Genomic DNA, 130,131 nt, shown 5'->3' with positions numbered 1-130,131 from the left:
CGCCAACACACACACACTCCAAGCTCCTTTGCACCTCAGGGCCTTTGCACATGCTGTTTATTCTGCTCCAAACTCTGTCCTCACTAATCTTCACCTATGGCTTCCTCTGTTTATGAGTCCGTTCTTCAGGGAAACATCCTGTGTTATCCGAGGCTGGGCCGGGCCCTACACCCTCTCATTCCACCCTCTTTCCCTATATAGCACCATCTAGCTTTGTAATTGTGTGTGTATGGGTGTGTGTATGCGACTATCTTGTTGATCATTATATCCCTAACACCTAGTACAGCACCTGGGGTTCGATCAATATTAGATGAATGAATATATATGTAAATATATTGATTCAATAGACCTGTGGTTCTCGATCAGTGGTGATTCTGTGCTTCCCCCACCCCTGCCCCACAGAGGATACTTGGCAGTGTCTGGAGAGTTTCGGGTGTCACAAGTTGGGGGTGCTACTGGCATCTATCGGGTAGAGGCTGGGGCTGCTGCTGAACATCCCACAATGTCCAGGATGGCACCCCACAACCAAGAATGATTCGACCCCAAATGTCAAAAGCACCGACACTGAGAAACCCTGGACTAGACAAGGCAGTTATAACGTGAAAATAGCAAGCACAGTCAGCGTCTTTTCTATACACAGAAGTAGTAGAGGGAGCCCTACGAAGAGAGACATTTCCCTGTGTTCTTGGGCTGAGAGGCTCCCTGTAAAACCAGGGACAGTTAAACTCTGGTTAATACAAACCAACAAAAGCAATAAAAACAGGTAACGTGGGTCTTTCTGCAAGCACGATTCTGAGAGTTTTATATGTACTGACTCATTTCATCTTCACAACCCTTCAAGGCAGCTACTGTTATTGTTCCCCGTTTTACAAACGAGGGAACTAGAGCCCGGCAAACTGAGCTTGCCTGTGGTCACAGTGTAATACTTTCTCTTTGATCCTGAAACCAGCTCATCGTTCATGAGCAGCTAATAAGTGGAGGCAGTATGATTCTTCCACAAAGCTAAGGTCAAATCAAGCTATAGATTAAAAGAATCTTGGCCAGATGGAGAATGTCTGTTTATCAAGACATCAGGAAGGAGTAAGTGAAGATAAGTCACTGACCAAGATGAAGCATTTGCTCTGTTTATATCCCAAGAAAGAATTCATATACAGAACATGAAAAGACTTCCTCTTTAGTTTTAAAAAGACAACCCCATAGGAAATGGGTGCAAACCATGAACAGACAGTTCACAGAGCAGGAAACACGAACAGGCTATAAACCCAGGACAGGATGCTAAGGTTCCTTGGTAATCAGGGAAATGCACATTAAAACCACAATGAGATATTATTTCACCCCCAGCAGATGTACAAAAATGCATCAAATGCTAGAGAGAAAGAAGAATGGGAGCCCTCCTCCACTGCCAGGGGAACTAAAGATGACATGTCCCATTGGGAAAGCATTGTGGTGTTCACGGTTAAAAGTGAACACCTGCATATCCCTGACTTGGCATATTCACTCCCAGTTATATATATACCCAAGAGAAAACTCTTACACATCAGCCCCAGGAGACATGGCCAAGAATGACCACAGTGGCCGTGTTCATAAGAACCCCAAACTGGAAACAGCCCAAATAGTCATCAACAGGAGAATGCGTGCATCCATCATGGAATGCTATGCAGTGATGAAAATGGAGGAACAGACACAAAAACTTGGGTGCATCTCCCAGCCTTGATGCTGATAAAGAGGCAGGTGGCAGTATGATTTTATTAATATAAAGTTCACAGACAGGCAACATAAATTAGTCCTCGCTTAGGTGGTAAAACAAGAAGGAAAAGTTCTACAGGCAGTTCAGGACAGTGTTACCTCATTCAGGCGAGGGAGGAAAATGAGAAAAAGGACACAGAGGCCTTCTAAGTTTCTAATAATATTCTACCTTCTAATAATATTCTGTCTCATAAGGTGAAGTAGGTACACAGACGTTTATTGCTATTCATTAAATTGTACGTTAAAATGTTCTGTGCATCATTTTATACGCAAGATGTGTTTCACGATTTTAAAAAGCCATGTAGGGTTTATTATAGCAATGCAAAAGTTATTCAGCGTTCAAATTCTCGCAGAATTTAAGGGACAAGTGTGAGAAACTATATCATCTCCTCAAGAGAGAATTTCATGAAATATCCATTTTTAAATGACAGTCCCTTAGCCGATAAGCAATGGAAGACTCTCCATTTCTCGATAAAGGCTACCTACCAGAACGATAAATATTATACTTAATAATGGCAGCAGAAGTATTGGAAGAGTTTCCATGAAGTCAGAAATAAGACAAAGGCATCAGCTGTCACTGCTGCTAGTCAGCATTGTTCTGGAGGCACTTAGCCAATGCAGTAAGATAAGAAAAGGAAGTGAGAGGAATAAAGATTGGAAACAGACAACATGGCCATTTTGCAAACAATGTGATCGACTACCTAGACTGTTCAGTCAACTGAAAAGCTGTTAGAAATAAAAACAGCTCTGTAAGGTGATTAGATAGAAGGTCAATATTCAAAAACCAGTCGCTTTCTTGTACACCAGCAGCAACAAGTTAAAAGATGCAGCAGAGGGGCTTCCCTGGTGGCGCAGTGGTTGAGAGTCCGCCTGCCGATACGGGGGACACGGGTTCGCGCCCCGGTCCGGGGACATCCCACATGCCGCGGAGCGGCTGGACCCGTGAGCCATGGCCGCTGAGCCTGCGCGTCCGGAGCCTGTGCTCCGCAACGGGAGAGGCCACAACAGTGAGAGGCCCGCGTACCGCAAAAAAAAAAAAAAAAAAGCAGTAGAAAAAGATACTGAGAGTATCCCAAGGCCAAAATGGGTGTCTGTGGTGAATCCGGCTTCTACCGAAATATGCCTGGATGCTACATTGACGTATTGATACATGAAAAGTCAAGTATGATAGTCAGAAACCGAATCCCAGAGGACCCTCGTGTGCCCCTCTCCCATACCACTGGCACCTGCCACTCTTCACCAGGTGCGGTTCTGGCCATCACAGCAAGGCATTGGTTGCCGAGACACCTGGGCACTCAGGGTGTTTCCTTCTTCCACAGAGGTGATAAACAAGTCGCTCCTCCTGGGAGCCTGAACATGTGCTGCCCCTTCCCGGCCCTCGTCACTGACCGGGTCCAGCCAGGATAGTGGTGGTGACAAGAGGCAGGAAGGCGGGGATTTTCCCCTCCCTGACAGCACTTCTGGAACCTTCCTCCCAGCCACCTCTTGTGACATCACTGGCTGTGCCTGCCTCCCCACCCTGCCCCCACTCCTGCTTCTGGGGCACTTCCTGCTTCTCTTTTCACGGATCCATTTGTTCACGCACTGCACTCCTGCACCCGATTGTGACGTTTTTACGGAGCCACAGCACTTACGCTGGGCATCTTGCTAGATGCTGGGACCGCGAAGATGTGCAGAACCAGATGAGGTCTGCTCACGGAGCCAGCGGGGAAACCTAGAGTCATGCAAACAGGGAGACGCAATGTATGTTGGTCAAGAGGGTGTTGGTGTTGCGGGGAGGGCTGACCTAGGCAGGGAGGTCACGAGAGGTTCCTCAAGCTGAGGTCTAGAAGCTGGGTGGGTCTCAGCCCCGACCTCACCACTTTCTATCACGCTGCCCTGCTTTATGCGTCGGCTTTGCTCATTGCTGCATTCCAGTGCCTAAAACAGTGCCTGGCAGGGATCGCAGCAGGTGCTCAATAAATAAAGATTTATTACCCAAATATTCTGCTCTGCCAAGAGAGAAGAATAAGGAGGGTTCCGTTGTCTCTGGACCCTTCTGGGTGGTTCCCATCCACGACTGACATGTATGCTCACACACGTGCACTCACACGCCTTCACACAGATACATACTCTCACACACATGCACACGCAAGTTTCTCACCACAGAAAAGTCCACTTGGGAAAGACCTGTGCAGAGATACCTCAGCTGAGCCTTGCTGAGGACGGGGTAGATGCTGCAGTGCTTGCCCAGATCTCATTCAGGGATAAAGGGCGTGCTGCCAGCTTCCGGAAATGCTAAGCAGACCTCTGCTACTGAATAGCACCCCAGCGTGTAGGGTTACACTCCCTTCTCAGGGCAGCCCACGTCCACGTCATGGCATCAAGTCCCTGCCTGTCACCCCAACTCAGAGCAACTCTGAGAGGCCGTCCCAGCCGCCTCCCTGGGTGGGGGCAGGTGACCTTCTCTCTCCCCTGGAAGCCCAGTCCTGCTTCCTCCCCTCCCACCAGTGTCCATCCCGAATGCTCCCTAAATAAACAGTTTTGCAAGCTCAGTTTTCCTCTGCTTCGCAATGAGCCCAACATAGCGCAAAAGCAGTAATCGTCTCCCACTCGAATCCCTCCGTTAACCCTGTCTTACCTCTTTCTCTTACCTGCCCCAGCTAATGTAGCAGCAGGGACCCTTCTTTCCCCACAAGTCTTGGCCATTAGCAGTGACCATGCTCTCTGAGTGGTGGAGGAGCCCCTCCTCCAAGCAGAGGGACAGAGTTTATTCCAGGCCACCGCGCACATTTTAGTCGAGAAAAGTCTGACAGTAGAAAACAGGATTGCATGGAGGCAGCAGCTACGGAAAGAAAAGCCCTGATTTGGCAAAATCCATCTACCCCAACCCCGCTGACCCCGGAAGACTCCCCCTCCCCCAAAGCCAAGGGCAAAACGAACTGAAGCTGAGGGCAACTCTGTGAAAGGACCCAGGTGCCCGCATTGGACATCGGGGAAGGGGTGACTCACCTGGGTGTCCTCCACCCCCCTCGCTGGGCAAGGGGGAGTCGGACCCCGAGTACTTCGGGCTGCTTTCAGGATCTGCTCCACATCCGTCTCTCAGGATGAGAACAGGGGAAGCTCTCAGCCAACCTCCAACTTTCCCCAATTAACCAACTCACCCACTAACTCAGGTTCTGTCCCCCTTACAAAGCATGCAGATGGCCCTGGTTCATATAGAACCCTCGTGGGGTTACTCTGAAATGCACGTGCACCTATCCCACATGGGATGAGCTGTGTGCTTAGTGAGGGTGAGGTGTTTATTCCCAAACCTGTTTACGCCAGTTGTACTCGTTACCCTAACAGCATGATTTAATTAAATATTATACCCACCAATGCGATACAAGGGCAGAAAATCATTGTTTCTAAGCCCAAAGTACAGGTGATTAAAAAAAGATTGATGAGGGACTTCCCTGGCAGTGCAGTGGTTAAGACTTCCCCTTCCAGTGCGGGAGGTGCGGGTTCGATCCCTGGTCGGGGAGGTAAGATCCCACATGCCTCGCAGCCAAAAAAACCAAAACATAAAACAGAAGCAGTATTGTAACAAATTCAATAAAGACTTTAAAAAACATGGCCCCCATTTTTAAAAAAGTGATTCGCAATAGTGATTCACAATTTAAAAAAAAAAAAAAAGACTGATGAATTAAGCAAGATGGTATATTGCGTCTGGGAAAAAACTGGAAATCTACCTTGTCCAGTATGGTAGTGACTACCTGTGTGTATATCTAGATTTAAATTTTTATTAAAGTGAGAACTGTACACTTTAAAAATGGTTAAGAGGATAGATTGACTGTTACTACAGTTAAAAATAAAAATAAATTAGCTTAAATTAAAACTTCAGTTCCTCAGTCACACAAGCAATGGTCCAAAGGCTCAATAGCCACATGTGGTTGGTGGCCGCCATGTTGGACAACCCAGATGCAGGACATCTCCAACATGCTCTAGACTGGACTGGCAGACCAGTTCTATATCCAGGGTGTTCTTCAAGTATCTTTATGCTCTTACTACACTCTTGTGATCACAAGCTCTTCATGATAGCCAGGAACATTAAAGATGGGATAGTAATTTGACTATTGAAACGTTTATAAAGCTTATTCACGTATTCAGTGGGTTGGTTGGTCATGTGAGAAATTTCAACACCTTCTTTTCTTATACTATCTATTTTATTAAAACAAATTTGCTTTTCTTGGTGATAATCTGTATCATCAGAAACTTCCGTTGTAGAGCTCTCAGCATTGGCTTCCTCACCACAGTTTCCAAGCTTTTGCTGAAAACCCAAGAATTCTTTTCTTGGCACCCCTTTGTCCTTATGGGCCCATCCCATGATCGCCATGACCTTCAAGATCAAGCAAACAAGAACTCTTTGGACCTCTGCTTGGGGTTTCAGGCTAGGAAGCATCTAAAGAAGAGACTCCCCCCCATCTTGAAGAAACTGAAATCAGAAAATGTAGAGGTTGATCTATGCAAGAGATACCTAAGGATCTCCAGTGGGCAGATCCATCTTCAAAGAGAAGGACTTAGGAGCCGTACATCAAAAGGGTACAGAAGATCTCTAGGACAAAGGGAAACAAAAAGCCAAATGAATCCCTGCCTTAAGTGACTTTTTCCAATGACCAGTCAAATACTGGAATGCTCACACATCCAGAAGTTTCTCTGGGCACCAACCCTCCTCCAACCCAGGTCCTGTGTCCTGTGTTGTTTGTGTTGTACTTCATCTAAGCATCACTCACTGCCTGGGGAGCTGGGGGGAGGATGAACAGAGCAGAAGCCGAGAGGAAAGTCTGTGGCTTGAAGTAAAGGGCTGGGGATTTGAGGTTCAAGAACTGATACCCACCCTCCTATATTTCTGGTGGGAATAAAAAATAGTGCAGCCAGTTTGGAAGACAGTCTGGCGGGGTCCTCAAAAGGTTAAATAAACATAGAGGTATTATTTGATCCAGCAATCCCACTCCTGGGTGTATTCCCAAGAGAAACAAAAACATATGTCCACACAAAAACGTGTACATGAACGTTCACAGCAGCGTGATTCATGATAGCCCCCAAACCAAATATCTGTCAGTGGGTGAATGGATAAACAGAACATGGTGTATCCATCCAAGGGAATATTATGCAGCCATTTAGAAGGAATGAAGCTCCTGGGGACTTCCCCGGAGGTCCGGTGGTTAAGACTTCGCCTTCCAATGCAGGGGGATACCACGATACCTGGTCGTGGAGCTAAGATCCCACATGCCTCACAGCCAAAAAACCAGAACATAAAACAGAAGCAATACTTTGACAGATTCAATAAAGACTTTAAAAATGGTCCACACCAAAACAAAAAAAAAATTATCTTAAAAAAAAAAAAAAAGGAGGGCTTCCCTGGTGGCGCAGTGGTTGAGAGTCCGCCTGCCAATGCAGGGGACATGGGTTCGTGCCCCGGTCCGGGAAGATCCCACATGCCGCGGAGCGGCTGGGCCCGTGAGCCATGGCTGCTGAGCCTGCGCGTCCGGAGCCTGTGCTCCGCAGCGGGAGAGGCCACAACGGTGAGAGGCCCGCGTACCGCAAAAAAAAAAAAAAAAAAAAAAAAAAAAAAGGAATAAGGCTCTGATACATACTGCAACACAGATAAACGTCAAGAACATTTTTGCTGGGTGAAAAAGCCACATGAGTCATATACTCTATGATTCCACTTATATGGGGAATCTAGAATAGACAAATTCATAGAGCCAGAAAGTAGAATAGATGTTGCCAGGGGCTGGGGGGAGGGAAGAGGGGGAAGTGACTGCTGATGGGTGTGGACCCTCCTTTTTTTTTTTTTTTTGCGGTACGCGGGCCTCTCACCGTTGTGGCCTCTCCCGTTGCGGAGCACAGGCTCCGGACGCGCAGGCTCAGCGGCCACGGCTCACGGGCCCAGCCGCTCCGTGGCATGTGGGATCCTCCCGGACCGGGGCACGAACCCGCGTCCCCTACATCGGCAGGCGGACTCTCAACCACTGCGCCGCCACGGAAGCCCGACCCTCCTTTTAAGGTGATGAAAATGTCTCGGAACCAAATAGAGGTGATGGCTGTACAACACGGTGAATGTACTGATGGTCACCGAGTTGTCCACGTTCAAATGTGGAGCTTTAAATTTTTTTTAAAGTAATAAATAAATAGATTATCCTGACTGTGCAGCATTATTTAACACTCAGGATGTGCTCCATTAGAGCAACTCAAGGTCAGGGAGGCAGAGCCGTTTGGCTGAGGTCACACAGCAAGCAAGTGATGGAGGCACAGAAATCCTGCTTAGTTCTATAACTTTGCTCCACCCCAGCTTTTCACAGAGCATCCCAACCCTCAGAGAGCCTCTGAGTTGTGGTCCCCAGAACCAAACGGTGCTTAATACAGACTGGCAGCTGCACCACAGCAGGACTGTCTCCTATTTCACTGGTGGGAAAACAGAAAAGTTAAGTAACTTGCCCAGAGGCACACAGCTGGTCAGAGGCAGGGTGCCTGAGAATGCCAGTTCTAGACCCACATCACCTCTCTGATCTTTGGTCTGTCGTGGTTGACACTGAATCCGTTGTGTGTCCCAGCTCTCCTTTTTTCTGCATCCTTCAGATCATTAACCAGAAGCTGACCCTGTACTTGCACGTCTCACCTCTCTCTGATTCTAGCCCTGTTGCATCCTGTCTTTATTTAAAATGTTGACATTTTGTTCATCATGGTTTTTTTTTTTTGGCATCATCTTGGTTTTTTTAAATATTGCATTGAAATGTTATTCATCTTGGTGATTGAGTTTTCTGCTTTTAAAGGACAGGCAGGAGAGGAAAAATTGTTGATGTTTCCCCTTTCCCCCTCTTCTTGCTCAGAATGGGGATGTGATGCCTGGAGCCATGGCAGCTATTTTGTAATCATGAGTCAACAAGCAAGGGGCACAAGAAGCCAGCGGCTTAGGACATTAAGAACCTGAGCTCTTGACAACATTGAGTGGTTGAATCAAAGTCAGCAACCATTTACATGCAGATTTCCTGTGTAGTGAAAAAAAAAACTCATTTTGTAAACTGCTTTGGTTAGATTTTCTTTTAGATGTAGTCAAATGCTAACTGCTACAATCTTAAAATGATATTTCTGGGCTGACTTTAGAGGTTAACAGTTTATGATGGGATATATCATCTATCTAAGTAATTAACCCCAAATTTCTCAAGATAAAAATCTTAAACCCACTGCTGATGCCCGTATATTGTTGGTAGGAGTGCATTAGTACAGCTTTGGTGAGAACAGTTTGGCTGTATTTGTCAAAATTTTAGAACATATATCCTTTTTTTCCTTCCCCTGTATTATGTCAACTCAGTATTTTATAGGACTAATCCATTACCTTTTTATATTTAGACTAATTTCTAAAAATGTTATGAAAGTAATACATGTCCATGGTTTTTAAAATTCAAAAGAAACAAATAATCTGATTAAAAATGGGCAGAGGACCTGACGAGACATGTTTCCAAAGAAGATATCCAAATGGCCAACAGGCATATGAAAAGGTGCTCAACATCACTAATCTTCAGGGAAATGCAAATTCAAATCATAATGAGATGTCACCCACCAGACGTCAGTCAGTTAGAATGGCTTCAACAAAAAGACAAGAGATAATAAGTGTTGGTGAGGGTGTGGAGAAAAGGGAACCCTTGTGCACTGCTGGTGGGAATGTAAATTGGTGCAGCCACTGTGGAGAACAGTATGGAGGTTCCTCAAAAAATTAAAAATACAGCTACCCTATGATTGGGCAATCTCACTTCTGGTTATATATCTGAAGGAAATGAAATCACTGTCTTGAAGAGACACCTGTACTCTCATGTTCACTGCAGCACTATTCACAATAGCCAAGACCTGGAAACAACCTAAGTGTCCATCGACAGATGAATGGGTAAAGACAGTGTGGGGGGTGTGTGTGTGTGTATGTGTGTGTATAATGGAATACTACTCAGTCATAAAAAAGAAGGAAATTCTGGCATTCAAGACTATATGGATGGTTCTTAAGGACACTATGCTTAGTGAAATAAATCAGACAGAGAAAGAGAAACACTGTATGATCTCACTTATATGTAGAATCAAAACAAAACACGGGGGACTTCCCTGGTGGCACAGCGGTTAAGAATCCGCCTGCCAGTGCAGGGGACACAGGTTGGAGCCCTGGTCCGGGAAGATCCCACGTGCTGCAGAGCAGCTAAGCCCGTGCACCACAACTACTGAGCCTGCGCTCTAGAGCCCACGTGCCACAACTACTGAAGCCCGCGTGCCTAGAGCCCATGCTCTGCAACAAGAGAAGCCACCGCAATGAGAAGCCCGTGCACTGCAACGAAGAGTAGCCCCCGCTCGCCAGAACTAGAGAAAGCCCACGTGCAGCAACGAAGACCCAACGCAGCCAAAAATAAAATAAGTAAATAAATAAATTTATAAAAAACAAAACATGAGAGGGCGAAGCTGGGGCGAAGTGAGCATAGTATTGACGTATATACACTACTGAATGTAAAATAGTTGGCTGGTGGGAAGCAGCAGCACAGCACAGCGAGATCAGCTTGGTGCTTTGCAATGACCAAGAGGGGTGGAATAGGGAGGCTCAACAGAGAAGGGATATGGGGACCTGTGTATGCATATGGCTGATTCTCTTTGTTGTGCAACAGAAACTAACACGGTATTGTGAAGCAATTATACTCCAAAAAAGATGTATTTTACGAAAATTGCTTTGATTAGAACTTCTCCCCCCTTCAGTGTAGTTATGGCATGCATTTGAAATACGGTTGTGTTTGTTTTAAAAAATACACAAACAACTAGCACACCATTGTAAAGCAATTATGCTCCAATAAAGATGTTAAAAAAAAAAGAAAAAAAGAATACAAAAACAAAACCAAACAAAAACAAAACACGGAACTCACAGATACAGGGAACAGATTGGTGGTTGTCAGAGGTGGGGGTGGGGAATGGAGAAATGGGTGAAGGTTGTCAAAAGGTACAAACTTCCAGTTATGAAATCAGCAAGTCCTGGGGATGTAAGTCAGTCACAGTGTGGTGACTTCAGTTAATAACACTCTATTACAGGTTTGAAAGCTGCTAAGAGAGTAGATCTTTTTGTTTCAATATATTTTTTATGGAAGTATAGTTGATTTACAATGTTGTGTAAATTTCTTCTGTACAGCAAAGGGATTCAGTTGTGTACATATATATATATATATATATATATATACATTCTTTTTTAAAAATATTCTTTTCCATTATGGTTTATCACAGGATATTGAATATAGTTCTCTGTGCTATACAGTAGGACCTTGTTGTTTATCCAGTCTATGTATAAAAGCTTCCATCTGCTAATCCCAACCTCCCACTCCATCCCTCCCCCAACCCCCTCCCCCTTGGCAGCCACCAGTCTGTTCTCTATGTCTGTGATTCTGTTTCTGTTTCGTAGATAGGTTCATTTGTGTCATATTTTAGATTCCACATATAAGTGACATCATATGGTATTTGTTTTGCTCCTTCTGACTTACTTCACTTAGTATGATAATCTCTAGGTCCATCCACGTTGCTGCAAATGGCATTATTTCATTCTTTATGGCTGAGCAATATTCCATTGTATACATGTTCCGTTGTATACATGTACATCTTTATCCATTCATCTGTCGATGGACATTTAGGGTGCTTCCATGTCCTGGCTATTGTGAATAGTGCTGCTATGAACATAGGGGTGCATGTATCTTTTTGAATTATAGTTCTGTCTGGATATATGCCCAAGAGTGGGATTGCTGGATCATATGGTAGCTCTATTTTTAGTTTTCTGAGGAACCTCCATACTGTTCTCCATAGTGGCTGTACCAACTTACATTCCCACCAACAGTGTAGGAGGGTTCCCTTTTCTCCACACCCTCTCCAGCATTTGTTATTTTTAGACTTTTTAATGATGGCCATTCTGACCAGTGTGAGGTGGTACCTCATTGTAGTTTTGACTTGCATTTCTCTAATAATTAGCAACGTCGAACATCTTTTCATGTGCCTATTGGCCGTCTCTATTTCTTTTTTTTTTTTTTTTTTTTTTTTTTTTTTTGCGGTACGTGGGCCTCTCACTGTTGTGGCCTCTCCCGTTGCGGAGCACAGGCTCTGGACGCGCAGGCTCAGCGGCCATGGCTCACGGGCCCAGCCGCTCCGCGGCATGTGGGATCCTCCCGGACCGGGGCACGAACCCGTGTCCCCTGCATCAGCAGGCGGACTCTCAACCACTGTGCCACCAGGGAAGCCCCCCGTCTCTGTTTCTTGAGAGTAGATCTTAAAAGTTCTCATCACAAGAAAACAATTGTAACTCTGTATGGTGATGGATGTTAACTAGACTTATTGTGGTGAGCGTTTTTGCAGTATGTGCAAATATGTAATCATTATGCTGTAAACCTGAAACTAACATGTCATTTATACCTCAATACAAATAAAATTTGAAAAAAGAGCAAAGAAACCTGCCCCCACAAATTTAGGCAGAGTGATGGATTGGATACATGGAGTCGTAGTTCGGAGATTCCTACTGTAGACTTCCCAGGGTGATTCTCATTTTTATTTTTCCAGAGGAAAACTATAACTTTTCTCACAGCTCCCCCTGGTGGGAGCGTCCATCTCACGCACCGGGCCCAGAGGGAACACAGCACAGCATCTGGGGTGTCTACAGCAGGCAGCAGAGATGGAATTCCCTGGTTTTTGAGTTGTACTTTTTAATTAATACCCATTGGTAATTCATACCCATTGTTTTGTTGTTGTTGTTGCTTATCAGAAAGATCAGAAAGGTTTATAACAAAGCAAAAATGCCCTGTTCCACCTCTGCCTCCTAAAATTCCACAAGTATCCCTCCCCCAGGAGCCAACCATTATGGATACCTTGACTGTTTCCTTTGGTAGTAACCTCAGTTTCTGTTATCGTTGTTGTTGTTGTTTTGGCCACGTTGCATGGCTTGTGGGATCTTAGTTCCCCAAGCAGGGACTGGACCCGGGCCCTCAGCAGTGAAAGCACAGAGTCCTAACCACTGGACCGCCAGAGAAGTCCCTAACCTCAGGGGTTTTTTTAAATTAATTTTTTTATTTTATATTGGAGTATAGTTGATTTACAATGCTGTGTTAGTTTCAGGTGTACAGCAAAGCGATTCAGTTATACATATACATATATCCATTCTTTTTCGGATTCTTTCCCGTATAGGTTATGACAGAATTTGAGTACCGTTCCCTGTGCTATTCAGGAGGTCCTTGTTGATTATCTGTTTTATATATAGTAGTGTGTATATGTTAATCCCCAAACTCCTAATTTATCCCTCCCCGCCACGTTTCCCCTTTGGTAACCGTAAGTTTGTTTTCTATGTCCCTGAGTCTGTTTCTCTTTTTGTAAATAAGTTCATTTGTATCACTTTTTTTAGATTCCACATATAAGTGATATCATATGGTATTTGTCTTTCTCTGACTTACTTCACTTATCATGATCATCTCTAGGTCCATCCATGTTGCTGCAAATGGCATTATTTCTTTCTTCTTTATGGCTGGGTAATATTCCATTGTGTATATGTGCACATCTTCTCTATCCATTCATCTGTCAATGGACGTTTAAGTTGCTTCCATGTCTTGGCTATTGTAAATAGTGCTGCTATGAACATTGGGGTACATGCATCTTTTCTAACCTCAGTTTTAGACATTATCTTCTCACTTCCTGTTACAGCCTTGCTATCTGACGAATTTCGTCCATATCTTTACATGAGTTAATATTCTATTACCTATCCTCATAACAGCATAAAATAAATAAATGAATTGACCACTTCATAAAATGAAAATCTAGGAGAAAACCAGAATCCACCACAACTTTAAGAACTTAAGGAATTTTATTCCATCTGTGTTTTTAAACACAGAGAATGAAAAGTGGATGTTCTGAAACAGTCATGGTCTGGAAAAAAAAAAAAAAAAAAAACACAGGGGGATCCACCCCAAAATGCAGAGGGAGGCCAGATCCGCCCATGTAAATATTGTCTTCCACAAACCCATTCGCGTAGTTTACGGTATTCCGTATTCTGCTTCCTATTTGTGATTTTCTGCAATTAATGATGAACATGACAGAGTTGATATTAGTTGGGTGATACCCCCCAAATAATATGGATAACCAGTGTCCTTCGTGAAGATGTGAAGGAGCTGCCGAGTTCCCTGTCCCCCACCCCTGTCAGACTGTCCTGCCAAAATGTTAGGCAGGTCCTTACATAATTTCCTAAAAGTCATTTACGTTCATGCGTGGAGTTCTGACTAGTCAACCCACGTTACCGTTACAACTAGTACACTTGCAATCAAGCTAAGAATGTTAGATTTTTAACTTCATTTTTTAAAAAATATTTATTTATTTAGGTTGTGCCAGGTCTTAGCTGCGGCAAGCGGGCTCCTTAGTTGTGGCTCCAGGGCTCCTTAGCTTCATTTTTGTAAAGTGGGCAGTAAGGGTTCTTGACGGCTTTTGTCATTGAAGTGTTTCTCTTCCTTTTTTTTAAAAAAAAAAAAAACTCCTTTCCTTCTCATTCCTCTCCCCTTTCATTTCCCTCCAATTCTTCAACTTTTTCTTTTTTCCCCCTTTCCTTTCCTTCTTCCATTCGCTGGCAGTCAGTATGGAACTTAGGTACAGCCATTCTATTGCCCTGCTTCGTGGTTGCCTGGAAGTGGTTAACACAGTTGGCTGAAAACATGGGATTATTTTTTAATGTGTTTTGCGTGTATTCAGCCTGCCCCTTCCCAGGCTGGAGGTCACAGCAGTTTGCTACGGAAATGACTCGCTGTCGCAGAGAAATGTGACAACGGATGGTGAGAAAACCACGAGAAAAATAAAGATCTTCTCACCGGACAGGTGCTTTCCACACGAAATCCACTTTTCGGAAGCCCAGTCATGATGGAAATTGCGCTCTCATGCTTCTCTTTGAAAGGATCAGATACTCGCATTCAGGTCTGCACCAAATCAGTGGCTCTCAAAACCACCTACCAATGCTTAAATGGCCTTTAAAGTTCTAACAGCACCGGTTAGTTAACAGTCATTCGTTAAATAAAAACAGTCAACTAGGAAGAATTCCTTCTGGGAGGGGGGAAAAAAGTTTTAACAACCACAGAGGGTAAATGCTCTCCAGGAGATCTGGAAAGCTCCCAGGAGCATGTATTTTCATACCATTCTTAGACTCATCTAGTTTTTAGTGGTCTTGTGGTTTTACTGGCTAATTCTTTTCTTGTAAACATGTGGTTAACCTTTTTTTTTTTTTTGGTGGTTCGATTTTTATTTTATATTTGAGCAGAAAATATCCTTTCATTTTATTATGCCTCTGGGAGTTTCTGACCAAAAAAAAAAAAAAAATTGATTGGAAACGTAATACTTGCACTTGGTAAATACACACAAAGACAGACAGACAGACAGACAGCCTCAACAGGGTGAAAGGAGGACACAGTGAAGAGCTAAGCCTCCCTCCTCCTGTTATGTGTATTCTTAGTTTATATTTATTGTTTTTCCAGGAATATTCTCTACATATACAAGCACGCTGCAAAAGAACGTGGAAGAGATATAGGAGAGCTTAGAGGTCAGGCACATGGGTGTCAGAGCCAGACCACCTGGGTTCACATCCCAGCTCTGCAGCTTATTACCTGGCTCTGTGATTTTGACTGAACCCTTGTGTACCCCTCAAAGTGGTAGGCAGCCTCTAAAATGCCCCCCCCGACGGCCCCCAATGATCCCTACTTCCTCGTATCAACATCCTTATGTAATCCTCTCCCCCAAGTGTGGGCTGGACCTACTGATCCCCTTCTAACAATTATATCAGAACTGATGAGATGTCATCACTGCTGAGCTTAGGTTATAAAAAGACAGTGGCTTCTGTCTCAAGTGTACGGGGGAGACCAGCTGCCAGGTCCCCACCGTCATGTCAGAAGGATACGCAAGCAGCTTCTTAAACAGCCTGTGAGGTGAAGAACGGAAGTCTCCAGGCAATAGCCCGAGAGGAGCTGAGGCCTGCCTTAACCACATGAGTGAGCTTAGAGCTCTTCCCCGTGGGGTGTTCTGTTTGATGGGTGTCAAGGTTCAGTGTTTCAAGATGAATAAGTTCTAGAGACCTGCTGAATAAATTCTACAGATTGTGTCTGCAGTTAACATTTCTGTGTTGCACGCTTGAAATTTTGTTAAGAGGGTACGTCTCATATTAAGTGTTTTTACCACAGTTTTAGAAAGAGAGAGAGAAAGAAAAGGAAGGAAGGAAAGGGAGCAAGGAAGGAAAGAAAAGGTAGGAAGGAAAGGGAGGAAGGAAGGAAAGAAAAGGAGGGAGGGAGGGAGGGAAAAGAGAGAGAGAGAGAGAAAGAATCTTCCCCAGTTGAGCCTTCAGATGAGACCACAGCCCCAGCCAACAGCTTGCCCACAACCTCATGGGAGACCTTGAGCTAGAACCACCCAGTGAAGCTGCACCCAGATTCCTGACCCACAGCCGCTCTCTGTGATCATGAATGTTTGTTGTTTTAAGCTGCTAAGTTTGGGGACAGTTGTTCACACAGCAAGAGATAACACATATGTAAAATGGGACTAATAATACAAGAGTTATTGTGAAGACGAAATGAGTTAATATTGACAAAGGATGAGGAATTACCGGGCACAGAGTAAGCACTCAATAAATGTTTACATATTTACTTAAAAAGGCAGTATTTACATGGGTAAGTTTATCCCCTTTTGAAACAATTATCCCTCTTTAAAAATGCTGTCAACAGTGTTCAATGTTCTGTGCTTATTTACTATTTTGTTGTTTAATATGTGGATCATAGCCGTTCTCCTACACCTGCCCACATAGCTTCATCGCATTCTTTTTCACTGCTGTATAATAGTCCATTGCTTAGCTGAATGCTGCTTCATTCAATCAATCCTTTATTGTTGGCTGTTTAGGATGATCCCAGGTTTCTGTCATTCTTTTTGTCTCAATGCCCCATCTTAAAATGTAATGTCCATCCGTGTTGCTGCAAATGGCATTATTTCATTCTTTTTATGGCTGAGTAATATTCTATTGTATATATGTACCACATCATCTTTATCCATTCCTCTGTCAATGGACATTTACGTTGCTTCCATGTCTTGTCTATTGTAAACAGTGCTTCAGTGAACATTGGGGTGCGTGTATCCTTTTGAACCAACAAGGACCTACCGTATACCACAGGGAACTCTGCTCAATATTGTATCACAGCCTAGATGGGAAAAGAATTTGAAAAAAGGTAGATACGTGTATACGTATCACTGAATCGCTTTGCCGTACACCTGAAATTAACACAACATTGTTAAGCAACCGTACTCCAATATAAAATAAGAAGTTATCCCCTGAAAAAAAAATGTGATGTTTGCAGTCATGGACAGTTCCAAGTGGAAGAAGCCCATCTTTGGAATCATTCGATGCTGAAGTTTCAATCTGAGGTTCTGGGAGGCCAAGTGCTCCATGGCGTCCCTTGCCTTTGATCAAAACTGCTCCCCTTTTGCCTGTCCGACCCCAAACCCAGGCACCTAATCCCGTGCTTGCTCCACACCTCACAAGCATTCTGTGGGAACACATCTGCCGCTTCATCATGAGATGATTTGAGGCAAAGAAATTCATTTCACAGCCAACTCCTTGGAAATACACCAGGACAATTCCTTTTTTTAAAAATTTTATTTTTGTGTTGACATACAGTTGATTGACAAGGTCGTGTTCGTTTCAGGTGTACAGCAAAGTGATTCAGTTATACATACATATATATCTTTTTTTTTTTCAGATTCTTTGCCCTTATAGGTCATTACAAAATACTGAGTAGAGTTCCCTGTGCTATATAGTAGGTCCTGGTTGGTTATCTATTTTATATATAGTAGTGTATATATGTTAATCTCTAACTCCTCATTCCTCCCTTCCCCCACCAGGACAATTCCTAATAGTAAACTACATTTCCCAAGGTGAGGGGTGTTAGTAGGGGGAAACAGGTCACTCGGTTTAATAGGTTTGGAAATGCAGTTAGAATTAACATTTTTTACTAATGGATTTTTTTTTTTTTTTTTTTTTTTTTTTTTGCTGATACTAGTAACATCTCTTGGGCACCTTCAGTATCCCGGGCACGTTACAGAGCACATCCCAGTGAATCCCCACGAGGTAGGTCTTCATCGGAAACTTTTTTTTTTTTTTTTTTTTTACAGAAGAGGAAACTAAGGTTAGAGGAAACTCTAACCCTAGTTACTGATATATACTGATATATACAGAAGAGGAAACTAGGGTTAGAGGATTACGTGACTTGCCCTTGAGTATGCAGCTAGCATCCAGAACTCAAGTCTGAATGGTTCCAAAGGCTGGGGTCATAACTCAGATACGACTGCAGGACTTCTCAGTGCCTTTAATGAGCTGCTGGGCACTGGCATCTTTTGATCATGGAGCCCTTTCTTCACAGTGTGTCTGACAACAGTAAGTAAGACTGTCTGTCAGCACAGGGTAGCAGGGACTCCATATCAACCTGTTTGCAACCAAACCTACACCTACAACAGCTGGAGTGACCGACCATCTGGTTTGCTCAGGGCTGAGGTGGTCCCTGCGACATGGAACTTTCAGGTTTAAAAAAAATTTTTTTAATTATTATTCAGGTATAATTCGCATAACATGAAGTTCATCATAGTATATTGTACAATTCAGTGATTTTTAGCATATTTAAAGCATGGTGCAACCATCCCTACTGTTTAATTCCAGAACATTTCCACTGCCCCCAGTGGAAACCCATACCCTTGTATCCATTTAGCAGCCCCTCAGTTCTTCCCTCCCCAGCCCCTGGTAACCACTAACCCACTTTCTGTTCTATAGATTTGCCTCTACTGGACATTTCACCCAAATGGAATCATACAGTATGTGTTCCTTTGTGACTGTTTCACTACACTTGGCATCATGTTTTCAAGGTTCATCTGTATAGTAGCAAGTGTCAGTGCCTCACTCCTTTTTATGGCTGAATAGTATTCCATTGTGTAAATATACCACATTTTGTTTATCCATTCATCTGTTGATAGACATCTGAGTCCTTTCCACTTTTTGGCTATTATATATGAGTAATGCTGCTGTATATGCATGGACAAGTTTTCGTATGGATGAATGTTTCCAATCCCTTTGGATATATACCTAGTAGAATTGTGGAGTCATGTGGTAACTCTGTCTAACTTCTTGAGGAACTGGACTTTCAGGGTTTTTTCCTTCTCCTTTTCTTTTTTTCTTTTTTGGCCACACCTCACAGCTTGCAGGATCCTAGTTCCCCAACCAGGGATCAAACCTGGGCCCCAGGCAGTGAAAGCACCGAGTCCTAACCGCTGGACTGTCAGGGAATTCCCCTGGAATTTCAGTTTTAATAGCAGGAAAGTTCTAGAGAAATCAGGACAAGTTGGCCACACCTTATAAATGATTTCTCCTTGATGTCACTTGCCCCAGGGCTTTAGGTAAGAGGGCAAAGCAATCAAGATACTGCCTTGGGTACACCCCCGTTCCTTCCACTGTTACCCAACTTTTCTGGTTCTGTGGCTTCCTGTACTGCAGACTCTGACATTTTCCCTCCAAACTGTGCCCTACGTGTCTTCCAAAGATTGCTGTGTGTTTACGCAAGCAAAGCCTTCTCTCAGGAAGGGACAGAAAGCAGAGTCCACTAGGGGGAAATGTCAGCCTTTCCTCCATCCACTTGGAAGCTCTGGGTGTCCTGTGTCAGCAGGGACCCGGCACTTTTTGATAAGGGATGACTTGGGCCAGAATAAGAATACAGGGGGAGCAAAGAGTGACAGAATAGAGGGCAGGTAAGTCCTGAACTGAAATTCCCTGCTGGAAATTCACACCTGTTTTCCTTCTGCCCTAACATAATATAGACCACTGTTTGAGTGGGAAATTGTGGAATTACAATAAAAGCTAAAGATGAATCTCAGAGCAAACCCTTCCATATCTTTTCTGGATTATAATCAGAGGCTTAAACCCCTTCGTACAAGCACAGAATAGTGTTCTTTTCATCTACATTTTGCCAATGGAAGCGTTTCTGCGAGGTTCTGCCCACCTAGCCTTAAGAGATTTGGGGCAACAAAAGAATAAAAGGCAGGGTCTTGAAGAGATATTGTACACCCTTGCTCATAGCAGCATGAGTCACAGCAGTCAAGGTGGAAGCAGTCCAAGTGTTTGTTGATGGATGAACGGATAAAATGTGGTCCATCCACACAATGGAACATTATTCAGCCTTAACAAGGAAGGAGATTCTGACACACGCTACAACATGGATGAACCATGAGGACATGGTGCTAGAAGCCAGACATAGAAGGACAAATACTGTCTGATTCCACTCATAGGAGGGCCCTAGAGGAGTCAGATCCACAGAGGCAGAAAGTAGATGGTGTGTTCCAGGGGTTGGGGGAGGGGCTGGGGAGTCAGTGTTTCATGGGGACAGAGTTTCAGTTTTCAGGATACAGAGTTCTGGAGATGCATGATGGTAGCACAAAACTGTGAATGTACTTAATACCACTGAACTGTACACTCACAAGTAGTTCAAATGGTAACTTTTATGTTATGTATATTTTATCTCAAATTTTTAAAAAATTTTAAAGTTAGATTTGGACAAGAAATTTTTACCTGCAGGCTTGGCATTCCACCATCCATTTATTCGACAGTGATTTACTGAGGAACAGCTGTGTTCCAAGCCCAGTTCTAGACCAAGGTTTCTCAGCCTTGGGGCTGCTGCCTTTGGGGTCACATCATTCTCTGTGGTGGTGCCATCCTGTGCCCTGTAGGGATGCAGCGTGCCCCGCTTCTACCCGCCAGACTCCAGTGGCTCCCCCTGCCCCAGCTGTGACATCAAAAGTGTCTTCAGACATTGCCCAGTGTCTCACAGGGGGCAGAATCATCCCAGGTGAGATCCCCCCTGGGTTAGGGGATTCCATGGACCCCCAGAAGACACTGCATTCCATAATCATAGGACCTGCGGAGGCCCTAGGATGCTACACACATTTGAAACACACAGAGTGACTGCGGAGGGAGAGAGGAGGCCATTCACAGATGCTGGGGGTGGGAGGTACCCTGGTTTACACAGCTTAACACATTGGGAATTCATTCTGGTGCGTGGTGCGAACTGGGGCGTCAATCTTTCCCCAAAGGCTTAATGCTGGGTTTCTTAGTCTAGGCACCGTTGGCATTTGGGCCCAGATAAATTCTCTGTGGTGGGGCCATCCTGTGCACTGCGGGGTGTTGAGGAGCATCCCTGGTCTCTACTGACTAGATGCCAGCAGCACCCCCTAGTCGTGACTGCTGGAAACATCCCCAGACATTGTGGGGCAGAGTCACTCTTGGTTAGAAAAAAACCCTCTGCTTTATAAGACTCTCCCGTGGTCCAGTGGCTAAGACTCCGGGCTCCCTATGCAGGGGGCCCGGGTTCAATCACTAGTCAGGGAACTAGATCCTGCACACATGCCTCAACTAGGAGTCCAAATGCTGAAAATAAGAGCCCTCATGCCACAACTAAAGATCCAGCATGCCACAACGAAGATCCCACATGCTGCAACTAAGACCCAGTACAGCCAAATAAATAAATACTTTTTTAAAAAAATCAGTGAAACCAAGAATTGGTTCATTGAGAAAAACAAACAACAACAACAAAAAACCCTCTGCTTTAGATGATAGAGATGAGAGTAGACAGAAGAGGTCCCTGCCCTGCTGGAATTTACTGAGACTGGAGGACAGGGCTGGAAACTGCAATTTCAACTGGGGCACCAGGACAGAAGGGTTCTGGAATTCCACAGGGAGGCGCCAGCCCAATGAGCAGGTTTTCAGAGGAAATAACTGAGAAAGAGGTTCCCAGCTCTAAAGGCTGTTCACCTATTCAGAGGGTACAGAAGGGTGAGAGTGGACATCGTAAGAGAAATTTTTTTTTATTTAAAAAAATTTTATTTTATATTGGAGTCTAGTTGATTAACAATGTTGTGTTAGTTTCAAGTGTACAGCAGAGTGATTCAGTGATACATGTACATGTATCTATTCTTTTTCAAATTCTTTTCCCATTTAGGTTATTACAGAATATTGAGCAGAGTTCCCTGTGCTATACAGTAGGTCCTTGTTGCTTATCTATTTTAAATATAGCAGCGTGTACACATATCAATCCCAAACTCCCAATCTATCCCTCCCCCCCATCCTTCCCCGGCTAGTAACCATAAGTTCGTTCTCTAAGTCTGTAAATCTGTTTCTGTTTTTTTTTTTTTTTTTTTTTTTAGTATTTACTTATTTAGTTTGGCTGCACTGGGTCTTAGTTGGGGTACTCGGGATCTTCATTGTGGCATGCTGGATCTTTAGTTGTGGCATGAGGGCTCTTAGTTGCAGCATTTGGACTCCTAGTTGTGGCATGCATGTGGGATCTAGTTCCCTGACCAAGGATCGAACCGGAGCCCCCTGCACTGGGAGCACGGAGTCTTACCCACTGGACCACCGGGGAAGTCCCTCTGTTTTGTTAATAAGTTCATTTGTATCATGTTTTTTTAGATTCCACATATAAGTGGTACCATATGATATTTGTCTTTCTCTGTCTGACTTGCTTTGCTTAGTATGATCATCTCCAAGTCCATCCATGTTGCTGCAAATGGCACTATTTAACTTCTTAAAGGGATGTCTTGGCAGACTACGTCCGGAGTGCTGAGGGCTGGGTGAGCAGAGGGGTCTGGTTGCCCCTCCCTCCGATCCTGGGGAGGGGGACTTGAAGGGCGTGCCTTGGCTCCAAATAGACTCCCTGGGAGCAGGGAGCGGGTGATGCTCCCATTCCAGGGAGGCATGCTGGACCGGTATCCACTTCCTGCCGGAAGCTGCAGGATGAGAGAAGGGCTGGTTGTCTGTTTTCATAGCTGAGCCAAGGCAACTTGATGCTAAATCAGGATGGGCTTGCAAACAGCGGGTTTGTTTGGGAAGAGGTGTTGTGTGTTTCTCGGGAACTAGATGTGCTCAGAGAGCCGGCGTGGGGGCATCTAAGATCTTGTCCTGGAGCCTGTTCTGGTGTCCCTTCGCAGAGGATAAGCAGGCCATGGGGCCTGAATTCCTAGGGACCACGGAGAGTGGAAGTGGCGGTCAGTGTAGTAGGTTTGGCCGTAAAAGGAATGGCAGGTGGCAGCCCACCCACCAAGATGGGGCAGGGGGGGTGGCTTGTATCCAGAACAGCTTTGCGAGGTCTCCTACGCTTGCTTTATTGCTGTGCTGTTGCCGTCTTGAAGTTCATAATAACTTTTGAACAGGGATCCTTCTCCACTACAGACTGACAGGGCAGGTGCAGCTCAGTATTTTATCTCCAAAGACTTTAGACTCCTCCCAGGAGCTCATAAGCAAGAAGGGAAATGTGCAGTCGTGTTTGACATCAGTGCAAATCAGGCCATTGGATGAGAGAGCCTTGATGTCACAGGCTGCTGCTAAATTTCTGAGGAGGTTCCCCTTAACCAAATGGCTATGGGTTATTGGATTTTCTTAAAAACTGACCAGGCAGGGTCTCCACCTTGTCTTGTCTTTCTATGAAGGACGACTGTCACTTGACCAGCTGAAAGCTGCTGCTTTACTAACATCAAACTGGAATGACTCGATGCAGTCAGTTTTGCGCTAAGGCAATAAATGCGTTCCTAAAAATCACCGCCCTGGGCAAAATTACAGGATAAAAACACACAGGGTTGGCTTGTGGGTAAAATGGAGTTAGGGTGACAATACTCAAAAACTTCGTCAGTGAGTTACACACCTGAGTTACAACTAAAAGGAACCTAATTCACGTGGTAGCAGAGTCTTTTAGTAACAACTTCATTGAGATATAATTCACATACCATGACATTCATCCTTTTAAAGTGTGTAATTCAGTGGTTTTTAGAACATACAAAGACTTGTGCAACTATCACCACAATCCATTTAGAATATTTTCATCACCTCCCAAAGAAGCTCCATACACCTTAGCAGCGCCTCCCCATTTCCCCTCCTCCAACCCCCGCCGACCACTAATCTACTTTCTGTCTCTATGGATTTGCCTATTCTGGGCATTTCCCATAGATGGTATCACACAATATGTGCCCTTTTGTGACTGTCACCTTTCACTTAGCATCACGTGCTGAGGGTTCATCCATGTTGTAGTGGATATCAGTACATCATTCCATTGTATTGCCTAATAAAATTCTATTGTATGGGGGCTTCCCTGGTGGCGCAGTGGTTGAGAGTCCGCCTGCCGATGCGGGGGACACGGGTTCGTGCCCCGGTCCGGGAAGATCCCACACGCCGCGGAGTGGCTGGGCCTGTGAGCCATGGCCGCTGAGCCTGCGCGTCTGGAGCCTGTGCTCCGCAACGGGAGAGGCCACAACAGTGAGAGGCCCGCGTACAGCAAAAAAAAAGAAAAATTCTATCATATGAATTTACCATATTTTACTTATCCATCTATCTGTTGGTGGCTGTTTGGATTGTTTCTACTTTGGGCTATTATGAATAATGCCACCATGAAAATTTGTGTACAAATTTTTGTGTGGATATATGTCTTCATTTCTCTTGGGTATATATACTTAGGGGTGAAATTGCTGGGTCATATAATTCTATGTTTAACTTCTTGAGGAACTGCCATATTGTTTTCTAAAGTGGCTGTACCATTTTACATTTCTCCCAGCAGTGTATGAGGGCTCTGGTTTCTCCACATCCTTGCCAATACTTGTTATTACCTGTTTGGGGTTTTTGGTTTTTTTTAAATTATAGTCATCTTAGTAGCTGTGAAGCAGTATCTCATTGTGGTTTTGATTTGTATTTCCCTGAGAACTAATGATTTTGAGCATCTTTTCATGTGATTATTGGCTGTTTGTTTATCTTCTTTGGAGAAATGTCAATTCAAATATTTTCCCATTTTTAAATTGCTTTTGGTATCATATTGAAGAAGCCATTGCCAAACCAAGGTTATGGAGATCTACTCCTATATTTTCTTCCAAGAGTTGTGTAGTTTTAGTTCTTACACCTAGGTCTGTATCTATTTTAAGTTAATTTTGTATATGGTGTGAAGTAGGGGTCCAACTTCATCCTTTTGCACGTGGCCATCCAGTTGTCCCAGTGCCACCTGTTGAAGAGACTCTTGATAATCTTGGCACTCTTGTCCAAAAAATCAATTGATTATAAAACTGTACGTCTATTTCTGGACTCTCAGTACTGTTCCATTTATCTGTGTGTTTAGCCTTATGCCAATATCACACTGTAGCTTTGTAGTAAGTTTTAAAATCTGGGAGTGTGAGTCTTCCAATTTTGTTCTTTTTCAAGATTGTTTGGGTTATTCTGGGTTCCTTGCATTGCTTTATGAAGTTTAGGATCAGCTTGTAAATTTCAACAACTACAACAAAAACCCAGCTGGATTCTGATAGAGATTACATTTAGTCTGTAGGTCAGTTTGGAGAATATTACCATTTTAACAACATTAAATCTTCTTCACCATGAACATGGGATATCCTGTGATTTACTTGGGACTTCTTTAATTTCTTTCAATGCTGTTGGTTTTTTTTGTTTGTTTTGGTTTTGGTTTTTGTTTGTTTTTTAGTTTTCATTGTACAAGTCTTGGCTTCTTTCATTAAATTCATTCCTAAGTCTTTGGTTCTCTTTGGTGTTATGGTAAATCGAATTCTTTTCTTGATTTCATTTTCAGATTGTTCATTGCTAGCGTATAGGGAAACAGTTGAGTTTTGTATATTGAACTTGTACGCTGCAACCTTGCTGAATTCACTTATTAGTTTTAATAGCTTTTTAATGGGTTCCTTAGGATTTCTACATACAAGATCATGTCATCTGCAAATAGAGATAGTTTTCCTGCTTCCTTTCTAATCTGGGTGCCTTTTATTTATTTTTCTTGCCTAATTACTCTGGCTAGCCCATCCAGGACAATGTCGAATAGAAGTGTCGAGAGCAGATATCCTTGTCTTGTTCCTGATCTTAGGGGGAAAACATTTGGCTTTTCACCATTAAGTATCATTATTGATACTTAATGGTGGCATTTTTTGTAGATGTCTTTTATCAGCTTGAGGTTCTCCTCTATTCCTAGTTGGTTGTGAAAGAGCGTTGGATTTTGTATAATGCTTTTTTCTGCATCTGTTGGGATGATCATATCATTTTTGTCCTTTATTCTACTAAAACAATTATTACTTTTTTAATATTGAACCAACCAACCTTGCATTCTTGGGACAAATTCCACTTGATCGTGGTGTATAAATCTTTTTATATGCTGCTGGATTTGGTTTGCCAGTATTTTGTTGAGGATTTTTGCATCTATGTTCATAAGAAATCTTGGTCATTAGTTTTCTTTTCTTGTGATGTCTTTGTCTGGTTTTGGTATCAGGATAATTCTGGCCTCGGAGAGTGTTAGAATGGCCTCATGGAGTATTCCCTCCTCTTCTAATTTTAAGAATAGCTTGTGGGGACTTCCCTGGTGGCACAGTGTGAAGACTCCGCACTCCCAGTGCAGGGGGCCCAGGTTACATCCCTGGTCAGGGAACTAGATCCCACATGCATGCCACAACTAAGAGTTCACATGCCACAACTAAGGGGCCTGCGAGGTGCAACTAAAGAGCCCATGTGCCACAACTAAGACCCAGTGCAACCAAATAAATAAATATTTTTTAAAAATTAGTTTGTGAAGGATACGTGTTAAATCTTCTTCAAACACTTGGTAGAATTCATCCATGAAGCCATGTAGTCCTGGGCTTTTCTTTGTGGGAAGTTTTTTGATTACTAATTCAATTTCTTTACTTGTTAAAAATCCATTCAGTTTTCTATTTCTTCTTGAATCAGTTTTGGTAATTTGCATCTTTCTAAGAATTTCTCCCATTACATCTAGGATATCTAATTTGTTGGCATACAATTGTTTATAGTATTATATTATCAGTTTTATATTTCTGTAATGTTGGTTGTAATGTCCCCTCTTTGTTTCCTGATTTTAGTAATTTGAATCTTCTCTCTTTTTATCTTGGTCAGCCTAGTTAAAGTTTTATCAACCTATTTGATCTTTTCAGAGGAGTAACTTGTGGTTTTATTAATTCTCTCTATTGATTTTCTAGTCTCTATCTCATTTACTCCTACCCTAATCCTTATTATTTCACTCCTTTTGCTAGCTTCAGTTTTAGTTTACTCTTATTTTCCAGTTTCTTAGGGTGGATAGCTAGATTACTGATTTGAAATCTTTCCCTCTCTCTTTTTTTCTTTAACATAGATGATTATAGCTATCAAGTTTCCTCTACTTTAGTTGCATCTCATAAACTTTGGTATGTTGTGTTTCATTTTCGGTCATCTCAGAGTTCTAACTTCCCTCATGATTTCCTCTTTGAGATAGCAGAGTTTTATACCTGTTCAGTGGGGAAGAAATACATAAATAATACTGCAAATACGGCATCACGTTGGGACAAATTTGCGTTCTCAAAACAAGAGTTATAGCAGAATGAACCATACAAGAAGGCTCCAAGGTACCTCCTGTCCCACTCTGAAACTTTTCCCCTCACCTCCCCACATCCAGTCCATCAGAATGTTCTCCAAAACGTACCTCTAATCCACCCATTCATCTCCACCTCTGCTACCAGGTCCCTAATTGAGGCCACCATACCTTTCAGTCCAGAACTGTAACAGACTCCCAAGTTCTCTGTCTTTCTTGCCTCCTGCAATCTATCCCCCATGCAGTGAGCTTTTAAAATCACAAATTGGAGTACATCTGCCCCCTATGGGTCCAATGGCTTCCCAATCTGATGAGGACCATTTCCTATGGCCTATGGGACCTCAAATAAAATGACCCCCTCCATCCTCTGACTCACCACCCCCCACCCACTCACCCCTCCCCATTCACTCTGTTCCAGCCACGCCTAAGGACCTGCTTTTTGTTTCTTCCACATGAGTTTCCACCCCAGGGATTTTGAATTCCTGAAATGTTCCTTTCCTCTTCCTCATTATTCTGACCTTGGCCCAAAGGTCACCCCCTCAGAGAGGCCTAGGGTGACCAAATCTTCCCACTTTGTCGGGGAATCTTCCAGATTTAGCAATGAAAGTCCCATGCCCTGGGAAACCCCATAATCAAACCATCTGGGTTGGCCACACTTCAGAGGCCATCCCTGGCTGTTCCATGCAAAATAAGCCCCACCTACTCACCCCCAAGTTACTACCCTGTTACTTTTGCTATAAGTGTGGGACTTGTGTCCCTAGAAGAACAGTGCCTGGCAAATAGTAGGCACTTAATAAATATTTTTAACTAAATTAATCAATGAAGGACAGAAACTGATTCCTGCAGTCTTAAGTTTAAGATTCCATGACATGAAACTCTGCAAGAAGGAACCCATTAGCACGTGGCAAAGTCCATTTAGCAAGTCACCATCAGCATTTTCATTAAAACAAAACAGAATAGAAAACAATCAGCATTACCTAAAGTATCATGTCATGAAAATGTTTTCGTTATATATGTGTTTGTGTGAACTGGGGCTCTGAGTAAAATATACTCTCTGCTGTGCCTTGTGGTCAAAAATGTTTGAAAACTACCCACCTAGTGGTCAAGAATGTGGGATTGGGCACCAGACCACTGGGGTTCGAAGCCCTTACAAGTTGTTTGATACAAATTCACTTGTTTTTTTCCCGGCCTCTGTTCTCTGATCCGTAAAACGGGGATAATGCATATGCTTTTTTTCAGGATGTGATTGTGAGATTTAACTAAGTTAGCATATGAAAAATGCTTAGATCACTTTCTGGCATATAAGGACAATTTAGTCAATTCTGACTAATATGATTACTTGTTGAATGAGTGAATGAATGAGGCTGAAATCTAATCTTCCCTTAAGTTACCCTGCCTGCCTTTTCTCAGAACAGGCTTTTTCTCCTTGTGTTCCAGCCCCTTCTCCCAAATAACTATATATGTTTACTTTATTATTCTGTTTATTGTCAATCTCCCCCCACCTAAAAAAAGCCAAAAAAACCCAAAAAACTCTGAGAGGGTCCCTTGTTTGTCCCATTCAAAAGTTGAACCTACTACCTGGGGGTAGGGAGGAGGGGGAAATGTTGGCAAACATTTTCTGTGAAGTACCAGATAGTAAATATTTTAGACCTTGCTTATGTCATCCCATCTTTGTGCAAATGCTCAAGTCTCTAGTAGCCAACTCTGTCTCTGTGGGACAAGTTTCCGTGTCCCTTAAAGGAATGGGGGAAGCTGTGTTCCAAAAAACCTTTAATTACAAGCACAGGCAGGCAGAATTTGGCCCGCGGGCCATAGTCCGTCAGTCCTTAAAGGAGCTGAAAATACTGGATTCAGTAAAATAAAATAGACTTTCATATAGTTTCCACGTGCCACGAAAGAGTATCCTTTCGATTTTTTTTTTTTAACCACTTAAAACATATTTTAAAATTCTCAGCTTGTGGGCCATGAAAATAAGGCAGTGGGCCGCATCTGGCCCGCGGGTCGGAATTTGCTGACCCCGGACCTAGACTGTGCCAGGACGCCCGACAATAAGCCAAGGCCCCCGGGTCCCCAAAACTCGGCCTTCCGGGAGCGGCGCAACCAACACTCGGCCCGCGCGCGCCTCCCGCCTACCAACCCTCCCAGCGGCTCCCGCCTCCCTCCAAGCCCCGCCCTCCTTCGGGGCGATTGGTCGAACCTCGCCCTCTTCCTCGCCGGGGAACGCCCCCGCTGACAGGCACTGCGGACAGCCAATGGAGAGCTGCAGGGTCTTGCGCTCCGCCCTCATCGCTCCCGTTGGAGGCGGGCCGTTGAGGGGGTGGGGCGTGGAGCCTGGTAACCGTTGCCGATAACAACGCCCCGCCCCGTCGCGGCAGGCGGGCAGGCGGCGAGAGGCGGGCGGGCGCCGGGAGCGGGAGGAGGAGCGGCAGCCGCCGCCACTGCCGCCGCCATAGAGACTGTAGCCGTGGAGACTGTTACTTACCAACGGGGACCAACACGCAGCAGCCGCCACCGCCGCCGCGGGAGCCGTTGCCCGAACTCCCGGCCGGAACTCCAGGTGACCGATGCGACCGCCCCGGGCCCTGCCCGGCCGGGAAGTACGGGGGGCGGCGGGTATCCCGGTCGGGGAGCGGGCAGCGCAGTCCCTGAGGTTCACCCCAAACGTACGGGATGGCGCGCCCGCGGGACCTCCCTCCGCACCCCGAGTCCCCACAGCGCGGCTGAGTTTGGAGTGGCCGTGGTCCCCTTCTTCCTTTTAACCAAACTCGGGGAGCGGTGAGGACCCATCGGCTCACTTTTTCCAAAACTTCCTGAGTTGGGGACTCCGGGGGAACCGTCTTTCACTCTTACCCTCAAAATCCCCGGGTTGGGGGTGCCCCAGGAACCCCTCTCAAGCTTTTTACCCAAACTCCCTGAGTGTGGGGCTCCTGGGGAACCTCTTGTCACTTTCGTTCCCCAAATCCTTAAGCTGGGGGTGCCCGAGGACCCCTCTCTCACTCTTCCCCTCAAACTCCCTGAATTGGGGGGCGCCTTAGCAGCGCCTTTCGAACTCTGACATTTAAACTCCCTGAATTGAAGGCGCCTGGGGGCCCCTCCTGTTTGCTCCCCAAATCTCTGAAATTCGGGCGCCCCTGGGACCTTTCTCTCACCCTTAAACTAAAATTCCTGAATTGAGAGGGCCTAAAAGATTCGTTCTCACCTTTACCCTCAAAGTCCTGAATTTGGGGTGCCCCGGGGATCATCGTTTTGACCCCGTTCCCAAATACTGAATTTGAGGGCTCTCTGTAACCCCATCCTCACTTTTTAACCAAAGTCGGTGCGCTGGTCTAGGGGAAGAACCCTTCCCCTCCTCACTTTTTGACCACGAACTCCACGAGAATCGGGCTTCCCAGAGACCCGTTTCTCACCTTTTCATCAAGAATCCTCGCGCTTAGGGCTCCTCGGATACTCCTCCGCTCTCTCCCTGGTAACCCCGCGTTCCCAAGTTTGGGGGATCCTGGATCCGCCAGTCCCTCCACGCCTCTCAGGAAGCGCCTACGCACCGCCGCAGCTCCCCTATTTGGACTGAACGCGAAGCAAGAAAAGTTTCTCCGAAGGGGTTGTGGGTTTGTGTTTTGTTTTTTTTAATTTATTAATTTATTATTTTGTTTAAAGAGCCCAACCTGTGGGCCCAAACTGCTCGGTGGCATTTTCTCCGCGTGTTGTGGGAGTGCGCGGGTGTGTGTGTGTATGTGTGAATCCATCCCCCACCCCTGACCCCCGAAAACACGCCCCCCTCCAAATGCTCTTGTTTCTTTTCCCTCTGGGACAAGCTGCGGCGCTCCCTCCAGGCTTCGTCCCTGTTGGTTTTTCTCGCTGCTGCGCTAAGAAAAGTTGCGTTTCCGATCCTAGTGGCTATTTCAAGGGCCCCCGGGGCCCAACTGCCCCTGCCATTCCGGCGGCTGCGGCGGGGGTGGTTCATCGTCCTAATTTTAACCTCCCGGTTGCCCCGCAGGAATGAGGGAGAAGGGCAGGATGTAGCACACAAGTCCAGGGCTGCCTTTCCGCGGAGACCTCATTCCTGCTTCTGGTGTTTTAATTATGCACCGCCCCTCTCCCCCTCCCCCAACATCCAGTTATTTTCTTGCTTTGTGCATTGAACTGTCGGTGCAGACTGTCATGAGTTTTTCCCCCGTCCAATCAGCTTTATCTCTGCAAATCCAAAATAGCAAACCTGATAGAAGGCTCTCCATGTCAACTAAGACTTCCCCCCAAAATCAAAGTAATGACAACGACAACAGAAAACATTAATAACAAAAACGTTTTTTTTCCTGCATATATTGGCAGCACGTTTTTATCTTGTTGCTTCATAATCTGAAACATTATTTGTTTGCTCATATTGATATAAAGACCCTTCCCCTCTGTGCCGGGGAGTACCAGGGGCTGGTCACCTTTCTCCCACTCCAGTTTAAAAACTTGAACTGACTCTGAAATAACCTTAGAAATGGCTACTCACCTACTCTGGCCAGAGAAAAAGAGTGTATGGTACCACCCCACCCCCCAGGAAAGGAATTTAATTTCCTTAATTACTGGTGCTAATTTTGCCAACATGCTTGGTAGAGTATCCGGGGGGACTTGGTAGTCTTTTTTTAAAAAAGACAGAATTCTAATAATATATGATGGAAAAGATAACTGGTTCCGGGATCCCGTGATGTTCCAGCTGATGTGGGTCAGGAATGAATGCAGAAACAGTTTGCCCCTGTGGTAAAAGCAATATGAACTATTTGCCTCTCATCCCGGATAAACCTCTGTGATGCTCAAAAGGGGAGTCCAGGAGGAGAGGGGCAGAATTAGTAATGACCCCCAGTAACAGAACAAGTCCTCTGAAATTCAGTTGATATCTGCTTTCTGGGTGCAGGCCACATATCACCTTAATATTCATCTTTAACCGTGTTTATCACTGAAGCACTGCCAGGCTGGAGTTATTCACCAGAAACGCAGGTGCTGGGAAATTGTTTATCTGGCTCTTATTCCTTAGATCTAATTTGTAGTTTCAGATTCGAGTTAAAATTAATTAATATTAATCGATATTTAATTAATTGAACTTTCATTAATAGTATATATAATTGAGTCAACATTTTAAATGTGCTTGTAGGATTTTTATAGTCACAGGTGGTGGTTTTGCTTGTAAAATTCCAGAGCCAGAAGGAACCATATCTTATAGTATATTTGGCTCTTTTTTTTTTTTTTAACATCTTTATTGGAGTATAATTGGTTTACAATGATGTGTTAGTTTCTGCTTTATAACAAAGTGAATCAGCTATACATACACATATATCCCCATATCTCTTTCGGCTCTTTTTAACTAATGCATGTTGACCACTTATTGAAATAACATGCTCCTCTATACACACCTACTTATTTGTAAAATGTGAAACTTTTTTCAAAGCAAGGGAAGTTCTCAGAGAAACTGCCTCCCTTGTCAGGACCCTCACAGAACCCAAGATCAGCAAAGGACTTCTTTTTTTTTTTACATCTTTTTTGGAGTATAATTGCTTTACAATGGTGTGTTAGTTTCTGCTTTATAACAAAGTGAATCAGTTATACATATACATATGTTCCCATATCTCTTCCCTCTTGCGTCTCCCTCCCTCCCACCCTCCCTATCCCACCCCTCTGGGTGGTCACAAAGCAGGGAGCTGATCTCCCTGTGTTATGCGGCTGCTTCCCACTAGCTATCTATTTTACGTTTGGTAGTGTATATATGTCCATGCCGCTCTCTCACTTTGTCACAGCTTACCCTTCTCCCTCCCCATATCCTCAAGTCTATTCTCTGGTAGGTCTGTGTCTTTATTCCTGTCTTACCCCTAGGTTCTTTATGACATTTTTTTTTTCTTAGATTCCATATATGTGTTAGCATACGGTAGTAGTCTTTGTGACTTACTTCACTCTGTATGACGGACTCTAGGTCCCTCCACCTCACTAGAAATAACTCAGTTTTATTTCTTTTTATGGCTGAGTAATATTCCATTGTATATATGTGCCACATCTTCTGTATCCATTCATCCGATGATGGACACTTAGAGCAAAGGACTTCTTATAGGAAAAGACAAAAGAGAGGGAGAAGCTTAGGAGAGTAAGTCTCTCCAGAATTAAGGGGGTGTGTGGGATAACGAGTGGGGTCAGAGGATGGGGGGCAGAGCCGTGGAGAGCCCACCCCGTGGGCTGGCAGGCTGCAGCTGGTGAAGGTGGTGATGCTGACAGGCAGCTTAAGGGCAAGGGCTGAGTCCCCCAGTCTGCTCCTCTGAAGGCTCCGAGCTCCCTTAGTGAACATCAGCCGGCCTCTCCTGGCTGCTCAGGCCAACACGTTGGAGTCGTCCTCCAGCCCTCTCTCTCTCAAGCCATCAGCAAAAATGTAGGGACCTAGAATCTGACCACGCCTCGTCACGTCCACCACCGCCAGCCCCTGGTCCGAGCCACCGGCGCCTCTTGCCCAGATGATTCCAGCCTGTTCACCAGGGATCGTAACATGTCCTGTTGCGATCCTCAGATTGGATGAATGGGGTCAGGGGTCAAAGGAAAGGAAAAACGCAAGTCCCAGCCCTGGATGCTGCTGGTGTGGGCTTTAGGGCCCCACAGAGAAGGGGTTCACATTTATTAGCTCTGTGACTCCAGGTAAGGTTTGGCATCGGTGAAAGAGAAAATCACTTATATGGTTTTGATATTAGAAATAATATTATAGGGAATTCCTTGGCAGTCCAGTGGTTAGGACTCTGCGCTTCCACTGCAGGGGACACAGGTTTGATCCCTGGTTAGGGAACAAAGATCCCGCAAGCTGTGCAGTGCGGCAAAAAGAAAAAAAAAGAGGAAATAATATTATAACTGTTTAGCCCAGGTCCTGGCACAGAATAGGTGTACAACGGAGTAGCTATTATTATTGTTGTTGTTATTTTTATTATTAGAATAAGCAAACAAGCAGTGTGACCTCCCTGGGGTGATTTTTAAGTTTTGGTTTCTTGACCACCAAATGCTGAGGAGACATTCAGTAAATACATCTTGCTCGATTTAGTGGGTGAGCCTTCCACTGTCTGTTTTAAGGTGGGAAATACCCTTCGATTGCATAGAAATTCTCTGGTACAGATATGGTACTCTGCAAGCGTTAAGTGCTGGGCAAAACCAAAAACACAACCCAAAAAGTGTCTCAAAGTCCCACACCTTGGTTGGGGTATCGGTCCATCTGAAATCACTCCTAAAACATCACACTTCCAGACCGGTTTTGCCAAGCAGCCAGCTCTGCAGGCAGAACCTGCAGATGAGAAAATTTAAAAACTGGTTTCCCCTGTCCATTAGTGCTGGCTCTTAGGTGCCAGTCCTGTCGAAGTCAGGAATCAGCCACTTGGAGGTGAGAACAGTCCTGGTCTTCATGCCAGGATTTGACTGGAGCAGGCAGCATGGCCTTGCTCCTTGCTACACGTCACTTCTTTTTTCCTGAAGTGCATTCCTATTTTATGATACATAGCTTTTACATGTTTTAAAGCATGGTTTCATGCCTGGCAACCTCATTTTAAATTGTGGTCAATTCTATTAATTTACAAAAAATACAGTTGTCTTCCCAAGCCTATAGATGATACATACAGCAAGTGGATTTCAGATGCTGTGCTCCTATGCTATGCTATGCTATGCTCCTATAGTCCATGTTTAAAAATGAAAAAAAAATTTCTAAAGCCATTAAAAATCTGGAACTTACATGTGATGGCCAATATAGTGACTGTCATTTACTGTGTAACAAAGCCCAGATATGCTATATATAGTAAACCTGTTTCTACTAAGATCTCTGCAGTTGAGTGTGTGTGTGTGTGTGTGTGTGTGTGTGTGTGTGTGTGTAAGAACTGGGCTACTGGTGTCCAGGGAAGTTCTTCAGGAGGTGACAGGTGAGCTGAGACTGTCATGATGAGAGGGAGAAGCCCTGTGCTGTTCAGAGGGAAGAGCCTTCCAGGTGGGGTGGGGTGGGGGGCAGCAGGTGCAAAGGTCCTGCGGCAGGAGGAGTCAGCTGGGCCTGGTCGGAGCAGAGAAAGGCGGCTGTGTGGCTGATAACTGGTGAGCAAAAGGAGGAGAGGCACAGGGCCCCAGTGGCCATGGGGGGGACTCTGGCTGCTATTCTAAGTATAAATTAAGTTGTTAGGAGATTTCACCTCTGCCTGTAGCTGTCAGAGCCGTGGTGTCCAGTCGTTTGCTGGAAAACCTGCTTTCTGGACCTCTGCCATTTCTTCATCGCTCATTCATTCATTCATTCATTCCTTTCTGAGTCAAACACTATTCTATGAGGTTACAGAGACCAAAGACCAACTAGGAGAGTGTGACAGTTTCAGAACGGGGATGGGCTAGAGGTCTCTCTAGGGCATGTGTGTGGCAGGCCACTCGCCTGGAGGGGGCACAAAAGGTGTCCAAGAGGAGGCGGGCTGGAGCGGAGTCTTGATGTACAAGCAGACTGGTGGGGAGAGCCATGGCGCGGCTGTATTTTCTGGAAGCCGAGTGCAGGGTACAGGGGAGATCAGGCCAGAGAGGAGAACAGGTGTCGGCACACACAGCCTGTTTTTGGAAGCAAAGTTTCACTAGAACACAGCCACGCTCGTTCACTTCCATACTGTCTCTGGCTGCCCTTTTTTTGCTGTACGTGGGCCTCTCACTGTTGTGGCCTCTCCCGTTGCGGAGCACAGGCTCTGGACGCACAGGCTCAGCGGCCATGGCTCATGGGCCCAGCCACTCCGCGGCATGTGGGATCTTCCCGGACCGGGGCACGAACCTGTGTCCCCTGCATCGGCAGGCGGACTCTCAACCCATTGCGCCACCAGGGAAGCCCCTGGCTGCCCTTTTGAGGCCACAGTGGGGTTGACTATTTGCGACTGACACAGAACGTGGACTGCGAAGCCTAAAATATTTACTGTCTGGGCTTTTACAGGAAAAGTTTGCCAACCCCTGGCTGGACGAGTGGGACTCGTCTGGTGCTGGGCTGAGAGGTTTGCTGGGGAAGCACTTTGTGATCAGATGGGATTTTGGTAGGTGTAGCGAAAGGTATGGTGTCTGGAGGATGGCGACGGAGAATTAACAGCTGCCATGGTCCAGGCCTAGGGCGATGGCGACCTGGCCGACTGCACCAGCCAGGGATGCTGCGTGGGGACAGAGCTGCAGGGGACAGGGTTCTGGGGGCTCTGAGGACCTGGTGACTCTCTTGGGACCAAGGGCAGGGAGGAGCCCAGGGCGATCCCTGCGTGTCTGATTTTGGGGATCAGGTAGAATAGGCCGCTTCAGTGAGTCAGGGATCCTGGGAGAAGCTAGTGGGGCGGAGAGGGGTAATGCGTTCAGGCGTGGGCTTGGCCAGCTTGAGATGCGCGGGGGCCAGCCGAGTGCGGGCAGTTTCCTGCCAGGCTGCTGGATTTCAGGGTCTGGAGACAGCGGGGGACGGTGGGGCGGACGCGTAGTCCAGGCTGAAGGTCAGGATCTGGGAGCTGTCAGCACATAATTGGTCATTTCAGTCGTGAAAATGGATGAGCTCACTCAGAGGCGGAGGGTGAGAAGGCCAAAGGTAGAACCATCATATTTCAAGGAGCAGGAAACCAATGAAGAGTCAGAGAAAAGTGGTTTTTTACAAAATGATGGCAAAATATAGTAACATAAAATTTACCATTTTAACCAGTGTTAAGCGCACATCTCAGTGGCATTAAGGACATTCACACTGTTGCGCAGCCATCCCCACCGTCCATCCCCAGAACTTTCTCATCTTCCCAAACTGAAACTCTGTCCCTGTGAAACACTGACTCCCCAGCCCCTCCCCCACCATCTACTTCCCGTCTCTACAGATTTGACTTCTCGAGGGACCTCCTGTGAGTGGGATCAGACAGTATTCGTCCTTTTGTGTCTGGCTTATTTCACTGATGATCTCAAGGTTCATCCATGTTGTAGCAGGTGTCGGAATTCCCTTTCTTTTTAAAGCTGAATAATATTCCATTGCGTGGATGGACCACACTTGTTTATCCTTTCATCCCTCGATGGATGTGTGGACTGCTTCCACACTTGGCTACTGTGAATCATGCTGGACAGAGAAGCTTTTGCAGCAATTCTTAGGTGAGGGAAGAACCTGGGAAAGGGCTCTGAGGCGGAGGGGGAAGTAACTCAAGGACTGAGCACCAGGGACAGTGAGGCCTGGTAGAGACCACAGCGATCATCAGATGGGGACAGTTCCCTGGCGGAAGCGGAAAGGACGCATCCCCACAGAACGACAGGAGGCTTGGCTCCTGAGCGCCTGTCTCCTCGGAAAACTGTTGAAATCACACTAATGATATAGAAGCCCATTCCTGAAGTTGCAGCAGCACTTAATTATGCTTATATTTTTAAAAGGCAAACTGTTTATCTTTTCGAAATAGTGCCATGTTTCCAGGATATGTTTCTGTCCAAAAGGTGATCCGTGGGGTAAGGCCAGGGAAGCAATTTCCCGCCAGAATCACCAGCCCACAAAAATCCACCCCATCCAGGGAGAACCCAAAGAAAACACCACCTGGAGCTTTCCCACCTTGCCTGTCCTTCTCAGAATATGTACCGATGGAGCCTGCTTGGAGAAAAAATAAATTCGGAATTCCAGACCCACAGAAAACAGCTTGAAGGATGTGCTTCGATTTTGAAAAGAATTCTTCATTTTCTAGAAGAATTCACCATACTGGGGACCTCTTTATATTTAGAGCTCTCTAGGGTTTCCATCTTCAGCAAGTATTTGTGGGCCCCAAATATCAAACATCCGAGTTGCTTAGAATTAGTCAAATACTTAAGTGTATTCATAGATCGTCATGTGGGGCGTTACAAGGGGAGAAGGTGATAGAGAAATTTTAAATTGTTAACCACCATTGGCCATTGACATTCAGACTGGAAGTTAAAGCATAGAGTGGGTATAATTCCGGGGCTCATCAATTGTGTACATCATGGTACGGTGATACGGCCAACTCTTAAAATGACAAGCAGGCGTGAATAGAAGTTATTTCTGGAAGGCCTGTAACCACGGAATTCATCACTGGCCTGAGTCCACAGCTGACCGAGCCTTTGTCACCTGACCTGTGCTCCCTAAGGAGACTCACCGATGAGCAGTTTTCTAACTGAACAAACCACAGGGTGATGGAGTTAGAGGTGGTGCCGGGCAGCGCTGTGGGGCCTCACCCAGATTCCGGGTAGGGAGCTCCTCGGGGCGCAGCCTCGCTCCTGTCTCTCTTCTAGCCCCAGTGGCCTGAGGAGCTCAGCCTTCCTCTCCTGTTCTAGAAGCAGGATTTCTCCAGCCTCTAGCTCTACAGCGCCAGCACACTCAGAATCACTCCCAGATCCTGCGTGGGCCTGTGTGCCTTTGGCTCACGACGCTCACTTACCTCTTCATCTCCTCCCGGTCCACCCCGCCGTAGCTCTCCTGGGCTATGTCAGGGGGAGAGGATGGGCACATTCTCTCTGCTTTTTGTAGCCAAATGGATGGACTGGCCCCTCCCCTTCGTTGTAACCACGCCGTACTAGCTCGGCATTCAAGGCTCGTCTCGGACCAGCCCCATCTCCCTTTTCGTTGCCTGTCTTTCACAACTTCTCCAAATGGACTTGCCATGCCTTAAACAGGTCTTCTACTCGGGTCTCCCCTTGCTCTGAAATGTCATTTCTACTGACGAAAAATCTTAGCCCTTCTCCGATGCTCTTTCGCCAGAGACCCTTGAGATGATAATTGGTGAGCTAAGTGGGGAAACAGCAAACTAGGCCAGGTTTCTCTAACACATCGCCATTGAGTTTGGGGCCTGATCGTTCTTGGTGGGAGGGCGGGGAGGCCGTCCTGGGCCTCCTGGGAGGTTGAACACAGCATCCCTGGCCTCTACCTGCCAGGAGCACCCACCCCTTGGCAAATGTCCCCTGAGGGGCAGAGTCACCCCTTAGTTAGGGAGCCCAGGATTGATCAGCCAGAAGTGCCAGGGCACATAGATTTCACATCCCAAGACGACATGGACATGCCGTAGTGGTTTGCGTGTCTCATGTCCTGTTCTCGGTTGTGAGCTCCCGGGGGACAGGGACAGCTGTCCCTGCCTCACTTCCCGCAGAGCTTTGTACTTCACATGTGAGTGAATCAAACACTTGAGTCCAGAGACCTCTTTAGAGGGCGAGGCCTACATGGAGTAACAAAGCAAAAATCACAAACCCCTTGTCCGATGTCTGCTAGCCGTCAAAACTCCATGTTTTTGATTCAGCTTAGGTCACATTCTAGCCCTTGCAATACGTAGTTTTCCTTTACCAAATCCCCAGAGAAATTTTAATCAAAGACCCCTGCGGTTAACGGCCTCCCCTTTTGGCCCAGCCAAAATTGCAAGTCAAGATCTTCCAGAAAGCAGGGATCTTCCTGGGCACATGGAGTCTTACCACGCAACTGCCGCCAGGTCCCAGAGCCAGGAGCCCTGTACGCGGTGGACAGTGTTAAATGCCTAATTCTGTGCCAAGCCGGTTGCGACGGCTCGATTCGTATTTGCTTGCTTTGGGACTTTTCAGAGATTCCACTCTGTTAAAAAGTCGATTTGAAACAAACGTGCTTATGTCTGTTAGATTTATTTCATCCACAAAACATGACACTCAGAGTTTGTGGCCTGAACGAATTCTCCTTTCTGCAGAGTGATAGGGCCACGTGTCACTGTTTGGAACCAGCTTTTGCAGCGGCTCTGGCCATTTGCGAAGGGTACCGTGTGCCAATAAAACTTCACTTACGGGCACCGAAATGTGAATTTCATGTCATTTTCATGTGTCACAAAAATATTTTTTTTTTTTTAATTTTTTTTTTTGCTGTACGCGGGCCTCTCACTGTTGTGACCTCTCCCGTTGCGGAGCACAGGCTCCGGATGCGCAGGCTCAGCGGCCATGGCTCACGGGCCCAGCCGCTCCACAGCATGTGGGATCTTCCCGGACCGGGGCACGAACCCACGTCCCCTGCATCGGCAGGCGGACTCTCAACCACTGCGCCACCAGGGAAGCCCCTGTCACAAAATATTTTGACTCTGATTTTTTTTCAACCATTAAAAAATGTAAAAATCATTCTTAGTTTGTGGACCGTACAAAACCAGGCAGCAGACTGGGCCGGACTTGGCCGCGCGCGTGGACCGTGGTTTGCTGACCTCTGTCCTGTGATAGAGAATGGAGTCCAGGAGCGTTCACAGCCTGTTTTGCCAGAGAACCCCCGGTCCACACCCTCTGCTTCTCCCGCCTCCCCACCCGCATGACACACACACCTTCCTGTGCACGGCGCCTGCTGTTGAACTGGCCCCCACCTCCCTGTCTGCCCCCCACCCATGGGATGGTCCTGCTTGTCCCACAGCATCCAGGATGGGACCTTCCCAGGTTCCCCGCCCCAGGGTTTATGGTCCCAAGTTCCACCTGGAGTCCACACCTGTCGCCTTTGCCACAGAAGGAGTTATTTGTGTGTCTCCTTTTCTCTCTCACGCAGGGCAAGACCCCTGAGGACAGACGAGGTCTGTCTCTGTAGGGCACCAATTAGAGTAATTATTTGTTGAATTGACTCAAGTTCTTACTAGATCAAGATCTGACCGAGCTCTAAAATCATTTTGCTTACTTTCTAGTAAAATAGGGTCTCGTGAGAGATTTGCAATTTCCCAGTTGGGTGGTTTATTCTAGGAGTCCCCTAGATCACGATTGTCCAGCAGAGACATAATGCGAGCTGCGTGTGTCATTTAAAATTTTTTGGTAACCACGTTCTGAAAAGTAAAAACAGGTGAAATTTTGAACAGTAGATTTTATTTAATCCAGTATCTCCAAAATATTGTTGTTTTTTTAACACGGCATCTATATGAAACAGTTTTTATTGAGGTAGTTCACGTCCTTCTTGGCGTGCAAAGTCTCTGAAATCCAGTGTGTGGTTTACACCCACGGCGCATCTGGGTTCGGACCGGCCACATTTCACGAGCTCAGTATTGGGCACTGTGGGTAAAAGTGTTAAAATGAGGGCAGGCATCACCTTTATGTCATCCCTACTCTTTTTATTTTTAAAAGAAATTTTAGGGCTTCCGTGGTGGCGCAGTGGTTGAGAGTCCGCCTGCCGATGCAGGGGACGCGGGTTCGTGCCCCGGTCCGGGAAGATCCCACATGCCGCGGAGCGGCTGGCCCCGTGAGCCATGGCCGCTGAGCCTGCGCGTCCGGAGCCTGTGCTCCGCAACGAGAGAGGCCACAACAGTGAGAGGCCTGCGTACCGCAAAATAAAATAAAAAAAAATTTTATACATCTTTATTGGGGTGTAATTGCATCACAATGGTGTGTTAGTTTCTGCTGTACAACAAAGTGAATCAGCTCTATGCACACGTATATCCCCACATCCCCTCCCTGTTGCGTCTCCCTCCCACCCTCCCTATCCCACCCCTCTAGGTGGTCACAAAGCACGGAGCTGATCTCCCTGTGCTATGCGGCTGCTTCCCACTAGCTATCTGTTTCACATGTGGTAGTGTATATATGTCCATGCAACTCTCTCACTTCGTCCCAGCTTATCCTTCCCCCTCCCTGTGTCCTCAAGTCCATTCTGTGCGTCTGCGTCTTTATTCCTGCCCTGCCCCCAGGGTCATCAGTACCATTTTGTTTTTAGATTCCATATATATGTGTTAGCATATGGTATTTGTTTTTCTCTTTCTGACTGACTTCACTCTGTAAGACAGGCTCTAGGTCCATCCACCTCACTACAGATACCTCAGTTTCGTTTCTTTTTATGGCTGATCCCTACTCTTTTTAAAAGGCGACCACTATTTGAGTTCTTTACTGTATTCAGTACTTCCTAGCCTCACAGTTTGAGGTCACTCAGAGGTCTGAGTAGCACAGGTCCTCCTGCCTCAGATGTTTGCCCTTTTCTAAAGTGATCATGACTGGACTTTGCAAACAAAACAGGTGTCCACTCTGGGCCACTGGGCAGTTTGATCCCACAATTCCCTGGGGACCATTTGGGGACTTTGAGATCCTTATGGGCAGCGCCCGGAAGTCTGTTTACTTCCTCTTCTCAATTAGGGAAGTCATATCTTTTCACTGTAGAAAAAGTTCAACTAGCACAAAAAAATAAAAAGGGAAAAGAGAGCCTCTGGCTTCCTCCTCTTCTCTCCTCCTGCCCCTTCCGCCGCTGATAAAGTTCAGCGTGGATCCTTTGAGATATTTTGTGTGCAAATAAAACATCCTCACTGATACTTTCTTATTTTTTAATTGAAATGTAATTCACATATCATAAAGTTCACCCCTTTGTAAAGTGTACATTCCGTGGTTTGTAGCATAGTCACAAGGTTATGCAACCGTCACCACTATCTAGTTCCAGAACATTCCATCGCCCCAAAAAGAAACCCCATCCCCGTTAGCAGTCACCCCCATGGCCCTCCCCAGCCCCTGGCAACCACGAATCCACTCTGTCTCTGTGGATTTGCCTGTTCTGGACGTTTCGTATAAATGGAATCACTCACTCTGGCCTTTTGCGATTGGCTCCTTTTATTTAGTGTAATGTTTTCAAGGTTCATCCACGTTGTAGCATGTGTCAGTGCTTCATTCCTTTCACGTAGGCAAAAAAATGGATCATATTATTACCACTTTTCTACAAAGTGCTCTTTTCATCTATCATTTAGTCTGTATCTTTCCTTATCCCTCTGTGCGTCTGCTGCATCTTTCTACATTGCCTGAGATTCCTCTGTATGGATGTGTCCCGAGGTGTTTAATTAGCTCCTTATTAAGGGCATTTCAGCGTGCCGGTCCTTTACCCTTAACTCCTCGTCCCATTCATAGAACAGCGGGTTACAGACCTTTGGACAATCAGGTGAACACGTGTGTCCTCCCCCCACCCCCGCCCCAGGAAAATGCACGATGACCGCATCCATCGTATTCTGCCTCTGATTTTGGAGGTTCCGGAGCGCCTCACCCCCTCTCCCTGGACCAGCCCCTGTCAATTCTGCCCCACCCGTTTCACAGCCCACGTGAGGCTGACTCAGCCCCAGTCCGTCACCACAAGCTGGACCCAGGGCTGCGGGTGCCTCAGGGGGAGGCCCAGCCGCTCAGCCGGTTTGTGCTGACACAAGTTCACGCTTGTTGCCTTGACTCTGAGCTGAGGCCTGCGTGGCAACGGCATTTTCCCACCCCTTCCAGTTCCCTGTTGGTACGTGGTTTTCAACTGCTACCTTGATGCTCCATCAGAGCATTCACTGGCTGTGGCCCCAGCAGAAGACCTATCCCTCGGGGTCATCACCCTCCAGTGCCGGCCAGGGGACCTGCTCCTGCTGCAGTGTATCCTCTCGAGCAGGGACCCCCTCATGCAGCCTCTAGGTCCTGCTCTCCAGCCTCTGCCTCTCCATGTCGTTGACTTCTCATTACTGTGTAGACTCTCTCTGTAACCCTACACAAACAATGGAAAACCAGAATTCTGATCGGGTAGAATAAAGTTATCCATCCCTAATCGAGGCGTTCCCCCCACTTTAAATTTAGTGGATCATATTTGTCTTTTTAACATCCTTGAAGACTTCTGAGACACTAACCTAATTTGGTTTTCCTTTATTAGTGTTTCATGAATATGGAATCTTCTCGAAACTGCCTGCTCCTTTATCCTCCAGTGGTGAGGTTCACTTGCGTGGGGCGGGCAGGAAGTCTTCACTTCTCTCAACTCCCCAACTGGGACATATTCTCCTTTCAGTTTCCTGATGGTGAGAAGCCTGCCCCTGGCTGTTCACGCCTCACTCCTTTCCCAAAATCAGTTCTGTTTATGGGACACGTCTGACGAAACATTGTGGCATTTTTAAAACGGGCTTTCTTACACCTTCCCGCACGTCACTGAGGTTTTCAAACAGAAGGTCTCTTCGGGATAGCGTGTGAGGAGTATTTTTGTTGGTTACCCAAGTTTACTTCTGAAAACGTTATATAAAGAATTCCGACCTAGTCAGTTCTCAGGCCTAACCTCTCATTGTTTGGAGCAGTGCCGCGTTTCACTTCTTCTCAGGTAAAGAATATAGGAACGAGTTTAGCTTATGGAGCATCTGTTTTGCTTCTTGCCTGGCATCTGCCCACACTTGCTGGGTCATTTTCTTTTAATTGAGATAAAATTCACATAACATAAAATTCACCATTTTAAGGTACAATTCAGTGATTTTTAGGATAGTCACCATGTTGTGTAACCTTCCTCACTGTCTAATTCTAGAACTTTTTCACCACCCCCAAAACAAACCCTTTGCCCATTACCAGCCCCTCCCTGTTCCCCCTCCCCTCAACCCCTGGCCACCGCTAATCTACTTCCTGTCTCAGTGGATTTGCCTGTACTGGACGTTTCCTAAAATGGCATCACATAATCCGTGGCCCTTTGCGACAGGCTTCTTCCACCGAGCATCATGTGTTGAAGCTCACGGACGTTGTAGCGAGTGTCAGTGCTTCCTTCCCTTGTGGCTGACTAATATTCCATCGTATGCGTGGACCACAATTTGTTTATCCGTTCGTCCACTGATGGACATTGGGGTTGTTTCTACTTTTTGGCTGGTACATTTAATGCTGCTGTGAATGTTTGTGGACAAGTTTTTGTGTGAACATAGATTTCTATTTCTCCTGGGTGCATACCTAGGAGTGGAGTTGCTGGGTCAAACGGTGACCAGCTTCTGGAGGAGTTGCCAAATGTTTTCCACGGCAGCCGCTCCGTTTTCCATTCCCACCAGCAGTGTAGGAGGGCTCCAATTTCTCCACATCTTCTTTTCCACTGTTTTCATTATAGCCAACCTAGTAGTTGTGAAACAGTATCTTGTTGTGGTTTTTAATTTCATTTTCCAAATGACTAATGATGTTTGAGCATCTTTTCATTGCCCATTTCTATACCTCCTTTGGAAAAATGTCTATTCAAAGGTGTCATCTTTTACGGTTTTCTTGCATCCACAAATTTCTCTTCCTTTGTGGAATGCCCAAAGACCCTGAATCATAAAGATGGGGGGGGGGCGTGCACCAGAGCTACGTGGTGGGAGGGGTAGAGGGGAGGGAGGGTCAGAAGCCACAGGACATGAGGGCTGTCCCCTCTCTCCCTCATGACACGTCTCCAGCTCTGGCTGTAGGCACGTCCTTTTCAGAGACTTCCCAACATCCTGCATCCTCCGCTCAATGAGGGAGACTGGACAGGCTTGTGGGTGATCACCCTCGGAGTGTCCTTGGCCCTCTGGACACTGATTTGGCATTTGACACCTGTCTTTTTATTTATCCAGAATTGTTTTAGCCTCTCTTAGAGACAAGAATGACTTCTTCCATTTTGAAGTAGTTGAAAAAAACCAACAAAAGGATAATATTTTGGAACACATGAAATTCACATTTCAGGGGCCATAAGTGAAGTTTTATTGGCACACTCATCCATGTACATATCGTCTGTGACAGTTTTCACCCTACGTTAGAGGGGCTGAGTAGTCTCAACAGAGAGCATCTAACCCTAAAATATTTGCTGTTGGGCCCTTTACAGAAAAAGTTAACCAGGGGCTGGTCTCACTCACGGTACTGGCTGTATTTGGCCAGCACTGGGTACAACATCATGCATGTATGAACACGGTGCTGCTGTGGAGGTGTGTGAACGCTTAGACCTGCCGGCAGCGTTTAACATAATTTTTCACTTCCTTTAAGGCGAAGGGGATAATATTTACTGTATTATCTCTTCCTGTTTGCTGTAATTAAAAAGAATCTTGGGGGCTTTCCTGGTGGCGCAGTGGTTAAGAATCCGCCTGCCAATGCAGGGGACGCAGGTTCAAGCCCTGGTCCGGGAAGATCCCACACGCCCTGGAGCAACTAAGCCCGTGTGCTACAACTACTGAGCCTGTGCTGTAGAGCCTGCGAGCCACAACTACTGAAGCCCACACGCCTAGAGCTCATGCTCTGCAATAAGAGAAACCACTGCAATGAGAAGCCCGCTCGCAGCAACGAAGACCCAACACAGGCAAGAATAAAATAAATAAATTTATTTAAAAACAGAAAAAAGAGTCTTGGTCTGGCTACATCCATCCTGCAGGCTGCATCCCCTTTCCTCCTTGTGTCTGTGAGGTGACGCTTTCCCCAGTCCCCAGCATCCTGGCCTTTCTTTCCAGGCAGCCTCCCTGTCTTCCAGGCCCTGGAGAGCCAGGCCGAGGTTTAGACCAACACTCAGGGTGGGCAGGTCCTCTGCCGTCAGGAAGCTTCGGTTCCTCTTCCTTCAGGTCTCCCACTTGCTGACACTCGGCCCCGATGGCTGTCACCCAAGGACTGGTCCCTCTCAGAGGGTCGCACCAGCTCTGGAATTTGGGGCGCAAATCATGGGACCTAGGAGTGGTTTCTGAAATGAATTACTGCTTATGTGGGAGACCCAGCGTCTAAAACTGTTGCCTTTATGTTGGAGCACACTTGAACCAGTGACACGTAAGAAGTCAAAATGTGGAATGGCCAATCCCCCCCCAAAAAAATCATTGTTTAGATATCAAAAAGCTAACTATTTGCGCATTTCAGCCCCTTCATGTAAAGCTAAAATCCCACTTTTGATGAATCCTGCATGAGTTTGAAATCGTTTGTTGTAGCTGGAATCGCTGCTAGACCCCAAGGAGGGACTGGCTTCTCTGGGGTAAGAACGTAAGCGGAGTCACCTTGATGATCTGGCCGCGGGGCTGGTCGGTGCCATCAGCTGCCAAAGATGGCAAATCGCGTATGCTTCTTTGGCTTGATTGGGGTGGATACAATTAAAAAAAACAAAAAACAAAACACGATTTCGCTCCTCCCTTTATTTCCCACTGGCAGTGGTTTCTCTTTTAGGTTTCCTCAAGTCGGTGGCGTTTCTGGGCTTGGCGGTCTGTGGGTTAATTATCACCAAGGTAGTCGTTGACAGGATAGCTAATCATCGGCAGAGTCCCCTCCTGGACTGTTCGAATCCCTAAATATGGATGGTGGCAAAGAAAACTAGCCGCCTCCTGACGGCGGCTTCCTGCTAGAGATGGGGCGGGCGGCTCACTCCCCTCCTGTGACCGGCCCTGCTGGCCCCATGTCTGGGTCCTCTGCAGCTATTCCACGCCCTCCTCCAGGATGTAGATTCATTCTGTCACTTTCTTCTAAAGACCGCTCACCTGCCTGCATTATACAAGGCTTGTCTAACTGGAGTCCTCGAATCTGTGAACTGAAGTTAAAAAAAAAAAAAAAAAAAGACATACAGCCCAGTGGTTCTTAACCATTATTCAGTCCAGACCTCTTTCAGCCTGCTGAAAGTGGGTCATTTCTCCCCAGAAGAACAGGCATAGACACATGCGCTCCCATTTGAATTTCATGGTCAATTTCAAGTTCACAGACTCCCCTCAAGTGCAGCCCCTGGTGAATCCTCAGACCCAGTTACAGGATCCTGCTGTAGCTGTTTGAATAGGCGTATTGCAGAGTTTAAACCACTTCGCAAGTATTCTCTAGGTTTTGAAAAATAGGAGGACAAAAATTAGGTCCAAATCGAACACGTTATAGTAAACAGAAAAGGCAGGGGTGTTCCTGTGGTGTTTGTTCCTCTGTACAGCGTTGTGTATCAGCCCCACCCAGATTCCGTATTGGGGGACTTCCCTGGCCGTCCAGTGGTTAGGAATCCACGCTTTCACTGCCGGGAGCACGGGTTCGATCCCTGGTCCGGGAACTAAGATCCCAAAAGCTGCGGGGCGCAGCCCAAAGGAAAAAAGAAATATTCCTTATGGGAAGAATAGGAAGGAAATCCCCGCTGAAAGCAGGAATAAGAGGTTTGCCCGGACATATCCATTAATATTGAAGAGGAAAAGCAGATTCGTCTAATTTATGGCAGCTTCTTTTACAAATTCACTTTTATGGTGCCCTTTCTGGCAAGATGAGACCCTCATGTGTTGTCACTTAGCTTTAATTACTGGGTTCTAAAAATTTATTGCAAGCAGGGTGCCAAGACCATTCAATGGGGAAAGGGCAGGCTTTTCAACAAATGGTGTCCACGTGCAAAAGAATGAAGTTGGACCCTTCTCTGTCTTACACCAGGTACAGAGATTAACTCAAAATGAGTCAAAGATGGAAATGTAAGAGTTAAAACTATAAAACTCTTAGAAGAAAACATGGGGGGATATTTTTTTTTAATTAATTTATTTATTTTTGGTTGCATTGGGTCTTTGTTGCTGCGCGTGCACGGGCTTTCTCTAGTTGCGCAAGCGGGGGCTACTCTTCATTGCAGCGCGCGGGCTTCTCACTGCGGTGGCTTCTCTTGTTGCGGAGCACGGGCTCTAGGCGCACAGGCTTCACTAGTTGTGGCACGCGGGATCGGTAGTTGTGGCTCGCGGGCTCTAGAGTGCGGGCTGAGTAGTTGTGGCGTGAGGCCTTAGTTGCTCTGCGGCATGTGGGATCTTCCCGGACAAGGGCTCGAAGCCGTGTCCCCTGCATTGGCAGGCAGATTCTTAACCACTGCACCACCAGAGAAGCCCAGGGGGAGATCTTCATGACATTGGATTTGGCAGTGATTCCTTGGACGTGACCCCAAAGGCAGAGGCAACCAAAGAAAAAAAAATAGATAAATGGGACATCATGAGAATTTTAAACTTTTGTACTTCAAAGGACATGATCAGAGTGAAAAGGCAATCTGTGGAACGGGAAAAAATGTTTGCAAATCATATATCTGGTAAGGGGTTAATATCCAGAACTAAGGGGTTAATATAAAGAACTCCTACAACTCAACAACAAACACACACTTAGGCCGATTAAGAAGTAGACAAATATCTGAACAGACATTTCTCCAAAGAGGACGTACAAATGGCTAATAAGCACATGGAAAGATGCTTAACATGACTCATCGTTAAGAAATATAAATCAGAACCACAATGAGATACCGATTCACACCATTAGGGTGGCTACTGTTGAAAAAACAGAAAAAAAAGAAAATAGCAAGTGCTGGCAACGATGTGGAGAAGTTGGAACTCTAGTGCATGACCAGCAGATGCAGCTGCTGCGGAAACACTATGGCCATTCCTAAAAGAATTAAACATGGAATTACCATATGATCCTGCGATTCCTCTTCTGGATAAATACCTAGAGACTTGGACAAAAACTTGTGCACCCATGTTCACAGCAGCACTATTCACAGTAGCCCAAAGATGGAAACAACCCAAGAGTCCATTGAAAGATGACTGGATAAACAAAATATAGTCCATCCATACAATGGACTGTTATTCCGCCCTAAAAAGGAAGGACATTCTGACCCATTCTACAACATGGATGAACCTTGAGGACATGATGAACCTTATTTCTCTGCTCAGAGAAATAAGCCAGACACAGAAGGATAAATACTGTCTGATTCCACTTATGCGAGGTCCCCAGAGGAGTCAGATCCACAGAGACAGGAAGTAGATGGTGGGGGCCAGGGGCTGGGGGAGGGGAACGGAGAGTCATTGTTTTCGTGGGGACAGAGTTTCAGTTTGGGAAGATGAGAAAGTTCTGGAGATGGAGGGTGGGGGGCTGGTGGCCCAACAGTGTGAATGTATCAGTACTTAATGCCACCGAGCTGTGCACTTAAAAATGGTTAAAATGGTAAAATTTGTGATATATATTTGCCACAATTTAAAAAATAATAGTAAGTCTTTTACTCCACTTGTGTTTTGCAGCATTACACTAGAGGAGGCGTGTTCTTTCACACCTGTGTCTCATACGTCTCACCTCTCCCGCTGAACCATAGGTCACAGTTTTAGTAAAGGCCCTGAAGATCCATCTTGTCTGTGGTCTTATACTAACTAGTGAATAATGTGGCCTTATCTCATTCCACGTCCACACCCTCACTTGGGAAGATTATACTGATACTTTTGAGTCTGTGGTCCTTCCCAGAAAGGAAAGCGGTGGGCGGGCGGGCAGACTGAGGACACGTCTGCTCACTCACACGTGTTCACTGCACCAAACCCAGAGGCCTCCTGGGGTGTTCTGGGCACGCGTGCTGGTGCACTAGGGGACCTGGGGCGAGAAGGGAGCCATAAGTAACCTGAGCAAGAATGTCACAAAGGATAAAATAGAACTGATTTGTTCAGTCATGTGAGTGCCCATTTGAGAGCAGTTACTTTTATGGAACATGAAGCTGAGTAAAAATGTTTTTCAAATTAAAAAAATGTCTAATTAAAAAAATGAGGAGGACCTGCCTCGTAAATGACCATCTAAAACAGCTCAGCAAACTACACCCAGGGGCCCAATCCGGCACGCCGCCTGATTCTTCAGCAGGCCCCGCAAGCTGAGAATATTCTCTGCATTTTCCGATGGTTGAAAACGGAGACTGTTTTGTGACACATGCAAGGTATATGAAAATCGAATTTCAGTGTTCAAAAATGAAGTTTTGTCGGAACAGCTCCAGGGCCGGGACTAGGGTGAGGCAAGTGAGACAGTCACCTCGGGCACAAAATTCAAGGAGGGAGCAGCGCCAGAGAAAACTCAGCCATCAGCATAAACAATATCTTAATGCAGTATTTTAAAAAATCAAAATCAATGTCAGAATAATCCATGATGAGCAAAATATCAAAATGTTAAAGACAGGATCAGTATTGCCGGTTTTCTCCCTCTGCCCCAGGCTCCCGTAGGGCTGTGAATGCAGCCAGGCTCCTTCCTTGTGGAAGGTCCAGGGCAGTTTTCTAGAGTTGGTGACGGAGTGGAGTAGCCTCAGCGGAGAACTTGGGGCCCGTGAGACCAAAAACGTTTGTTCTCTGGCCCTTTATAGAAAGTTTGCCAACCCCTGATTGAAATCAGTTTACTGTATTCTAACAGTGAGTAGCTATAACCAAAGTACAGATTCACGCCTTGTCCATTTCCTCTGTCTCAGGTGCCCTTTTAAAAAATGAGTGTACACTTGTAAAGTGTTTAATTTTTGGATAATGGTATTTATAAATCAGTAGAGACAATTAACACTGAATTCATAGGGAAGCTGATGCTTGTGAGCTGCGATGATTTACCTGCATTAAAATAGCAGGAGGACTCCCCTGATGGTCCAGTGGTTAAGGCTCCACGCTCCCAACACAGCGGGCACGGGTTCAATCCCTGGTCGGGGAACTAAGATCGCGCGTGCCGCGTGGCTCGGCCAAAAGAAAATAGTAGAGGCCCTCACTTACTTTCATGTTAACTAAATACTTAGCTAGTTAACCCTCCATTTACTGGGGTGAACGTTACTTGGCTTCTTTATAAAATGGTATAAAGCCCAGCTTCCGTATCTGAGTCTTAAGAAGCTTGATTAGGAACTTAATGAAGCATTAATTATTTCTAAAATTTGAACTAGTAAATGCCATGGGAGCTTCTTCCCCCCTGGTTTTCCTACTTTCACTCTTTCTCCCGATGGTCTGAAAAGAGGGCTCTTTTAAGAACATAAGTGAGGTGATAGTGTGCCCCCACCTGAGGCTTCCCTCAGGAATTGGAATAAAACCGAGACTTCTGGCGGTGCCCCTGGGGTCTCTGCCAGCGTCTCCAGCCCCAGGGAGTAGCAGGTGCAAAGGCCCTGGGGCAGAGGAGAGCGGGGGGGGGGGAGGGGGGGCGGTTGTGTGCTCACTCTGGCACCTCCCACATCTGTGGGAGATCACCTTGCATATCTGGTGACTGGTTTCTTGTCTCAATCCCTTGCCCAAGGATGTTGGGGCCCCAAGCAGAGCTGTCATCACCTTTGAATGCTCCGTGCCTAAAACAATGTCTGGCACTCAGTAAATTCACTCTGTTCCTTCGGTTCATTCATAGTTTACATACAGTCAGGGTGCACCCCTCTATGAGTATTCACACATGCGTAGATTCTTGTAACTCCCACCCACCCAGAGGGCAGAGAGCAGTTCCAACACCCCAGCATGTTCTCTTGAGCTGCCTGTCTGCAGCCAGACCCTCACCCCACTCCCCCCATGTCCCCTGGCCACCTCTGTCCCTGGCCCTGTAGTTTTGCCTTCTCCACAGTGTCACATAAGTGGTGGCACACAGCGTGTAGCTTCTGAGACTGGCTTCTCTCACTCAGTGTAATGCAACTGAGACTCAGCGTGCTGGTGTGTGTTTCAGGAGTTTGTTCTTTTACTGTGGAGTCCTGTTCCATTGTGTGAATGTACCACAGTTGGTTTATTCGGTACGTTTTTTTTTTTTTTTTTGGCTGTGTTGGGTCTTTGTTGCTGTGCGCGGGCTTTCTTTAGTGAGGCGAGTAGGGGGCTGTGCTTCGTTGCGGTGCGCGGGCTTCTCATTGCGGTGGCTTCTCGTTGCGGAGCATGGGCTCTAGGTGCGTGGGCTTTAGTAGTTGTGGCTCGCGGGCTCTAGAGTGCAGGCTTCAGTAGCTGTGGCCCACAGGCTTAGATACTCCGCAGCATGTGGGATCTTCCCGGACCAGGGCTCGAACCCGTGTACCCTGCATTGGCAGGCGGATTCTTAACCACTGCGCCACCAGGGAAGCCCGGTATGGTTTCTTTTAATGTTCAATGTTGAATTAACATTAATGGCTCCAGTCATAAGAAGTGGCAGCGTACTGTAGACCAAGTGGGTTGAACAGTAGTGATATTCCCTGCACAAACAGCATTCGCTAGGTACAGCCTGCAAATTTACAAGAAGTGCTTACAAATGTATCACAATTTTTTTTTTTTTAATGGTACGCGGGTCTCTCACTGTTGTGGCCTCTCCCGTTGCGGAGCACAGGCTCTGGGCGTGCAGGCTCAGCGGCCATGGCTCACGGGCCGCCCTGCGGCATGTGGGGTCTTCCCAGACCGGGGCACGAACTCGTGGCCCCTGCATCAGCAGGCAGACTCTCAACCACTGCGCCACCAGGGAAGCCCCCACAATTTTTTTAACGATACGTAAGTAATGCACAAATCAGATTCCTATAAAGTCATCTGCAGAAGTTATTAACGACTGTAAGTTTCTGTTTCGTTCTCCTATCTTCCTTGCCTTCAATAATACGATGTGTGTCCTTCTAGACCTTTTAAATGAATGTACCTATTTTATAACATATATAGCTGCATTTTTAAACATAGATTCTTTCTCAAATATTTGAGAGCCTTCTCCATCCAGGCACTGTATAGCTTGGAGATCTTTCTTGGAGAGAGTACCTCGTTTGTTTCAATGACATCATAGATTACAGAGAGTATGTACCACGATTTGTTTAATGATTTCCCTATTGACATTTAAGTTGGTTGCAGTTTTTTGTGGCTTCAAATAATGCCACCAGGGATATGTTGCCCATCTGTCTCCTTTTATACCACTTTATTGAAATATATTTCATATACCGTCAAGTTGGCCCATTTAGAGTATACAGTTCAGTGGCTTTTGGTATATCCAGAGAATGCAGCCATCACCACTAACTCCAGGACATTCCATCATGCCAAAAAGAAACCCGTGCCTGTGCCCATTAACAGTCACTCCCCAGCCCCCCTCTCCCCCAGCCCCTGACAACTACTCACCCACTGTCTGTCTCTGTGGGTTTGCCTGTTCTGGACATTTCCCATCAAGGGAAGCACACACTGTGCGGTCTTTCATGTCTGGCTTCTCTCGCTGAGCATCGTGCTTTCAAGGTCCATACACATTGTAGTGAGTGTCAGTGCTTTGCTCTTCTTCATGGCTGAGTAATATTCCAGCCATGGATGGACCCCATCTTACTGAATCAGCTGACAGACAATTGAGTTGTTTCTTCTCTGAGGCTATGATGAATCATGCTGTTCTGCACGATGGTGAACAGTGTCTGTGTGTCCCTGCACCTTTCTGGACACGTGTATTTCTGTAGGATAAATCCTGAGAGGGGGAGAAAGAGACACTGCTTCCGGCTAGCTCTGCATTCTCTGGCTGTGCAGGTTCACACATATCCGAGGTCTCGAGGGATGCTCAGAAGTCATTTTCTGCAGAGGCAGACCCTGCTCTCTGGTGAGAATCCCCCCCGCCCCCAGGCACCTGCGCCGCCTGGCTCTGCACCGCCTCTGGCACAGGCTCGTGGGGACACTGCAGGCGCCGTCACCTGTCTTTGAATTAGCCCTGGAGAAGCCACCCGTTTCCATGCAAACCGCAGAAACTTGTGGCAAAGAAGGCAAAGCAAAAAAGGATCTCCTTACGGGGAATTAAACTCCCCCGGAAGGATGATGCACTGCTCTGAGGTCTCATGCAAGGATGGGGTTTCTGAAAAGGGAAAGGGGGCCCATGATAAAATGTCATTTTATGACAGCAACCCAGCAGGGTTCATTTGGAAGGAGAGCTGCTACGTTTGGCACGATGCTAGGAGAGAAACGAGTACGAAGTATTCGGTGAAAATGACGAACCCCACAAATATGCCCTGGAATGATCGCAGCACAGAGCACAAGGCGCTCCCTGAAGTGTTTATCTCACTCGTTTGTTTTGAAACCACAGATAGCAAAAGACATAACTGCTTTGGGGGTTTCAGGTATTTAAACAGGCAAAAACCAGCAGCTGACCTTGGTTGCCTTAAAACGGAGTGAGTTGCACACTAATTAATACTTACTGAGCATCTGCTACGTGCTGGGCCAGCAAGCGAACCCCACACTTTGTAGGCTTCATTTTTTTAATATTTATTTATTTATTTTGGCTGTGCCAGGTCTTAGTTGCGGCATGTGGGATCCTCAGTTGCAGCATGCATGTGGGATCTAGTTCCCCGACCAGGGATGGAACCCAGGCCCCCTGCATTGGGAGTACGAGGTCTTACCCACTGGACCACCAGGGAAGCCCCCGTAGGCTTCATTTTATTTAACGCAATAACCAGCAGAGGCAAACGGGATTTACTTTCTCTGCTTACGGATAAAGAAACGGAAACGAGAAAGGTTTAAGTCACTGGCTGAAGGTTACCCAGCCAGCAAACAGAGGATCCAGGATTCGGATCCAGGCACCTACTCTCAGCCATCGCATTGTATTCCTGGGGCGTCTCGCTTTGCTGGTGCCGTGTGTCCGGGGGAAGATACACGAGTCCAGGATGAATTCCCCTCTTGTCCACTGAGGGTACAGCCAGGACTCCACCGGCTCCACATCTGTCCCCTGTGGTCCCAGCAGCCCATGTCAGCCAGGACTGTCCCTCAACCGTCTTCCATCTTCCTGAGTGTCATCCTTGACCTGGGCACTGCCCAGAGCCTCTGCCACCAGGGGAAGGCCTGTCTAGAGGTTGCCAGGATGTCCTCTTGTGGTTGTCCACGGTCATTCATGTGTAAGGATGAAACACACTTGCTATTTGCCAGGGAGTGAAGAATCTGGTCGATTTCTGTTGGTGTCCTGCATCCTCACAGATGCCCTCCTAATCACCTTGGGGTGAGCAATAGCCTGGGGAGATGCTGAGATCCCCAGAGAGGTTTAGCCCAAATTGTTGAGCTCAGCCATCCACATTCAATCTAATCTTGAGCACGACATTTGTGTCAAAAAAAAAAAGAGAGGGCTTCCCTGGTGGCGCAGTGGTTGAGAGTCCGCCTGCCGATGCAGGGGACTCGGGTTCATGCCCCGGTCTGGGAGGATCCCACGTGCCGCGGAGCGGCTGGGCCCGTGAGCCATGGCCGCTGAGCCTGCGCGTCCGGAGCCTGTGCTCCGCAAGCGGGAGAGGCCACAACAGTGAGAGGCCTGTGTACCGCAAAAAAAAAAAAAAAAAAAAAAAAAAAAAAAAAAAAGAGAGGATTTGACTTACACAGAAATGCAATCGTGTCTTCATGATTTCAGCCCACAGTAAGCTTTCGAGGGCTTTTTTTCAGCTCAGCCTTACTTTTTTCTTTATTCAAATAGTTTCAAATTCCACTTGGATGGAAATCTTTCAAATATTTATCTTTTAAAAAATCATGCCGAAATAGTGGTGAATGCTTTTCAAAGGTCACGGTGGTCAAGCCGCCGCGACTTCTAGAAGCAAGGGGAACTGGGACCAATATTGGGACATGGGAGGGTTCGAGAGGTGGCTTTTTGTCCAAGGCTACATTTTGAACGAGAGAAAAGAGGGAGGGAGGAGGGGGAGGCTGGTCCCTTGTTACTTGAGTTATGTTTCAGAGTCCTCGTCTGTTTCTCTTTCCACCTTTCAAGCAGAGCTAGAACATTTTATTCCATTTTTTCCCCCTAATTATCTTTTGCTCTGCTTTGGGAGCTGACTTAATACGGGGCTGGGAAGGGAGATGCCAGAAACAGAACCAGGCAAAGCTGGACATTTGTTGGGGCCCCGTGGGCTGCTTGCTGGTTTTCTGCTCTGGGTCCTGCCCAGCCCCGCACCCGTAGAGAGTGTTTGAGATGAAGACTCATCTCAAATCCTGATGTAACAGGAAAGTCATTTAAAATATTTTCAAGGTCTTATGGTGCATTTTTTCAATTTCAAAAATAACATTTCCCCCCCAAACTTTTGATGAGAATGCCTTTCTAAAATGGAATTGATTTTAGTGTATCTTCTTAGCATTAATTAGGCTTAATTAGGCTAAAAACCTAAAATACCTCCAAGATTTCTCTCCTCGGGTTTAATTAGAATAATGGGTTTAACAGCAATGTGCACAAAACCCCGTTTTGCTCCATTTTGTGAGAGCACCCTGAGGTTTGGCTTTGGGGTTGAAACTTTCACGGGCCCCGAAATAGAAGGTCGTTTTGTTCCCGTAGGTTTGGATGGGGGGTTGAGATGGGGAGAGAGGAGATGACGGGTGAGATCAATATTCCTAATTTTGCCTTTCGTCGCTGTGTTTTCATTTCTTCAGAGATCCCTCGGTGCTTCCGGAGGGATCTGAGACTAAATTTGGGGTCCTGGGACAATTGAGATATAGCTGTAGCTCAGAGACCAGTGACCGCTTCCAAGCCAGGGAAGGTCCTTCCCTCCCTAAGACAGGCGAGGACTCTGCCTGCTGGCCTGAGTCCCTGCGTTACCCAGAGCGGGAGAACTCTGCTCTTGAAACTCTCACAGCAAGATTCCTGGCCTCACTCGTTTATCTTGCATTAAATTTCTCAGTAATCTCACATAGTTCAAGCATGACTGAGCAAGAAATACGCTTTATTTTTCTGTGCAACCCTAGAGCGTCTTCTTACTTAAGGTTGTGTGTTTGGATGTGGACATGGCAAGAAAGATCGGTGTATTGAAACAAACTTCTAGTAATACTTGGACGTGGAAAGATCAGACATGTTGGTGGATTTCCAAAGAGGCATCTAGTCATGGAGAAGAATAAAAAGGGCAAATCGTGTGCAAACATGAAGGACAGGGCTTCTGTTAGACTGTCGAGGGGGAACCGTGGGGTTAGGGGGTGGCTGTTGGTCTGTCTTGGTCCGTTGAAGCTGCTGTATCAGAATACCACAGCTTATAAATGACAGAAATTGATTGCTCATGGTTCTGGAAGCTGGAAGTCTGAGATCAGGGTGCCAGTGTGATGAATGCGGGCCCTCTCTGAGTCACAGCCTTCTCGCTGTGTCCTCATGTGTCTGGGGTCTCTCTTGTAAGGGCACTAATCGCATTCATGAGGGCTCCACCCTCATGACCTACGCATCTCCCAAAGGCCCCACCTCCTGTCATGATCACATGCAGCCCTGAAGCCTGGGGCCTGGGGAGGCCATCTGTGGGCTCATTCCCAGCTACAGCTCACCCTTCCAAGCCCAGAGTCTGCTGGGGGCTCTGCTGTGAGTCTGTAGACCTGAGTGACCCACCCCAGGGCAGACTCAGGAGGGCCCTGGAATCGTAACAATGGGGCCCCATGGCTGAGGAATGGGATTGGGGACCAGGAGCTCCCCAAAGGGACTTTCAGGTATGGGGTTACCTGTCTATGACCGGTGACACCTGCATCTGGGCCGAGGTTCTGCCTTCTGTGCTGGGCTGGTGGACAGATGTCCATGCGCCTAGCTCTGGCCACCCCCTCCTCTCTTCTGCAGGACTTCTGGTCCTATCCCATCTATGCAAGGACACGCCACCAGCAATTCTCCCCCCTCTCCCATGTCAGTTCCCTCCCATCGGATCCTGCCGGTCACGACACACACCTGCTGTTACTTCTTCCATTTTCAGAGACTCTTTCAACTGACCTCCTCTTCCAGCTGCCACTCTGTCCCTCTCCTCCTCTTTCCAGCAGAGATTCCTCAAAACACTTGTCTGTTCCTGGGTGTCCAGTTCCATGACTCTTGGTCTCTCTTGAACCTGCCCCAGTCCCTGTGGCTTTTGCCCATGCCATTCCCCTGGAGCTGCTCTGTCAGGGTCACGGTGACCTCTACTTCGCTGAATCCAGTGGTCATTTCCCAGCCCCCAATTCACTTGGTGCTCAGGACACCACTTTCTCGTACTTCTTTGGCCTCCTCTTTTCAGGCTCCTTTTCTGGATTCCCTCTTCTTTTTTTTTTTTTTTTTTTTTTTTTTTAAATATTTATTTATTTATTTATGGCTGCGCTGGGTCTTCGTTTCTGCGTGAGGGCTCTCTCCAGTTGTGGCAAGCAGGGGCCACTCTTCATCGCGGTGCGCGGGCCCCCCACTATTGCGGCCTCTCTTGTTGCGGAGCACAGGCTCCAGACGCGCAGGCTCAGTAGCTGTGGCTCACGGGCCCAGCCGCTCCGCAGCATGTGGGATCCTCCCAGACCGGGCTCGAACCCGTGTCCCCTGCATTGGCAGGCAGACTCTCAACCACTGCGCCACCAGGGAAGCCCTGGATTCCCTCTTCTTTAGGATCTCTAAATGATAGAGAGCCTGGCCCTGGGTCTCTTCCCTGCTCTCCCTTGATGAGCTCAGCCAGTCTCGTGGCTTTAAATAGGTCATCTATACACTGCTGGCTCCAGCCTATGTCATCTATATACTGACGGTTCTAGCCCGTGTCATCTATACACTGATGGCTCCAGCCCATGTCATCTACACACTGCTGGCTCTAGCCCATATCCTCTGTACACTGATGGCTCCAGCCTATGTCATCTATATACTGATGGCTCCAGCTCATGTCATCTATGCACTGCTGGCTCCAACCCACATATTCAGTACACTACTGGCTCCAGCCCACATTATCTATACACTGCTGGCTCCAGCTTCCTCCTTGCCCCTCAGATGTTCACTTATACATCCATCTGCTTTCTCAGCATCCCAGCTTGGTTGTCGGAGCCTCTCACACCTCACATCTTTAAAACTCAACTCCTGGGTGCACCCCAGGCCTGCTTCTCCTGAAACTTTCCTGTTCTCATCCTTCTAATTGCAAAAAAGCTTTGAGACACTCTTGACGCCTTTCTCTCACACTCCACATCCAACCCATTAGCAAATCCTGCTGATTCCACCTCCAGTATTTATCCAGAATCTGACTGGCACCCCTCCACTGCTATCACCCAGACTGGGCCATGGCACCGTCTCTCGTCTGCGTTATCACATTAGCCTCTTAACTACTCTCTCTGCTGCCACCCTTTTCCTTCTTCGCCTGTTCTTCACCCAGCAGCCAGAGGGACCTGGTTAAAACACACGTCAAGTCAGGTCGTTCCTGGGCTGAAACCCTCTGGTCGCTTCCATTTCACCCTGAGCAAAAGCCAAAGCCGTGTGATGGTCTGCGCGGACCTTTCCTCCTTCTTGTCTCCTGGTTCACTCAGCTTTAGTCACCAGCCAGGTATGGTCCCACCTCAGGGCCCTTGCACTGGCTGTTCCCTCCACAAGAATGCTCCTCCCCCAGATGCCTAAATGGCCCTGCCCCTCACTTTCTTCATCTCTTTAGTGAGTCTTCTCAGGGAGGCACATGACAACCCTTTAAAAGTTGCAGACCCACCCCACCCTGGCAGCCCCTACCTCTGCTCCATTTTCCCCTTGGCATCTGTCACCATCTGACATAGTATATATTTATCTTATTCATTTTGTTTACTGTCTCTGTACCCCGCCACCCCCACCCCCACCACTGCCTACTAGAATATAAACTTCACAAGGGAAGGGAATTTGGTCTGCTTTGATTCCTGGGCAATGCCTGGCCTGGGCTAGGCATTCAGCAAGTGGGTTTTGGTTGAAATCAGTGAATAACACAACTAGGACTCCCGCGTCACTCCTCTTTCTGGAGACGGGGTTTGGGGTCCTCACAGCTGCATGGCAGAGCCTCCCTTCGGATGGGAGTGTCCCCTGGCGACTCCGTGGTGTTGGCTGCTCGCGGTCTCACCTCCAGAACTAGAGATCGGTATGGCGACCACTCCACGTTACCACTTAGCCCTGGGTTAATGGCCCAAGAGGCTGGCCTCAAATTCCTGGTCTCCCTGAAGCCCAGGTTCAGATTCTAACAGCGTGGGAATCCACCTTCCCTTCTTGTCAGGGACACTCATCCATTCTGTCCATTTTTTCTGGGAGCGACTCCTGGACGCTGTCTTAAGACATAGATTCTGTGCACCCCTGACATGAATATGTCAGGGGCGAGACCGCAACCGAGAGCTAAAGGGCACGCTTTAATCACGCACAAGTCTCTTAGTGTCGTGTGCTTTGATCATCTAAAGTGTTGACCCTTGTCGCTGGAGCCACGTGCTTCCCATTCAGTCAACGTGCTTTAAGATCCTTGGCCACGCTCCCCCCAGATAAGACCATGGCTTAGAACTCTACGCTCCCCTTGTAAGAGCGGGGGCAGCCCTCTCCCTTTCCCCCTCGCAGAGCCTCGGGACCCATGCGCAGCCTGCACTGTCCCAGAGCCTCAGGGACCCATGCACAGACCGCACTGCTCGGCAGAGCCGAGGCCGCATTGGCTTTGAGTCCAACTGGTTTCCTTTTCTCTGTGGGTCAAGATTGGCCAACACTAGGAACCTCCCTGTGGCCTCTTTCCGGAGCTGTGTGTCCCTGTGCTTCCTGCCATCTCGGGGCCCTGGTGTGGCCTGGCTTCCTCTTCCAAGAGCCTTCCCCTCGCAGGGTAGGGCAAGAAGAGCAGGCACTGGGACGCCAGATGCTGTAGTTTATTCCGACGGTCCCAGGAGGCGTGTGTAATACTGAGTCCACGGTTCCATTTGTACCTGTTTCATACGCACTTGAAGGTCTCAAAAGTCTTTTTAATTAGGTATCTACTCCTCTGTTCTTCCGTGTTTTTCAGATAGCTTAATCTCCCCGGGTTGTTTCAGTTTGTCTAACCACTGCCCAGAAAACGTGGGTGCAGCTATGAGCTACCCCACATTGTTTGCTGGATGGTAAATAAATTCTTTCCTCTTGGAGAAAAAGGCAGTTTCTCCTCCCAGCACTAGGAAGGCTTGAAGAAGTCCCTCCTGTGATGCTTTCCACAGAGAGAGTTGGTCCTTCTTGGGTTTTGTTATTTCAGAACAAATATGGTAAACTGTTTTCCCCTCGGTTACTATAGAGAGGAGATTATTTGCCTTTCTCTTCGGGCTTCTGAAAATAATAGATTACATATTTGGGAGGGGATTTTTTTAGATCTGGTTAATGTGAGATAGAGGGGATTGCTCCGGGGATGACATTGTTTGGTTTGGGAAGTATTCTCGCAGTTGCCCAGCAACAGGCTCTTGGAGAGAGAGTAGACTACGTCGCCCCTGGCAACCGTTGTTACTCAGCAAACAATGAGGGCTGGCAAACAGCGCCAGGACTGTGGACTCCAGGGTTTAATTGAACATCTGCATATATTTTTCCCTGGTGAAATTGTTTGAGTTTGGTTTGCCACCAAAGGTAGACCTGGGTCTACCGGGGGTCTACTTAGAATAAGGCGTATTGTTATACTGGCATCTCATCTGTATAAACCAAGAGGAGCTGTTGGGGGAGAAAACAAACAAACAAACAAAACTTTTAGCCCCTGGAATATGTCCTAGACCTCCCTCAGCTGGAAACTTATTTCAGTCTTAAGTCGAATGTCTTTTTCAATCCAATTCCTTGTGTTTATAAAAGTCTTCACCCATCCAGCCTACTTATCGTATGTCACTGATAAGCCACAACTCCTCGGACATTTTGCAGCATGGTGTTTTTATTCCTGTTGCTTAAGAATATCAGAAAAGCCAGGTTTCGAACCCTGACAGCTCACACGTAAAGACAGTCTCGTGTCAGGTTGGCTGGTGATGGAAACTGAACCCTGAACCTTCTGGTTCTTCAGTATTCCTCTTAAGAAGTTGGATACTCAGGTGACCCTCGGGGGAGTGTGTACATCGTGCTTATGATATGGCTTATATGTGGAATCTTTAAAAAATGGTACCAATGAACTTATCTACAAAACAGAAACAGAGTCACAGATGTAGAAAACAAACTTACGGTTACCAGGGGGATAGGGTGGGGGAGGGATAAATTGGGGGATTGGGATTGACATAGACACACTACTATATATAAAATAGATAATAAGGACCTACTGTATAGCACAGGGAACTCCACTCAGTACTCTGCAATGACCTAAATGGGAAAAAACCCCAAAAGGAGTGGATATATGTATATGTATGACTGACTCACTTTGCTGTGCACCTGAAGCTAACGCAGCATTGTAAATCAACTAGAATCCAATCGAAGTTAAAAGAAAATGCTAACGGAGAAGCAGGATGTCCCCACCAAATCCTCCCCCTTGAGGGGCATTCTGAGCCACTTTGCAGTGTGGCTTTTGAGCAAAACAGTCTCACTGCACCACCAGAGATAGCGAATGTTTACCAGGCTCGGTTGCTTAGGTAAACACTGCCCCTGAACTTCATTCAAAGCCAGTGACACATTTCTTCCCCTCGTCCCTGCGTCATCCCCCCGCCCCCGCCCACCAACCAGGGCTATAAATTGAGAAAAGTTCGCCGGGGCAGAGTTTTGGTGGGGACTCAATCCTGCTTTATTCATCTCGAGCGCGGTCCATCTGATTAACGCAGCAGCAACCGCAAAAGTGTGCCTCCCGTGTGAGAACGCAGCAGCCAGCGGTCAGTAGAACAGCCCTCGAGGGGAGACTTGCTTAGTTGTACGGATCTGTGTTTCTTTTTGAAGGGCGATTCGCTCTGTGGCTGAATGCCCCCAGAACATGCCCGCTGCACCTTGGTACCAGTGTTCCAGCTAATGTCTTAGGACGATATAAAGTATCTGAACCCGTTTCCCAGTGTTCTTTTGCAGTCCAGACTTATCATGGGATGTCATTTGTGTTCTAGAACAAATAAAAGCAAGCTGTTAAAAAAAAAAATCCCTATTCGATGCAGTCATTAAGATCCAGTTACATCGAGGGTTGCTGGAATTAAAAGGAATAAGTTCCGACTGACTCAGAGATTCCCCCAAAGATTAATTAGAATACGTGATTCTTCCTGAAGCCTGTGGCAGCGGGATAGCTGTAGATCGTTACATACTGAGGAAGGTAAATCTTCCAAAAGAAACGCTGCTCTGCGTTCCAGAAAATTGTTTCACACCCGGTGCCAGTTTAGGCCAGTCATTTTTCAGGAGTTGTCGCCTGATTTTAAAATTTTCCTTTAAATTGATCATTTAGAAAAATTTCCTTGAAAATTCTTCCCACCACCCGCCCACCGACCCTCCCCCGCCCCCCACACACATCAGGCCTCGCAGCTTGGATGCCTAACGTCTTTGGGTAAAGCCCTTCCTCCATCGGGTGAAAGAGCTGTGCTAGGAGATTTTAAGGGCCCCTCCTGCGCTGTGATTTCAAGTGGAAGTTCTCCATTTTTAGGTAGGCCGTTTCTCTGCTTCTTAAATTCCGGAGTGAAGTGATGACGGGGAGGGGAGGAGGGGTAACTTGGAAGGTCCCGGGTGTGCTGACGGTAGGATGAAGAAAGCCAGCCTCCTCTCTGTCCCGATCCGTCACGGAGGTCCTGCCCATCACCCATGGTCACTGGCCATCTCTGGGGATGGTGAGGGGGATGGGAAGTTCCCTGGCACCAAGGCAGCCCTGTCCTGTGCCGGGCTGTCACCAGGCTCAGACCCAGAAGATGCTGTCCGGGAAGAAGCTCCTGGCCCGTTCCTCATCATCCCGCCCTGCCCCCCTCCCCCTCCCCCCTCTGCCGTGTGGGCAGCTCTGAAGACTCGGGCGGTAGGGAGGAGGGGATGAGCCAGGTCAGTGCCTTCTCCACCTGCCCAAGTGTAAAAGCTGGACGCTGATGAAACTGCACCTGGGAACCTGGGGCGGGGGACCCTGGCCAGTGGAAGGCGGAGCTGGCAGCTGGCTGGGCAAAGGCGGACAGGACAGGCGGGCAGCCTAGGCGGCAGGGCCCTCATCCATCTGGCTCCAAAGTATCTCTGGAGGATCATCGTGGGCAACACGCTAGGGGCTGGGAGGGGACTGCAAGGATGACTAAGACCCAGACTTTGTTTTCTCGAGGCAGACTGGCTGGTCCAGAAGCCAGACGTGCACAGTTGTGTGATGGGAAGCAGGTCCGAGGCCACGGGCATGGAGAAGGGTGTGTGGTTGACGTGGAAATGCCGTACTTAGCGAGGCTGTGGCCTTAGACCCGTGGGTCTCCCTGGGGATGATCCTGCCCCAGGGGATACTGGGCGACGTCTGGGGACATCTGTGGTCATCACCACTGGGGGCTCCTGGCATCGAGGGGGTGGGGGCCAGGGAGGCTGCTCCACAACCCACAGCGCCCAGGACGGCCCCCCATGGAGAACGATGGGCCCCAAAGGTCTCTAGTGCTGAGGCTAAAACACCCTGGCTTAGAGCAGCTCCTCTCAAACTTTAAGGCGCATGCAAGGCTCCTGGGAATTGTGTGCAAATGAGGTTATAATTTATGAGCAGGTTCAGAAAAGGCGAAGCAGTGCCTCTCATCCCCAGCTGACTTTGCCCCCAGAGGACACTGGGTGATGTCTCAGCCATTTATGGTTGTCACAGCTGGGGAGGTGCTTCTGGCATCGAGTGGCTGGGGCCGGGGATGCCGCTCAGGACCCGACCGTGCCCAGGCTGGCCCCACATCCAAGAGTGTCGTGGCCCAGTGGCCTCTGTGCCGAGCTGGGGAAAGCGCGCGCTAGGGGCTGAGATGATTTGACGGGGGGCTGTAGCCGCTGCTCGCTGTGACACTTAGTCCCCTTTGAAGCCCTCGCTAACCAAGCCGTCGGCACTTGGAGGGCCAGGTGCTCTCCAGCCTGGCCCTGCCCTGTGGGGTCCCATCTGTCCCATCCTGGCAGGGGCCATCCTCAGTGCTCTCGGGGACACTAGCCCACCCTCCAGTGGCCTGCGCGCCAGAATGGCTGCGCCTGCCTTGACCCCACGCTGGCCACCCTCGTTCTACAAAGACGTTGACTTGCGGGGTGGAGGCGGCACAGCGCAGGGGCCTCCCTCAGGTCACCAGCCCCCTAGGCCCCGGTCTCAGAGCCTGGAGTGTTGAATTACGTTTGGGCTGAACTGGGGGAGCCGAGGGGTCAGGTGGCTGAAACCAGGGGAAGGGGCTTCCCTGGTGGCACAGTGGTTAAGAATCCGCCTGCCAGTGCAGGGGACACGGGTTCGAGCCCTGGTCCAGGAAGATCCCGGACGTGCCGCGGAGCAACTAAGCCCGTGCGCCACAACTACTGAGCCTGCGCTCTAGAGCCTGTGAGCCACAACTACTGAACCCGCGAGCCACGACTACTGAAGCCCACGCGCCTAGAGCCCGTGCTCCGCAACAAGAGAAGCCACCGCAATGAGAAGCCCGTGCACCGCAACGGAGAGTAGACCCCGCTCACCACAACTACAGAAAGCCCGCACACAGCAACGAAGACCCAACACAGCCATAAATGAATGAATGAATTAATTAAAAAAGAAAGAAAGAAACCAGGGGAAGCCTGGCAGTCCCCATGGAGCCACAGCAGAAGCGCATCAGAGCAGAGGGCAGGGCGTGGTGGGTGCAGAAGGGGCGGCATGCCGCCGTGGAGAGGGGACTTAGGAAGAGGATGGAGGGGGGAGGTGGTGGAAATGAGACATCAGTCTCCAGGGGTGGGAGTGAAGGTAGGCACTGAGCATGCGGCGCCAGTCAGGGGCGGGACCCGGGCTTCTTTACCCACGCGGGCAACTGCTTGGGGGGACAGACGATGGGAATGGTGACTGTCAGGGTCTTTTTCTACAAGTTCCTTCCAGTTACTAAGAAGGTGAAGCACCGGATAGGGAATTGAAATACGCAGGCCCAACGTGGATTCACATAATTCATTCACATGAACCATGTCAGTCGATTCGTAGCTCCGGTAACTGAGCTAAATTGTAGAAACTTACAAAGCAGAACTCTGAGCCCGTGTTGCAGAGCTTGCAGCGCGAGCCCAAGGGGCAGGGACGGTCTAGGCCCCTGAGGGGGGCCCGGTGGAGACCTGAGGACCAAGTTACCAGTTAGATGTGGCCACCAGGCTGAGGGAGATGCCCGATGGCTCCAAGAGCCCAGGGGCTTAGGAAACGCAGAAGCAGCAGCCATCTGGGGGGAAGAAGCTCCCTTTTGGATTTGCTGAGGCACCGGAGCGGTGCCCAGGTCTGGGGGGCGTCTGGAAATGGGAACCTGGCGCCGGGGGGAGAGGACCAAGAGGGGCCGGACCAGGGCCCGAGACGACACTATCAGAGGGAGGAGGAGACCAGAAACGAGGGGTCAGAATCCCAAGGTGCAGCCCAACCACTGCGGAGAGGGTTGTGACGACCCTGAAAGCCGGCCCCGAAGCCCCCGGCGTGAGGATGCAGAGGGAGGCGGCCTCCCACCCTGGACCCGAGCCGAAACTGAGGCCTGGGGCCCTCGGTGTAGCCCCTCCCCACACCTAGAGCAGAGCTGCAGCCTCCTCTGTGAGGGGCCGGGGAGTGAACCTCCCGGCTTTGCCATCCACGCGGCTCTGCCGCTGTAGCAGGAAGGGCGTCATCAACAAGGAGTAAGGGGGGCTTCCCCGGCGGTCCAGTGGTTAAGACTCCGCACTTCCAGTGCAGGGGACACGGGCCTGATCCCCGGTCCAGGAACTAAGATCCCACATGCCAAGCGGTGCAGCCAAAAAATTCTTTAAGAATTTTTTTAATTTCAAAAAATGAACAAGGAGTAATGGGAGCCGAGGAATAGAGGGGTAGAAACGTTGGGTCGGGATCCAGGGATCCTGGCCCGGATGGAGGAGGACGTGGGCGGGGGAAGCGGGGGGAGGGGGGGAGTGGAGGGCGGGGTGAGACCAAGAGCTGGGGTGGAGAAGCTGTGTCAGAAAGTGGGGCGACAGGGGGACAATTTCAGAGAGGAATCCCGGGATGAAGTTCTCTGTAGAGAAAAACCTGTATTTTGAGGGTTTTTTCCCCATATGCATGTGTGCAACCCCCCTTTTTTACTATGAAGATCACTTGTTTTTCCCTGCTGGGACCCTGGACCTAGTCAACCTTCAGTTTAATAGAAACGTTATCTGAAGTAAGAAAAGGCCAACAGTGTCTTAGGAGTGTTTTGAGCCATTTTTTCTCACGTTAGCCTGTGCGGGGTGGGTGTGGACATGTGTATGCGTGTTTATGTATCTGTGTCCCCTATATGTTTCTGTGTGTGCATGTGTGTGTGTTCGCAGGGTGGGGGGGTGTTGGTACATGTGTATGGGTGTGCATGTGTGTGCGTTGTGGGTGCGTGTGTATGTGTGTGTTTGTGTGTACGTGGGTGAGTGTACGACATTTCTCCGGCCCACTCTCCGGGGACAGATAAGAGGCCGATGTGCTGAACTTTGGGGTGCCCCCCACCCTGCCCAACCAGGGGAGAATTTCCATTTCCTGGAACCCAAGTCTTAACGGCGTTATTAAGTGATTACTAATAAGGTATGGAATCGGGGTGGGTGCCTGCCAGGGGTACATGTGCTGGGTGAAAGTGTCAGGGCAGCCTGGGTGGCGTTTTTCTTTAGAATTTTATTTATTTTTTTTATACAGCAGGTTCTTATTAGTTATCCATTTTAGACTTATTAGTGTATATATGTCAATCCCAATCTCCCAATTCATCCCACCACCACCACCACTCCCCCCCACTTTCCCCCCTTGGTGTCCATATGTTTGTTCTCTACATCTGTGGTTTTTAAATTCACATTTTCCCCTGAATCTGTGACATTGTCAGTGGCAACTAAAATCAGACCACATCCCAGACAAGGTAACCATACCTCAGTTTGGACAATTTTTACATTAATAGTCAAATCGTGTTGCTTTAAGAGGAAAGTAAGAGGGTGTTGCCGCTGTTACAGTGCGGGGGAGGAAAGGTGGCCGTCCTTGGAGTTCAGAGAGGCCTGTCCCACTCGACCCCGAACCCTGGGACCATGGGACTGGCCGCGAACCTGGCCGCCTCCCACCCCCTGCATTGAGCTTAGAGCCCTCTGAGGGATAGTTCCAGGGCTTGGGTCTGATCTTCTCTCTGATGGAGAAAGAGAGAAAGCTTGGCTTCCAACAAGAAAACAGGAACAGAAGCCCAGTTCTTACCAAAGAAAAAGGAATTTGAATTCTGAAGATACTTCATTCCAGAGGGACTCGGAGCCAGCTCTGATCCTTCAAAGTCCATGGCTGGAAAAGGAAAAAAACCCACAAAACTGAAAATTAACTGAGGAATGCCAGGGCGTCCAAAAGGTTTAGGCCAAGAGGGAACAATGGGTCACCCTTGATGTGAGTTGAAATTATGACGATTGCAAAGAGTGGGTAGATTTTAAAGGGTCCAGTCGTTTTCCCCCCTCCTTCTGGCCGGATTGCAGCGATTTGGTGCCCAGGTCACCACAGTGCCCTCTTTGTCACTGTCCCCATTCTCAACTTGTCTGTGAGTCCATTGTACTCGAGCGCCGTTTGTCCAGCTCATTTCCCAGAGGCTGCATGTTCCCTGAGAACAGAGCTTCTCAAGCGGCGCGACCTACCCCACACCCCGGAGATGCTCAGCAGTGCATCAGAGACTCAGGCTTGGGAGGTGCTCTTGGCATCTGGTGGGTGGGGGCCAGGGATGCCATCAGCACCCATAGTGCCTGGGCCAGCCCCCCACAGGGAATGACCAGCCGATCGTCCACAGTGGGGACCCTGCATCAGTGCCTACTGGGGGTGGTGCGTGGGAGTGTCCAAGAGAGAAAGGATGTGTTTTCCACCGTCGTGGAGGGTTAAAGGATCCACTTTTCGGCAAGGAGGAGACGGCCATTTAGTCCTCCAAGCGTACGGGTCTCCTCTGGGTGCCTGGCGCTCAGCAGGGGCCGCACGCCAGCAGGGACAGCAGAGAATCTAAACTCCATGTGGCTTGCTCCCTAGAACTGGCCTCAGACTGAAGGGGACCCAAAAGAAAAAAAGGGACCTGATTTTTCTGGTCCCATTAATAACTGTGGGAATGTCAACACAAGCATCAGACCAGACCCCGGTGTTTGAAACAATTCATGCTCTCGAGAACATTCTGGACTTGTTCCTTCTTGTCCATAGGGAAGGAATAAATTGCTTTCTTGGGGGCCAATGAAACCAGGTGCCATCCAGATGCCACCAAGTACCAGCAGAACATGAACTGATGTCCCGAGGAGGCCGTGTGTCTCTCCACAAAGTAAAAGTAAAAGGCCTGCGTCTCCCCAGAGCGGAAGTTAACTGGCCAATCAGAACGAAGGGAACTAGAAACCCGCCGGGCTGGCTCTCCCCTAATTACCCAGAGATGACATGCTGCTTCCTAAATATGGACCAGACCTATGCAAGGCAGGTGATCCCTCCCCTTGGCACGGAACGGGGAATGGAAAGGAGATTGCTTCAGGTCATGGTGAGTCAGCGCTGGACCAGGAATCAGGCCCAGAAATCGCCCTCAGCTTTTTCTGCATTTCCTTTCCCGTCATTGCTGGTTACTAGGTAACCAGAGTATTCTCCCGTAAACAGAAGCCTCTTCCCTTTGTGCCCAGACAGCTTCATTCATGGAGGCCCTGATCCAGGGCTGCAGACCGCGGGTCTCTGCTTGGCCCCCTCACATACACTCAGGAACCCTCGCCCCTGTTCCTGCTGGTGGGTGTTTCTGGGCAGCGTCTCCAGAAGGTCAGCTGTGCCTTCTAAATGCCAGGCTGGCCCAGGAGGGGAACTGGCACCGTGGCCCTGCGCTTTTCCACTTTATTTCTCAAGTTTGCCCTTATCGTGGACCAGATGGCAAAGGAAATGTGCTCGGCTTATAAACAACACGCTGGGCGTGTCTCTGAGCACAAAGAGCTTTTGGCCAACCTGGCCAGGCTGGGCCATGGGTCGTGTTCCAGGGAGCGGCCGCAGATAGAGTCAGAGAACGAAGGCTCGGTCCCGGCCTGGGGAAGAAAAAACAGGAGAGAAGACAAGTGACTGTGATAGAACAAGCGGGGAAGACAGCAACGGAATGATTCCTATCACAAGGTTCCTATCACAAGTTCAAGCTCAGAGCAGAAGTGCAGCCGCCCAAGGTGATTGGGATCACCGAGGAGCCTGACCCAGCTGAACAGGGAAAAGGAAAAGCAGAGGACTTCACGTTGCGTGTGGCTGCCGGTTGCCCTTGTCCTCACGGGTGGGCCACCTCCGCGCTGCGCTGCCCCAGGAGTCACCCTGATCCCGCCTCACACCTTCCAGAAGGACTCCCGAAACCACTGGTCTCCTCTTCAAGGGCTGCTAGCCCAGCAAACCAGCACATGTGGAGAAAGGCAGAAGCTTGCGCTTATTCTTTGTGGCTGAAAGCTAATAGCCGGATGGGTTTTTTTGTTTAACTTTCTATTTTGGAAATTTCAAACATCAACAAAACCCACCCACAGGATAATGAACCCTGTGTAATCACCACCGGCCTCTTACAGTTATCAGCATCCTGCATCTTGCACCACCTATACTAAAAACCACTCCCCGTCCTCTGCTCGTTACTTAAGGGTTTTTTAGGTTAAGATTTACAGACCAGGAATTCCCTGGCAGTCCAGTGGGTAGGACTCAGTGCTTCCACTGCCAGGGGCCGGGTTCGATCCCTGGTCGGGGAACTAAGATCCCGAAAGCTGCATGGTGCGACCAAAAAAAAAAAAAAAAAGATTTACAGATAATAAATGTGAAAATCTTAGCTGTCCAGTTTTGACAGATGGATATTCCATGTAATGCACACCCTATCACATAGAGAACGTGACCATCCACCTCTCTCAAAGTTTGCCCCCATCCCTTCCTAAGTCAATCCCTGCACCCACACTCTTTCTGATTTTTTTAAACCTTGGATTAATTAGCTTTGCCCATCCTGTATTATGCGTATACTCTTTCAGATCCATCTTCTTTCACTCAGCGTAATGAATTTGAGATTCACCTGTGTGTTACGTTTCTCAGTAGTTCATAATTTTCTGTCAATGAATAGTTGTTCCCCATCAGCTTTTTGGCTGTGTGTGTGGGTGTGTTTAATGGTTGGGGGATTACACTATGCGTCATTAACTTAACACAGTCTGCAGTTTCTCACCCATTCTTCTGCTAATGCATATTGGGGTTATTTCTCCTTTTTGTCTAGAAAACTGCTACGAACATGCTTATACAGGTTTTTTGAAGACATATGTTTCCATTTCTCTTGGATAAACATCCAGGAGAGGAATTCTGGGTTAAAGGGTAGGTTTAACTTGCTAGAGAACTGCCAAACCTTTTTTCCACTGTGGTGTATCATTTTACATCCCCACAAGTGTGTGAGAGTTACAATTTCTCCATGTGCTCACAACATTGGTTGTTGTCCGATATTTTTATTTTAGCCATTCTAGTGAGTGGCATCTTATTGCAGTTTTAGTTTGCATTTCCCTGGTGTCTATTGAGGTTGAGTCCTATTTCATATCCTTTTGGGGCATCTGTATACCTTTATGAAGTGCCTATCCAAGTTTTTTGCCCATTAGGTTGTCTTCTTATTATTGAGTTGTGGGAGATTTTTATATACTGTGGCTAAAAGCCCTTTTTATATACTGTGGATAAAAGCCCTTGTATTCCGGATACAAGTTATGCAAATATTTTCTCCCAGACTGTGGCTTACCAATTTGGGTTCTTAGTGAAATCCTTTAATGAGCAGAAGTTTTGAATTTTGATGAAATCTAATGTATCAAGTTTTTTCTTTTATGTTCATTACTTTCTGCACCCTAAGTAACCTTTGCTTACACCCCTGTTTTCTCGTAGTAGTTTTATAGTTTTAGCTTTTATGTGTAAGTCTGTGATCTAACTCAAAATCACTTTTGTGTATGGCATGAGGTAGGGATAGAGGTTCATTTGTTTTTTTCTTCCCATGTGGATATATCATTTGTTTAAGAGACTACCTTTCCTTGTTGAATTGCCTTGACACCTTTGTCAAAAATAACTGAGGAGGAAAAGAGCTGGGGCTTCATTAGAAAAAAAACAATTGACAACATAAGTATGGGTTATAGTGGTTATATATTGCTGGATTTGATTTATTAGTTTTTGTTATGATTTTTGCCTATGTGCTCATGAGAGATATTGGTCTAAATACTTTCCTTGTAATATCTTTATCAAGTTTTGGTATCAGGGTTTTTGCTGACCTCATGAAATGAGTTGTGAAGTATTCCTTTCTCTATTTGCTGATGGAATTTGTGTGATAATTCCTTCTTTAGTGTTTGATATCATTCACCAGTGACACTGTTTGTGCCTAGAGTTTTTTTTTTTATAGGAAGGTTTTCAATAATGTATTCAGTTTCCTTGTTAGGTGTATGACATGCATATTTCCTGTTTCATCTTGTGTCAGTTTTGGTGTGTAGTGTTTGTTTGATCTAAATTACTGAATTTATTGGCTAAAGTTGTTCATAGTAGTTCCTTATTATCATTTTGATTTGTTTGTAGAGGTGTATCTCATTTCATTCCTGACATTGGCAATTTGTGTGTTTTTCTTTTCTCTTTCGTTCTTGTATAGGGAGTTTTCAATCTTTTCTTTTTTTTCTACGATTTTTGTGTGTGTGTGTGGTACGCGGGCCTCTCACTGCTGTGGCCTCTCCCGTTGCAGAGCACAGGCCCTGGACGCGCAGGCTCAGCGGCCATGGCTCACGGGCCCAGCCGCTCCGCGGCATGTGGGATCCTCCCGGACCGGGGCACGAACCCGCGTCCCCTGCATCGGCAGGCGGACTCCCAACCACTGCGCCACCAGGGAAGCCCCTCTATGATTTTTTTAAAGAGGAGTTTTAGGTTCACAGAAAAATTGAAAGGAAGGTACAGAAATTTCCTGTATATTCTCTGCCTTCACACATGCATAACCTGCCCTATTATCAACATCCCTCACCAGATGGTACATTTGTTATAGTTGATGAACCTACACTAACAAGTCATTATCACCCGAAGTCCATACTTTACACTAGGGTTCACTCTTGGTGGTGTACTTTCTATGGATTTGGACAAATGTACGGTATTGTACAGAGCATTTTCACTGCCCTAAGGATCCTCTGTGCTCCTATCAATTCCTCCTTCCACCAACTCCTGGCAACCACTGATCTTTTTGCTGTCTCCATGGTTTTTCCTTTTCCAGAATGTCACATAGTTGGAATCATACAGTTTGTATGCATTTACTTTCACTTAGTACAATTAACCCTTGAACATCACAGGTTTGAACTGCATGGGTCCACTTGTTTGTAGATTTTTTTCAATAAATGCATAGTACAGTACAGCACAATCTTTGGTTGGTTCAATTATGCAGAAATGTGGATACGGAGGGCCGACTGGGAAGTTATACTCAGATTTTTAACTGCACGTGGAGTGGCGGGTATCAGTGCCCTTAACCCCGAGTTGTTCGAGGGTCACTGTAATGTGTATTTATGTTTCCTTCATGTCTTTTCATAGCTTGATAGCTCCTTTCTTTTTTGAAGAAATTTCAGTTTTGGGAGTTGCCTGGTGGCCCTGTGGTTAGAATTCCAGGCTTTCCCTACCATGGCCCGGGTTCAGTCCCTGGTCGGGGAAACAAGATCCTGCAAACTCTGCAGCATGACCAAAAAAAAAAAAAGTAGAAAGTAAAAAGAAGGAAACAATAAAGGAGAAATTAATGAAATTTTAAAAAACCTCTCCAAACAACAGAGAAAATGAACCAAAGGAAAATTTCCTCAAAACTGAAATTTCTTTTCTTTTTTTCTTAGTTCCCCCACCAGGGATTGAACCTGGACCCTGGCAGTGAAAGCACCAAGTCCTAACCACTGGACCACCAGGGAATTCCCCCTTCTTTTTACATAATTTAAGTTTAATTTGCTTGTCTTTTTAAAGATTCTGAAGGTTGAAAACTTAATGATTAATTTTAAGCCTTTCTTTTAATATAAGTTTATAGAGCTAACCATTTCCCTCTAAGCGCTGCCTTAGATGCATCCCACAAACTTTGATATGTCATGTTTTCATTGTCATTTAGTTCAAAATATTTTAAATTTCTCTTATGGTTTATTCTTTGACCTGTGGGTTATTTTAGAAGCATATTTTTTATTTTTAAAATATTTTGGCATTTTTCTGGATATCTTATTGATCTCTAATTGATTCCATTATGCTCAAAGTACATACATGCTCTGTATAATTTCATTCTTTTGAAATGTATTGAGACTTGCTTTATGTCCCAGAACATGACCCATCTTTGTGAATAGTTCATGTTCATTTGAGAAGAAAGTACAGGTTTGGGTGCTTGTGTTCTATAAATGTTAATGAGCTCAATGTGATTGATAGTGTCACTCAGATATGCTATATCTGTATTGGAACTTTTGTTTAGTTTCTGTCAAAATAACTGAGAGAAGGGTGTTTAAAATGTCCAACTATGATTACTTATTTATTGATTTTTCCCTTAGTTCTGTTTTGAAGTTGTATTACTAGGTGCACACACATCTGTAATGATTATGTCGTCCTGATAAATTGATAATTTTATTATGATGAAATGTTCATCATTATCTCTAGCAATGTTCTTTGCCTTGAAGTCAATTTTGTCTGATCATTATAGCCAGTCTAGCCTTCTTAACATTAGCATTTGCATGGCTTACCTTTTTCCATCCCATTATTTTCCACCTATGTATGCCTTTATATTTAAAGAGGGTTTCTTTAGACAGCATATAATGCAATCTTGTCTTTTATCCAGGCTGACCATGTCTGCCTTTTCATTCAAGTGTTCACTCTATTTACATGTAATGTAATTATTAATATGTCTGGATAGAGGAAACCCGTTTTGCTATTTGTTTCATCTGCTTTTTGTTCTTCATTTCCTGCCTTCTTTGGGGATAATCAATTATGTTTAGTATTTCATTTTATTCCTCTGTTAATTTTTTAGCTATGTCTTTTTGTATTTTTTAGAGGTTACTTTAGGGTTTACAATATGCATCTTTATCACAAACTAGGTAGAGTTTTTACTACATCATGTAAAATACAAGAACCTTGCATGTGTGATTCCATTTACCCTCCCATTCCTTTGTGCTATTATTGTTATATAGATTATATCTACATATATTATAAATCCCACAAGAGAATGTTATAAATTTTAAAAAATAGATATAGACATTTTAAAGAAATTAAGAGAAGGAAAGAAAACAATACAGTCTTTTACAATTACCCACATATTTATCATTTCAAGTGATCTTTATTCCTTCATATACATCCCAGTTTACCATCTGGTGTTATTTCCCTCCATCCTGAAGAACTTCCTTTTGCATTTCTTATAGTATAGGCAGCAAAATTTCTCAGGTTTTGTTTAGCATAAAGTGTCTTTGTTTTCACCTTCCTTTCTTTTTTTGCAGTAGGTGGGCCTCTCACTGTTGTGGCCTCTCCCGTTGCGGAGCACAGGCTCCGGGCGTGCAGGCTCAGCCGCCATGGCTCACGGGCCCAGCCACTCCGTGGCATGTGGGATCTTCCCGGACCGGGGCACGAACCTGTATCGCCTGCATCGGCAGGCGGACTCTCAACCCCTGCACCACCAGGGAAGCCCTCACCTTTCTTTTAAGAATAGCATTGCTGGATATAGAATTCTGGGTTGACAAGGTTTTTTTCCCCAACACATTAAAGATGTCATTTCATTGTTTTCTGGTTGCCATTGTTACTGATGAGAAGTTGGTTATCATCCATGCTATTGTTCCCTTGAAATATAGTATGTAGTTTTCTCTTACTGCTTTAAAGATTATCTTTTTATTTTTTTATTTTAGCAGTTTAACCATGACACACCTAAATTGATTTTCTTTGTATTTATCTTTCTTGGGGTTTGTTGAACTTCAGGGACCTGTAAGTTGATGTCTTGCACCAAATTTAAGAGGTGTTTGGCCATTCTTCAAATCTATCTTTTTTTTCCTTTCCCATTCTCTCCTTTTCTTCTGGGATTTCAGTTACATGTATATTAGATTGCATGTTCTGTTTTTTGTGGGTTTTTTTCTTTAACTTTTTTTCTCTCAGTTCTTCAAATTGATTGATCTATCTTCAAGTTCAATGACTCTTCCTTCTGTCATCTCTAATCAGCTGTGAAGCATATCCAGTGAAATTTCCATTTTAGTTATTTTGCTTTACAACTCCAGAATTTCTACTTGGTTCTTTTTTTAAATTTTCTCTTCTTCTGTTGAGATTCCCATATGTTCGTTCATTATGCATATAACTTCCTTTAAATTCTTGAGCTTATTTTCAGTAGCTGCTTTATCTGCATCACCTGGATTATCTTGGTTTGCTTGTAATTGACTCCTTTTGTTTGTTTGTTTTCCTTGGGTATGAATCACCATTTCCTATTTCTCCTCATAGCTCGTGGTCTTTCTTGGGTCCTGGACATCATGAATGATATGTTGGAGAGTCTCTGGATTCTGCTGTGTTTCCCCTGATGGCATTTAACTCGGCTGGACTCAAACTCTGCCCCTCCTGCAGAGTAGCAGCTGAAATCTCCACATAGTTTTTTCATCTTTGAACTGCCAGTTTTTCTCCAAGACCCCCATGACTCCCCCACATGTGTGGCTTCTAGCCAGTTGGCTAAAGATTTGGGTGGACCTTATAGTCGAATTTGGGGGTTCACCTGCTGTGTGGCTCTATTTCTTCCCCCCCCCCCCACAACATTGTGAACTCTCTCCTCTGACACTTCAAGATGACCAGGCTGATGCTTTCTGCCACCCAAGCATTTGTGGACTGGGGTGTGCCACCAAGCAATAAGCCATAGTCACCAACCAGTCTGACAGTGGTCTTTCAAGGGTGGACTCCCTGGCAGTGTCTGCCTGCTTTGGTCACCCCCCGGTGTCTTTAAATAGTTGCTTTAAAAAAAAAAATACTTTGCCCAGATTTTGTAATTGTTATCTGCAGGAGGGTTAGTACAACCAATCTGCTCCACCATTACTGAAAGTCAGTGCTCTTTTGTATGCCTTTTTTTTTTTCTTTTTTTTGCGGTACGCGGGCCTCTCACTGTTGTGGCCCCTTCCGTTGCGGAGCACAGGCTCCAGACGCGCAGGCTCAGCGGCCATGGCTCACGGGCCTAGCCGCTCCGCGGCATGTGGGATCTTCCCGGACCTGGGTACGAACCCGTGTCCCCTGCATCAGCAGGTGGACTGTCAACCATTGCGCCACCAGGGAAGCCCTGTATGCCTTTTAAAAAACATTTTTTGGGACTTCCCTGGTGGTCCAGTGGTTAAGACTTCCCCTTCCGACGCAGGGGGTATGGGTTTGATCCCTGGTCGGGGCTAAGATCCCACATGCCCCGCGGCCAAAAAACCGAAACATAAAACAGAAGCAACATTGTAACAAATCCAATAAAGTCTTTAAAAATGGTCCACATCCAAAAAACTTTAAAAAATACATATAAAAGCCTTTTTTTTTTTTTCTGAGGTACGCGGGCCTCTCACTGTTATGGTCTCTCCCAATGCGGAGCACAGGCTCCGGACGCGCAGGCTCAGCGGCCATGGCTTACGGGCCCAGGCGCTCCGCGGCATGTGGGATCCTCCCGGACCGGGGCACGAACCCGTGTCCCCTGCATCGGCAGGCGGACTCTCAACCACTGCGCCACCAGGGAAGCCCTAAAAGCCTTTTTTAAAAAAAAAAAAAAAAACCTAAACTTTGATGTGCTCAGAACCCTTGATTAATGGACCCAAATAAAACATTTTTTCAGGAAACTGGATAAGCTTTTGTGCAACCTACAGCCTTGATTATCTTAGGAAGGATTCCACATTCTCCATAGATGGGCCTGTTGTGTGTTCATATATTAGAGCAGCCAGGCTGTCCCACAGAGCGTCTGTCAGTCTGTCTGTCTGATCCTAGCGTCAAGGAATGAATCGGGGAGCAGAACAGTCGGTCTCAAAAGGTCATTACCTTTTCCAGAAGGGTCTTAGTTACCCCTGAAATAACCAGGTAGATCGTACATTTTCTGAAACCTTTATGAACCTATTTGTATTTCCTAGCTGTACTGCCTCTTGAAATAACAATTCTGTGTATTATTATCTGTTTTACAAAGTGCTTTCATAGACTCTCACTATCTGAAATGCTGTGTGTAAATTTTTATAATTCAGTGTCAGATGTAATGCTAAGGCGTTACTAAAGTGTTCATTCATTTGATAAATATGTGTCAGCTGCCTGAGTTGGGCCTGGCACAGAAGCAGGACACCAAACCTTGCAGGATGCACCATAGGGACCCCTGTGTGAGTTTCCTGGGGCTGCCATTCAAAGTACCACAGACTGGGTGGCTTGAGACAACAAAAAATTATCCTCTTACAGTTCTGGAGACTAGAAAGTGTCAAGAGGGCCGTGATCCCTCTAGGGGAGGATCTTCCAGCTCTGGTGGCCCCGGCAAGCCTCGGCATTCCTTGGCTCGTAGCTGCGTCACTCCAGTCTCTGCCTCCATTGTCACGTGGCCTTCTTCCTTGTGTGTCTTTTCTGTCTGTTACAAGAACACTGTCACTGGATTTAGGGCCCACCCTCATCCAGTATGATCTCACCTTAAGCCTTTGCTTGAGTACATCTGCAAAGACATTATTTCCAAATAAGGTCACATTCTGAGATTCCACGTTGACATGAATTTGGGGGTCGGGGGGACACTATTCAACCCACCACAGCTCCCCAAAGTCATCTGTGCCCAAACTCCCATCCTAAGTTTTAAGGGCTACACCTGGCTTCTGGGGTTCCGGGATTCAATCAGTTTTCTTTTTGACTTGGCAAGCTTCGGGAAGACCACTGCTGGCATTTCAGACCAGTGTCTGATACTTGCGTTTGTCTTTAAATGTCAACAGCTCCACCCTCCACACAGTTTGAGTCGCCCTCCGAGGCTCCTCCAGTCCTGTCACGTTGGTGAGATGTGGCCACGAGAACTAGGCACTGGATCAAGGGCCTGTGGCCTCAGGCTTTGATTCCAGACAGTGTAGTTTTTCTCCCAACCTTCCAAAGCCATGTCACTTTATTAAACCCAAATTATATGGACCGGGGACTTCCCTGGTGGTCCAGTGGTTAGGACCCCACACTTCCACTGCTTGGGGACCCAGGTTTGATCCCTGGTCAGGGACCTAATATCCTGCATGCCGCGTGGTGCAGAAAAAAAAAAAAATTATATGGACCAGTGACCAGCAGCCATGGCCTATGGGCCAAACCTGGCCTGTCGCCTGTTTCTATAAATAAAGTTTTATTAGAACACAGCCAGGATCATTCGTTCACATGTCAGCCATTTTTGCTCCTGTGCTATGATCGCAAAGTCTAGTAGTTGTAACAGAGACCAGGTGGGCCCGAAAGTATCTGGTCCTTTACAGAAAAAGGTTGCTGACTCTGGTCTAAACGATACACACTAAGAAGTGTGATAGACAGACAGTGCATGCTGGTCAGCAGTGTGTTAGCCTCACTTGCATTCTGGAAGGTGTGTATGCTAAGCACAGCATGGGCCCACTGTCTATCCCAACACTCACAGGTTCTCCCTGTTTCCATAAGACTTCAACTGTGGAACAAGGGACTGGTCTCAGCAAAGTCAGCCTGCTCACTTTCTCACCAGTAGATTCGTTTCATGGAAAGTTCTAATCCATTTCCTCCTAGTGCCGCTGAAGTTACCCACTTCCTGGCTTCAGATGGGAACAGAGTGGTGCAGAGTGGGCAAAGGACTGGTTTAAAACGTTCAGAGAAAACCATAAACAAGAGACCTCGATTAAGCAGGTTCCAGCAGGATAATTCCAAAGGTCAGTTCCATCAGGAAGGCAGAGAATGTTGGAGACCCAGGAAACGTTTGCACGATTAGAAATTCGCACTCTCCTCCTCTTTCTTTTCCTCCTCCTCTCCCTCTTCCTCCGAAAGAGTCGAAGAATGTAGGAGGCACCTGTCACCGCATGGCTCTGGGGACATCTGGTGGTGAGAACCAAGTCAAGGCCACGGGAAAGAGAAAAATGCCACAGGCACCGCCACGGTCCATCCAGTGGTTCTTGTGGCACCAAAGGCATTTGGGAGGGGGATGGGGGAGTCCTGGGAGAGTCAGTAAAGATGGGATTGAGGCAACACTCTCAGATCAAACACACACGCATCTTTCTGCTTCCCTTAGGCAAATTATTTTCATCTATTATCAGTTTATATTCTTTTAAAAAGGCTTTAAAAAAAATTCTCCACCCATTATTGGAGGTGGGGACTCTTGGGGCTGTAGAGAAACATATCAAAGCTCTGGCCGTAGGTCCTGGGCACCGTGGTATGTGCCATGCTGTCCAGGCTTCCCTGGGGATCAGGAGCTGGGAGACTTCACTCCTGGGGGGATGTGCTCAGAGCCGCAGCCAGGACGGGACAGGGATGGGGACAGGTGTGTGTGACCACAAAACCACCTCCTCTCTATGCAGTTTGCGGATTGAACTGCTTCTCCAAAGACTTAAGGTAGCCAGTGTTTATTAAAAAGTGAAGAGGGTTTGACTTTCAGCATTTTCCTGGAGTGACTATCGTCTGCCACTGCGTGCTGAGATTAAATGAATCTTGGTGGAGAATTTTTAAATTATCTTCTTGAAAGATATCTACACCTGGCTGCAGAGAAACGTACTCGTCTGCTTTCTCACGGGTAAAGGAGCAGAAGGCACTTTTTCTTATTGCTGAAATGCCTGAGGATTTTTCTCCAGCCCCAAGGGATGTGCCATTTCTTTCTCTGCTATCACCTTTTTTCTCCCTAAACCAGTGATTCTTAACCAGCGTTGAATCTATCCCCCCCCACCCCGTCCCCCCAGGGACACTGGGCAATGTCTGGCGACATCTGTGGTGGTCGCGACTGGGTGTGCTCCTGGCATCAAGTGGGTGGGGCCCGGGATGGTCCCGCAGAACGTGAATGACCTGCCCAGTGGCAGCAGTGCCGAGGGGGAGACCCTGCCCTAGGAGGATGCGCTTATAGTTTGGGGTGCAGTAGCTCCGCAGATGGCCAGCATCCCCCAGGAACTTTTGGTTTTGTTGGTAAATGAGTAAAGAAGTCGTATGAGCCCGATCAGATCGGAAAGGGGGAGCTGCTGTCCCCTGCATTCAGGAATTCCTGCAGAGCTATTTTTTCGGGTTTATATTTGGACAAACATCTCCTGCCCCCTCCCTTCTCTCTTCTTATGGAACAGTTGTGCAACCTCTTCCCCGCTTCCCCTTCCTTACCTAGTCTGGCCAGGATCCCTGCATTTGGACTTAGAAGACTGCAGGTCATTACCGCTCGCCTATCGTGTATGTTGCCTCTTTGGGCTTCGTGAAGACAGCCCTGCCCCAACTCACTCTCTCTCCGCCTCTCTTTAGAACTGAGCATGCAGAATTCAGAGGGTGGATCGGATTCGCCGGCTTCCGTGGCTCTGTGTCCCTCGTCAGCAGCCCAGGCGCCTGTGGCCCAGCCTGTGCCAGCCTCGCCACAGGTAAGAGACCAGCCGCCTGCCGCTCAGGCCGCTCTGGGAGAACCAGCGCAGCCAGGGTGGGGATGCATCCACCTTGGTTTTGAAAAACATTTGAATCAGCAGAGCGAGGAATCTCTATTTTTCTGAATTGCATGGTTGCAACGCACCCTCATTTTCCTTCCTCACCCCATGTTATTAGACTTTTTCACTGTTTGTTGTAAAATGGTCCCACCAAGGAATCGATGATCCAAACGCACAAAGAAAGCCCTTTCCCGACTTTGATTTAGTCCATTCTTATCTGCTAGTGGTAGTTTTCTTGTACATTGGAAATGACCCTTCTACACAGAAAGCCTTTCTCTCCATAAGGCAAAAGAGAAGTGAGAATTCTTAGGATTTGGTTCATTAATTGAATCTAGTATTAGAATCGGTATATTCTTTAAAATTTGCAGAGAGAGAATTTTCACATTAAGGCTCTCCCAACTTCTAGATTTCTATGGTGGACTGAAATACACCATTAAGTAGACATAAACATAAAATTAGTGACATGAATCTACCAGAAACCGAAGGTAACAGAACAGACCAGAATCATAGACATGTGCAGATGTCCACTGTGGCCACGTGATCATCTATGATTTACAAATCTAAAAGTTAGGAGCACGACAGAAAGAATTGATTATGGCAAACAAACAAACAAACAAAAAACCCCCAAAAAAACGTAATTCAGCAAAAGCCAAAAGGCAAACATCAAAGCCGTTTATTCAGTTTAGAATGTGTAGTTGGACATGTTTAGCATTTATTTCTTGAAAGTGTGGCGGCCCCGGCATGGGTGCCAAGAGGGCGTGATCACTTGCAGTGTGGTCTAATTGATTGTTTCCTTGCCCACTGAGCCTGATGCGTGAGCCCTCCACCCCATGGAGCCCTCCACCCTCTCACCAAACCCCCGTCTCAGGCGCCCCTGGGCCGGGGTGGCGGCTGCCTTCACTGTAGCGGCTGCAGGCTGACTGGTCCCAGGGTCCTGCCGTGGCCACCGTGTACATCCCAGGCTCCAGGGCTCCAGTCCCTGATGGAGATGGATCCAGCCCCGCACCCCTGCCTCGATGGCTGTGTCCCCGCCCCCGTCGGGCACCTCTCTCGCCTGCAGTCTGCACTGCACTCCCTGAACAGTGAGCACCCAGTTCATCCCCAGTAAGGGGCGTTCTTGCTCCCACTGTCCCCATGATGCGCTCTTCCTGCTTCCACCCTCAGCCCTGGCCATCCACCAGGACTTCCCACCACAGTGGGCGTGTTCTGCCACCAGCCCCACCAGGCTCTGAGCACTGGCAATGTAGCCAGTGCCGCTGAGGAACTGAATTCTGCAGTTCGTTTAAATGGAAGTAAATTTCAGCGTCCACAGAGCTACACAGCTAGTAGCTTGCGTATTGGACAGCTCAGCTTTGGAGTGTGTGTGTGTATATCCTTAATATTCTTATTTATTTGAGGCGAAATTCACATGGCCCAAAATTCACCATTTTAAGGTGAACAATTCAGTGGCGTTTAAGACATTCACAGTGTTTTGCAACCTCCACCTCTCTCTAGTTCCAGAACATTTTCATCCCCCAAAGAGGAAACCCCGTCCCCATGAGCAGTCACCCTCCATCCCTCTCCCCCAGCCCCTGGCAACCACGAATGCACTCTCTGTCCCCGTGGATTTGCCTGTTCTGGACGCTTCGTGTAAATGGAATCACACACTGCATGGCCTTTTGTGTCTGGCTTCTCTCACTGAGCGTTACGTTCTCAAGGTCCATTCACATTGTAGCGAGTGTCATTGCTTCTCTCCTTTTTCTGGCTGAGTGATGTTCCCATGTGGGTTTATCCGTCCACCCTGTTGATTTCTGTACCATCTGTGTTCTCTTTGCCTCTGGAGGGCCGAGTGTATTGAATTCTTATTAGAACAAGTGGTGTTTATAAAGCCAAGCCCCGCAGAATCACCACAACTGGTGATACTTAGGGTCCAAGTGGGACGATCATAGACTCACAGTTGATGACTTCCAAAGCTCAGCCTTTACAGAAACAAAGCGCTCTATTTCCTCCCTCACCTTGAGGGTACGTTTTGATCCTTCATGTTTTCCTAGCTTTGTCCAACCAGTCCTCCAGGCCAAGTGACAAAGCCACACTGGGAAGATGGCTCAGGGGCCCAGAGAGCAGTCTTGGAGTCCAGGAGGGGCCTGGACTGAGTCTGGGTTGTAGAACTTCTGATGCTGAGGCCGCAGGACATAGACCTGGCCTTGACCATTCTAGGCTTCCTTTTCCCTCGTGTGTAAAATGGGGACAGGTCCAGGGGATACTGAGAAACGATGGGGTGTGACCCAGCTCGTCCGGCGGAGGAGGTGGTGTGGACGACCAGCCTCGGCATCCAGCTCTCAGCCCATGTCACCTTGATGACTATCGACCCCAAGGAGGCAAAGCTGCTGGGTGTGTGTGTGTGTGCGTGTGTGTGCACGTGTGCTCGAGTCCCCACTGTGCCCGCCTAAGTTAGCCTGAGCCGCGTGTGTGTGCGCCCAGCTCTCCTTTCCTACCCGTCCCGCTCTGTTTCCATAAAGCGACAGTGGGCGCAGTTGAGCTGTGACCTGTGTTTGTTTCCAGGACTAACCTGACAAGCCTAAATGTCCTCTTTCCTTCCCTTTTAGAGGGTGTTGGTCCAGGCAGCAGGCTCGGCTCCCAAGGGGGCTCAGATGCAGCCCATCTCCCTCCCCAGAGTGCAGCAGGTGCCACAGCAGGTAACCACAGCACAGGTGACTCGGGACGAGGTTGGCACGTAGCACCTTGGAGCCCTGTCTGAACGATGATGCATGCTTTTCTGTTGTCGCTGTTCCTTTTCGTTTGATGTGTTCAGTTCCTTACCAGAAAGTTCTTTTGGAAGCTGTGTTAAAAAAAAAAAAAAATCTTTTGCTGCAGATAGGTTGCATCAAGCGAAGAAAACTCATGATCTTTCATTCATTCAGATATTCAGCCTTTGGGGCACAGGCGAGCCCCTAGCTAGAGCATGGGGTGCAGCGGTAGACACACAGGCAGATAGAGGAGGTTTCTGGATTGGAGGAGCACCGAGCCCCCTGGGGAGGCAAACTCATCTGCAGGCAAGTGCTGGACCCTCAGACGGGCACTTCTTGTGAAATTAAATGATTTGAGAAGAAAGCTTGAATGTGTGGGCTCACCAGCCAAATCGTAGCCCAGATCGTCAGCTCAGACAGGCGGCGTGATCTGAGCAGGGGTTTGGCAGACCTTTTCTGGAAAAGGCCTAGCCGTACGTTTTTCTTTTTTGGCTTTGCAGGCCAGATGGTCTCTGGCACAACCGTGCAACACTCGCGAAAGTCACAAAGGAATGGTGTGGCTGTGTGCCAATAAAGCTTTATTTATAAGAACGTGCGGGCCGGATTTGACCCGAGGGCCAGAATTTGCCGACTCCTGCTCTGTAAGATGCTGAATTAAAATTCGTTCAGGCTCCTGCCTGAAAGGAACCTGGAGCATATGGAGATGGCGAGACCCCAGAGGACACACCTCTCCCTTCGAGGGGCTCCTGCCCAGCGTAGTAGGGTGTTTAGAGATGTTTGCCTGGTGCTGTGTGATTTTCGGGGTCCTAGGGGAGAAGCGAAGGCGTGGGGGTGGGGGTGGGGGGCTAGCAGGGAACCAGCGGCCCTGCTTTAGCTCCTTGAGGGAGGGGCGACCACGACTCCTGGGATTCCAGAAGCTTGCCCTCCTCTGTGGGGTTGGGCCTGTGCCTGCTGTATCTCCTGGGCCACCCAGACTTGGGGGCCAACCTCTGCATCTTACCCAGTCCGCTAAGACAAAGGGGGTTGTGTGTGTGCATGTGTCCCCCGGGGTTGGGCTGTCCTCAGAGGTGGGAATCGGCCCTGTCCTGCTGCTGCATGAGAAGGCCTACAGAGAGGGCACGATGAGACAGGCCCTCGATTTTCTCACCCCCAAACAAGGTTGAATCGGGGACCCACTAAGCCTCCCTCTGCGGTGGGGTCCCGAAGTTCTGCACACAGAGCTCTGGGCCTCCACCAGCAGGGCCCGAGTCCCTTGGGGGCCATCAGCTGAGGCTGTGAACTGACCAACGAGGGAGGGGTCTTCCCACCGGCCTCCTCCCTCCAGCCCCCCGCCCCACTCCAGGTACAGCGCTCCTGCTAATTCTGCTCAGACCTTCAGAGTCTCTTCCAGCGTGGCTCCCAGGACCCCGACCCGTTGCTGGGGACGGCCTCCAGGGCCACCGAAAAGAGTGGCAGGGGGGCGGTGGAGCGTATGAGCAGCTTGAGCCCCCTCCCCTGCCAAGGGGCCGTGGGAGCATCGGGCGCTCCGAGGTCCGCATTCCGTCCACATCTCTGGCGTCTGCTGTCCAGCAAGACTGGCCCCTCTGCCCAGTGGCCAGCAGACCGCAGGCATCCCCCCAGCCCTGCTCTGCACCTTTGCTCGGAGCTGGGCTCCTCCCCGCACAGAATAGGGGCCCAGACCCGCTGCGGTTCCATTTCCGTTTGGGCTCATCCGGAATACGTGGCCTTGACGTGACTGTCTCCCCTGGTTTTTTTTAGAAGTGCCAGCTGGGGGCAGGACAACTGTGATGTGGTGCTAAGTGTTCACAAAAGGCAATAGGAGATATTTCTGCCTGAATAATCTGGAAGTCCTGAGCAAGGAAGACTCCGTGTAACACCAAGTATCTGCTGTTGTTTCAGGTCCAGCCCGTGCAGCACGTGTATCCCCCCCAGGTGCAGTACGTGGAAGGGGGGGAAGCCGTCTACACCAACGGAGCCTTGTACGTGGTGTCCTCCCCCTCCCCCGAAAGGGGCCTCACAGGGAACCGACTGTAGGCCACATCCCAACCTTCTGTCACGACGCCCACTGAGCTCCCTTGGGGATGTGTTTACACAGAATCCTTTCCCTTACTCTTCGGGCGATGTGTCCCAACTATTACAATGGCATAAGGACATCACAGCCTGGTGGAGATTTCAGAAATCACAGACTGTTATACTTTTACTTCTAGAAAAGGCAGTCTTTAAAAACAAACCCAAAAATCCAATCCACCTTCTAAGTCTGAAGATATCCTTTGCAATCCAGAAACCGTGTCCATCTCTGCTTTTTCATCCTGGCCTCTGTTAACCTCTGGCTTTTTCTGATGTTGGTAAAACTTGACCTTTCATTTGTCAAGGACGTCTAGGGTTTTCTGCCTTCAAACTCCGTGATGCTTGGGGCAGAAAATGATGCGTTTCCCGGAAGCTCACTGTGCTCGGGAAGCCGTCCTTTTGCTTGTTTCTGCCTCTGGTTTCCGCGACTCCCGTCCTGAGGGTGCGGGAGGGTTTGGTTGTGGTTAAAGAGATGTGATTGCTGGAGTCGTGGGCGCCCGCAGCACAACACTGAAGGCATGACACACACTAACCCAGAGGAGCGCGTGTGAAGCCTGTGAGCCCCCAGCAGGCTCTGGGGGACCCTCCACAGCAGCATCCTGGCTTGACTGCACTGCGGTCAGACAGGACTTCCCCCGGGGGCCGGAGAGGCTGCCCTGTCCCCCAGAGGGGCCTTCCCTCAGTCACCCCTGAGGAAAAACCCCTACTGACCGCCTTTCACTGTGGCCGGATGTACATCAACCGACATGGTTAATGATTTGATCCAGATGTTAAAGGATTTCAGACAAATTCTTGGAATCCCTTAGACATTCTTTTTATTATGCAATTACATTTTTTCAAAAAAAACTTTCTGGTTTGAAAGAACTAGAGACTCCCAGGAAGTTGCAAAATTAGCCCAGAGTCCCTTGTACCTTTCACCCAGCCTCCGCACCCCCGGTGGTGACATCTTCTATGACTGCAGGATGGTATCGAAACCAGGGCACCACATCGGGCCATATTCAGCTTCACAGCCTTTAGGCGCACGTGTGCACACGAGTGTGTGTGTGTGTGTGTGTGTGTGTGTACAGCTCTACGTGGTCTTATCCCAGGAGTAGACCTCCAGTAACCAGGGTCAGGTCCAGCCCTGCTCCACCCACCAAGCCCCGCCCCACCCACCAAGCCCCGCCCCCGTCGAGTGCAATTTGCACGTGCGGTTTGCAAATGACCAGTTGCTGAGGGATCGGCTGGGATCCCGAATGCTTTCGGAGACCATGGCTGTGAACTCGCTGTATTGACAGCCGGGTCTGACTTAGCCACGTGCTCGGCGCCGTGGTTTCCGGCGTTTACGTGAAGCCTTCTCTCTCCCGCCAGGCGGACGGCGTATGCCTACAACCCCGAACCCCAGATGTACGCCCCCAGCAGCTCCGCGTCGTACTTCGAGGCCCCGGGCGGTGCCCAGGTGACCGTGGCAGGCTCCTCCCCGACGGCAGTCCCCGCCCACAGCATGGTGGGCATCACCATGGATGTCGGGGGCAGCCCCATCGTCTCCGGCGCGGGAGCCTACCTCATCCACGGGGGCATGGACGGCACCCGGCACTCCCTGGCGCACACATCCCGCTCATCACCCGCTACGGTATGTACGTCCCAGGCTCTCGGGGGCAGCAGGTTAGGCCCTGAATAGACTCCCGGCAGCAGCAGGGACGGTGAGTAGAAGGCAGCCGGGAGCACGGGCGTCGGAACCCCACTAGCCTACGACAAGCGCCCCCGTCTTTGAACCTCGGGTCCTCCCTTGGTAAAGACAGAGGGTAGATGGCTGTAGCCAGTGCTGGGAGCGTTGCAGATGAGGAGGCAGCTCAGTGCTGGGAGATGCTGCTGCCGCTGGTGGTCCACCATGACCGTCCTCATCGTCATCAGCCTCTCCCAGGCGGAGATCAACACATCCCCGCGAAAACCGGGCTGAACCCAAGCAGAGCTATACTGGACTGGTACCCCACACCTCTGTCCAGAACGGCGGCTTACCTGCTTTAAAGATGTATCTGCTTTGAAAACTCTATTTCCCATATTTACTCTTATTTTTTAAATTAGCACAGAGTAAAGTGGACGGTGTGGGCTGCACAGACCCATGAGTTTTGACTCACGTACAGACTCGGGTATCTGTCCGCACATCAGTACACAGAATGGTTGCATAACCCCCAAAACTCCCTCGGGTGTTTCTTGGTAGTCACGACCTCCTCTCACCCTCAACCCCTGGCACCCGTGGGTCTGCTCTCCGTCACTGTACTTTTGTCTCTGTGGGGATGCCATATGAAGGGGATCATCCAGGAGACTCCTTTTGTGACTGGCTTCTTTCACCCAGTGTGGAGCCTGGAGATCCCGTCCAGCTGTCCTGTGAGTCAGTGGTTCCTTCTTGTTGCTGAGTCATGTTCCGTGACCCTAACGGCTCGTTCCTCCATTCACCAGCTGCGGGGCCATTTGGGCTGTTTCCAGTTTTTTGTGATTGTGAATAAAACAGCTAGAAGGACTCTCATGTATAGACACATGTTTTCCTTTCTTTGGGGTCAGTCAATACCTACGAATGGGATTGCTGGCTCCTACAGTATGTTTAACTTTATCCGAAACCACCCGTGTTTTCCCGGGGCGGGGAGGTACCATTTCGAGCTCCCCCAGCCAGGTGTGAGTTCCTCTCGTCCCACCTCGTCACCAGCATTTTTTGTTGTCGGGTGTTGTCAGCATCTTTCTTTTTAGCCATTCTCATCGGTGTGTGGTGTTATCTTACTGTGGTTGTCATTATGCATTTCCGTAATCGCTAACGATGGCCAGCACCTGGTCAGGGGCTTTGCCTTTCATGTATGTTCTTTGGTGATACGTCAGTTGAAGTTTGTTTATTTTTTAACTGTGTTGTTGGTTTTCTTACTGTTAATTTTGAGAATTGTTTGTATATTCTTGTATTCTGGATACAAGTCCCCTGCTGGACATGTGATTTGCAAATATTCTCTCCCAGTCTTTAAAGTGTTTTTTCATTCTCTTAAGAGTGTCTTTTGGGGACTTCCCTGGTGATCCAGTGGTTAAGACTCCACGCTTCTACTGCAGGGAGCCCAGGTTCAGCCCCTGGTTGGGGAACTAAGATCCCGCATGCTGTGCTCTGTGGCCAAAAATAAAAAAATTAAAAAAAAAAAATTTTTTTTTAAAGTGTCTTTTGCAGAGAAAAAAAAATTTTTCCCAATAATTTTGATCAAATCCAATTTAACAGTTTTTCTTTTTTGGAAAGATCGTGCTTTTGATGTCATGCCTGAGAACTCTTCGCCTGTCCCAAGGTCGTGAACATTTTCTCCTCTGTTTTCTTTGGAAAGTTTTATAGTTTTACATTTTACATTTAGCTCCGCTTCATTCTGAGCTAACTTTTGTATAAGACGTAAAGTTTATGTCGAGGTTCATTTTTATGCATATGAAACAACCAGTTGTTCCAGCATCATTTGTTAAAAACACTATCTTTTATCGGATTGCTTTTGCACATTGTCAAAAATCAATTGGCCTGGGACTTCCCTGGTGGCGCAGTGGTTAAGAGTGCCTGCCAATGCAGGGGACACAGGTTCGGTCCCTGGTCCGGGAAGATCCCACATGCTGTGGAGCAGCTAACCCCGTATGCCACAACTACTGAGACTGCACTCTAGAGCCCGTGAGCCACAACTTCTGAGCCCACATGCCACAGCTACTGAAGCCCACGCGCCTAGAGCCCATGCTCCGCAACAAGAGAAGCCACTGCAATAAGAAGCCCGCACACCACAATGAAGAGTAGCCCCCGCTCGCCACAACTAGAGAAAGCCCACGTGCAGCAATGAAGACCTAATGCAGCCAAAAAAAATCAACTGGCCTATTTCAGAACAGTCTGTTCTGTTCCATTTATCTATGTGCCTGTCCCTTTACCAATACCACACTGTCTTAATTACGACAGCTTTAGTCAGTCTCAGAAATGGGTAGACTGGCTCCTCTCACTTTATTTTTCAGTATTGTATTGGCTATTTATATAAATTTAGAATTTTCTATATATATTTTAGATCAGTTTATCTATATTTCCAAAAAAAATCCTAGTGAGATTTTGATTAAACAGCTTTAAAGCTGTGTATCAATTTGGGGAGAATTGGCATCTTTACTATGGTGGGTCTTCCAGTCCATGAACGTGGTGTGTTTTCTCCATTTATTTAGATCTCCTTTGATTTCTTTCATCAACTTTGGTCATTTTTAGCATGCAGATCCTGTACTTATTTTGTTATATTTATGCCTAAGTATTTTTTGGTTTTGGAGCTTTTTTTTTTGGCTATGTTGGGTCGTCGTTGCAGCACGCGGGCTCTTTGTTGCGGCGCGTGGGCTTCTTGTGGCGTGCAGGTGTTCTCTCTCTAGTTGTGGCGCGCAGGCTCCAGGGCGCGTGGGCTCTATAGTTTGCGGCATGCAGGCTCTAGTTGAGGCGCGCGAGCTCAGTAGTTGTGGCGCACGGGCTTAGTTGCCCTGCGGCATGTGGGATCTTAGTTCCCTGACAAGGGATTGAACCCGCGTCCCCTGCATTGGAAGGCGGATTCTTTACCCCTGGACCACCAGGGAAGACCTCTGGAGCTATTTTAAATGGTACTGATTTGAAATTTCAGTTTTCAGCTGTTCGTTGCTAGTGTACAGAAGTATGGTTGATTTCTGGTTCTTGACCTTGCCTCCTGTGACCATGCTGAACTCAGTCTTTAGTTCTAAGAGTTTTTTGCGGTCTGCAAATAGGAACAGTTTTAGTTTTTTTCCAGTGTGGGTGACTTTTATTTCTTTTTCTCGCCTTATTGCACTGACTAGAACATCCAGTACGATGCTGTGTAAGAGTGGTGAGAGTGGACATCCTTGCCTTGTTCTCAGTCTTAGGGGAAAAGCTTCAGTCTTTCACCCCTAAGTGTAATGTTACCTGTATGTTTTTCACAAATGCCTTTTTTCAGGTTGAGGAAGTTTCCTTCTATTCCTAGTTTTCTGAGAGTCTTTATCATAATTGGATGTTGAGTTTTGCCAAACGCTTTTTTCTTAGATATGATCACGTGTTTTTTCTTCTTTAGACGATGAGTGTGATGGATTCTATTGATTGATTGTCAATTAAAAAATAACTTCCTGGGCTTCCCTGGTGGCGCAGTGGTTGAGAGTCCGCCTGCCAATGCAGGGGACGCGGGTTCGTGCCCCGGTCCGGGAGGATCCCACGTGCCGCGGAGCGGCTGGGCCCGTGAGCCATGGCCGCTGAGCCTGCGCGTCCGGAGCCTGTGCTCCGCAATGGGAGAGGCCACAGCAGTGAGAGGCCCGTGTACCAAAAAAACAAAACAAAAGAAACTTCCTATTTTTGTGTGGGCTTAATCTGAAATAGAAGATGATGTTCGAGCCTCATCCCTGTTCTCTTGGTCCTGATGTTTTTCCGGGTCACCCTGACATTAGAGGCACTCTGAGCTTAGCTGTTCTCTCCCTTTCTATGTCCAGGGTGCTCCCCAGGACCTGGCTCTGAGGACAGGCATGGAGAGGAGTCATTTGCTGTCTAGAGCGGTGACTGTGGGGTGGTGCCTGCCACTCCATCCCAGGGGCACCAGCCTGTCCCTTGCCTCACTTGGGCCCTCCAGGGTCCTCAGCACAGCCTCAGAGGATTGGCTGGCAGACCTGAGTGTAGAGCTGCCGTTGATCAGAAGCCTGCCTCACAGACTACATTAAGTTTCACGAATGTGACATCTCCATATCAGCAAACTGCATCAACTCATAATAGTGAATAAGCTAGGGTCGCAGGTCACAGACCTCCTGAGATCACAGGTCGTGATTTTCTCTCCAGTCCATACTGCCTCGCTGGAAACAAATGTGCAGCTCAGACCCCGGGCCGCCTGGTTACTGTAGTCTGATGTCTGGGTTGCACTAGAAGAATCGAGTTTTTAAATCAGTTGGAAATCCATGAACAGGCTATGTTTTGGCACCCTGCCCACCCCCAGCCCCAAAAGCTCCAGGAGTTATCACCTTGGATGAGGATATGCCTCCAGACTCCCTCTGCTCTGTTGTGGTTCTTTGACTTGCTTTTGGTGTGGGGACATCATCTCACAAGGATCAGCAGAGATCCAACCAAGAGCCAGGAACAGGACTGGCCCTGAGGTTGCGACAGAAATAACGATGACTCCTGGATCCGGCCCTTCACGTCTATCAGTTTTCTTATGTCAGAGTTGTGTTTCCAGGGACTTCAAGTTAATCCTGCAAACAGAGCACAAAGACCAGAGCAAATCGGCACCTACAGCCCCAGTGAGGGACTTCAGACTTTCAGTGACACATTTTCTTGAATCTCATTTCTGGTTAAAATTTCATCAGTATTGAAATCTTAGAAGTGAATTGCCCAAACAGTAAATTTTTGATAACTTTTCCTGTTGTGCTTTTTTTTTTGACCCCATGGAGCAGAGATGCTAAGCTGAGAGGTATGCTCTTTGGGTTGTAACAAGGGGAGACTCTGGGGGCTCCGGGGCTGCATGAGGAAAAGCCCCCCTGCCACCATGCCCAAGCAGGCGGCCCCCTGGGCCACGCAGTGGAGGCTGATGAAGACAAATCATCTGTCCACTTTTGAAGATGATAAAAATACAGCATCCCTGTCCGTGAGGGGATGTACCATTGCAATGTCTCATCAGGGCTCCGGGACCTGTTCTGGTGAAGACCCGTTGGACTCTGCATTTCCAGGAAGTCAGAGAGGGCCAGCACATAGGCAGTGGTGGCCCTGGGTGCTCCAGTCCCACGGAGGTTGGGGGCTGCCTGCCCTGGCGACCCCACTCAGGCAGGCCAGACAACTGGTGCATAAGCAAGAGCTACATAGAAGCTGGAAGGGCCAGCGCTTCACCTTGGAGGATGGCGGCACGTGGGTTCCATCCTTCTCTGGTCGCGTTCAGCTTCTGTAAGCTTTGTGGCATCTGATGTGATTTTCAAACACACCTAAGAAAGCATCATCAATGTCTTCCACACCCAAGTGAGGAAAATCCTCCCGTCTGGATGTGTGCAGCAGAGTCTCAGCAGCCCAGCCCCATGGAACACTTTGGGTCTTTTTCGAAAAAACTGAGATCTTAATATTAAAAGTCGCAATATGCAAATGAAAACTGCAATGAGGTACCACCTCACACGGGTCAGAATGGCCATCATTAAAAAGTCTACAAGTAGGGACTTCCCTGGTGGCGCAGTGGTTAAGAATCCGCCTGCCAATGCAGGGGACACGGGTTCGATCCCTGGTCCGGGAAGTTTCCACATGCCGTGGAGCAACTAAGCCCGTGCGCCACAGCTACTGAAGCCCGTGTGCCTAGAGCCTGTGCTCTGCAGCAAGAGAAGCCACCGCAATGAGAAGCCCGCGCACCACGATGAAGAGTAGCCCCCGCTCGCCGCGACTAGAGAAAGCCCACACGCAGCAACGAAGACCCAACGCGGCCCAATATAAATAAATAAAATAAAATAAATTTGTTTTTAAAAAAAAGTCTACAAATAATAAATTCTGGAGAGGGTGTGGAGAAAAGGGAACCCTCCTACACTGTTGGTGGGAATGTAAATTGGTACAGCCGCCATGGAGAACAGTATGGAGGTTCCTCAAAAAACTAAAATTAGAACTGCCATATGACCCAGCAATCTCACTCCTGGGCATATATCCAGACAAAGCTCTAATTCAAAAAGATTTGTGCACCCCTATGTTCATTGCAGCACTATTTACAGTAGCCAAGACATGGAAGCAACCTAAATGTCCAGCAACAGATGAATGGATAAAGAAGATGTGGTACATGTATATACAATGGAATATTACTCAACCATAAAAAATAATGAAATAATGCCATTTGCAGCAACATGGATGGACCTAGAGGTTATCATACTAAGTGAATTAAGCCAGACAGAGAAAGACAAATATCATATGATATCGCTTATATGGGGAATCTAAAATATGATACAAATGAACTTATTTACAAAACAGAAACAGACTCACAGACATAGAAAACAAATTTCCAGTTACCAGAGGGGAAAGGGGGTAGGGGAGGGATAAATTAGGAGTTTGGGATTAGCAGATACAAACTACTATGTATAAAATAGACAAACAACAAGGACCTACTGTATAGCACAGGGAACTATATTTATTTGATATCCTGTAATAAACCATACTGGAAAAGAATATGAAAAAGAATATATATATTTTTTAAAAGTCACAATACTTGGGGCCCTGGAATGATAGGTTCAAGTTCTGCAGTGTTCAAGCTACAGCAGACATCCCTGAGATGTGCCACTTGAAATCATAGGCATCCCTTTGCCGAGTCATCAGAAATGCAGCTCCTGCTTTCAAAACTCCAGCGAGCATCTTCGCTCTGACCACCAGCACATGTGGATACAGAAGAGACGAATCTTCTATCCTATATCCAGCTCGCTGGGAATATGGTCTTGCGGCCGCTTCGAGTGGATGTGTCTGTAAGGGACCTGCGTCAGTCCTGAGTGTTGAGTCAAGGCCAGTGGGGACCCTGGACCGTCCACGGCTCCCTGTGTGTGGACTGGCTTCCCACTCGGGCACCTCCATTCCCACGGCGACCCTTCCTGGTGGCCCATGGGGCTGGTGCACCATCCATGCAGCGTCACAGCTCACGATGGATCGCCAACCGCTAAGCAGCTCTTCTCTGGAGCCTGTGTTTTCAGGGAAGACCCAGGATATCTTGACTGGACTACGAACCCACACGCCTACTGGGCATTCACTAGAAGCTTCCTCGCCCCCTGCACAGAGCTTTTGTCCAACCACGAGAGCAAAACGTTTGCCGGCAAAAGCACATTATTTGATAAAGGAGTTTCGCCAATAGTACATCCACTTTTTCTCTATTCATCATTGGACTTCCCTGGCAGTCCAGTGGTTAAGACTCGGTGCTTCCACTGCAGGAGGCATGGTTTCAATCCCTGCTTGGGGAACTAAGATCCCGCAAGCCCCATGGGTTGGCCATAAATAAATAATTCATCATCACTTTTTATCCTTTTAATAGACTTTCTCTTAGAGCAATTTCAGGTTTACAGAAAAATCGAGCAGATGTACAGAGAATTCCTGTAATGCCCCACCCTGTACCCCACGCAGTTTTCCTTATTATTAACATCTACGTTTGGTGCATTTGTTACAGCCAATAAGCCAATATTGACCCATTATCATTATTAACTAAAGCCCTTGGTGACATCAGGGTTCACCCTATGTTGTACGTTCTATGAGTTTTGACAAACATCTAATGATATCATCACTTTTTTTTTAAATTTATTTTTGGCTGCATTGGGTCCTCGTTGCTGTGCACGGGCTTTCTTTAGTTGCGGTGAGCGGGGGCTGCTTTTCATTGCTAGGCACAGGCTTCTCCTTGCAGTGGCTTCTCTTGTTGCGGAGCATGGGCTCTAGGCGCGCGGGCTTCAGTAGTCGTGGCTCGCGGGTTCAGTAGTTGTGGCTCACAGGCTCTAGAGTGCAGGCTCAGTAGTTGTGGCACACGGGCTTAGTTGCTCCGCGGCATGTGGGATCTTCCCGGACCAGGGCTCGAACCCATGTCCTCTGCATTGGCAGGCGGATTCTTAACCGCTGCGCCAGCAGGGAAGTCCCAATATCATCACTTTTGAATGTGGTTTTGTAAGTTTCTTTGCAAAGGTGGGAGCAGTGCCCCTTTGAAAGATCTATCTAAAGTTCATCTCTGCTCTGCTTTAAGTGACAGAATTAAAGAATGCGTACTGGAAAGCACTCCGGTTCTTATTCTGAAAAGTCTCAATTAACTTACCAGAGAAGTCATCATCCTGTTTAGAGTAACACAAACCCACTTACCATGTCAAGGGCTACATGGGTCATCCATCTAATAAAAGCCTCTTCCTAACTTCCTTCATCTGTTCCTTGTGTTCCTACTGTTTTCTTTCATTGGCTCCGTATGTAAATGAGTGTGTGACCCCCGATTGGATCCTGGCCCACAAACAGGACTTTCATCAAGTGATCCGATCGATTAACAGTGTTGAGTGGGGGTTAATTTCCTGGTCACGGAAGATGTTGACATTTGGGGAGCCTGGCTGAAGGGCATATGGGAATGCTTTGTGCTATTTTTGCAACTTTTTATACAATCTGGAGTTATTTCCAAACTTAAAAGTTAAAAATTTTTCAATTGGTAAATTAAGAAGTAGAACTATATCTTTTAAAGTTCTGGGAACTACAAGAAGAAGTAAACATGTTAGCTGGTAAAAATGATTACCAAAAAAGATTATCTCCGTGAGGTAGAAAGAAAAGAGGAAGACTTGCTTTTTTTATTTATACCTTTTTCTTCTATTTGAATTTTAACCACATGCATGCATTACCTTATACATCTTTTATTGAGGTAAAATTCATATAACATAAAATTAACCACATTAAAGTGCATAATTCGGTAGCATTTAGGACATCCATGGTGCTGTGCAACGATCCCCTCTCTACCTAAAAATTTAAAAAATCAGTTTAGCAGTAAAGTATAATCCATACAATGCAATTGTGTGAGTGATTTACAATTGCTTAGTAAATCTCTGGGGGCAGCGGCGGCAGAGTGCTGCCCTCCAGCCAAATCCTGCCGGCCCCCAGGTTTTGTAAATAAAGTTTTATTGGCACACAGCCACGCCCCCTCATGGACGCACACTGGGCTGTTAGGGAAGGGAGGGGCTTCCTCTCCTGAGTGGGAGTTGGTGGAGGCCTGGGAGAAGCTGAGGTGTGGCCGGGATGGGGCGGGGCAAGCGAGGTGCCCAGGGCACCAAATTTAGGGAGTTGCTCCCCTCCGGGGGCTGACCCTGTCATGGCACGACCTTGACAATGAGCTCTTCCTTCAGTTTGGTGCCCTGGGCGCCTCATGGGCGCCACCCCAGTCCTGGCCGTGGAAGGAGACTGGTATGTCACTGGCCTAATCGGGTTTTTGTATGGCAAGTGCATATAAAATTACTACATAATTTTTTAATGTTTAATTAGCAAAATAAAACTGGACAAATTGAAAATGCCCATTTCCCCCAGCCAGCCTCCCCGTCTCCCCAGTGGTGAGCCCTGCCCTTCTCTCCATCTTCCCATCTGGCCCTTAACTGCAGCTGTTGCCTTTCTCCAGGCAGAATTCCGTAATTTCTATCCCTGCCCTCAGAACTCCAGCCATGACACTTTGGTTCTTTTAAATACTCTCCATTTTCTTTAAAGCTCCAAAAGCGTTCGTAAAACATTTAAACGTTTATTTCCTCCTTCTATGGTCACTTAATAAGATGTATTTTAGGACAGGACGTTTACTGCAGCAGTTTTCTGTCCTCACCCCCACTTCTCCCTGGTTTTCCAGGAGCATCGTCTACCCCTTCCCACTTCTGGCCCAGGAGGCGTGGTCCTGATATCAAATTATGGCAGACCCAGCCTGGAGATACAGGTGTTGCTTTTTTTTTTTTTTTTTTTTTTTTTGGTACGCGGGCCTCTCACTGTTGACTGTTGTGGCCTCTCCCGTTGCGGAGCACAGGCTCCGGACGCGCAGGCTCAGCGGCCATGGCTCACGGGCCCAGCCGCTCCGCGGCATGTGGGATCTTCCCGGACCGGGGCACGAACCCACGTCCCCTGCATCGGCAGGCGGACTCTCAACCACTGCGCCACCAGGGAAGCCCACAGGTGTTGCTTTGATACTGGTCATTGCTGGCCCTTTGCAGGGGTGACCTTGGCCTGGCAGGTCTTTTTTTTTTTGGCTGCGTTGGGTCTTTGTTGCTGCACGCGGGCTTTCTCTAGTTGTGGCAAGCCGGGCTACTCTTCGTTGTGGTGCACGGGCTTCTCCTTGCACGCGGGCTCAGTAGTTGTGGCCCACAGTCTTAGTTGCTCCGTGGCGTATGGGGTCTTCCCCTACCAGGGCTCAAATCCGTGTCCCCTGCACTGTGCCCCCAGGGAAGTCCTGGCAGGTGATTTTAATGAGGTTATTGTGTTATAAATGGAATGGCCATTACAGTGGACGCTAACGAATTCAGAGGAGAAGTAACCTCCACCCTCACTTAGAAGACACAAATCTAGTCCTTATGTCAGGTAAAATTTTGCTAGGATTTTATATGAAAGGAAAGGAGTTTTTAAAATTCCTTTAAAAATTTTAAAATAACCAACTAATTTTAATATACTTGGGAGTTAATAAAACTTATCTGCGCTCTGCTATCACGTTGAGTTCTTGAAACGCTGTATCTTTGATCACAAGCCGTTAGGCATTTTCTCCCCTCCTTTCTCCCGAATGCCTAAAGCATGATATGTGTGTGCCCTTTTCCCCAGGCATTCCGCTAGTAATTCACGCAGCAGAAACCAATGAAATTAAACGGCCAATAAAAAGGAATGTGGGCTGCACTGCACCCAATCAGAAATAAAGATGAAGCTCCTGATAAGTCAAGAAATAGGTAGACAAGTGTATGCATAATACCAAGATGGAAAGAAATCTTTGAGAAGCTCAGAAAACAGAAACGATTTTAGGGAAAGCTGCCTGGCCCTAGGGTAGCGAGGGGGCACCTCTGCATCCATCCTTGGCTCTTCCTTACAGTTTGAAATGTGGGCCTGTGCAGGTACCACTTTGATAAAATTTTTTAAATAGCAAAAAATTAAACTCCAGTCAAGTATAAATTTAATTTCCATTTAAGTATATCTAAAGATTAAACACTGACTTTTCCAGCCACTGAGAGGACTTATCAAGCCTCTTGTACTTGTGCAGTAAGAATCCCTCGGTCAGGTCCGTAAGGAAGCCTCCCACTCCAGCCCCCAGACTTCAAGCGTGAGATGCTCCTTTTTGAAGGATGCTGGACGGCCTCAGCTTGGAGCTGGGAGGCGGCGCCACAGCGCCCTCTGCTGGATGCACTGCGCTGCGCCTCCGGTCCTAACTTCCGGGCACCAACTCCTCCATCTGAACTAAGGGGACTGGTGACGTTGTCCTGAACTTCATCACCTTCAGAGGTTTACCTGACGTCTTAATTTTAAAACGCAGTGAACACCTTGCGAGGTTCCACTGTGTATTAAGTTAATTTAAGGTATCAGTGGGCTTGTTCTGACCCTATTTAATAGCTATGGGGTTTTGAGGATGGTCTTACAAAGCAAAAGTTCATTTGTATTCTTTTCCACAATACTCGGAACTGCACGATTTTCAGCAGTCTTACACATGTCTGGCAAACTTCTGGGTGTCCCCAGGATCCTCTCAGGAGCTCCACGAGATCAAAACTGTTTTCACAATAATACTAACCCGTTAGTTGCTGTTTCCCACGTGTTGACATTTGCCCCGACGATGCAAAACCAGCACAGCCGACACAGCCACGCACAAATCAGAGCAGACACATCAGAGTCTCTAGAAGTCACTGAAATCCTCACCATCATGCACGCACAGTAAAAAAAAAAAAAAAAGAAAGAAAGAAAAGAAATACCAAATGCCAGTTTCACTCAAGAATTCCCTGATGAAGCAGTAAAAATTATTAATTTTATTAAATCTCAATCCTCGAGAACACTTTAATATTCTGTGTGACGAAAAGTGCTTCTGCTTCTTCCCAAAATACGATGACAGTCTTGAGGAAAAGCTCATGGGCAAATGGCTTGTGAGCAGAACGAGCTACTTTTTTCATGAAACGCTATTTTTCCTCGAAAGGATGACAGACAAATTATGATTATTCAGACTCGAAGATTTGGTACACATTTTCTCAAAACTGAACGGTTGTGAGCTTGACATATCGAGGAAAACACGACAGGTTTTATTGTCAATATGTTCTCAAACCAAAAAAACAAAAAAATAGAATTTTGGAAAACTGGTATCTTGCTGAAGTTGGTGGTGGTGATATTAACCAGTGTGACTTTTTTCAATACCGTGTGATGAAATGTATCAACATTTGGAAGATCTGCAAACTCAGTGAACCAATATTTTCCAAGTGACCAAGTGCATGTTGTTACAAAACCGTGCATGTGGGTGAAAGATCCGTTCAAATTGCAAGAAAGACTAAAGTTTTTTTTTAATTAGTTGTATAGTTTTTATTGAGGTAAAATTCACATAACATAAAATGCACCATTTTAATCATGTAATTCAGTGGCATTTGGTACATTCACAATGTTCTGTAACCATTACCCTGTCGAGTTCCAGAACATTCTCATCACCCCCAAAGGAACCCTGTACCAGTTAGTAGTCACCTCCCATTCCCTCCTCCTTCAGCCTCAGGGCAACTAATCTGCTCTCTGTCTCTGGATTTGCCTGTTTTGGACGTTTCATACAGCTGGAATCACCCAGCACGTGGCCTTCTGTGATTGGCTTCTCTCACTGCCTATCATGTTTTCAAGGCTCATCCACATTGTAACATGTCAAAACTTCATTCCTTTTTAGAGATGAATAATATTCAGTTGTATGTATGGACCATATCTTGTTTATCCATTCATCAGTGACTGACATTTGTATTTTTCTGCCTTTTTTGCCTTTATGAATCAGGCTGCTACGAGCAAGTTTTTGTTTGAACACCTGTTTTCAATTATCTTGGGTCGAGTGAAATTGCTGGGTCATGTGGTTTAACTGAGTTTATATTTTAACAGCTGTTTGCCACGGTAGCTGAACCATTTTTCAGTCCCACCAGCAACTGAGGAGGGTTCGAGTTTCTCCACATCCTCACTGACACTTGTTACTTTTCTTTTTTCTCTTAATAGCCAACCTAGTGGGTGTGGAGTGGTACCTCACTGTGGCTTTAGTTTGTGTCTCCCTAATGACTAATGATGTTGAACATCTTTTTATGTGCTTATTGGAGACATGCCTATTCCAGGCCTTTGCCCATTTTTAAGAACTTTTTATTTTATATTGGAGCATAGCTGATTAACAATGTGGTGTTCATTGCTCATTTTTTAATTGTGTCATTTTATCATTTTGTTGTTGAGTCTCCATAGTTCTTTATAATATTTCTGGATATAAGACCCTTATTAGATACATGATTTGCAAATATGTTCTCCCATTCCATGGGTTGTCTCTTCACTCTCTTTATAGTGTCCTTTGACATACAGAAGTTTTTAATTTTGATGAAGTCCAACTTATCTTTTTTAAAGGTTTTTATCTTTTATTTTTTGTTTGTGCTTTTGGTGTCATATCTAAGATTCTATTCCCAAATCCAAGGTCATGGAGATAACCTTATTTTATGTGATTACCTCATGTTTTCCTCTAAGAGTTTTATAGTTTTAGCTCTTACATGTAGTTCTTTGATCCCTTTGGAGTGGGTTTTTGTATGTGGTGTGAGGTAAGGGTCCTACTTCATTCTTTTGCACGTGACTATCTGTTTATCCCAGCACCGTTCGTTGAAGAGTGTATTCTTTCTCCATTAACTGGTCTAAACACCCTTGTTGAAAATCAGTTGACCCTAGATGTATGGGTTTATTTCTGGACTCTCAATTCTATCCCATTGATCTATATGTCTCTCCTATCCCAGTACTGCACTGTTGTGGTTACTGTAACTTTATAATCAGTTTTGAAATGGGAACTTAATGAGTCTTCGACCTGGTACTTCTTTTTCGAGGTTGTTTTGGTTATTTGGGGTCCCTTGCAATGCCGTATGAATCTTAAGATCAACTTGTCCGTTTGAAAAGGCAGCTGGAAGCTTTGTAGAGAATTTTGATTGAGACTGTGTTGAGTCTACAGATCAATTAGGACAGTATTACCATCTTAATAGTAAGTCTTCCAATCCATGAACATAGGACGTCTTTCTGTTTGTTTGGGTCGTCTTTAATTTCTCTCAACAGTGTTTCATAGTTTTTTCAGTGTACAAGTATTTCACCTCCTTGGTTAAATTTATTCCTAGGTATTTTATTCTCTCTGATACTATTGCAGATGGGATTGTTTTCTCCATTTCATTTTCATATCGTTCGTTATTTAGAAATATAATTGACTTTTGTATATTGATCTTGCAACCCGGGTGCTGATAGTTTGGGGGGAGATCCTTTCCATATTTAAGATCATGCTATCTGCAAATAGAGGTAGTTTTGCTTCTTCCTTTCCTGTGTGGATGCCTTTTATTTTCTTCTGTGGCCTAATGACCCTGGCTAGAATTTCCAGTACAGTGTTGAATAGCAGTGGCAAGAGTAGATGTTCTCAACAGTGGTCAGAAGAGGTGGGGGGCGAAGCAGAAACCCCTCGTTCCTGAACTCAGCTCTGGGGAAGTGGTCCAGCTGCACTTTCTGAAAGTGTTGGGCCTGCTTTTTACAGAATCGTCTCTGTGGTCTTTGCCTCCCCTGGATGTTTAAGGGTCATTGCCTCCAGCAGAGCTTATGTTTGCATTTTTCATGTACAAGTCGGGCTCAGATGTGGTGGTTGCCACACTCGGCCGGGTGTCTCTTCCTTTGCATAGACCTCCCATGGCCCCTCCGCCCTCGCTTCTGCGAGGTCTGAGGACCCATCTCAGAGGCCCTCCCCCAGGAGGACCCCTCCGTGAGCTGTCTCATCTCCGTGGCCCCAGGGTCCTGCGCCTCCCAATGGCAGGGCTGGGGTCGTGGCCTACTGGTATTTTCCCAAAGCCCTCCAGCTGGGAGACCCTGGGCTTTGCGACAAGGGCAGGCTGGCCGGGAAACCAGTGCCCTCAACTGTCCCCGGGTCTGCGGTCCTCTGACTCTCCCAGTGCAGACGATGGATTTGGGGAGCAGCAGGCGTTTATCATGCTGGCTTTGCTTACACTTGGCCTTGTGCAGTGGCCAAGCATTCCCGGTGTGCATGTGTACGTGCAGACGTGTTAGAACTCGGCTGCCAGTGTAGACGGTAGGGCCCCCTCTGCTGCTGGTGTCTGACGGGCTCCTGGGCTCCTCTGCACGTGACGAAGCAACGCTCCCGCTGAGGCTTCGGCCCCCGACCTAACCCATCCCCCCGCCTGTGTCCAGCCTGCTCTCTATCCTGTAGGCACTCGGATCTTTATTTGGATATTAATACAAACCAATCTTGGCTAATGCTAACCATCTGATTTCGTTTTTGTTTTTTTTTTTTCCATTTTGTTTTGTTTTGTTTCTGCGCACATTTTCTTTAGCTTGAAATGGCGATTGAAAACCTCCAAAAAAGCGAAGGGATCACATCACACAAAAGCGGTTTACTCAACAGTCATGTAAGTGTGTGTCAACCTGCTGGTCTGCCCTGCTCTGCTTGTCACCTTCGTAGGCATTTTAAAAACGAACAGGGAGTTCCCCGGTGGCCCAACAGTTAGGATTCCAGGCTTTCACTGCCATGACCCTGGTTCCGTCCCTGGTTCAGGGAACGGAGATCCCGCAAGCCGCGCGGTACGGCCGGAAAAAAAAAAAGCAGTGAGTTGACACCTTTAAAGTGCCGAAAAGGTGCAGAGGGGGGAACCCATCTAGACTTCTACACGCAGCAAAAACGGCCTTCCACAGCGAAGGGAAATTCAGGCAGGCTCTTCCTTTGTGAAAGTGGGGTGACAGCGCCTCCATCCTTGGGGGGAAACAGGGATTAAGCTGCTTAGTGTATGTAACGTCCTCCCCACCATGCCTGGCAGAGGACAGCACTGCAAATAAATTCGTACCCAGACAAGCCACAACCAAGAAATGGCACCGGACTGGGGGTGCCATAAACGTTCTTAGCTAATTCTCCTGTGATCAGCTTTTTGAAAATAAAAAAACATTGGTCATTTGACAGAAGGGCAAAGCAACTAATTCCTATTGATTTTAGCTGCATAAGACCTTTCTCTGATTGGGACACCACGTGATCATAGGCCCCAAGGCCAGGAGGGCGCAAAGGTCTTTGCCTCTGGGTGCCTTTGAGTGGCAGGACGGGGATGGCAGAGATGACAGTGCAGGGACTCGGCTTCTGGGGACAGTTGAGGAGGGAAAGCTCCTGTCGCCCCCCCCCCCCCACTCCTCCCTTTTCCCCTTACTTCTCCAAACGCCCTCAATTCGGCTTTAACTTGACTGGACCTTTGTTCGGCAGTTTGGAGGTAGGACAGCCCGCAGGAGTTCAGAGCGCACTTCGGGCAGATTTTCTCGAGCGCTTGGGTTGGGATTGGCATCCTTTTGAGAATTAAAACATCAAAGAAAAGTCCCCTTTAGTTGTACCCGATCCCAGCTGTGACCCCAGCAAGACTTTCATACTGGCCGACATTCAAAGTGAGTGATTTGGGGTGCAGGGCCAGAAAGCCCACTAGGGAAAGATCCAGGAGGTTCTGGGTTTGTCGGGGGCACAGGCGTGGCCAGCACCTCCAGCCCATTGGCTGAGCCTCAGAAGGCTGGTCACTGGAGGAAGAGCAGCCTCATCCCGGTCGTCTCGAAGGAAAAACAAAAGTCCGTCAGGCCCCAGGCTAGGTGGGTCATGGCCACCCTGTTGTCCATCACTGCCGGATGATGTCACCTGGTGGGAAGGTCTGGAGAAGGGAAGCTGCAGCCTTAGAGCAGAGCGTGTAGAAAGTCCGCAAGACGGCATTCTCTGCTCGGGGACCAGAGTTCTTCAGATCTCGAGCAGACAACGTGGCCACGGCACAGCCTGCGAGGCCAGGCACTAGGGCAGCCCCAGAGAGCCATGAGGAAGGCAGGATGGGTGCGGACCCCAGGCCGGCGGCGTATCCGCGGGAAGTTTAAAATGTCTATGTGAAACGCGTGAGCCTCAGTCTCTGGCTGCAGGGATGCCTCTGGCTTTCTAACACTTTTCCTCTGAAAGGCGGGCTTGCCTTGGTTGCTCCTCCAAAACCAGTTTCCATTCCTGAGTTTAGTTTCTGAGCAGGAAGATCCTTCCTGTGTCCGTTTCTTTCTGGCGATTTGTGGTTGGGTCGTTTTCTTCCACTGGGAGCCGTAAGAAGTAGGATCTGAGGCGTGGCGACTCAGAAGAGGACAGAAAGAAGATCTCGGTAAAGAGTCGACCCCACGCGCTGCAGTCAGCCAGCCAGGAGCTTGTCTGGGCAGGGAGGGCGGGGAGAGAGCTAGGGTGTGTCCTGGCGACAGACGGCCATGTGTCCTGCAGAGCCCTTCGTGGTCCTAATTCGCCGCGCTCACCTGAGACAGTTGTCCCTGGGCACCACTGGCTGCAGTCCCCGTGCCCGGGCAGGAGAGCCTGGTGCCGGGTGGCGAGATGCCCAGAGCCCAGGAAGGCTGGGCTGTGCCTTCCAGACCCAACCCGACATCAGGGTCACCCCAGCTCCCCAGGCTGCCCTCGGGACTCGGACCAGGGGGTCTGAGGGTTGAAGGGACCTTCCAGCCTTGGTGTGGGAGCCCCTGAGGGAAGAGGTGGGCCTCGAGCCATCTTTAAAACAGGGGAACGCATGATTTGGTGGCAGGAAACGAGGGATGACTGTTTTGGAGGAAGGAGGCAGAGAAAGTTGAGCTGGGAATGGAGATGCCGTCCCTCACCAGGGTGTCACTGTGGCCTGTGGGTGCAGCCACGCCAGCCAGGCTTGCCCCTCTGCTGTCCCCGGGTCTATCGGGAGAGGCCCCCAACCCCTGCTGACTCAGGGACCCCCATCATGGGTCCCTGCAGAGGTGGCCGCTGCTTACTGTACATAAACTACTATTTCCAGCCCCTGGGAGAAGGACCCGCTTTTAGGTGGCTCGTATTCAGATTGTATGACCTTTTTTTTTAAATCAAGAAACATAAATTGTCAAAGATGATTTAGCCTTCAGGTGGTGGTGTAGTGACAGAGCCGTGCCCTGCAGTCTGGGCTGGCGATGGGCTGTGGCAGCTTCATGGACTGGGTGCTCTGCCTAGAAGTTGCTCCAGATTATGGCGGCGAAGGCCTCCGGCAGTGGTCACGGTTGGACTGCTGTTTTTTGGAGTTTCCCCGGCCCCCTCACCACCTCGACGACCCCGCCTGGTCTCCTGGAGGGAAAGGCTCTTTCCCAGTGGGCGTCGAGGCTGGGCCTCTCCCGTCAGCTCCACCCTTGAGCCTCCAAGGGCGCCTGCCCGCCCGGAGGCGCAGCTGCGCACGTGTGTCGCGGGCCGAGCCCTGACCGCCCCCCGCCGCCACCCCACAGCAGACCCTGCACCTCCCGCCACCTTCCTGGCTCATCCAGGGCAGCGCCGTCCTGCTGGAGGCTCATCCTTGTGCCCCCTCCTCCGCCCACAGCCCGCATCCGATGCCCCTTGGCCTTCAGAACCATCCGGAATCAGACCACTTCTCCCCCCTCACCCACCATGGCCACAGCCTCCCTACCGTCACACCCGGTCAGTCTGCCGCGGGCGAGGCGGGGCTGTGTGGTGGGGAGATGGGCCTCCCGTTCACCTAGTGTCACTGACGTGCGATGCTTGGCCGGTCGGGATGACACCAGGTGGCGGCGTCCAGGAGTGCGGTGCGCACACCCCACCGGCGCTCGCTCAGCCTACAGGGGAGGCTCTGCCTTCACGGAGCCCGTAGACCGCCCTCCAGCGCCCGTCAGCCTCCCTTCCGGGTCACCTCTCGTCGCCGGAGAGGGTGGAAGTGAACCCATTATTGCTTCGGAGGCTGCTGGTGGCATCTGTTCGCTCTGTGCTTACCTCTACTCAGGAGGGAGTTAACCACACATCCTTGGTATCGGTGTCCACGTAGTCACCCGCAAGGAAGTCTGCTTTCTGTGTAATTCTTGGGATTTGGCCCAGGTGGTCAGGAGCAGAAGCCATCATCTTATTTCCCAAACCTTCCTTCTCACGTTGGGCCAGTCGCGTCAGGTGCCGGGCGGGGTCTCAGCCTCCATCTCTCAGGACCTGGTCCGGGGCCCCTCCCAGGCCTCCACCTCGCGGCCTGAGGATCTTCCTGAGGACCCCCGCGGGCGCTCAGACCCTGAGACATTTGGGCCCCTGGTCCTGGCTTCTCCCTCCCGCAGAGGACTCCCCTAGAAGCGGCCTATGCTCCCCAGCCAGCGTGGCAGAGACAGGAAGAGCCTCCTGCTTGCACATCCAGAGGCTGTCGGCTCTCCTCATGCTGGGGTTCCCCTCCGCTCTGCGGGACCCCTCCTCCTCTCCATCAGCCTTTCTTGAGGCATCTTCACGGGGTGCAAACATGGGACAGCGGGGCAACAGACAGAACCCAGTTCCCCCCTGTGGCTGGTGAGGCTGCCGTGGGAAGGCTCGTAGCTGGTGGGACAGCCCCCCACCCCGCCGCTGTGAGCGCAAAGCAGGCCGGGGGCGTACCCGCAAGAAAGGAGCAGCTCCACCGTGCCACCCATGCCCTCCTTCCCAACTCCCGGTGACGTCAGTCCCTTAGCCCCAGAGTCAAGGCAGCGGGGGGCGGGGTGTGTGCAGGGGGGCCTCAGGGGTGGGGAGGAGGGTGCCTCCTGGGGCAGGCCGTGCGCAGTGATTAAACCACTTAAGTTCACAGTTTGTTCATAGTATCAAAGACAGAAGGAGGGGTCAGAACAAGGGGCGGCAAGGAGATGGCCCCTAAGGGTGGGAGCCGTGGGCCGGAGCAAAGCCTTGGAGAGAGAAGCGGGGGTGCTCTGCCACCTTTGTGTAGAAAAAGCACATTTAAGGAAAGTTTGAAAATTATATATCTAGGTGACTTGATGGAAAGTAGAAACCGTGATGTTCTTTCCCAAAGGGGGAACTGAAGAACCCTTTCCTGTTTCCCTCAGCCTCTGGCTGCTGCCTCCTCCTCCCCGCATCCCCGTGGTGACTGCCCCCCCTTCACCCACTGGTGGGGGTGGGATCCCCCTGCGGGGTCACGGGCGCAGCCAGCACGTGACATCCCACAGCACACGGACAGATGAGTGGACAGCTGTTCCCCGTGCACCCTGGGCTGCAGGAGACAGGCTTCGTGGTGACGGGAGGGCCGGCGACCCCTGGTTCAAACCTGCCACTCGGATCGGCAGCTGGGCTGGTCCCTTAGTGGGGAGGTGGTGTGGCAGATACCTCATCTGCAGGGCACCTGGGGAGGGCCCGCTGCAGGCTCTCCCCGGGGCAGCACCTAACCCCAGGCCTCGATGCTACGCCTCACACACCCCTCCTCGGCCCCACCCGCACAGACCCGCTCTGGGCTCCTCGGTGTCCCATTAAAACATCTGGTCCCGACCTCCACCCTGAATGCCAGCCCAGCACTCCTCCCCCACCTCCCAAAACCGGAACCCATTACCCCAGCCCTTCTGGAGGCCAGAGGTCTGTCTTTCCGTTAGAGCAGGGGTCACCGGTCCACGGCCTGTTAAGAACGGGGTGCACGGCAGGAAGTGAGCGGCAGGGGAGCGAGTGAAGCTCCCCACCATCCCGCCTGAACCCTCCCCCCCACGATCTATGGAAGAACTGTCTTCCGGCCCCTGGTGCCAAAAAGGTTGGGGAGCGCTGTGTTATAGGACCCTCTGCTCTGTCAGCCCCCCAGGGCCCCTTCACCTGGACCTTTGACCTTTTCCCCACCTTCATCCTGCACATCCAGCCCAGGCCCACCCCCTGCCTCTGAAACTCTCCTTATTCTAGCATTCCTGGCACCAGCTGACCCCACCACCCGCCTCTCACTCGGGTCCATGTTAGAGCGGGGAGGCCCCATGGAGGAAACGAAGGCACATCAGGTTCACTTTAAAATGGCGGGAGGGGGCCTCCCTGGCGGTCCAGTGGTTAAGGCTCTGCGCTGCCGCTGCAGGAGACATGGGTTTGATCCCTGGTCGGGGAAGTTCTGTATGCTGCGAGGCGTGGCCCCAAACGAACAAACAAACAAAAACATTGTAAAGCAACTATACTCCACTAAAAATGAGTTTAAACTAAGATAAAGTGGCAGAGACAGTGTGTGGGGCTTAGAGGAAGTAAAATGGGCCCTGAGGTGGTGATTGTTGAAGCAGGCGTTCAGGAGTCTGTTCTCTGTACCTCTTTGCATGTTAAAACCATTCCGAAACGTGTCTAAAAGGGCGACGCGAGCAGACTTTGCAGCCTGTGGGCTTATAAATCTGGGCGGGGCCACGACCTGGCTTGCAGGGCCGAGCACCAGAGGGGGCTGGGGGTAAGGGGGTGGGGCGGCGATCTCCCAGGGAGAAGGACAGAGGGTGTGGGAGCACAGAGGACAGGGGCCCCGGCAGCAGGGAGCCCCATCCCGATCCTGATGCGGGATCCTGCCTCTGGCCTCGTTCCCGGGCTCACTCTTCCAAATCCAGACCTCCCTCCGTTGGGGAACAGTCTCGAAGCCAGGATCAAACCGCAGCCTTTGGGGCGCTCTGCAGTGGGTGCAAAGTGGGCGGGGGGGGGGATGGTTCAGCCTCCCTCGGTGTGGGAACTGAGCTGTCTGTGTGGACAGTTCTGAGTCAGTGCTGCCCTCTGGGTGCCTCGACTTCGGCCTTGGATCCTTTTCCCTGCCGTTGGCCTGAGCACAAAACCTGGCACACGAACCTTTCAGTCTTTTATTCAGATTCCCGTTTGTTTTCCTCTCGGTCCTGAGTACAGGGACTGCGGTGGTATTACCTTAACGGGGCGCCGTGCGGATGGGCCGTGGGGTTTTCCTTCCTCTTCCTTGCCCGTGTGCTCAGATCAGCTCCATCCCCGTAGGTTTAGGAAGCATTTGGTGTGTGAGGCCTATGGGGGTTTCAGTCTCCATCACGGGCAGGTTTTTATAAATTAAGTCAAGGAACCTGAAAGCTTGGCTAGAAATCGAAGGCATAAGTAAGCAAGTGAAAAGAAGCTATTAAGTAATGAACGTGCCCCAAATTGAACCTGAATCGGTGACAGTAGAGGTGAGTTGCCCCATCGTGTCTGAGGACGGAAGGCGTGTGTTGCTGTCGGTGCGTCCACGTCAGCATCCGGCCTGTCTTGTCCATCCAGCTCCAGTGGCTCTTGGATAATTACGAAACCGCAGAAGGCGTGAGTCTCCCCAGAAGTTCGCTCTACAACCACTACCTTCGCCACTGCCAGGAACACAAGCTGGACCCCGTGAACGCGGCCTCCTTTGGGAAGCTGATCCGCTCCGTGTTCATGGGCTTGAGGACGCGGCGGCTGGGTACCAGGTGGGTCGGTGAGGGTGTCTGGCAGCCCTTGCACCTGCCCCCCACCCTCCTCTTCCCTTATACAGACATCGAGCTTCGGGAGAACGTGAGGCTCCCCCTCCTGGCACGTCCTGACGTCCGCGGCTCCGGGTGTACCTGGAGTTGCCCTGAATTGATGGTAGCCTGGGCCCGGCCTGGCCACCCGTGGGCCGTGATCGCTTCTCTCCTGGTGACGGGACACGGGCTTCACCTCCGCTCTCTCCCTTCGCTTCACCTCTGCTCTCTCCCTTCGTTTGAATTTTTCCATAGCAGGCTTTTTATTTTATTTATTTATTGTTTAACATCTTTATTGGAGTATAATTGCTTTTCAATGGTGTGTTAGTTTCTGCTTTATAACAAAGTGAATCAGTTACACGTATACATATATCCCCATATCTCCTCCCTCTTGTATCTCCCTCCCTCCCACCCTCCCTATCCCACCCCTCGAGGCGGTCACAAAGCACCGAGCTGATCTCCCTGCGCTATGCGGCTGCTTCCCACTAGCTATCTATTTTACGTTTGGTAGTGTATATATGTCCATGCCTCTCTCTCACTTCGTCCCAGCTTATCCTTCCCCCTCCCCGTGTCCTCAAGTCCATTCTCTACTCTGCATCTTTATTCCTGTCCTGCCCCTAGGTTCTTCATGACCTTTTTTTTTAGATTCCATATATGTGTTAGCATACAGTATTTGTTTTTCTGTTTCTGACTTACTTCACTCTGTATGACAGCCTCTAGGTCCATCCACCTCACTACAAATAGTTCAGTTTCGTTTCTTTTTATGGTTGAGTGATATTCCATTGTATATATGTGCCACATCTTCTTTATCCATTCATCTGTTGATGGACACTTGGGTTGCTTCCGTGTCCTGGCCATAGCAGGCTTTTTAAATAGCAGCCTCTGGATTGTCTAGTCGAGTTGGATTTACCATGTCTTGATGCTTTTTGCTGTGCCTGGACCGATCCACTGTGGGCTGCTCTTGGCAGACAGCGGCCGGGGACCCTCACGGGCGGGAATCTTTCTCCCTCCACCCCCGACCCCGGCAGTAGCGTTTGGCTCCTCCCACTAGGAAGAGACGGCCTCGCTCTGTTCAAAGCGGGGGGCTTGGCCCACACGTGAGATCATCTTGCATGGCTTTGACCTGTGGCCGGCCGGGTTCGCCACGTGCCCTGGGTAAAGGCGCACACACGTGGGTCTCGGCGTTCACTCACCCCCTCCCAGAAGCGGGCATGCTGGGTGTCTTAAAGGACGGGGCCAGGAGGGTTCTCTCCCACCTTGGGATCCCTGACGGAGGACATCCTTACAGAACATGGGCAGCCAGAGGGGGGCAGGGAGGAGGAGTCCATGACCTCTGGGGACACGGCCACCGCTGCCCGGGGGCCTTTCCAGATGGCTCCTGGGGCCTCCACCTTCAGAGGGTCCCAGATGCTGGCCTCAGAATTGGGGCTCATCCTCCCCGCTTTCTCCCTCCGAGCACCAGTTCAGCTCGCGCCTCACCTGGGAAGGACCCAGGCTCCCCGGCTTGTCCGTGTTGCCAGCTCAGGGAAAATGGCGGCCCGTGAGCTGAGGGTGTTTGCAAGGCCGCGTGTCTGTCCTTCCCTCCAGAGGAGACCCTTCTGACCTGTTTCCTTAAAGAAATTACTTAAAACCCTTTGAGCATCATTTCTCCCATAATAAAATAAGGTAGTGTTTCCCAAACTGTACCATTTCTAAAACGTGTTATTAGATGATTGGAAGGGGGGAGAGTTAATAATAGTAATTATTATTTATTATAATAATAAGTATTATTATTTATTATAATAATAAGTAGTAGTATTGCTATTATTATTATTATTAGACCATGCTGGGTTAAACAAAGTTGAACTGGCTTTTTTACTGCAGGACTTCTCAGAGCCTTCATCATACTAAAAAACAAGAGGGGAGTCTCCCAGAGGGGGAAGTCGTTACAGAATTTCCTGAACCTCTCTGACCACGGGACAGCCCATGAACGTTTCCCACACGGTCCAGGGAACACTGGCCCCGAGAGCCCAGGGAGAAGGGCGGGGGAAGAGCCCTGTCTTGCGGTTCAGGACATCTGCAAAGAGAGCTGACCCCAGATGTTTGGTTCCTAGGGGCAACTCCAAGTATCATTACTACGGGATCCGTCTGAAGCCAGACTCGCCCCTGAACCGGCTGCAGGAGGACACGCAGTACATGGCCATGCGGCAGCAGCCTGTGCATCAGAAGCCCAGGTGGGTGAGCTGCCGGCCGGCCTAAGGATCAGCCAGCCCACTGAGAGGTTTCACTAGCAGGAACGGAGGGAGAGGGGTTTCTCGACCACTGGCCACAACCTGGAAATGGATGAAACATGCGTGGAGTGCAGAAAACCAGTTCACGTTCGCCCCCATCTCGGCGTCCTGGGAGAGCCCTGCCTTTCACTTGCACCTGGCATGGAGTGAGGCCAGCAGGACGCGGGCAGTTTCAGGGTCACAACAGAAGTGAGTGGAAGGTGCAGAGATTTCCCATGTGCCCCCCCCCACACCCCGGCCTCCAGTGTTGTGCCTCTGTTACAGTTGATGAACCCACATAGACCCGTTCTTGTCACCCGAAGTCCATAGCCGACATTAGGGTTCACTCTCTGTGTCGTACACTCTGTAGCTCTGGACAAAGGTGCAATGACCTGTATCCACTATTAGAGGATGGTACAGAGTAGTTTCACTGCCCTAAAAACGCTCCCTGTTCCTCCTGTTGGTCCCTCCTCCCCGCCAACCTCCGGCAAGCGCCGATCTTTTATTACTGGCTCCGTAGTTTTTGCCTTTTCCTGAATGCCATAGAGTTAGAATCACAGATCTTTGATTTTTCCTCTCTGTCGTCAAAGAAAGAGAGAGAACACTGAACATAACCCCAGAAGCCAGGAGAAAGAAGCTTATACACTTAAGTTGCTGCTTCCTCCTGACCTTTGGATCTGATGGCTGGAAAGGCCTGGTCATTTTCTGGAATGTTCTCTGCCTCACAGACCTACTCATCTTTTAAGGCAGGGGTCAGCACACTTTTTCTGTAAAGGGCCAGAGAGCACATATCTTCAGCTTCGCAGGCAGACACTATCTGTGGAGACCCTTCAGCTCTGCCCGTGTAGCGTGAAAGCCTCCACAGACCAGGTTAAAGCAACGGGTGTGGCCATGTGGCCATCAAACTTTATTTTCAAAACAAGGGGCAGAAATGGTGCTCTGCAGCCCTAGTTGGAGACGCCCCGTTCAGGGCCCCACTCAAATACCAGCTCCCTGGCCCCTTCCACTCACCCCTCTGCCCGCCTCTGTCCCTGGCCCCTCTCCAGGGTCCATTCTGCTCCAGGGCAGGGATGCACCCCACTCTGTTCCACGTGGCACCTTCGTGCCTCAGCTGAGCTGCGTGGCTGACACCCCATTTTAGCTGCTCTAAGGGGTCCCAGTGACTCCCAACCACATGGCCGATCACGGGAGTTGGAGGTCCCAGGAGAGAGCCTGGAACATTCCCTGGGACCAGGAGTCCATCCTGTACCTGATCGTCCACAGACAAGGACTCTGTAGCTTCCGTTGTGGGGTTCGGGACACAGGCTTGTGCCACTGACACTTAGAGCCACCCACCCCCACAAAGTCAGGTGGTCCACATACCTCTGAGCGGCATCCTCCCTCCTCCCGGTGAGCCTGGCCCTACATCCCACAAGGAAAGGCACTCCCAGCTCAGGCTGGGTCCCTCGCACCCATCCCACCTGGCATGCGCATCCCTCAGGGCTCAAGCAAGTCATCCCAGGAAGCCCTTCTTGGTTACGTTTCTCAGTTTGCTGCCCGGACAGGCTGTCCACTGCTTTCTAGCTCAGGGCAAAACAAAAGTCTCAGAATGTGCTTTGAGATCACGTAATAGTAAGACGTTTGGGACTCTATGTAAAGAAGTTCACTTGTCTTCTAAGAGAGAAGTGTTAGAATATATACACGTAATAGCAACCCGGGTGTCCATCAGCAGATGAGTGGATAAACAAATGTGGTCCATCCATACAGTGGAGTGGTATTGAGCCTTCAAAAGGAAGGAGATTCTGACACACACTACAACATGGATGAACCCAGAGGACGTGATGCTCAGTGAAATAAGCCAGACACAAAAGGACAAATACTGTCTGATTCCACTTATGTGAGGTCCCTGGAGGAGTCACATCCATAGAGACAGGAAGTAAATGGTGGGGGCCGGGGGAGGGGAAGGGGGGGGTCCGTGTTTCATGGGGACAGAGTTTCAGTTTGGGAAGATGAGAAAGTTCTGGAGATGATGGTGGGGATGGTTGCCCGACAATGTGAATGTATTTAATGCCACTGAGCTGTGCCCTTAAAAGTACCATTTTAATGGTAAATTTTGTGTTTTCTATTTGACCACTAGTTTTAGAAAATTACACACACACCCCAAACCAAATCCTGCTCCGTCCTCCACTCCTTGGGCCCCTTCTGGGCAGTGCTGTTAGGGCCTCACAGTGGCACACGTGTTCCCTGCCCAGGTACCGGCCAGCCCAGAAGACGGACAGCCTTGGGGAGAGCGGCTCGCACGGCAGCCTGCACAGCACACCTGAGCAGGCCATGGCTGCCCAGAGCCAACACCACCAGCAGTACATCGGTGAGCCCCCCACCCCGGCACAGGGCCTGCTGGCAAGGCTCTGGGGCCACTCGACACCGCTGGGGCTGGGTTTCGGCACCAGCAGCATCTACAGGGATACTTTAGACAGTTTTCTTGTATATCACCTTTTCAATTACATAGAAAGTTCTAGATAAACCCTCTTTGTGGAATCCCTGAGACTTTAGAATAATCAGCATGTTCCTCCCAAATTAATGGATATTAATCCAAAAATAATGGATTAAAGTGACCATCATAAAAATAAGTAAATAAGGGGACTTCCCTGGCGGTCCAGTGGTTAGGACTCCGTGCTTCCACGGCAGGAGGTACGGGTTCGATCCCTGATCGGGGAACTAAGGTCCCACAAGCCGCGTGGCTCGGCCCAAAAATTAAAATATAAAATGTACTAAACTGAAAGAAAATAAGTAAAATGAAATGCCCGTCGGAAAGAAGACTGGATGTACTTTCAGCTGAGCCGGGCCCCTCCCTGGGAGAGTCCCTCCCCAGCTGGCACCGTCCCTGCCCCGGAGTGACGGGATACGCTAAAGACGTGGGTGGCCTCCGTGTACTTTAGTGTATCTTTGAGCCCCGACTGAACCCTCCCCTGTTGGGTCTTCTGGAGACGCTGTCACCCACCTGGGCGCCCCCAACGCTGGGGGGATGGAGTGCACGATGTGTGCTAGGCCCAGGCCCTGTGCTTTGTGCGTCACCAGGAGCTGACGATGTTGTCCCCTCCCTGCACCTGGGAAAACCAAAGCTTAAGGGTTGTGTGGTGTGAGAGGAGCCAGGGCTGGCATGGGGTCACCAACACGTACGGCCGGTGTCCCCAGCCCTGCTGACCTGCCCCCGCGTTCCCCCCCCCACCCCACCACAGATGTGTCCCACGTCTTCCCGGAGTTCCCGGCGCCCGACCTGGGCAGTGTCCTGCTGCAGGAGAATATCACGCTGCACGACATCAAGGCCCTTCAGCTGGCCTACCGGCGGCACTGCGAGGTGACTGCCCCCTGAACCCCGAGCCCAGGCCCTGGGGGCTCCGGTGGGCGCCTCGGTCAGCTGCGCGAGGCCAGCGCCAGAGCATCACTGGGTGTCCCCGCCGGTGACAAGGAGCGGACAGGACTGGCCCCCCCCCCCTCTGGCCAAGGGGTGGATGGAATCTTCCTTCGTTCACTCCCATCCCCTCTCGTGGTCTGTCTGGGTTTGGAAAGACCCCGCCGCAGCCCGTATCCCGGCCGCTTGCTTGGCACATGTGACTGCTTGGCAGTCACATGGTGTGAGTACAGCGGAGTGTTTATCCAGCCGTGTTTATTCCTAGGCCACTTTAGATGTCGTGATGAACCTCCAGTTCCACTACGTTGAGAAGCTGTGGCTTTCCTTCTGGAATTCTAAAGCCTCCTCCAGCGACGGCCCTGCCTCTCTACCTACCAGGTACTGCCCGTCAGCCCCCAGACAGGCCTCAGTTTCACGGGGCCTGGGTTTGCCCTGCAGACCGTCTCCTGCTGACACCCACAAATGCACCAGCTTTTCAAGAATCAGCACTCAGACCCCCTCACGCACGTGTGGTCTTTCCTCTGACTTGGTGTGCGACTCGTATGGCATTTCCCTTTGTTCGGCGTGGATCTCAGGGGTGACCACGGGGCAGGGAGCTTGCCTGCCCCAGGTGGTCCTGCAGCCTCACTCGGCTTATCCTGCGAGAGCAGGCCCCGGGCTGACGGCTCACCTGTGTCCCCCGTGACCCCGTCCCCCACAGCGACGAGGAGCCGGAGGGCGCCGTCCTCCCCAAGGACAAGCTGGTATCTTTGTGCAAGTGCGACCCCGTGCTCAGGTGGATGAGGACCTGCGACCACATCCTGTACCAGGCGCTGGTGGAGATCCTCATCCCAGACGTGCTGCGGCCCGTGCCCAGTAAGCGCCCCTCCCCACACCCCTGCCCGCGACCTCCCCAGAGGAGACTCCCAGAGTGGAGGCCAACCGAGGTCGCGGGACAGCCTCGGGGGGCGGGGGCTGAGTCGGGTTCTAACCCACTTCCCCCCCAGCTGATCTGACGCTGAGCTCGGCTTCCTCCCAGCACTGTGAGTCTGCAGCATGAAGGGGTGGATTCTTCAGACCTTCTCCAGATTCCAGCGGCCTTGACTGAGGAAGGGAGAGAAAAGGAGATGGTGGCCCTTGATGGCTACACCCGTCTGGGGCTGATGCGGGCCGTGGGGACCCTCCCAGGGCCTCTGCCGCCACCCGCCCTTGTGGCCTCCGGAGGTGGTGACAACACCCGCCACCAGGGGGCGCCCGCCTGCAGGCCCCCTACATAGGGGCTGTCCCTCGGGCCCCCAGGACGCGAGTCCCGACCTCGTGAGGGCGAGGAGGCCGGGCGCTGAGCCTCGCTCTTCCCGAACGGCTGCCTGTTAACATCCATGCCTGTTAGCGCTGGGGAACCTCCATCTTTTTGATGACCTGGTCTGCTGCTTTTTTTTTGCCAGAAAATGGGAAACAGCAAAACCGTTGCAGTTCTCCTTTGGCCTTGCCAGCCTGGAAACTGTTCAGTGTAGTGTGCTTTTAGAGTCTCTGTGTATTAAGGTTTGAGATTGGGGTATATTTCCTTTTATAACACTAGGGGTGGTTTTCTTTTTTCAAAAAAATGTATTTCTTATTGCAAGCCATCTGAAAATAAATTTGGAAGTTGGTAGAATATGTTTACATGCACGTGTGTATATCAGGGTCTCCCCCCTCCACTCAGCCCAGTGACATCGGGGTGGGTCCGTCCCCGGGGGGCGATCCTGGGCACTGTGGCCCCATCCCCTCTATGCCAGAAGCCGCCCCAGTGTGACAACCATGATGTCCCCAAACATGGCCCAGTGTCCCCCGGGGTCAGGATCACCCCAGGTGAGAACTGCCAGCATAGACAGGTAGATGAGCAGAGATCAACGGCGCTGGCCCCAGTTCCTACTCAGCATCTCCGTCACTAAGTGCCCTAAATTCTCACCATCCATCTCTTCTCCTCTGTGTTGCTTGTTCTCGGTGGGTGGTCATTTCCACGGCATGTGCACCTCTTACACGTGAGCTGATTCTGACGGGCAAGACTGCCTTTCTCACCGTTAATACTTGTGTCCCCCAGGTACCCTGACCCAGGCCATCCGCAATTTTGCCAAGAGCTTGGAAGGCTGGTTGACGAACGCCATGAGCGACTTCCCACAGCAGGTCATCCAGACCAAGGTAACGGTCGGGGTTGGGGTTTGGGCCTCCAGACCACGCTGCGGGGTGGTGGGGGGGGAGGGCAGAGGCTACAGCCTGGGGCCCCCTCGGGCCCCGCTGTGCTGTGAAGGGAGGGGGCTCCTGTTCCTCTGCCCCCAGGGAACTGGAGGACCGCTGGGCCCCAGAGAAAGGGGGCTGCTGCTGTGTGTCCTGAGGGTAAGTGGTCCTTCCAGGAAGGCCCAGGGCTGGGCTGCTGCTGGTGGAGGACAGGTGCTGACTGGGAGTGCCTGACAGAAGATGTCTTTGCTGTGATACTTTTGGGTGGATTCAGAGCAGATCGAGTGTTGCTCTGCTCGTCATAGGAGGGGGATTTAACCTCTTTGTGGTCACCCTTACTGCTAGCGTCTCAGCCACAGATCAGCATGTAAAACATGGCCATCAGGCCTACCTGTGGAAAAGAGGCGATCCCATTCCCTTCCCGAGAGCGTTCTTACGGCCTCAGACAGGCGGGGCCAGATCTGGGCATCCCGCCTGCCTGCTCCCCACAAGCAGGAATCGCCTGGGTAGCTGTTCAAAAGTGCGGATTTCCAGGCCACACCTCGCAACGTCTGATCCAGTGGTGCCTGGGAATCGGTATTTTTACTGTCCCTCCCAGAGAGCCAGAGGAATCCTAGAAGCCAGGGCCTGGCCACGCTGTGCTGAATTCTAACTCACCTGTGCCGTGGCGTCCGCTGTAGATGCCACTCCGTGCGTTGGTGACGCCCGTGTCCCTCACTGATTCTCAATTTGGGGGTCTCTGAGACTGTCCGGAGGACGGGTCCCTCTCCCCTGCCAGAACAGCTCTCTCCTGGTCCCTCCGCCGCCACGCCCCTGAGAAGAGAGAGACAGACAGGCTTAGCCTCACACCTTCCCGGGCCCCAGGTCGGAGTGGTCGGCGCCTTCGCACAGACCCTGCGGCGCTACACGTCGCTCAACCACCTGGCGCAGGCGGCCCGGGCAGTGCTGCAGAACACGGCGCAGATCAGCCAGATGCTGAGCGACCTCAACCGCGTGGACTTCGCCAACGTGCAGGTGACTGTCCTGCGCGCCTCCCCGTGGCCTGGGACCGGGGCGCGTGGACCCGGCTTCCGCCCGCTAGAAAAATGCGCAGACCCACCAAACGCAGCCTACCGCAAGACCGGCCCCGCACCCGGGCCCGGCCCATGCTTCTGTTGCATGAAAAGGGTCGGGGTTGAGGCACCCACAGTCCTCGGGGACACCCGGGCTCCACTGCGTGATCATCCCCCTGGCCTCCAGGCTCTGGGATGACGCCTTGGCCCATTTTCATTAAAATTTGCCTTCTGGGGCTTCCCTGGTGGCGCAGTGGTTGAGAGTCCGCCTGCCGATGCGGGGGACGTGGGTTCGTGCCCCGGTCCGGGAAGATCCCACATGCCGCGGAGCGGCTGGGCCCGTGAGCCATGGCCGCTGAGCCTGCGCGTCCGGAGCCTGTGCTCCGCAACGGGAGAGGCCACAGCAGTGAGAGGCCCGCGTACCGCAAGCAAAAAAAAAAATTTGCCTTCCCACTGCCATGTTCACGGCTCTCTCCTCTGGGCTTAGGAAAGCGCAGCCGCCATCAGGGGAGTCCTGCTGCTGTGTTTACGTCTAGTGTAGGCCCTGAGTTTATCCACCGAATAAACAGGAACACGCACACAGAGGAGTGGCCACTTAGAAATAACGCAACGCGAAGACGTGGTACAGCCTGGGCCTAGGATGCAGGGAGCCTGGATTTAGGCCCTTGGAAGCCAGGCAGGTTCCCTCTGGATGGCCATCCGTCTCTGCCCCATGAAGCGGGTGCCGAGCTCACAGTTGGAAAAGGTCGAGAGCAGCAGGTGTCCGTGCTTGTGTGTGTCTGGCCTAGGGCCGCGCCCGGGAGATGTCGCTGTCCCTCCGTCCTGACCCGGCCCTTGCCTGCCCGCGCCCTACAGGAGCAGGCCTCGTGGGTGTGCCAGTGCGAGGAGGGCGTGGTGCAGCGTCTGGAGCAGGACTTCAAGCTGACCCTGCAGCAGCAGAGCTCCCTGGACCAGTGGGCCAGCTGGCTGGACAACGTAGTCACCCAGGTCCTGAAGCAGCACGCGGGCAGCCCCAGCTTCCCAAAGGCTGCGCGGCAGTTCCTGCTGAAATGGTCCTTCTACAGGTAGGTGTGCCCTTGATCTCCCAGAGAGCTCCAGGCCTGGGAGGGAGGCCAAGGCCCAGAGACGCAGACCAGCCTGTGGGCCTCACTCCTGGGGGCTCCCGGGGCAGGCCCAGAGCCCCCTGGGGCCTAAAACTGGGTTACAAGGGCTTCTGCAGACAGAAACCATCATCTTGGGCCCGCCTGCTGGAGAGACACGGCAGCTCAAGCACGAGCCTTTGTTTCTGCCCCTAGAGCATCCCCACGGAGTGAGGTAAAGGAAGAATCTAGAGAGAACAGGAGCGCAGGTGGTGGCAGGTGGGAGATGAGAACCAGGTGGGGAATCGTGGTGCAAGGGGCCGGCTAGGACAGCAACAGGATGAAAACAGGATGCGACATGATCCTTTATCCCCTCACTGCCAAGTACAAGCAGGGGGCAGGGACGGGCGTCGGCTCCCCACAAGATGGTCCTGGGCGAGGGTTAGGTGGACATGTTTTAAAACGATGTATGTAACTGTATTATAGTGAATTAGGTGTGTGTGTGTGTGTGTGTGTGTGTGTGTGTGTGAATGTAAGGAGATTTATTTCAGGGAACGGGCAGGCGTGATCGCGGGGCCAGCACGTCCGAAGTCCGTAGCAGGGACTGACGGGCTGGACGCTCAAGTGGGGGGAGAAGATGCCGCCGTCCGCAGGCGGGGACCCCTTCCTCCTCAGGGAAACCTCGGTTTTGCTCCCAAGGCCCCTCTGCTGACTAGGTGAGGCCCACCCCCAGTGTGGAGGCTGAGCTTCTCCACCTCAAGTCGAGGGATGGTGGACGGGAACCATGGCGATGCCTAGACTAACGTTTGACTGAATCACTGCCCATCACTGACACAGAAAACTAACCGTCACGGAAAGTAAACGTGAGAGAGAAAAACATATGGAGAAAGAAACGTGAGAAAGAGAACCCATGCGAGGAAACCAAGAGAGAAGGAAAAAGACATGAAAGGATCAATCCCGGCAGTTTACTAGCCAGCTGATAGGAATTTTTTTTTTAAGAGAGAGAAAATGGAGGAAAAGAAAATAATAACTAAGGGCTCAAGTTTCCGAGAGCTGCCGGGTTCCCCACCCAGTGGATGAGCTTCCCAGCCTCACTGTGACGTTCAGACACCTAGGATAAGAAAGGATCGTAAAGGTGTCCAGGGAGAAAACAGCGGGTCACACCGCAGGCCAGGAACCAGAGCAGCATCAGACTTGTGTGCGGCCACGCAGGGCCCAGGAGGCCGGGGAGCGGTGTAGTCAGGATGGCGCGGGAAAGCTGTTCCCACGCTGCACCTCTCACCTGGGCGAACCCAGAAAACCTGGGCTGCGCTCACCCAGAGAAGCCCTCCGGTGGAGTTCCAGTCCCACTCAGTGATAAACACGTGGAAATGGAGCGTTTTGTTCAACGGAGGCCATCAGCTGTTCTCTGCCTGCAGGCCGTGCAGGACGGGCCGTGCAGGACGGCCCGCCAGCCGGCTGCGGCCCAGGGCTCAGGTTGCTGTCCACCTGGCTGTGCAGATAAATGCTATCGGCGCGAGGCCAGGCCCACTCGTTTACAGATCCTCAGCAGCGGTCGAGCAGTGACGGGCAGAAGACTATTGACTGTCTGGCTCTTATCGGAGCGTTTCCCGACCCCTCGGCCGGCTGCCGGCCCGGTCACTCCCTGTTCCCATCGCCGTCCTCATGCTCCGCCCTGGCCTGCTGGCCTCGGGGCCTCTGCACCGCCCTCCCCTGCCTGGAGCATCGTTCCCCAGGGAGCCCTGTGGCCCGATCATCCTCAGAGAAGCCTGCAGACCTCCCGAGTGAAATAGCGTTCCCCTTCTCGCCCTCTGTCCCCTGTGCCTGGATTTTCTTCCATTGCCCGTCACCCCGTTCTCTGTTTGCTTGTCCGTTGCCTGTCTCCTTGAAAATCACCCGTGTCTCCTCAAGAGCTGGGGCATCGCCCTTGTTCACTGCTGCTTCTCAGCATCCGGATGTTGAGTGATGAATGAACAGGAAAGGAAACGTAAGCCTGACTGGCCACGTGGCTCAGCTGTGGACCGTAAGCCTGACTGGCCACGTGGCTCAGCTGTGGACCGTAAGCCTGACTGACCACATGGCTCAGCTGTGGACCGTAAGCCTGACTGGCCACGTGGCTCAGCTGTGGACCGTGAGCCTGACTGGCCACGTGGCTCAGCTGTGGACCGTGAGCCTGACTGGCCACGTGGCTCAGCTGTGGACCGTGAGCCTGACTGGCCACGTGGCTCAGCTGTGGACCGTGAGCCTGACTGGCCACGTGGCTCAGCCGTGGACCGTGAGCCTGACTGGCCACGTGGCTCAGCCGTGGACCGTGAGCCTGACTGGCCACGTGGCTCAGCTGTGGACTTACACCCCATCGCCACAGAGGGAACAGGATTTAGTCCGAAAGTGCGATAAAGCAACACTGGGGTGATGGGGGTGAATGGAGTCAGAGTCGGTGGCTGCAGAGAGAGCCGGTGGGGACTCAGCCCCCCACCCCCGTGGCCGGAAGTCGTGACCTGAGGAATCAGGACTGGCAGGGTGACCCCATGACTTACACCGCAGAGATGCGAACCCAGCTGAGGCTTGCAAGTGGCTGCGGCCTCCGTGAGAGGGGGCTGCTTTTCTCTGTAACGACGGAGGCCGCACCTGACTCCAGCTTGTTGAGTTTAACGGACTTGCCTCTGTAGCGTCCACCAGCAAATGGACAGCGGTGGGCAGGGGCTGGGTAAGCTGACGGCCACTGGTGTTCCCACTGCAGAAAGTTGCGAGCCCGTTTGGAAAACCCAAAACATACCAAGGTGACCATGGAGATGGTTCAGAAAAGCCTCTCGATCCAAAGCTTCAAACCAGACACTGAGGCTTGGGGGCTGCCGGGTACCAGCGCCCGACCCAGGGGGTCCTTCACGGAAGGGTGCCGGGTACCCCTCCGGGTGGGCAGAGTGGGAGGGTGACTCGAAGCATTCGGGCCTGGGGTCTCCTGTTAGAGCGGCAGCAGCACAGACCATATCTTAACACTTTGAAGTGCAAGCAGCTTCGTTCCAAGCCTGTGTTATCGGCGGCAGCATGAAAACCAAGCACCGCTTCCAGGCATGGGGAAGGGAGGGTGGGAGGGGGTGAGGGGTGAGGGGGGGCCCCTTCCCAGGGACCCGTGGTCTGTGTTCACTCGCTTACCTTTAGGGGGTCAGCCATACGGAGCCAAAGGAGCTTCTGAGCAGAAAACACATCCCGAACCCCGAGCCTGTTCCCTGTGCCCACCTGGGCGGCCTTCGTCTTCATTCTTTGTGAACGTTCTTCAGGTAACCTTTGCTTCCTAAAGTGCTCATCTGGACACAGGCAGGCACCACCCGGGTCCCCTCCTTGGTTGCCCTTCCAGGGCATCTCGAAGCCACAGCCGGCTGGAGCCAGCTCTCCTTTTCCACCGCTGAACCGAAGTGCCGTCAGAGCGTGTCTGCACACTGGCCTGGGGAAGATTCAAGAAGAATCAAGTAAACTGATGTGTTGTCGGCTGTCTTCGCTGACTTGCCCGCATGCCCCATTGCTACCACGCAAGCAGCAGCAGTTTCAACCTGTTAAAAGAGAAACTGAGGCTCGTTAAATCTTCAAAAGACTCTTTGAGGGACCTCCCTGGTGGCACAGCGGTTAAGAATCCACCTGCCAATGCAGGGGACACGGGTTCAAGCCCTGCTCCGGGAAGATCCCACATGCCGCAGAGCAGCTAAGCCCGTGCGCCACAACTACTGAGCCCGCGCGCCTAGAGCCCGTGCTCCGCAGCAAGAGACGCCACCTCAGTGAGAAGCCTGCGCACCGACTGCAACGAAGACCCAACGCAGCCAAAAATAAGTAAATAAAAAGATTCTTTGAGCAAACATCGCTTTGAAAGCCAAAGTCGTTAACAGGCTCCCCGGACAGGAGCAGGGGGAGAGTTGTTTACACAGAAGGAAATGATTTGATGGCTGCAGCTTGGGTGCTCTGACAGATCTCGCCGGGTCCTGGATGCTTGGACTCCAGGGAGGCAGGGCCACCCCCGGGCGACGCCGCGTGGTTCCTCTCCTGTCTTGTCCCTTCCTGTTTCTTTTCTGGGTACCACAGCAATTAGACGTCACTGAGAGTAGGTGAGTTCTGAGCTGGAGTGTCCAGGTGTTTGGGGCCACGTGGCAGTGCACGTATAGGCCAGGGTTTTTGGTCGGGGACCACGTTTAATAACTCCTTTAGGTCGGCGCTCGCTTTCTCTGGAAAGAATCAGATAGTAGATCTTTTTGAGGGATAAAGTTTTCCAGGCACACAGCACATCAACGAGAGGCACAGCCAATAAAACTTTATTAATGGATGCTGCAGTGTGAATTTCAGGTACATTCCATGTGTCGTGAAATACAATTCTTTTGACTTTTTTTGCCAATCATTCAAAACTGTAAAAACCATTCCTGGCTGGCAGGCTGGATCTGGTCTGGCTTGGGCCGCAGTCTGCCAACCCCTGCTTTGGATGAAAGAGGCAAAGGTGCCCTGAACTGGAATCTCGTTTTTAGGCGCCTAAAACTGCTGGCTAAGGATGGGAAGGATGGGAAAGGCCGCGGGGTGGTCTGGGAGGCTGGCAGGCCCCTCGCAGGCCAGCTCGGGGCTGGAGGGGAGCCTGGCGTCCCGGAGGTGCCAGCCCGTGTCTGCCGCCTCAGCTCCATGGTGATCCGCGACCTCACGCTGCGCAGCGCCGCCAGCTTCGGCTCCTTCCACCTCATCCGGCTGCTCTACGACGAGTACATGTTCTACCTGGTGGAGCACCGCGTTGCCGAGGCCACTGGGGAGACGCCCATTGCCGTGATGGGAGAGGTGAGCGCCCCCGGGATGAGAGGGCCGGCCTCGGGGCCCGAGAGAACACACTCGTGGGGGTGGGCGGCGGGTGGGAAAAAGCTCGCCTGCCCCAGCAGGACGGACCCTGGCTCCTCTGTCCCCTACTCGCGTGGCCCGGGCAGGATTTCCGCCTCATTGAGGTAAAATACACAGAAAGTAAAATTTACCTTTTTAACCATCTCAGAGGAAACAATTCAGTGGCATTTAGTACAGTCACAGCGTTGTGAAACCACCATATCTTGTTCTAGAACATTCCATCACCCCAAAAGAAAACCCCACCCCCTTGGCAGTAAACCCCCCCAGCCCCCGGCAACCGTGAATCCACTCTCTGTGTCTGTGGATCAGCCTGTTCTGGACGTTTCCCATCAATGGAATCACACCCTGTGTGTCCTTCTGTGTCTGGCTTCTCTCACTGAACATCGTGTTCTCGAGGTCCGTCCACGTGGTAGCGAGCATCGGTGCTTCTGTCCTTCTTCTGGCCAAATACTGTTTGATTGCATGGATGTGCACCATCTTGCTGATCCATCACCTGTTGATAGATGGGCTGTTTCCACCTTTTGGCTGGTGTGAATCGTGCTGCTGTGAGCATTCATGTACACATTTTGTTTGAACACCTGTTTCCATTCTTTGGGGTATAGACCGAGGAGCAGAATTGCTGGGTCATGACAGGGTTGTTTCAAGGAAGAAATGAGGCGACACTTGTAGAGCTTTTAGTACGTGATAAGCCCGTGATAAACAGCAGCTTTTCCTTCACTGACCACTCAGAGGCCACAGCCCTCCAGTGGCTCCCAGGCAGGGTCCTCGAAAGTGTTAGAGGGGCCACATCCAGACACCCAGCAGCCTCAGGGCCACTTCTCACGGCAGAAGCCCTCTCACTTACAAAGCGAAAGCCCGATTCCTCTGTGGACGAGGACATTGCTAGCCTTCCCCGGCACCTGCTCTGCAGAGGGCCCTCACTCCGGGCTTCTCTCTTTCAGTTCAACGATCTTGCCTCCCTGTCGCTGACACTGCTCGACAAAGGTGGGTGTGTCTGGGCTTTCCCTCCTGTCCTGGGCCTGGTGGCGATCAGGGCGGCCCCTGGGGCGGAGACACTGGGGGCTCAGAGCAGAGGCCCTGCCCCTCCTACTGGATTACGCTTACTCCTCTCCCTGGTTCCCTGCACACCAGGCCCCTCAGCGCAGGGCCACGGACAGGACTGGTGCCGGTGCTGGGGCTGGCGGGGTGAGGGCCTCCTGCGGCCACGTCCAGAGGGGGAGCAGGGCAGGCGGGCCAGAGAGCACCCTCCCCGGGGGCCCATCCCCTGCCCCGTGGAGGTAGGGGGGCCCAACCGTCAAGGGCGACGCTGCCGGGAGCACAGCCCAGGCACGTGGGCATTGGTCGTGGGGAGGAAGGCCTCCAGGTTGACTGGGTCAACCCAGGCCCAGGCTAAGGCAGTGCCCTGCCCTGGCCCCTTCGCGCCCCCTGAAGATGTGCCCCGCGCCCCACCCCGCCTCCACAGATGACATCAGCGAGGACCGTGGAGGCAGCGAGGCCCGCTCGGAGGCCCGAGGCCGGGGCGAGCCCCTGGTGAAGCGGGAGCGCAGCGACCCCAACCACCCGCTGCAGGGCGTCTAGCTGGGCCGCGCTGCCCCGGCTCCAGGTCCCAGAGCTCCGCCGTGGTAGTGCCTCCTGGATGAAGTGACCTTTACTCTGAGTGCTGGGGCCTCCAGGCCAGGGCGCCCTTAAAGGACACACTCTCCGTCAAGAGGAAAACCGTTGCGACCGCGACCGAAGCCCAGATGGGGCGCCCAGACCCCTTTTCCTTCTTCTGAATGTTCCTTCCCCCACTGCAAACATCCGCCTCCAGAGCTGGAAGGGGCCGTGCTGAGCGAGTCGCTACCTCCACTTTGGGCATCTCCCCCTGCCAGCTCGTTCAGATTTTCACCCTGATTTGAAAAAACTCCAGCTGGTCCCGGGGAGGAAGGGATGTCCCGCAGCCGTCGGGCAGCGCCAAGCTGGCCAGGTCCCCGCAGTCCCCCTCAGGCCCTGCGGTGGGGAGAGGCCATCTCGGTCCTCGCCCCGTGGCCTCCTGCCCTGCCGGCCGCCAGGCACCCCGTCTCTAGACCCCGGAGGGATCAGAAGCAGCCGCCAATGGCGTCCCCGGACGGCGCGCATCCCACGGCCCCACGTGGCTCAAAGAACATGCCACGGAAGCAGGCCCGCTCGTGGTGGGGGCGGGGCCTTTCAAAATCAAAGCCAGGAGCTTGATGAGCAACCAGAAGGACTGTGAATCTGTCCAGGTTCACAGCCAACGTCAAGTTAAACTGTGAGGTCTGGAATGAGTTTGTTCCAAGGGGGCCGGGAGGTCAGGGTCTCCGCCGCGCCTTCAGAGGGCAGCCATCTTGCCAAGTCTGTGCACGAGCAGCCGTGCCTGAGCCCCGCTCCACAGAACCTTCCAGAACGTCTGCCTTTGAAGTAGCAATCCCAGAGCACTGTGAACCCGGCAGGTCCCATCTGGAACTGCTCCGGGTCCAAACTCTTCTCTGGGGACAAACAAATCCCAAGGGCTGTCCCACCCCTGACCTTGAAACTCTCCAGATCTGTGTCCCTTGTAACGTGTTGCACCAGTAAGCCCTGTGCCAGAGTTCCGCTCCCGAAGCAGCTGCAAAGAAGAAAGACAAACCTCTGGTCTAAGAAGCATCGGCTTCTCAAATGCAATAATTTCTCCTTTTGGAAATATGTTCATACGAATAGTTTTGTGCTCTAATTGTTAATAGAACATTCCTTATGAATGTGTATATCGCAGTATATTCAGTCCCCCATGTTGTTTTCTCATTCATGCAGAGGGTACTAATGTAAACTCACGAGGCCTTTAAAAACCCTACTTCTCGACAAGCGGGAGCGCTGTGCATCCCTGGCGCCCGCAGGTGCCCAGGGAGAGCAGCAGGGAAGGAAGAGAAATCTCATTTTAAGATACCAAAAGCCCGTCATGATCACAACGTGCGTGTGGTCTTAAAGTTGCAGACTCAGATGAACTCAGACAGAAGGAATGTCTTTAAAGCTGCATCTCCTTTCCTGGGAGACGTTCAAGCTCACGGCTCCCGGATTGTGACGGCTGCCTTTTCTTCCACGTTTCTGCCTTACGCTCTGTCTAGTCCTTTGCCGGATTCCGCGAGGAGGAATATAAATGACGGTAAAGACACCAGCCTTCCGAGCCCGTTCTCGTTTCCCGTTGCAATAAACACACTGAACGTGCCCGTTGTGGGCCGCAATCCACGCTCCAGCCTTTGCCCTGCCGCCCACTCCAGTGGCCTTGGAGGACGAAGCCCTCCCTCCCACACTCCCCTGGCCCTGGCACAGCCAGCCTGGCCAGACATGGGCCACACGAGCCCAGGAAGGGAGGGCAGCAGTGCTTTCCTCCGGCTCTCTGGGGAATGTTCCAGAAGGAGCATTTAGCAAGGCCAGAGAGGGCAAGAAAACAACTCTCAGCCCAGGATGGGCGAGACTGTAAACAGACTAAACTGGTTCAGAGACGCAGAATAAATCCACGCTCCGGCCGCTGACACAGCCCACTGGTTGTTTACGGGGTTTATCTGGTAAAGCGGTGGGGCCCGAACTTCAGAACCCCCTAAGAATCAGGGCGTGAGCTTCTTCCGAAATTGTCAGTTCCTGGGCCCCATCCCCAGAGAGCCTGGCTCGTGGGCTTAAGGTGCAGGCGGAGCATCCGTACTGTTGTGACCACCCACTCTGGGGGACCGTGACACAGGGCATTATAGGACTTTGAAGAAACCCTGCAGAGGAGAGCGATGTGCTCAGGAAGGGCCCACAGGGGGGAGGATGTTCCAGAAACGTGGACACAGTTCCCCGTTAGTCGCCCATAAAAGCTGCTTCTCAGGGGCCAGGCTGGTGCCCCGTGTGCCGCCGGAGATGCTCAGCCTTGGCCCCAGCCCGGGCCCCTCTGTCCCGGGTGGAGGCCCTGGGGACCCCAGGTGACGCTAAAATCATCCATCGCTATCCCAGGCTGGGAACTCCAGGGCCTGCGCTTGGCTTAAGGCTCTGCTGCCACCATCTTGAAATTCTTAAGAGTTTTCCACCAAAGGGCCCCTGCTTTAATTTTGCACTGGGCCCCACAAATACTGTGGCCAATCCTGGGGAGGAGCTCTCAGGACCCAAGCACGCAGCCTCCCCTCAGCCGGGTGGCCAGGCCCTGACTCCAGACCGACTCCTCTGCCAGGCTCTCAGAACCCAGCGGAACCCAGACTCGTCCCTACCCTCCCGTGGTTCACGATTTCAGCCCGAGGCCCCCTGAGCAGCACCAGCTCTTGCGGGGAGCAGGAGCCGCCCCCGAATCTTCCCCCTTGGAGATCCCGGTCCGGGGCCAGGCAGCAGGGTCCCTGGGAGGGGAGAGCACCTTAGGGCCTGGGTGGCTGGTGAGGCTCTTGAGCACAGGAGATGCCCACGTGATTCCTGCCCCAGGAGCTGGAGAGGAGACGAGGAGGGGAGGCTGCCGAAGGCCCGTGGGTCCCTAGCCCATTGGGTAGGGCTCCGGGGCACAGGCACAGCGAAAGGGGGACCCAGTCCTACCAAGAGCCTCCAGGAGGTCCTGACTAATCACAGTGGCTTCTCGCCATTGTGGTCCATTCTTCTCTTCTTTTTGACAGTCTTCCAAGGTAGGTGTTAACCCCGCCCACCATTGTGCACATGGGGAAAATGAGGCTGCTGGCTGGAATGCAAGCAGGATGGCTGGAGCCCCGGCAGCCATCTTGGACCTCAAGGTGGACATCATAAGGATGGCAAAGCAATGAGACAGAAGGTACCTGGGTTCCTGGTGATCATTTTAACCCTAATGGCCCTGAGTCAGAGTTCAATAAGCCACAGTTTGGGAGGGTTGCAGGGGGACCCATAGGCGTTCTAGCCTCCAAGAACTCTCTGGTAGCAAGAACTCTGAAGTGAGATGCGAGGCGTGCATGCGTGCGCGACACACACATATACATCAGCTGCAGGAATGCTAAGTAAGAAGGGAGAGATTCT

At 49.5% G+C, this 130,131-nt stretch overlaps 1 protein-coding gene across 9 annotated transcripts; it reads left to right on the top strand.

Annotated features, from left to right (window-relative positions):
• Positions 1-29,545: 29,545 nt before the first annotated feature.
• RFX2 (regulatory factor X2) lies at positions 29,546-127,898 on the top strand. Of its 9 annotated transcripts, XM_032627709.1 has the most exons (20): positions 29,562-29,745; positions 79,792-79,931; positions 81,490-81,602; positions 84,248-84,352; positions 86,288-86,367; positions 87,806-88,067; positions 103,445-103,519; positions 110,119-110,300; positions 112,427-112,546; positions 114,814-114,929; positions 115,801-115,919; positions 116,239-116,351; positions 116,674-116,828; positions 118,033-118,130; positions 118,269-118,325; positions 119,031-119,180; positions 120,074-120,282; positions 124,947-125,100; positions 126,099-126,141; positions 126,620-127,898. In XM_032627709.1, exons 3-20 carry the CDS (start codon positions 81,498-81,500, stop codon positions 126,733-126,735), a joined length of 2,259 nt encoding a protein of 752 aa, XP_032483600.1. In that variant the 5' UTR covers positions 29,562-29,745; positions 79,792-79,931; positions 81,490-81,497; the 3' UTR covers positions 126,736-127,898. The 9 variants fall into 9 exon arrangements, with proteins under 9 accessions (XP_032483601.1, XP_032483605.1, XP_032483607.1 ...); XM_032627710.1 differs by lacking the exon at positions 79,792-79,931 and having other exon boundaries at positions 29,546-29,745; positions 84,248-84,337; XM_032627711.1 differs by lacking the exon at positions 79,792-79,931 and having other exon boundaries at positions 124,980-125,100.
• The last annotated feature ends 2,233 nt before the right edge of the window (positions 127,899-130,131 follow it).

Source organism: Phocoena sinus, chromosome 3 (genome assembly GCF_008692025.1).
Source record: "Phocoena sinus isolate mPhoSin1 chromosome 3, mPhoSin1.pri, whole genome shotgun sequence".
Classification (NCBI taxonomy): Eukaryota; Metazoa; Chordata; class Mammalia; order Artiodactyla; family Phocoenidae; genus Phocoena; species Phocoena sinus.
Note: the sequence above shows the minus strand (reverse complement) of the source record. Positions and strands in the feature narration are given on the sequence as shown.

Coding starts and splice junctions, on each gene's coding strand:
- RFX2 (XM_032627708.1), top strand. CDS start 81,498: ATGCAGAATTCAGAGGGTGGATCGGATTCGCCGGCTTCCGTGGCTCTG. Junction 116,829..118,032: donor CGTGCTGCGGCCCGTGCCCA/GTAAGCGCCCCT, acceptor TGTGTCCCCCAG/GTACCCTGACCCAGGCCATC. Junction 126,142..126,619: donor GCTGACACTGCTCGACAAAG/GTGGGTGTGTCT, acceptor CCGCCTCCACAG/ATGACATCAGCGAGGACCGT.